Here is a 144,179-nt window from a genome sequence, read left to right on the forward strand (position 1 = left end):
AGACTCATGCCATCTCTAGGAGGGATATGTAGGAATTACTTCATACAACTCTACAGTGAAATACAGCAGCTGTTTCACAGTGCACGCCAATAGAACTGGATGGAAAATGATTTTCCCATACCATGAAAATTTCTCCATTTTACATTAGGACAAAACAAAACCAAGTTATTTTGATGAATAACCATAGGGGGAGACTCCAACCCAGAGTAGCCAATAGCCCCGTGGTTAGGGCACTCTCCTGGGATGTTGGAGATCCAGGTACCACTGAGCTACTGTCTAGTCTGGGAAGGTGGGGGAACACACCCTCCCCCTACCATGCCAGATGTGAGAACTCTTTAACTGAAACTGGTATGTTCCCATGAAAGTTTTGGTTTCAGTGAAAAACTGTTTCATACAAAAATTCCTGACCAGATCCTAATCAGCAACACTACACAACAGATTAGGATCAGAAGTGAAGACTGGAAAGAGATGAGGAGTGCCTCACATCAGTCTACAACCTGACCAGTAGCTGAACGTCTGATTCAACTCCTACTGAAATCAATGAAAAGACTTCCACAGGGTCTGAACTGACCCCCACTGAAGTCTTACCAGTGAAGGAATCCAATTCGGTGCTCCTTGGCTAGAAAGATGGGGGCTGTGTCCAGGAGTGGGGTGAAAATGGGGAATTTTAGGAATTCAGCAAATATAATGGACAACTTTTAGTGGGAAAACAAGAGAACGTTATGACCTGGTGCCAAGAGATTTTGGTTCATGCTTTCTCTCCTGCTGAAGAAGTCTTGAGATACATTGCTTGAGAAACATGGTACAGCTATCCAGTGTATCATGCACATTTATGAAAAATCAAACATGGTTAGACTGGTTTTAGTTTAGCATTGAACGGGAAATAGGTCATTGTACTTACTGCCTTCTTTCAGAAAATTGAACAGGAAGGCAGATAATGGAAATTTATAAACAATTTCTGGGGAAAAAAGCGTTTAGGATCAAGTCACTATTTTCTTTCCCCCCATTTTATAGTGATAAATAGAACAGAGATGGGGAAAAATCTGTTAGAAGTTAGATCCAGGATGTTCCCTTCTGGAGATATTCTAGTGTTCTCCTATCTAGGCTATGGCTACTCTACAAGCTAGCATTGTGATTCCCCGGCTCGTGAACACATACTCACACTGGCTGTCATCAATGAGTACAAGAATGAGTACGTGTACATGAGTAGAGGAATTACCCCCCTACCTCATAGTATAGACATAGCCCAGACTATGAAGACTACTCCACAGCCGTGTACCTGTCGCCTCAGGAAATTCTTCCTGATAGCCTAAGTTTTCCCTCTTTTATCATCCGTTCACATGCCCATGTATTTAAATAAATAAATCCCCATCCTTGGCATTAACATTCTTTAATTGTTTGGTATCCTGTAGTGTTCACTGTTGCCGAGCTAATATTCTTCTTTTACCTTTTTGAGTCTTTTCTCCGAAATCAGATAATCTTTGATTATCTGATTGATGTTCTCTGATCAATATCAAATGTGTTACTATATTGTAGGTGCGTGCACACCAGTATCAGAGGGAAAAGGACTATTACCTCGCTGATCTGGGAAATGTTATGCCGCCCAAATCTGCATTAGCCTTTTTGTGCACACATCCCATTGAAAATTCATATGTAACTTGCAACCCTTATCATTGGGTCAGGTCTTTCAGTATTAATACTTTCTAAGTTTCTCCATCCCAGTGGTGGTTACCTCCGCTCCCATGTTAAATTAATTTTATCACTTTCAGCCCCTGTTGCTAGTCTCTCTAGATCCCTTAATCTTACTTCTCTGCTAGTGTTCTAGCCCCTCCGAATTTAGTATCAGCTGTGAGTTTCATTAAGGTACGGTACAGACCCTCTCTGTCAGATCTTGTAATCAACATGTTCAACAGGCATGGTGAGTAAGTGCTATAAAAAAAAAAATGCAAACACCTCATGTGCCAAAATAATTCCTGGTATGACTCTACCTTCAATGAAGTTACACCCAGGGTACACTTGATCTGGTAGCTAAGGATGTGACTTTATTTAGATAACTAGAGTAAATCAATCTGTATTAATATCAAGAATTTTAAAAATCCAACAATTCCATATGATCTGGGAAGTTTCCACTTCTAAGTGCTGCGGTTTCCCGTGAAGTGAAGGCTGTTGGGACAAGATAAGGAGGGCTTTGATTTCAAAACAGAAGCTGTAAGTAGATTGAAGGCTGGTAAAGGTGAATATCCCCAAATGGTCATTATCAAAAAGTGTTCCACTCTTTACCTACTCAGCTGAAGAAGTTAAAATAAAACAGCCAGATTGTTTAGCTCACCTCTTTGCAAGTTAATGAAGTGAGTCATGCTTCCGCTTGAATAGGTTGCTTATAATTCATGGCAAAACACATACATTACGTTGCAGCTAAGGGTCTGATTTTCAGAAGATCCAACCACCTACAACTCCAGTGAGAATCAGTGGGAATTGTAGGTGCTCAGTACCTCTGAGGGGGGAAAAAAATCAAACCTTATGGACCTGCACCTGTAATCACTTAAGCATGCAGATAACTTTGCTTGTGTGAGCAGGCTCATTAAATTCAGTGAGATGCCTCAATGAGCAAAGCTACTAACATATTTGTTTGTTGGATTAGGTCCTAAAATTCTAATACATTTCAGTCCACAGCAGCTATTGCAGATTTTAATGGGGTTGCATTAGGTATGAATTAGGCCAGAATGTCCTACTCTATTTAAAATGCAACTCACACACCCAAAAGGTAAACCCCACTTCAGATGGCTTTGTAAACATTCCAACTCTTGTGATACATTTATCTTGCTTGTGACTGGGTATAGACACGCTTTATCCAGATATTAAGTTTATAGAAACTGTGGTTTAAAGGGATAAGAAAGCAATTGAAACCAGGTGGTTGGTCATTAATATTTTACACTCTATACTCAATTAAATATTATGAAATTAACAATGAATTGTACGTGCAAGGGTGAAGACAACATTTCGCAATGTTTGTTTAAGAACAAACAGGAAAAAAATACCTGGGCATGCTTAGTAATTAATTCTCAATAACTATCATAACTCAGGGTAGAGGATCAATTCCTTTCTTCCTTTTAATATCCTCTAGCTGTAAACAGAGCATCTGCCAGAGTTTTGCTCTTCTGTAACATAATTAAGTGTGTGTGTGTGTGTGTGTACGTGTGTGTGTGTGTGAAGTATAACTTTCTCACTTTCATCTAGGAAATCTTTTTTTTATTAGGCAGGATCTAACATTTAAGGTAGTACAGGAATTACTGCTAAGCACATAGACCATCATACTGCAAAAACTTGTCACATGAATGAAGTTTTATGCATGTGTTTAAAGTCCCTTTGAAGTTAATAGGAACAATTCAGCTGCATAAAGTACTTGCTTTGCTGGGTGTGGGCCATTATACAATAGCTTTGCCTATGTAGTCCAGGATCCTGAGAACATTTAAGCATATACATAACTTTATTCACATATGCAATCCCATTTCCATGGGACTACTCACATAAACACATGCCTAACTTAAGTATTTGTAAAATAAGGGCCATATTTAGTGGATTTGCAATACTGAGCTCATCTCTTTGTAAAGTGTATGGGAACACTGCAAATATGAAAAGTGCTAAGTAAAACCAAAATCTATTCTCAGGGTATGTCTACACAGCAAAAGCTGAGCAAGTGCTAGTCTACCCAAGCTAGACTAATTCTCGCTACTGTGGGTAACAGTAACAGTGAAGACAGAGGAGTGCAGGTTTCAGTGTGGGTAGTAAAAGTCCAGAACAGAGCCTGGGTATGTATTTGGCTCACTAACCCACTCTGAAGCCCACACGGTGATGTCTTCATTTGCCATTGTTACCGGTGCTCCCTGGATTGAAGCTCATTCAGGTTGGCTAGTCCAGACACAGCTTTTGCTGTGTAGATGTTGGATCATATTAAAGAAGTTCTGTATTAAAATCACAAATGAGTTTGATTCCCCAGAGTTTAAATTCCAGGGTATTACTAATTAAGAGGTCTCTTGGTTTTTGGTACTGTTTCTCTCCCTCTATGTGTGAAACTTGCAAGCTGCTAATTGTGTTAGTACATTCTAAGACAGAGTCTGTTCTCAAAGCAATTCACAGAGAGAGAGACTCAAAGCAATACTCTAACAACAGAAACAGCACCCAGAGACTCCCCGCCCTTTTGTTGTATTAACCATTGTGATTAAAATAGAGATAGAGGATGTATGTGGATGGATGCTTGGTGTAGATGATAACTGAATGATCAGGGAGGTGCCAGCCTAAGAATCCAGTGTCCATCGGCTGAAGAAGGCGTCAAGTGGAAATAACCAGAGGACCCCACCCGGAGGGCAGACTGGAATCCACCCAACAGCCTCAAGAATGGGAGAACCAAAGAACAAGATAACATCTTGGAGCCGTCAGGAATGTGCTATCTGCTGATTGATTCAGCAACAGCATGATGAAGCAATTCCCATAGACTGGCATAGGAAGAAATTCCTATAAAAATAGACTCTAAAAAGTGAGAACTTTGGGGGTCTGATTCTGCAAACCAACTTCCAGGAGCATCAGATGAGCATCTGACAAGGCCCTGCTCCCTCCTCATGTCCAGGCCACCTGGCCAGTGGCTTGGCATGAGCAACTCTAAGGCTGGTAACTATGATAACAACCTTGCAGAACCTGTGTGTGTGTGTGTGTGTTTGTATGAATGAATGTGAGAATAAATATGAGATTGAATGGAATGTTATAGCTATAACTAACTGCTTACTATGATTCTTCCTGTATTCACAATAAATGTGGTATTTTGCCTTTTTCCCTTTAATAAGATCCTGCTGGTTATTTTTTTATTGGTACAACATAGACATACTCTGAGAAGTTTGCTGCTCTTAAATGGTACTTTCTACAATAGGTTTTCGGCACTGCAGCTGGAAACTGAGTTTTACAGTGTTGCTTTCCTGCTAGAAATATCTACGGTAGGTTTCTAATATCTATTCTGCTTCCCTGGCACTTATTGCTTAACTCTATTTTAGTTCCAAGAAGTCATTAGCATTACACATGTTGCCAACAGTAATATATATGTATGTTTTTTTCCACATCACACTTTTCCTCATTTAACCTGTGACTTACTTAACTTATGACCCTTTTGTAACCTCTGTTTCTATTTGTCTTTTACCCATTTTTTAAAACCATTTTACATATCAGACTGATCTTGAGATTTGAGAGTTGTTCAACGAAGGCTTTAAAGAAATCCTGAAAATCAACATATTTCATTCCACCGTTTAGGCCCAGATCCACACAGGGATTTAGGAATAACACTACAATCCGCAAAGCATGAGTTAGGCACCTAGGCTCCCTTTTCAAGTGCCTTAGAAGGCAATCCAAAGCCAGCACGCTCGGCGGGGAGCTTCCAAAGGTAGCCAGAGGGAGATACTGTTGAGGAATGTGTGCTAAGCCCTGCCCCTCTCACAGAGGTAGGCATCTATCTCTGCTAGTGATCCACAAACTGGGGGAAAATAGTCTCTCGCATCTTAGGTGAATACTCTAACATTGGGCTAAAGGTTACAAGGGAGTCCTTCTCCTCTTCCCCTCCCCACTCGCTGTTTTATGTAGATCTAGGCAGCCTCTGAGTATGTCTGCTGGGTCAGGTCTCACACACAGTTAGGTGGAGGAATGCCCGTCTTCCCTCATTTTGTGAATTGCTCTGGGGCTTAGGTGGGAGTTAGGCGTCTAGATGCCTAGGGCAAGGCAGTAGTGCACATGCTCAGAGGCATAAACATAGGTGTCTAGGGAACTTTTACTGCAAAAAACTCAGGCACTGAGTAAGTTTAGGTGCCTACAGGTTAGGCAGGAGCTAAGCAGGAGTTTTGTGTATCACAGCAGTGCTTAAAATGGGATTAGGAGCCTAAATCTGGGGGTTAGATGCCTAAGTCCCTTTGAGGACCCCAGAGCTTGATCCAAAGCCCACTGAAATCAATGGAAAGACTCCTGCTGACCTTAAACGCTTTGAATCAGGCCCTTATGTGGTCATTCATTTGACTCCATCCATTGCTGTAGCATCTGGGCACCTCAAATTATAATCAGAATGCACTTCTGGGGGAATTCTGTGCCACTGCACACCCACAGAATTCATGTCTCCTGCAGATTTTTTCTCTCTGCAGAAAATACATTCTGCTGGAAAGACACTGCAGTTACACCAGGTTGTGCCAGAACAGAGAGCAGATGGCTGCGTTCCTCCCTGTCTGTGGAGCCAGGTTAGGAGGCATGGGATATGGAGGTGCAGGGGACAGACAGAGCAGGGGGTCACACAGCTGCTGGGGAGTCAGAGACTGGGGTTCAGAAGGGCTAGTGGGGGGACACAGACTGGGGCAGGGGCTAAATGGGAATGGGCAGGGCAACATGAGGATGGTGAGGGGGTTCAGTGCCACATGGGGGCAGAGGAGGGGGTGTAGGGCCACATGGGGATGGGACAGCTGTTCCTGACTGAATGGGAGAGGCTAGGGATCAGCCAGGGTCTGCATGGGGGAAGGCTCCCCAACTCCTCAACAATCCCTCCCTCCCCCCAAAAAAACTGTTCCACACTTCTCCCACCCATACCTAACAACTCTCCAGGTTCACTCCCAGGCTCCTTCCCAGCAATTACTTCCCTCTCCCTCAGCTCCTCCATTACCCCTGACTCCCACAAGGCTTTGCACTGTTTCTGAGGGGTGCGGGAAATACTGTTCTGTATTGTAATTTAAATGAATTATTACTCAGAGTTCTGTATTAATATGCCTAGTACAGAATCTATTTGTCAAAAAAACATTTCCTGAATCTTTTTTGTTGTCTGTATTGTAACAAACATACTTGCTGACAGGTATTTTGAAATAAATTACCAAAATTGAAACTGGCGTGATTATATTGTGTTATTCTGACAAATAAAATATGCACAATTTTAAAATACTGTGCACAGAATTTTTAATTTGTTGGCACAGAACTCCCCCAGGAGTTTTTCTTGTACACAGGAGATCTTCACCCTAACACGGTATCATTCATGTGATTGCCTGATTGATCAGGGCTGCTTTACACAAGGCCCTGCAGGCCTCCAAACTCTGGGACTAAGGGACTATCTGGGGACTTGTCTATAGTGAGAGAATGGACTGTGTTAGAACATGGAGGATGTATAAAAATGTGTTTGCTTCCTCACAGTTCTTGAATATAAAACACTTCCCAGTGTAGAAAATGACAGGGCAGGTTCCTCAGGAGAGGGCCCTCTGTTGAGGATACCTGCTTGTAATTTCTGGAAACTTCAGTTCTAAGAAGTGGCAGCACGAGCAGCTGGTATTCACTGTCATGTGTGCTGTAAACAAGTGGGGGAAATCTCTCACAAACAATGTTGTGGTTTATTTCAATCTTGGATTTTTAGGCAATATTTGTTCAAAGATTAACTTTGAAAGGAATGTTCAGATGTAAATGCGACATACTTGCATAGTTCAATGTTAACATTAAGCTCTATTGAGAACCAGGAAAGCAAACTGTACTCTTAATGATGAAGTAATGTACTTGCTATGGCGGGAGGAAACAGAGTGGCTTTTAAAAAACCTACATGTTTGTACCTATTTCTAAAAACATAGCTGTTTTTTGCAATGCTGGCTCAGCCTATGATGAGTCAATTGCAAGTTGTTATAAATCTCAGTTCTAAGTGTTTGTATACATGGGAAAGGATTCTGAAATAGCTATTCCTGATTAATTGCTCCTGATTAACTCTGTGACATTATCTGATTAAAATATGACCATGTAGATCATTGTTCCTACCACTGTTATATAATTGCAAGAAACCTTATACAAAGTATGTCAAATAAGGTGTCAATAGAAAAGTTATGATTTGCTGAATATGATTGCTATTTGTATACATGTATCATTTTTGTATCTGAAGTTATGATTATTAACTGTGTACCTGTATGTCAAATGTTTGCTCATGGGTAACACCCACCAGGTATGTAGCCTGCACATTGTGAAGGGACTATTCATGTTAAATGGCCCATCAAGAAACACTTAACTCACAAGGGACCATGGAAGACACCCATCCACACCTGATGGACTTTCCTGTGAACGTGCTAACTAGAGCAGTGGTCTCCAAACTTTTTTGATTGCGAACCCCCAGGAAAAAAAAAATTTGGCACAGGCGTGCTGCCAAAGGAAAAGAAGTGGAAGGGGTGCCGCCAAAGAAAAGAAAAGGGAGGGGCTGCCGCAGGCATGCCACCAAAGAAAAAGCAAGGGAAGAGCTGCTATGTAGAAGAGCTGCCGCAGGCGCACTCCTCCTGCCACCGCAGTATCCAAGATACAAGAGCGGCCGCAGGCGTGACGGCAGTGCTCCTTCTGCCGCGCACCCCCGGGGATCGTCTTGCGCACCTCACTTTGGAGACCACTGAACTAGAGTATGGGTAATGGCCTCTACTGTGACTTGCCCATGTGTCTCCAAACACCATCTTGTTCCCTGTAATTTTCCACAGTGAGAACAATGGGTTTCCCTTCACTTGGCAGAAGCTATAAAAGGCCCTGGAAACATCTCCATTTTGCCTTTAACTTGCTCAAACCTCTGAACTATGAACTTACTCTAATGGGAGCATTCTAACCAAGGGACTGAGGGCCTTCAAATGATTTGGAAGCAACCAGAGACTTAGCAAGCCAGCAGTTTATTCCATCACTGCTACACGCCTGAACAAAGAACTTTGCAATTGTTGTATGTATTTGATTCCTTTAGCCAATTTTAACTCTCACCTTTCTTTCTTTTTTATAAATAAACCTTTAGATATTAGATACTAAAGATTGGCAACAGCATGATTATTGGGTAAGATCTGAGTTATATATTGACCTGGGAATGTGCCTTTGGGATCAGAAGAACCCTTTTGTTTGAAGAAATTGGTTTTAAATAACCACTTATCATTAAGTCTAGTGTCTGGGTGTTGAATCCAGGACTGGAATATCTAAAGAGGTTGAATTTTTGACTTCTTGTTAGCCAGTTGGTGAGACAAAAGTTTACTTTTGTTGCTGGATTGGTATATCTCATGGAAGAATAACCACCAGTTTTGGGCTGTCTTTGCCCTTTTTCCCAGCAGCTTGTCCTGAATTTGGTATTCTCAGTTGTTAGAATAGCACATTGGAAAACACAATCCCAACTATACATACAAAATGATGGGGTCTAAATTGGCTATTACCACTCAAGAAAGAGATCTTGGAGTCATTGTCATAGTTCTCTGAAAACATCCACTCAATGTGCAGCAGCAGTCAAAAAAGCAAACAGAATGTTGGGAATCATTAAGGAAGGGATAGATAATAAGACAGGAAATATCATATTGCCCACATCTTGAATACTGCATGCAGATGTGGTCGCCCCATCTCAAAAAAGATATATTGGACTTGGAAAAGATTCAGAAAGGGGAAACAAAAATTTTTAGGGTTATGGAATGGCTGCCATATGAAGAGAGATTAATAAGACTGGGACTTTTCAGCTTGGAAAAGAGATGACTAAGGGGGGATATGAAAGAGGTCTATAAAATCATGGGTGTGGGGAATGACTGGTGTGGGGAAAGTAAATAAGGAAGTGTTATTTACTCTTCATAACACAAGAACCGGGGGCCACCAAATGAAATTAATAGGCAGCAGGTTTAAAACAAAAGGAAGTATTTTTTCACACAACACACAGTCAACCTGTGGAACTCCTTGCCAGAGGATGTTGTGAAGGCCAAGACTATAACAGGGTTCAAGAAACAACTAGATACATTTATGGAGGATAGGTCCATCAGTGGCTATTAGCAAGGATGGGCAGGGATGGTGTCCCTAGCCTCTGTTTGCCAGAAGCAGGAAATGGGTGACAGGATGGATCACTTGATGATTGCCTGTTCTGTTCATTCCCTCTGGGGCACTGGGCATTGGCCACTGTCAGAAGACAGGATACTGGGTTAGATGGACCTTTGGTCTGAGCCACTATGGCAGTTCTTTTGTGACCCATGGAGGCACAGTGACAAACTCCATGTATGGACACTCTTATTATGGAATAAGAGTGCCTTCCCCCTTCCCCTGCCCTCCAGTTAGTTTAAATGGATTAAAATAATTCAGAATAAGGCACTTTTATTCTGGAATAAGAGCAGCCACATATGGATTTAATTAGGAATAGTTAATCAGCTTTAAACTCGCATCTTAATTTATTCTGGATAATTTTTCATGCATTGACAAACGCTAATTTTTAATATTAACATTATTACTTGTTTAATACCAATAATATGCTTCTTACTGTGCACAACAGATAAAGACAGCAGCTACCCAGAAGAGCTTACAGTCTAGGCAGATGGGCCTAGAGAAGGCAGGACAAACTAGGAAAACTAGAGGAAGAACTGACAAGTTATTTCCATCCTACATTTCTCTTTAGAGCACTTGTGTGCAGCACACAAGAAGTGAATATTTGGAAGGGATTTGAATGAGGAGATATAGTGGTGACCTAGCAAACCCAAGACTGGGATGATTTTCCATGCATAGAAGCAACATGGGAAAAAGGCATGGAGATAGGAGTGAGGAAAAAAGAACAAACATGTCAGGATCCCAACAAGGGCAGTCAGATCCAAGGGTCAGAGCAAGGGCAAATCTGAGGCTGGGAGTAGGAGAGGAGTTCATAGTCAGGTCCAGGCCAGGGTCAATACCAAGGGTCAGAGTCCAAGTCAAGTTTCAGAGTCTGAGTCAGGAGGCAAAGTCCAAACCAAGCTGATGTCAAGCCAGGAATTCCAGACCAAAGACCATTCATGGTGGCTACAAAAGATCCACACGGTTGCCTGGACACTTCCTGGAATGCCCATTGGGTATATATAGGGCAGGGAGCCAATCAGGAGCCATGAGACTGCTGTCTGTCAAACCCTTAAGGCGGAACTTCCCATGGGCTGTGTCCACAGCCGGTCATGGAAAGTGGAGCACAAATTGGTTACAAGTGCTGCTGTATGGCAGCCTGGAGCTGACTGCTGCCTGGTTGCTCTATAGGCCTGGGTTCTAGATCTCTAAGGCCTTACAAAACAGGCCATTAAGACCGCCAGAGCAGAATGGTTGTGGGGAATAGGGCATGGGTGGCGCGTGAACCATCTGTTGTGGGAGACTAGCCCCTGGCTCCACCCCTTTTGCCCAAGGCCCAGCCAATCCCCCAGCCCCAAGCTGCTAGAGCACCCCCAGTGCTGGAGGGCTGGTTGGGTGGCATGGTCCCAGTGCCTCCAGCCCCAGAGCACTGGGCTGGTGGTGCGACCCTGGTGTCCCCAGCCCCAGTGCCAGGCAGGCAGCGTGGCCCCAGTTTCCTCAGCCCTGGAGTGCCAGGTGTCATGAGCACCGGCCGGAGCCACCCCAAGTTCCAGCTGCAAGCCACTCTACTCCCAGGCAGGGGGAAGAGCGGGAAGCCAGAGGGGTCTGGCGGTGGAGCGTGGGTGGGGCCACACCAGGTTGTTTGGAGATTCTTAGCCTCCCCTGGCCTGTGATACCCACCGCCCATGGAATAGGGCTAGCCATAGATACAAGCAAAGCAGATTGTCATTTGGATCTCTGCATACAGTTCAAGTTCAGTCACTGATAGACTGGCATTATCTTACTCTCTGGCAATTGGCCAAAGTCATGACCATATTACTCATTCCAGAAGAAGAAGTCACCAAGGCTGATAACCTTCATCTTTTCTGCCTGCCTGAGCCCTCACAAATTGTTAGGTTGGCCTTGCTTATTGGTATAAAAACATATCCTATATACTATAATACCACAGGATGGGAACAATACAGTTATGGAAGAGTGAACCCAATTTTATTTCAAACTGGGGGATTATCAACAAAATAGCTAAGTATACACCACTCTTTTATACAAGGTACTTTAACATTTTATATTGCACGAGCCACACAGAACCTAATTTAGCTTTCAGATTGCAGACTGAGTTTGCAGTTAGAAATAGAATTTCAAACTTGAAAACAATGTGGATTTCATCTGTAAACCACTGAGATGCAATAAATACCAATTTTAAGAGAACCACAAAATGCCAACTTTAAGAGTAACTCTTTAAAGTAAAACTGCACTCTAAATGTGAGAAAAACTCTTATCTGTTTCAATGGGGTTAGGATTTCATCTTAGGTGTTTTGTAGAGCCAGTCCAAAATGTGGGAAAATCTGGCATGAAAATTTTGTGAAAAATTTGTCCCATTTTTGTTGGAAATTTTTGAAATGTGAAGTTTATTTTATCAGCGTTAGTGTTTTTATTTTAGAGGGACATACACCATTTCTGCAACTTTTTCAACCAAAGGCTCATCTCAATAATAGACTCTTATTCTTACTCAGAGCTAAAACCAGTGCTTTTGCCAATGACAAGCCCAATTATGTGATATGGTGACTGACAGGTTCAAAGTTGGGTGGTGTGCTCTTTTAATGGTGCATGAGTATTTTTCTCTAGACAGCTAAACACAGTGGTTTGAGAGAACTGTTGAACATGTTGCTTGGTTCTGCTAATTGACCCTCCATTGGCCATACCGGATTTAACTGCAGAACATGCCCTGCTCTGACTTGTGTATATAATGGATCAAGCATGGTGAGTGCCAGAAGGAGGAACAGAAGAATGGACTCCTCCCCTCGGCACAGAAACAAGAGTATAGCAACCGTTCTTCCACCAGTCAAATGAGAGAAATGAAGGCAAGTCCCATTCCTCCCCCAGCAGCCAGAGGAAAGCACTAAAGAATATAAGCTGGCCTCTTGATATTTTAATCAGGAGTAAATGATTACAAAATAATACACTGCTGGTATAGTTTTATACTACTTAAACAGCACAATGAGGTGGACATAGTTCCTGGGCAGCTCTGGGGATAAAGATTAATTTGTACTTTTTTTGTGTTTGTACCATTTCCATTGGGATGTGGACAAAGAGAAAATAGTTTGCGCTGGCTAAACACTGGTTTACTTATTGTACAGTGTGTAGTGCACAGTTAAATGTTCTGGTTCCTGCTGATGGCTGTGTGATAAACAGAAGTGTAATTAAAGAGAGAGAATGCTGGCACCAGGAAGTACACATTGTTCCAGTAGCCTGCATCGCAGAGGTTTGGAGAGAACACTAACAGTACATTTGATCAGTATTGGTTCATGTTTGGCAGAATAAAAGAAGTCACATGCAATCCTCTCCACCAGAAAAGAGCATACATTAGCCTGCTACTTACTAGCTCTTGTAACACTGACTATCATGAAATCCTATTTTCCTCCCTATTAAAAGTAGTAAATGCAAGCCCAAAAACATGGGAAACAAACACCAGAGAAGTCCAGGTGCATGCACCACCCAGCAGATAGTGAAAATAAAACAAAGTCTTGAAAGAGACCTAGAAGCAAAAGCCACCCTTTCTTTATTCAGTACCCAGGGGCTATAACTCAGTTGAAAATCACAACTATGCCATTACTTGATGTTGGTGCGATTCTATGCTGCTACAATGAGGAACCCATTTTGCATGATCAGGACCAAAATTCTGTTGTTTTAAAGAGACAAGGTGGGTGATGTAATATCTTTCATTGGACCAACTTCTGTTGGTGAGAGAGACAAGCTTTTGATCTTGCACAGAGCTCTTCTTCAGGTCTGGGTAAGGTACTCAGAGTGTCACAGCTAAACACAAGGGAACAAGATGGTTAGAGTATAAGGAGTTAACATGTTGTAAGAGATCATTCAAGGTGAAGTGGGCAATTATCACCTTTCCTGTTATAGGACATAGGAGGGCTAGTTTGTTGATTGTTGTAATTTGCCATAAATCCTATGCCTTTAAGTCCATGATTTTTAGTGTCTAGCAAAGTTATGAATTTAAGCTCTCAAGCTCGGCTTCTGAAAGTGTTCAGGTTTCCTTCAAGGACGAGGACTGATAGGTCAGATATAGAGAGATGGTTTTGTGAAAGGTGTTTGCCCACTGATGGTATGTTGTTTTTGTCTTTTACCATTTTCCTGTGTGAGTTCATTTGAGAGCACAGCAATTGTCTGGTTTCACCCAAATAGTTGTTATTGGGGCATTTATTGCACTGGATGAGGTGCACCACATATTAGGACCCATGGATGTTGAAAGGTGTTTTGTTGGGGGTGTTGATCATTGCAACAGTAGAGATATGGTGCAAGTTTTGCATCTGTTGTTATGGCGGGGTGTGGAAGCGCTTTGAGTTGGTGTGTCCTGGTCTGTGAGGAGCTTGCTTTTGATTATGAGCTTGGTGAAGTTTGTTATCTGAAGGCCAGAAGAGGGGGTTCAGGAAAAATATACTTCAGGATGTGGTCCCCATCAAGTATGGATTATAATTGCTCAATACCTCATATGTGTTCCAGTGTTGAATGATACGTGACAGTCAGAGTGTGCAGTCAGAGGGATTTTTTTCCTGTATTGAAGCATGTTCTCTTCGGGTATTTGGGTGGCCTGTTCTATGATGTGATCTACTTCTCTGTCAGAGTGTCCTTGTTTGGTGAAGGAGGTCTTAAGTGTGTTAAGGTGCATACTCCAGACTTTCACCTCAGTGCATTGTCTGTAGTATCTGAGTGCCTGGCTGTAGATAGATGTCTTAGTGTGTTTGGGGTAGTTACTGGATCTGTGAAGGTAGGTGTGGTGATCCCTTGGTTTCTTGTATACAGTTGTCTGTAGGGTTCCATTGATGAAGCTGATCATGGTGTCCAGGAAACTGATGCTGGTGTGGTGGGAGTGTTCTAGGGGAAGTTTGATGGATGGGCAGTGGTTATTAAGAAGCTATGGTGGAAATCTATGAGGAAGTTTAGGCCATCTGTCTAGAGGATGAAAATGTCATCGATGTATCTCAGGTATATCATTGCATTTAAAGCAGTGTGCAATTTCACTAAAACATGTTAAGGAATTTCAAGAGGCCGCTCTTAAAATATTTTTTTGCAGTACCAGGAACTTGATCTTATGCTTTGAATATGTTAACTCCACTTATCTCAAAATTGAATTTAATTCAATACATTGTTGCTATGTTAACTTTTGGCTTGTTTCATTTTGTGCTCGTTTGTGCAAAGCTGTAACTGTTTGATATTCAGATATGACTTCATTATAATTTGTCTGGATTTACCTAATGGTCTATATCAGTATTTTGGCTGCAACAAGTCATTAATGATTTACAGTTTTCTGACTTAAGCTGTATGGTGTATCATGGAATTAAAACAATGTCTGATTCTTGATAAATGAACTGTTGTAACTGACGTAGACAGGGGACATAAAAGCTTGAATGATAACAGTATATAGTAAAATATTAAACTACTTTGCACTCTATTAGCATATTCCATTTAAGAATCTCTAAGCTCCTTATAAATATTAATATTAATACTTTGTCTCTGAGGGTAGTAATATTGTGGACTAATTTCGGTTGTTGGGTTTAGTGTGTTGGTGACCTGTGATATACACAAGGTCAGAGTATGGGATCTCGTGGTCCCTGCTGGCATTATAATCTATGATTCTATACATTAAGTATCACAACAACACTGTAGGCAGGGATTATTAACCCCCATTTATGGGTGGGAGACTGATGCATAGAGAAGAGTTGCTCCAAATCATGCAGCAAATCTTTAACAGAACTGGGGGGAAAAACACAATTTCTTGTCATGTTTTAGCAGAAGACCATGCTTTCCTGCCACAAATCATCTCTGGTTATCACATGCAGGTGCACAGTAAAATAATACATCAGTTAAAAAGTCCGGCACTAACCATACTTTGTCAACACTTGATGAAAGAGTGATCCAGAAGGACAATTGGTCCATACGTCTTCTTTCTTCAGTAGAGAAATTACCAATGGAATTCCAAGATTTCATTATTTCTGGATTGGCATTTGATCTCTTTACAAGTTCTAAATGTCTCCCTGCACAAGCTTCAAGCATCTAGAATGATATTTTGATTCCATTGAAATCAGTAAGAGTGTTGCCACTGACTATGCTGGGGCCAGAACTTCAATCCTAGTTTCCACTTGTCAGAAGTTATCCTTATTCAGGAGTTGGTAGTTTTTATTTTATTGGGTTTAATTTTATTTAACTTTTCAGAATATTTGTCTGAGTATGTATCACTGATGCCAGTGAATTTGCTCCCACAGTAATTAATTAGAACTGACAAAATTGCTGTTTTGATTTAGAATAATCAATTAAAATTCCAGTTGCTTTCTTTTATTTAAAACACATTTTAAAAATTCACTTTTCAAATAATATTCAAATATGCACTGACTCTGTATCAGAGGTCAGATTTACTGGTGCATTCCAGTTGCATCATGCCACTCTGACACAAAAGTAGCCATAATTGACCAATTATGCTGGATTTATGGCTGCTTTGCCTTACTGAAGTAGCACAGAGCAGCCAGAGCGTATCAGGGAAAATGGCCCCAAGTATTTGTAAATGTATACGATACATACAAGTTGTTCAATGTTTGTTTTCTTTATAATAAACACCAATATTTTGATTAAGCTTGCAGGCTTTGTTCTGTTCTCAGTTACAACAATGAACACTGAATGTACACTGAATTTCAATGGATGTAAACCAAGGACATTGTTTGAATTTTTATTCAGTCTCGTTTTTCTAGTTTTCGATAACAGATAAGCTGCTCACCGAGGCAGCCTTAGTGGTATGCACATAGAGAAAAGGAAAGGTTGCTTATGATGACTCCTGACAGTATTGTTCCTCCAGGGCAGAGTGAAAGAGAGGAGTTTCACCCCCACCACCCTGTGATATTCTTTGCCTTTGACAATTGAAAGCCTCTAAGTTCTCCAGACTAGTCTTTGGTATAGCTGTGGGCTTTACTTTTGAGAATACCCTTTGGTTTACTTCTATTCTAGTTCTTAAGGAAAAGCTATGGCAAAAAAGTGGTTCTTGTTGCATGATCTGAAAATGGCAAGGTTAGATTCTTCCTGATTTTCTTTGAAGCAGTACTTGGGAGCCTGGGACCTGCTTTTGAGAAGGCTTTACCTCAGGCTCTCTTGAGTCTTAACCTAGACTATGTTAAACATGTGTGCAAATTTCAGCAGTGATGTAAACCGTGGAGTAAGTTACAAGTTGGTTGCAGGTTGATTAGCAAATGAAGCGAGTGGATGTAGGTATTTAGATAATGTAACCTGTTTTGCTTTGATGATCAATGGACATGCAAAATGAACATAATGCGCATGCTAAGAGTATGTTACAAAAAAGACATGAAACAGAAGAGTGTAAGACATAGTAGGATGATGACCTATACTAGCATCTCTGAAAAATCAGGCCACTTGTTTATATCCCTAAATATGAATTTAAGTACCTAATATTTAGTATATATATTTGAAATATTGGCCTGTATATTTGTAAATAATGGAGACTAAACGGGATGCTGATAATTTAGATTTCACCTATATAAATGAGAGGGAGAGTCTTGGATAGTTACTGTTGCTATGGGTCAGGTATGGTCACCACTTTCCACTCAGGATAAATGTAAAGAAACCATTGTAACCAGGTGGTTGAAACAGTAGCATTCCAAAACACAGGCACATGGAAAAGACGAGTAGATGCTCAGTCATGTGTCCCAAGGGGTTTGGTCTGTTTGTAAGGGACAGATACAGCACACAAGGAGAGACAAACAGAGCACAGAGCGAGAGAGAGAGAATGCCAAGTGGACACAGCCTGGAAGCACAGAAATAGAACCGTGAGATAAAGCGAAGAGAAAACGCTTTTTGGGTACATAGTATTGGCTGGAAAGGCTGCCTTGGTCAACAAACAAAGGAACTGACTCCTTTTTGGTTCCTCCTGCATTTGGGAAAACAGGATTTTGAACATTTCTTGTAAATAAACAAGATTTCATCAAAGGTACCAGCCTTCAGCCTTAATTTCTCCTCCCAACTGGAACAGCCCTAAGGGCCCTGAACTGTGACCAGCCGGTTGGGTCAAAAGGGATAGCAACATATTCTTTGATAGGATACATTCCCCCATTCTAGATATCTGACAAATTGACTGTTACTAGGAATGTTACATTTTTCTTGAAAAACTCTGAGAGAATATGTCCACATCTGACATGCACTCATTTGCCCAGATCCTCAAGTGATGTAAATCGATGGAGCGCCACTAATTTCAGTCGAACTGCATTGAGTCCCTCCAGCTGAGGATCCGGTCCATTACTTGTTCATTCACAAAGCAACATGGACACCAGTTAAAATGTTTAAAGCTGTTCGGTCAAAAATATGTCGTTCCTGGACAGGTCAGACAACACACAGCATTCTTGCTTTTATGCTGTCCCTTCACCTGTTTGTTCTGCCCCCTAAGGTGATTGTACAAGTGTTTCCAAAGTAGTACAGACGCACAATACATATTTATACAGATATAAAACAAAGGTATCTTACACCAACAACTACAACAAACGTGTAGTTGTCAAGTAAACTGTCTGGGCAAGCCCAGACTGAGAACTAACTCTTCTTTTTATGTTCAAAAGAAATACTCTTAGGTACAGTTATTAAATACACCTACCCATTTCCAAAATTTTATTTGGGACAATTATTAGAATACACCTGGTGATTTCCAAATTTCTCTTTTTTAAAAATAATGTGATTAAACTTATAACTGGAGACAATGACAAATGTAAGGGCACGTGGCCCCATAAAGTTTTGAAGAAAAGCAGGGTAAACACAAATTACATTTCTAAATGTAGACAAAACAAGATGTTTTGTTTAAATATAAACTATCAGGCCTTCTTTATGCATCATAAAGAACCCAAAAATGACAAAATCCCATTTTACAGGTCACCTTTAACATGCGTCAGTTTGCTTTGCAGTTTCTTTGGGAGAGGAAAAGGAACAAGAAAATATTGGCAATATGCAGAATGCCATCATGAGCAGCCATCCCACTCCAAATCCATAGGCTGCCTGTGCAGGGCCATCTGTAATGTTGGGGAAAGGGAACATGTCACAGAACTAGGATTCTAGAGGAATCAGAAAGGGGGAGGGAAAGACATTTTGGCTGTTGGTATAGACTGATCAAATATATTCTTTAAGGTGAAATTTAAGGCCCAAATCCTCTAACTGGATCCACACTGGCAAACATCTGTGCGGATCCATATGATCTCTATTTGGCATCTATATGGGTGCAAGGATCATTCTGAACCTAAGATTTCAAGACACACCTACACTCTTGTTTATTCCACCCCCCCCCCCCGACGTTCTTGTCAACTGCTGAAAATGGCCCAACTTGATTATCACTACAAAAGGTCCCTCCGCCCAGCTCACCTGGTGGTAATAGCTCACCTTAAGTAATCACTCTGGTTACAGTGTGTATGGTAACACCCATTGTTTCATGTTCTCTATGTATATAAACCACCCCACTGTATTTTCCACTGAATGCAGCCGATGAAGTGAGCTGTAGCTCACGAAAGCTTATGCTCAAATAAATTGGTTAGTCTCTGAGGTGCCTCAAGTACTCCTTTTCTTTTTGCAAATACAGACTAACACGGCTGCTACTCTGAAACCTACACTCTTGTCACATTCAGACATGTTTTTATACTATTGAGGCAAAATAAATGTGCCCCTTTAAATAAACAGGTGGTACCAATCATAATTTTAGGGTCCATCTTCCATTCTTTATGTACCCAAAACAGCCAGCCATTTCAAGGAAAGTGGGAAATGTACCTTTGTCATTCTTTTGTTTGACAATTAACAGCGTGCTTGCTTCTATATGCTGTAAATAACAGGACAAGAAACCAGGCTTTTCAACTTGGAGGTCTGTAAAATTCTTCTCTCTCACTGGATAAGGGGTTGCTATGGGAGAACTCTTCAATCTTCCTGGACATTCTATAACAGGCTTGAAAGTAGCTATACCTTGAACAAAAAAACCTTCAGAAACAGACTTCAAAGAGAAACAGAACTAAAATTCATTTGCAAAATTAACACCATTAATTTGGGCTTGAATAGGGACTGGGAGTGGCTGGCTCATTAGGGAAGCAGCTTTGCCTCTCTTGGAATTGACACCTCCCCATCTGTTGTTGGGAGTGGATTACATCCACTATGATCAAATTGGCCCTGTCAACACTGGTTCTCCACTTGTGAGGTAAGTCCCTTCTCTTCATGTGTCAGTATATTTATGCCTGTATCTGTAACTTTCACTCCATGCATCTGAAGAAGTGAGGTTTTTTTACCCACAAAAGCTTATGCTCAATTTCAATCCATGCATCTGAAAGAAGTGAGGTTTTTACCCAGGAAAGCTTATGCTCAAATAAATCTGTTAGTCTTTAAGGTGCCACCGGACTCCTTGCTATTTTTAAAAATGACTTAACAGCAAGGAGAGATGTCCAGACTTAAAAAAAAATTATACACTTCAGATAATAAAAAACGAAGCACTTAAGTGTCTTATTAGTAATGTAACTTACTTCTGGAAGGTCATTTAAGGCATAGTTTTCAAGACCGACAGCACCCACATCTAATAGAGGCCATTTTGGACTCTGATTTAAAAGGGTTTAACACATGATCTCGAAGTCACTCCCAATGATCTATTTGCGAAATTCCTGGGAAGTCAAACTAAGGCCCCGGAGCTGCGGGAGGTGGCAAATAGCATGTTGTAATGCACTTAACATATGCTAATGCAAATGACAGAATAATGTCTAGAGGAACTAGAAACAAATACATTTCCCGGGGCAGGTAAATTACTGAACTTTAGAAGGAAGACAGGTAAAAAAGGAGTGACCTGCCTCCATATCCTCCCTCAGGTGCGAGGCGAGCCCATGAACGATCATTGTCCTTTCCAAATGCAAAGGGCAGCCCATTAAAAGCAAAGGGCGGAGAAGGTGAGGTGTCAGGAAGAGGTCCGTTCTTTCCTGGGATGAGTGGGCTTTGCAAACTGCCCGGGGGAGGAAGAAGTAGCTACACGTGGTTTCTCGCTAGGCGCGGTCCCAGTCACAGGGCCCCCTGCTGCCCCCGGCAGGGTTCCTGGTGAAGACGACCCCAGCCGCTCCCCCAACTCAGCCCCCTCCTGCCTTCTCGGGGAGGAACCCCTGAGCTCCCACTCGCCTGCAGAGGGCTACACCCTGCACCAGTCCGCAGGGATTTAAATCACCGGTGCAGTGGGGCTGTAACAGGAGCTGGGCTAAGCCGAAACGCAAACACCTGCACAGCCCAGAGAAGGGAGCCACAACGCCAGGTGTGTTTCTGCAATCGCACCAAGTCCGCATTTCGCTTCCGCCGTCGAGACGCCTCGCCTCGCCTCGCCACCCCCCTTTGAACGATCTCGCCTCAAGACCCTCCCCTTCCACCCCACAGCAAGGGGGGCGCGTTATGAACCACCGGCCTTAACACCCGCCCGCCCCCTCCACGGCAGCAGCCCGGGCCCCCTTGGCGGGAGATCTGGCTGGGCCAGCCCCCAGGGAGCGACTGTCTGGTTTTCACGCCCCGGGGAAGAGCTGACTGGTGCCCGCCGCCTGGCAGGCTACAGCCCCTGGACGCCCTGTCTCCCGCCCCCTCCCCGAGCGCTTTGTGGCAGCCGAGCCTGGAATCCCGCCCGCCCGGGCGGCCCAGCGAGCTCCGGCGGCCACCAGGCTCCCGCCAGCGCCCGGGGAGGGGAGGGGAAAGGTGAAGGGGAGGGCAGTGACTTTGCACCACGCCGCCACCTGCCCCTTTGCCAGCCGCTCCCTCTCCCCCCCGCCAGGCTCCTCCCCGCCCGCGGCCGCCGCCGCTCCGTGACTTTCCCGGCGCGGGGCAGGGGGAGCAGCAGCGGCGTCAGCGGGGCAAACTCCACGGCTCGCCCGGCAGCGGCACCGCTCTGCCGGGACCAGGGGAATCCCGCCCCACCGCGGGTTAGAGCAACGCGGGAGGCTTCCCCGCTGCGGCAGGCGGTGAGGGGGTTGCGGTGGCGCGCGCGTGTGTGTGTGTGTGTGTGTGTGTGTGTGGGGGGGGGGGGGGGGGCTCGTTGACCCCGCCTGCAGCCAGCGGCGACTCGTGTGTGTCCTTGGCAGCTGTCTTTGGAAACTCGCTTTCAACTTCTTGGCTGGGCCGAAGGCAGCGCCTCGGGTGGCCCCGGCGGCTTGTGCCAACGCCGAGATCCCAGCCCTGGAATCGCACGCCGGCTGCGCTCGGTACGGGCTGGAGCAGGTTCGTCCCTTGGCTGTGATCGTGGGGGCGGGCGATCGGCACGGAGTGTAGTTACTGGGTGGTTAGGTATTGCTGAAAAATAGCCCTTTCCATATGCAGGTAACCATTCAGGAGCCCTGGCTCCCCCTGGGAGTTTGTGGAACAGTAGATGTTGCCTTTCCAAAGGGATCTTTTGATGCCCCCTCTGGTCCCCCTTATATGACAGCTGGTGCTTCATAAATAACCCATCCTTCATGCCAGGCAGGTGTCTCAGAAAGAGGTGTCATTCGACGAGGATGGGATGGCTTTTGTTTCTAGGATCATGTAAGCAAGAAGGAAATGAGATTGTTGTTACCTGCCTTGTCTTAGCTGTTTGAAATTTGGCGGCTTTAGGCTCATCTTGATGTTCTCGGGGAATACAGATCTGATGTGAATGTAGAACTGGGTGCTAGGACCTCTTGAATTTTGCAACAAACTTGCTACCTGCTACTGGGGATTCATGTGTCTGCTCTGTGCCTCGGTTTCCCCATTGGTAAAATGTGGATAATGGACATTTTCCTTACGGGGGTGTTGTGAGCCTTTACTTGGCAAAACACATTGAGGTCCTTGGATGGAAAGCATTATGTAGTGCAAAATATTAAATGTGCATCCTGATTACTGTATATAATGTATACAATAGTAGTGTCATTGGTAGATATGGTGTCTTAAAGGCAAAAAAGACACTTCCTTATATTGTAATCATTTCAGAGGAACATCTAATTTATGAAATTGTGCAAATAGTCTTTATGCATGTGAGTAGCTCATTGGTTTCAGTGGGGCTACTAGCGAGTGTGACTCAAATGAGTAAGGATTGAAGCATTAGGGCCTAAATTGCTTAGACACCCACCACTGTATGCCCTTGCCCACCACACACATCTCTTGGGTACCACAGTGGTTGTTGAGCATAATACACAACCCTGGATAAATACATTTTTCCATCCTCTGCCCCACAGTAGATAAGAGGAATGGGAAAGCCTGAGTGAATACTGTAGATGGAATAATAGAGTACTTTGATATCCCTGGAAAAAAAGGCCACTAGTGCTCTGCAAACAGTAAATTAAACCTCCTAATACCTCCTGAGTAAATATCCACCTTTCACAGTTTGTGGGGGAGGGGAACTAAGGCACTGAGAGATTGAGCAATTTGTCCAAGGTCACACTGAATGGCTGTCAGAGGTGAGACTAGCTCAGAATTCTTTACTAGTCCTGTACTCTTATAATTCAATATCAACATATTTTTATATATTCTTACAAAAGACCCCATTTCTGGGTACATATTTCATGCATTTTCAACTAAATTCATATAAAGTAACTCTTCCCAACCCCAAACTATCTCTTCTTCCCCCCCAGCCCAATTTAAAAAAGGATTCTGGGGGTGAAATTTTTGACCCCTTTGAAGTCAATAGCAAAACTTTCATTGACCTTAATAGGGCCTGGATTCACCCCAGGGTTTTTCAGCAGTAGACCAAAGAGAGACAAGTATAGTCTGACTTAATTCCTTTAAATATCCAGTTTTTAATATCTCTTATTTACTAAGTGCTAACAATGTCACTGGCTCTGTAGAAAGCATTAAATTACAAAAAGAAAAGGAGTACTTGTGGCACCTTAGAGACTAACCAATTTATCTGAGCATGAGCTTTTGTGAGCTACAGCTCACTTCATCGGATGAAGTTCCGATGAAGTGAGCTGTAGCTCACAAAAGCTCATGCTCAGATAAATTGGTTAGTCTCTAAGGTGCCACAAGTACTCCTTTTCTTTTTGCGAATACAGACTAACACAGCTGTTACTCTGAAACCTGTCATTAAATTACAGTCCCTCCTTTGCAAGCTTCTATTCTAAAAGACCCAGAGGAAACACCAGCACAGATTGGGAAACTCAGAGGTGGGAGCAACTTTGAATTTTGATTTCAGTGGTTTGTTACTTCAGATGAGCATCACAAAAGAAATGATGCTGTAGAGGTAGATGGATGAAGACAGGGAATTTGCTATAATCATTGCCGTTATACAAATGTGTGTGGGACACGGAGGAAAAACATAATAAATTCAAATTAGGCTGGGCTAAAACAAATAAAAGCTGAGAAATACAAATTAAGGCTTGACTAAAGTAAACACAGGCTGAGAAATTTAACCTTTAATTTGACACCCAGGAAAGACAAAAGTGTCAGTATAATTTTAAAAACTATTAATATAGTTCAAATATAGTACAGTAGTGCTACCAGGAAATCCCCCACCAACTTTAAATAGCAGGTTGGGTGTTGGCCAAGGTAACTTTTTGGAGACACCCACTATCTTTAAGGTCCCAATCCTTCAAGCTGATGCTCGTGGATGAGCCCCTACTCCCATGCACTGTTCCAGTAAAGTCAATGGATGACATATAGATGCAGGGGTCTGTACATGCAGTGCAAGTTGCAGGATCAAGGAAATAAATTAGACACTTGTGGCAGCATAACTAATCATAAATAGAGAGGAGCACATTTATTTTGATTTAGTCTATTTTCTGGTCCTATAATATGCACTAGTAAATGAAAATTACTGATCACTTATTTATTGAATGTATTCAAATATTCTTGATTTTTTTTTCCACTTCCCGTTTCTGGATTCCTTGTTTGCACTTGTAGTGGAAGGCCAGTTGAGTCAGGGCTTTGGAGCGGAGCCTGGAGCTGGAGCACGGAGCAGCTCCAGAGCAGCGGAGCTGCAGGTTTTTGCCTGGAGCTGGAGCACAGCTCCAAAGCCCTGAATTGAGTTGCATGGTATTGTTTCTGTTCCCTACCAGAATTAGCACACAAGTACTTCTGGCATGAACACTGGCTGATGTGTGTGGTGGGTTGCTTTTTTGCTTAAATTGGATGTTTAACTAGACTTTGCTACTGCCCTATGGCTCTCCAGTTCCTCTCTGTGGCACTTAGTATGAAGGGGGCAGAGTTCTGGTAATGTACATGTGCAATATAAATAGAACCATTTCTGTTTTTCTTTAAACCATATTTTAAGTACCATATGCAGAATAATTCAGCAGTTTAATGCAGTCCCAGAAAATACTCTGGTCTGAAACAATCAAGGAACACAGAAGCATTTACATTTTATCAGTGGTGTGAGTCTTCTGTCCAGATACTAGAGCTGGGTGGGAAATAGTTTTCCTATCCTGAAAAAGTTGTTGAGACTCTGAAATTCTTTGTACTGAATTAGGACAAAGAATTTCAATCTTGAACATTTTTGTGAACAGAAAATCCCCTACCCCTCCCCAAATTTGGTTTGTGTTTATCAACATATTTCATAAGGTACCTGTTCCCTACCAAACACTAGGTGGGTGAGGTAATATCTTTTATCAGACCAACTTCTGATGGTGAGAGAGAAAAGCTTTCCAGCTTACACAGAGCTCTTCTTCAGGGCTGGGAAATGAATTCAGAGGGTCACAGCTAAATACGAGATGGAACAGATTGTTTAGCATAAATAGTTAACACATATTTCAAGGGACCATGTAAGATGAAGTGGCCCATTAACACCCTGCCAGTCACAGGGAGGAAAGGGGAGGGGAAAGCATTTGAGGGGAGGGTTGTTAGTGGGTTTCAAATTGTTGTAATAAGACATAAATCCGGTGTCCAGTCCATGATTTTTAGTGTCTAGCAAAGTTATGAATTTAACCTCCCAGGCTCGTCTTTTGAAAGTGTTGTGCAGATTTCCTTTTCGAATGAGGACTGATAGGTCAGATATAGATAGATCGCTTTGTGAAAAGTGTTCAGTTGCAGATGATGTGGTGATTTTGTCTTATATAGTTTTTATTTTTTCTGAGAGCATAGTGGTGGTTTTGTTTCACCCACATAGTTGCTGTTGGGGCATTTAGTGCACTGGATGAGGTACACAACATGTTGAGATAGACAGGTATCTGACCCCTGGATCTTGAAAGGTGTGGTATAGGAGGGGGTATTGACCATTGTAGCAGTGGAGATATGTCTGCAGGTTTTGCATCTCTTTTTCTGGTAGGGTCTGGTACTGCTTTGAGTTGGTGTGCCCTGCTTGTGAAGAGTTTGCTTCTGATTATGAGCCTGGAGAGGTTGAGGGGTTGTTTGAAGGCCTGAAGAGGGGGTTTAGGAAAGATTTATTTCAGAATGCGTTCAGGCACTGTAACAGAAGCATTTCTTAATACTTCCCTGATAAAATGAAAGATGTCAATATTTTGATGAACATATAGTGCAGGAGCTCAAAAGAGCACAGATGATCCAATTAGACCCTTTCTTTTAAAAGTAATCAGAATTGGAATATTTCAACAATTTTATTACACTTGTGTGTAAATCATGACATTATTAATTTGACTAATGCAAAATGCTATTGCTTCTTAAGTAGGGATATTGGCCTTGCTCCATGTATCTTGCCTATGCAATAAGGACTGAAGGATTGGGGGATGTGTGAAAAGATCACACAAAGTGAACCTGTAAAACAATTCCTTTCCCTGTTGTTTTCTCCTTTTCCACTCAGCTAAAATTCTTCAGTAATCTTGTTTACATATACACTGTTGAAAACTTGTTGGGGGTCCCAATTGAATGATGGGTTTCAGAGTAGCAGCCGTGTTAGTCTGTATCCGCAAAAAGAACAGGAGTACTTGTGGGACCTTAGAGACTAACAAATTTATTTGAGCATAAGCTTTCGTGGGCTACAGCCCACTTCACTGGATGCATAGAATGGAACATATAGTAAGAAGTTTTTATATATACAGAGAACATGAAAAGGTGGAGTAAGAGGTTAATTAATTAAGATGAGCTATTATCAGCTGGAGAGAAAAACTTTTGTAGTGATAATCAAAATGGCCCATTTAGACAGTTGACAAGAAGGTGTGAGGATACTTAACATGGGGAAATAGATTCAATATTTGTAATGACCCAGCCACTCCCAGTCTCTATTCACACCCAAGTTAATGGTATCTAATTTGCATATTAATTCAAGCTCAGCAGTTTCTCATTGGAGTCTGTTTTTGAAGCTTTTCTGTTGCAAAATTGCCACCTTTAAATCTGTTACTGAGTGGCCAGAGAGGTTGAAGTGTTTTCCTACTGGTTTTTGAATGTTATGATTCCAGATGTCAGATTTGTGTCCATTTATACTTTTGTGTAGAGACTGTCTGGTTTGGCCAATGTACAATGATGGTAACTGATAAAAGGTGGGGGAGGATTTGCGGTACTCCTAACAAAAGGGCTATAAAGTATAGTGTATCATTTTTAAAGACAAAATTTTGCAATGGAATTGTACTATTGCTTACTGTGTGAATTTGGGCAAGCCTCTTTAATCTTTCTATGCTCCAGTTCTCCATCTGCAAAATGGGAATTATATTCTTTCTCCCATGCTTTGTCTGTCTTGTGTATTTAAATTTTAACTTTTTGGGGCAGGGACTCTCCTATGTATATGTAGTGTCTAGCACAACGGGGTCAGGATCTCACCTGGGTCTATTGGAGTTACTGAATTACAAATAATAGTGTGGAGGTTTTAATATACTGCAAGTGTACCTTTCTAAGGCCATGTCTACACTACCAGTTATGTTGGTAAAACTTATGTTGCCCAAGGGTGTGAATATTCCACCCCCCGGAGCAACATAAATTACACTGGCATAAGTGGCAGTGTGCACAGCAGGAGAGTTTCTCCAGCTGATGTAGCTACCGCCGCTCGCTCGTCAGCAGTCGTTTAATTGTGCTGACAGGAGAACTCTCTTCCATTTGCATAGAGTGGTTACACAAGAGATCTTACAGTGGCACTGCTGCATTGGTACAGCTTTGCCACTGTAAGATCTCTAATGTAGATATAGCCTAAGTAACCATTCTTTGGTAACTTGGGAGTTTTTCTACCTGTAACGTAATGTGTTTTTTATTGTGTATTTTGTTTAGCCATGACTATTGATCAGGACCATGATTTTGCATCATTTACAGTTTAGTGTGTTTGTGTTTTACTTTCTTCCTTGTCTTTTATCCTTCCTCATCAAAGTGTTTGCTCTGACGTAGCTTGACCTATAAATAACTGGTCTGATTTATTTACTGCTGATTCGTATCTCAGAAACTGGGCAAACAGCTAATAAGATTGCTAAAAACGTATAGTGAGTACAAAGGTGGAGGACATATGCTGTCATCATGAAGCTGGAGATGTCTAGACTAAGGTGAGTGAGTTTGCTTAAATTAGGATTCTGAAAGTACTAGCATAGTACTGGTTTCCATACATGTTGTGTTGCTGTCAAAACTAGTGCTGTCTTTCCTTTTAGGTTATGTCTACACTACCACTTATGTCGGTATAGTTTGTCGCCCAGTGGTGTGAAAAAGCCACCTTCCTGAGCGACATAAGTCACACCGACCTAAGTGCTGGTGTGGACAGCGCTATGTACTGGTGGGAGAGCTTCCCACACCAACATACGCCAGCCTCCACGAGTGGTGATAGCTATGTCAGCTTAGAGCGGCTACATAAAGAGCTTACAGCTGCGCTGCTGTAAACTCTCTAGTCTAGTGTAGCCATAGCTGATTACAGAGTCTGAGGAAACTAATGTAATTAATAATAGGACTTTTTGTTTCCAAAGCTCTGTACAACTATAAAGTAATTCAGAACACTGTGTATGGCTTGTAAGCATTATTGCCGTTTTCCAGATGGGGAACCGGAGACAGAAAGATATTTCTTACTGTCAAGATTTGAGGAAGTCATTAGCAGAGCTGAGATTAAAAATCAGGATTTCCTGATCCCCAATTCCTTCCTCTAGAAATTGTTTACTTGTTTTAGTAATAGAGTAAAGGCTCCTAACTAGTGGGACTTTTGGAGACATTATGGTGTGAGAGGTCTTTCTTACAGTGTGCAATAAGCTTTCAAATACCACACAGTGATTTCAAATATGAAAAAGCTACTAAATTTAGGAGCAAACTAACAGTGATCAATTACTTTAAATATTTGAACAATGACCTGTCTTTTGTTCTACTTTTAGTTTTAGCTACAGATATATGTTTCAGTCGTGACTGATTAGAACAAACAAACAGGGATTTGATGTCCTCGTTCCTTAAATATTTGTCTCAATTTCAAATGAGGAGACTGGGAGGAAATGGCTGATTTTGTTTACTGTATTTTTTGAGGTGCAAAATTTATTGTAAAACTAAATTAAGATATTGGTAGCTTTGACACTGAGTAGCTTCAGGCTTCCCATAGGGTGAAATCAGATGGCTAGAATCTTTTTGAGGAATTTTCCCCAATTCCTTAAGAACATTATTGAGGCACTGCATTTTATGTGTTAAACATTAGAACCATTAAAAATGCCATATTAGTAACTGTACTGTAAAAATGCAAATGCAACAGGACTTGAGCTTCCCTTTCTCCGGGTCTGTGATTGGTGGATATTGTCAGTGTCTATGCTGGGTGTTCAGGGCTAAAATTCCACCTTTGTTATTGCACAGTGTTTTGCCAGCTACCTAGGGTAGCAAGTTATAGCCGTGACTAAAGGGATGCTGGGAAGGCTGATGGCTCAGATTTAACATATAAGATATAATAGGGATATGTCTAATGCCCAATTAGTTGTGGAAAATTTATCTACTGCTCTAAAATAAGCTTTGCAGCATCCTCTGCCTGGCAATCCTATGATAACAAGCACAATTGCACGTATGTGACATTCTTCTACTCTGGAGGAAGTGCCTGGGGGAGAAACTGTGGGAGAAGGAGGTAAGAGAGGTGCCAGTGAAAATATTTAAAAAAAACCCATGCTTTCAAAATTCTTTCTGGTGACTTCTAGTATGTTGGTTATTCAAACATTTTTATTATTGTGATTCACAGTTTTGTTTCTGACGGTTGTGAGGTCATCTGAGTAAAAAGTTCTGAATTGTGTGTCATGATCAACTCTTTGCATAGGCAAGGAACTACCCAATAACAACCTACACTTTCATAGGTTGTTATTTTAATAGTCTCTATTAAAGGATCTAGCTGTTTCTAATAGCAAGGAACAGTTATGCGGCCTTCCCCCTCCCACCTTTTTAATAAGCTATATCTTGTATATGCACTGAAAATAAACCCTGTACTTTTGCATAAGGCTTTTGGAAAGTTTCTGGTTCAGTCATAGCAATTTTTATTTACACAAACATTTCTGATTCATGCTTTGAAATATTCTCTTACTGGTTTTATTTACACTATGAACTGGCAGGCCTGCAAGCTGACAAAACATCTTCCAAACTGAACAAAAACAGATTTTGGACTGACCATATAGTTACAATATCATAATTAATTTGATCTATCGCTTTAATGGAAATTTTGATAGGCAGAAAACTATAAATGTGCCCAATATGCAGGTAAAACCATCTTTGGACAGCCCAAGCTAAGGAATGTCCAGTATTTTACCTTGGATGGCCGGTCTTGAAGATAAACCTAGAGTGCTTCAGGAAGTGTTGCTGGTGGTCTCCCAAAGGGCTTCATTCTTCCCTGTAAACCAGTTATCAGCTAATGGTGCAGCATTTCGAGGTCATCAGATATTCCAGGGCACTGTTCCTGAGCGTGGGTGTAGGGCAGAGGAAAAGAGTTCTAAGAGGGCACCTGGTAAGGTGACCACTCCAACTTCCATAAAGTCAGTGGGAGTTTTTCTGTTAACTTCAATGATTATTGGAACAGGAGTACTTGTGGCACCTTAGAGACTAACAAATTTATTTGAGCATAAGCTTTCGTGGGCTACAGCCCACATCATTGGATGCATAGAATGGAACATATAATAAAAGATATATAAGATATAGTACATATAGTAAGAAGATATATGTGTGTGTGTGAACACAGAGAACATGAAAAGGTGGAGTAAGAGGGTAATTAATTAAGATGAGCTATCATCAGCAGGGGAAAAAAACTTTTGTAGTGATAATCAAGATGGCCCATTTAGACAGTTGATGAGGGTGTGAGGATACTTAACATTGGGAAATAGATTCAATATTTGTAATGATCCAGTCTCTATTCAAACCCAAGTTAATGGTATCTAATTTGCATATTAATTCAAGCTCAGCAGTTTCTCATTGGAGTCTGTTTTTGAAGCTTTTCTGTTGCAAAATTGCTACCTTTACATCTGGTACTGAGTGGCCAGAGAGGTTGAAGTGTTCTCCTACTGGTTTTTAAATGTTATGATTCCTGATGTCAGATTTGTGTCCATTTACTCTTTTGCGTAGAGATGGTCCAGTTTGGCCAATGTACATGGCAGAGGGGCATTGCTGGCACATGATGGTATATATCACATTGGTAGATGTGCAGGTGAACGAGCCCTTGATGGCACGGCTAATGTGATTAGGTCCTATGAGGGTGTCACTTGAACAGATATGGGGACAGAGTTGGCATCCGGCTTTGTTGCAAGGATAAGCTCCTGGTTTAGTGTTTTTGTTGTGTGGTATGTGGTTGCTGGAGAGTATTTGCTTCAGGTCTGTAAGTGAGGATTGGTCTGTCTCCCAAGATCTGTGAGAATGAGGGATCGTTTTTCAGGATAGGCTGTAGATCTTTGATGATGCACTGGAGAGGTTTTAGTTGGGGGCTGAAGGTGACAGCTAGTGGTGTTCTGTTATTTTCTTTGTTGGGCCTGTCCTATAATAGCTAACACAAACTGGTAATTGGTATTGGTAATTCTGGTGCAAAAGCCAGTGACTGACGAGGCACTATAACTTCATCCCTTTCTGCAAACACAGGAGGAAATAGTTCGTGAAATAACAAAGGATAAAGTGGGTATGAGAAACTTACTTTAAAAATTCCTAGCAGTATCTTACGCTATGGAGAGTGAAAATGCCTGGTGCTTTTTGTAGTGGCAGCATTTGGCCTGGTCAACCTTACAAATTTGGGTTGACATAGTTACAGCACTTGGGGTGTTAAAAATCCACACCCCGAGCACTATGCTGACCTAATTCTTGCTGTAGGGGCAGCTAAGCTGACAGAAGAATGCTTCTGTTGGCCTAGCTACTATTGCTTAGGGAGGTGAAGTTTACTACTGTGTTGGAAAAACATCTTCTATGGCTGGTTTCAGAGTAACAGCCGTGTTAGTCTGTATTCGCAAAAAGAAAAGGAGTACTTGTGGCACCTTAGAGACTAACCAATTTATTTGAGCATGAGCTTTCGTGAGCTACAGCTCACTTCATGTCTGTAATCGCGTGACCAGAGAGATTGAAGTTGTCACGGTTCCTCCCCCACTCTGAACTCTAGGGTACAGATGTGGGGACCTGCATGAAAAACCTCCTAAGCTTATCTTTACCAGCTTAGGTCAAAACTTCCCCAAGGTACAAAATATTACCCCCGTTATCCTTGGACTGGCCGCTACCACCACCAAACTAATACTGGTTACTGGGGAAGAGCTGTTTGGACGCGTCCTTCCCCCCAAAATACTTCCCAAAACCTTGCACCCCACTTCCTGGACAAGGTTTGGTAAAAAGCCTCACCAATTTGCATAGGTGACCACAGACCCAAACCCTTGGATCTGAAAACAATGAAAAAGCATTCAGTGTTTTACAAGAAGACTTTTAATAAAAAATAGAAGTAAATAGAAATAAAGAAATCCCCCCTGTAAAATCAGGATGGTAGATATCTTACAGGGTAATTAGATTCAAAAACATAGAGAACCCCTCTAGGCAAAACCTTAAGTTACAAAAAAGATACACAGACAGAAATAGTTATTCTATTCAGCACAATTCTTTTCTCAGCCATTTAAAGAAATCATAATCTAACACATACCTAGCTAGATTACTTACTAAAAGTTCTAAGACTCCATTCCTGTTCTGTCCCGGGCCAAGACGACTACAGACAGACACAGACCCTTTGTTTCTCTCCCTCCTCCCAGCTTTTGAAAGTATCTTGTCTCCTCATTGGTCATTTTGGTCAGGTGCCAGCGAGGTTACCTTTAGCTTCTTAACCCTTTACAGGTGAGAGGAGCTTTCCCCTGGCCAGGAGGGATTTCAAAGGGGTTTACCCTTCCCTTTATATTTATGACAGAAGTGTTCTCCGACTGGTTTATGAATGTTATAATTCTTGACATCTGATTTGTGTCCATTTATTCTTTTACGTAGAGACTGTCCAGTTTGACCAATGTAAATGGCAGAGGGGCATTGCTGGCACATGATGGCATATATCACATTGGTGGATGTGCAGGTGAATGAGCCTCTGATAGTGTGGCTGATGTTATTAGGCCCTGTGATGGTGTCCCCTGAATAGATATGTGGGCACAGTTGGCAACGGGCTTTGTTGCAAGGATAAGTTCCTGGGTTAGTGGTTCTGTTGTGTGGTATGTGGTTGTTGGTGAGTATTTGCTTCAGGTTGTGGTCGGAGAACACTTCAATCTCTCTGGTCACGCAATCACAGACATGAAGGTTGCTATCTTAAAACAAAAAAACTTCAAATCCAGACTCCAGCGAGAAACTGCTGAATTGGAATTCATTTGCAAATTGGATACTATTAATTTAGGCTTAAATAGAGACTGGGAGTGGCTATTTCCCCTTGTTTTTTCCTCCCCCACCTCCCCCCCGATGTTCTGGTTAAACTTGGATTTAAACTTGGAGAGTGGTCAGTTTGGATGAGCTATTGCCAGCAGGAGAGTGAGTTTGTGTGTGTGTGTGTGTGTGTGTGTGTCCCCGGGGAAAAAAGTGGGGGGGGGGTGAGAGAGCCTGGATTTGTGCTGGAAATGGCCCACCTTGATTATCATGCACATTGTAGGGAGATTTCAGAGTAACAGCCGTGTTAGTCTGTATTCGCAAAAAGAAAAGGAGTACTTGTGGCACCTTAGAGACTAACCAATTTATTAGAGCATAAGCTTTCGTGAGCTACAGCTCACTTCATCAGATGCATATCGTGGAAACTGCAGCAGACTTTATATATACACAGAGAATATGAAACAATACCTCCTCCCACCCCACTGTCCTGCTGGTAATAGCTTATCTAAAGTGATCATCAGGTGGGCCATTTCCAGCACAAATCCAGGTTTTCTCACCCTCCACCCCCCCACACACACCAAATTCTCTCTCCTGCTGGTGATAGCCCATTGTAGGGAGAGTGGTCACTTTGGATGAGCTATTACCAGCAGGATAGTGAGTTTGTGTGTGTGGGGGGGTGGAGGGTGAGAAAACCTGGATTTGTGCTGGAAATGGCCCAACTTGATGATCACTTTAGATAAGCTATTACCAGCAGGACAGTGGGGTGGGAGGAGGTATTGTTTCATGATCTCTGTGTGTATATAATGTCTGCTGCAGTTTCCACGGTATGTATCCGATGAAGTGAGCTGTAGCTCACGAAAGCTCATGCTCAAATAAATTGGTTAGTCTCTAAGGTGCCACAAGTACTCCTTTTCTTTTTATCTTCTATTGCTGTAGTCTATGTTTATACTACCAGGTTACAATGGCATAGCTATACTGCTGTAGTGCAAACATGGCCTAAGGCCTGGTCTATACCGAAAACCTAAGTTGACCTCGCTATGTTGCTCAGGGCCGTGAAAAATTCACACCCTCGAGAGATGTAGTTAGGCCAAACTAAGCCCCAGTTTAAACGCCATTGGATTGATGGAAGAATTCTTCTATCGATCCAGCTTAGCTACCACCTCTCGGGGGTGGATTAACTACAGCAATGGAAACCTCCCCCCCCCACCCCCCCTTCTGTTGCTATAGCAATTGTTTACGCTATGGTGCTAGGGCAGCAGACCTGCAGCTTCATAGCTGTGCCGCTGTAGCATCTGTAGTGTAGATGTAGCCTAAGTCTTTTATTTAAGAAGCTGACAAAGCAACGGGTATTTCTGAGGTTGTGTTGATTACCATTCTGTTTTCATATCACCTTTTCCAGAGAATAGAAAAACCCCTTCTGCGAAGTGTTACTCAACCACTGAGGTGGGGCAGAACTGCATGCCACCATTATATGATGTGAACAACTGAGTAAGAATGGATGAGACATAAAACAGAGGTACTGACGACTTGTGTTCACTGGATTCGTTGCCTTTCCTGTAAGTAAGAGTAAACGGTGTTAACCCCAGTGTCCTGCCCAGATAAGACTAATAGCATTCTGCTGACCTAAATTTCTCCTGTAGCTTTGACCGGTTCTGTTCCTGCCCTTGACCCCCACCCCCCGTCTTTCCTATTCTAAATTGCTGTGGAGTGTTGGGATGTTCTAACTGTTTAAGCCACTGGTGCAATCCACCAAAGAGGTAGCAGCAGTTTAGCCCTATTCTCCCCATTACCAATCTTCCTATACCACGGTCCCCTGTGCCAGGGCTCTGTGCAATCCCATCCTTCCTTCTCCTCCCCATTCATGGCTCCAGCCTAAGCCTGAACATCTATATAGGGCAATTTTATAGCCCTGTGAGCCTAGCACAGGCTTGCTGCTGGTGTTTGACTGCAGTGTACACTGAAGCAAAAATTTGCGCCTGTCTAAGGGGGAGACAAAGCCTGAGAGTATCAGTACTCTTGTTCTGAGAGCGAGCATGGCGTTCAGTTAACCTTCTTGGGCTGTGGGGCACTTATGCAGCTGGCTGTCACTTGCTGCTGTACAATAGTAAAGGCTGCATCAGTGTGTTGAGTTTTATAAAAGCATGTTTGTTTGCATGTAGCTTGAATGTAAAGATGAACTTTGTGCTGAAACTTGCACAGGAACATTCCTTTCTGCCTCTCCTTCAGTGCACCCAACAGGAGTTCATGTTTAATGTGTGGCTGCTTAATAGAGAGCAAACTTCTTCCCTTTTCTGGGTGTGTGTGGTGGTCTAACTGAACTTGAAATTTTCCATGCCATTTTATTCTTAGTCCATAATGTAGCCTACATCCAGTGTTAATTTTGTAGTGTAGGGGAGGAGGATGGCTTTTTTAGTTTTGTCTCTTGTTAATTAGCCATCACTGCCTACCCTTCTCAACAATATTATTACATATTTGAGAGCTAGAGCCTAACAGGAAAACTTGGGTATTAAATCTGTAATGCTGCTAGGTTTATTTCATGCTGTTATATTTAGTTAATGTTAGAGGGTTGAGAAACTAATTACCTTTAATTTAGGCAATATATTTCTAGTTATAAGTGGATGAGTTAAGAGTGAAATGAAAGTCATAACTAAGAACATCACTGTGCTTGTTGGTTTGCATCTTAACTAGAGATGGTTGAAAAATGGTATTTCTGTCCTGCAGGAGATTGAGACTTTGAAATTCCCGAAGTGGGACAAAAAGTTAATCTCTGATTTCTTCCCCCCACCCCCAACAAATGAAATATTCTGAAAAATTTAGTTTTAACCTTTATTGTTTTGAGAAGACCAAAACATTCTTATAAATTATATACATATTTCAAGTAATTTCCAGGTATGAATTTTGAAATCATATGTTCCTGCAGAACATTTTGATTCTGTTTGGAAATGGCATTTTCCAACTGAAAACTGCTGTCACAACTTTTTCAGCCCGCTCTAATTGTAACACTATGAATGCATGTGTTTTTGTATATTTACAGGTTATCCCAAGTTTTTCAAACACTTGAGCTGTCTCAGCACTGTTGACAAAGCTGAGATGGCTGTAAACTCAGTAAGTAGTTAAATATTCAATTTTGTTTTCTGTGGGTAGCAGCCTATTGAGTAATGAATTAATAGTCAGGTCCATTAAAAGTGGACATAGGTATGCATGATTTTATTTTTTTAAGAAGTTTCTTGACTTTAGTTTCCTATTCTATAAAATGGGGAAAATACTTGCCTGTATCACAGGGTATTGTGGGGATGAATGAACTAATTCTTCAAGTCTCTGATATCACAGTGATGGATGTAGTATATGAATCTAGCACTCTGCCATCAACTAATTTGTTCTATAGTGTATTTGGTAAAAGTAATGAAGTCTTATCAGATCTCACTACAGCACTCCGCTAATTAGCATTGAAGCTATGCTGTCAACTGGAAAATCAAATTTATTGCTGAAAAATTTGCACCGAACATAGTAACTACCCCCTAAATTATTACAGCTGAAATAAGTTATCAGAAAAAAATATGCAATTTTTCCAGTTTGTTTGTTTGTTCTTTTTTCTTTTATTTTTCACTGTTTTTTCAATAAAAGAGAAACTAAGTGTGCAGAAGAGATTCTTAAGGAAGCAACATTTTTTTTTCTTTCTAAAGAAATTTAAAATCTAAAACATATTTAGAAGGTGATGTGATCTATTGAAAACTAGTTTTGGTGGGGTTTTTTTTGCTGTTTTTTTTTTTTTCTTTAAATTAATCCGTCAGTTGAATGTGTCTCTAAGTCTCTCACTCCACTTCTCAGGAGACTTTGTATATCTATTTTTGTGTGTGTGTGAGTGTAATGAATTTCTGAATGAGTGCAATGAGAATTGGTGGGCTTTTACTGTATTTACATAAGTGACGATATTTTTTAGAAATGATTATATTGTTCTAACTTTGCAATATTAATGTTTTTTCCCACCTTCACCTCAATTTTGCTATTTAGGGGCTACCACCTTACTATGAAAATCATGGTTATCAGCCAGAAAACTTCTATATTTCCAGACAGCCTGTGGATGCTAACGTGTATCCACCATATTATCCTCCATCGGTGCCACATTATGTCCCAAGAGTTCCTGCTCATCAGTCAGCTCCCCCAGTAGTACAGCCAAAGCCGCCATCAGCAAAACTGTGCACGTCAAGTAAGATTTGTCTGGAGTTCTTTTTATGTAGACCGATCAAAACTTGTTTCCTTTCAAGCTCTTATGTTGAGGGACTATCCCAGGAGCACCTCTTTGTCCCTCAGGGTGCTAGGTAGCTGAACAAGTCAATTACTATTATACTTTTTTGTAAAAAAGTGTGAGGAGTTGAGTGGTTCTTTGAAGTGATGATGAGATGGAGAGACTCTAACATCTGAATTGCAGATTCACGCCTGCTTACTAGTGATTGAAAGCTGTCCATCTAAGGGCACGTCTTCACTAGCAACGTTAAAGCGCTGGTCATGGCAGCACTTTAACGTGGCTGTGTAGTCGTGGCATAGCACTGAGAGAGAGCTCTCCCAGCACTATAAAAAACCCATCTCCACTGGGGAATAGCTCCCAGGGCTGGTGCACTGTCCACAGCGCTGCAACTTGCAGCGCTCAGGGGTGTGTGTTTTCATACCCCTGAGCGAGAAAGTTGCAGCACTGTAAAGTGCTAGTGAAGACAAGCCCTAATTTACTTGCAGGGAGATAGGGATGGAGGCTAGCCTAGTAAAATAATTTGTTTGCAAACCTAACTCTTCTTTTTCTCCCTTTTTAATTGCAGAAGTTAAGAAAACTCTATGCATCGTTTTATCCGTTGCAATAATACTATCGGTTTCCATAATTGCAGCTATGCTTATCTGGTATTTTGGTAAGGATGATAGAAATTTTTTATTCAAAGCTAAAATGTCTTGAGTTTTTCCATTTCCCAACGTAAGTGTGTCATCTTCCAGAGGGTGGTAAATTAGAGCAGTAAACTCTTGTTATCGATCTCTTTTCTGAATGCAACTTATTTTAATATCTAAAAGCTTAATTATTTGCCATAACCAGTATCGCTGTTGTCCTTTCCTTTAACTTCAAATATATTTACATTTGATAAGTGTCCTTGACTCAGCAGCAACCTCTTATTCATCTGAATTCTCTGAGATCCCACAAACTGTTTAGCAACAGTTGGTCTAGGACAAGCTTTTGTACAACTATTTTAGTAATGTGATATCTAGGTATAACTGTGCCTCAGTGGGTCACAACTGAGGATGCCAAATTCAGGACGAACTGCTGAGAAATAGGGCAAATCCTATAGGGGATTAGCCACCAGTCTTGGGGTGTATCAAACCAGCAACAAAAGTAAATTTCTGTTTCACCACACTGGCTAACAAGAAGTCATAAAAATAGTTTCCTTGGGCATTCCAGTTCTTTTGTCACCACCAAAAACACTGGATTCAGAGATGAGTGGTTCTTTACAGCCAGTCTCATCAAAGAAAGGGTTCTTCTGATCTCAAAGGACCAGCCACACACCCAGGTCAATATACAACTTAGATCTTACCCAAAAATCACACTGATGCCAATCCTTTAGTATCTAAAATCTAAAGTTTTATTCATAAAAAAGAAAGAAAGAAAGGTGAGAGTTAAAATTGGTTAGAGGAATCAAATACATACAACAATTGCAAAGTTCTTGGTTCAGGCTTGTAGCAGTGATGGAATAAACTGCTGGCTTGATAAGTCTTTGGTTGCTTCCAAATCATTGGAAGGTCCTCAGTGCCTTGGTTAGAATGCTCCCATTAGTATAAGTTCATAGTCCAGAGGATTGAACAGGATAGAGGCAAAATGGGCTTTTTATAGCTTCTGCCATGTGGAGGGAATTCCAGTGTTCTCACTGTGGAAAATTACAGCAACAAGATGGAGTTTGGAGTCACATGGGCAAGTAACGTGTCCATGCATTTCGACTAGTCACACCAGGAAATTCCATTAAGTGTAGATAAGTGTAAGTCTCCCATGGTCCATTGTCAGTTAAATGTTCTTTTGATTGGCCACTCAATTTTAATAGTCCCTCCAAGATGTGCTGGCTAGCTACCTTGTGGCGTTACCCCAGGAGCAAACATTTGAAATCCAGATATAGAGCCAATACTCAATAGCTTCAAATACAAAAATGATACATGCATACAAATAGCAGAATTATAGTCAGCGAGTCATAACCTTTCCACAAACACCTCACTTGACAACCTTGTACAAAATTTATTGCAAATTTATGACAGTGGTTACAACAATGATCTATATGGTCATATTTTAATCAGATAACGTCACACTAGGATTAAGAGTGCAGTTTACCCCAGAGCAAAGGGCATTTATAAGGTCTAAGTGACATTGGGCTTTGCGTGAGCCCTGTGTAGTGGGATGAATTTAACCTAAGAGACTACTGATATGCACAAGGGCAGCCCATCCATATAGGTGAACTAGGCGGTTGCCTAGGGTGCCAAGTTAAATGGGGCACCAAATTTGAGGGAAAAAATAAAATAACGAAGATGTCATTATTTCAATTCTTGTGTGCATATGGAGGGAATATGAATGATAATTTCTCTACACTTCTGAGAATTTATTAATGTCAAATCTTTTGTTTACTGCAAAAATAATATTTTAGCGAATATATATATATATATATTTTTTTTTTTCAATTTGCAACGTAGGGTCAAGATGACCCACTCCACAATTTTGATAAGCAATAACTCAGCCACAATGAAACGCATCCTCCAGCAGCAAGAGCTGCAATGCTAGTGACACCTAACTCGAATATAGATCAAGGTCACATAGCTGGAGATTCATGTAGAGTGGAGATACCACCAATTGATACGTGTCAAACGGTCATTTTAACACATGTCGCTGGTAGATGGTTAAGAATTGAGTGAATACTGTGGAAAATTGTGTTTCTTGGTGCCAAAGAATAAAGAATAATGTCTTTCAGCATTATAAATCCATTATTAAACCTTAGCGTTATTATCGGGCTCTATAATTATGAACTTTTTCTTTGTTATAACTGGTTCACATGTAATAAATAAGGTCCATAAAAGAAAAGTAACAGCGTTAACGCTTAATAGACTAAGAAAGTGATGACGTCACACTCCAAGTGGGTAACCGTGAGGAAGGGGATTAGTTTCCAAACAATCGATGTTGGGTTATAATGTCAAAAAAGATCATTTTGTTTCCATGTAAATGCTGTAACTAACTGTTTTAATAGGTGAGTGAGTGTATGTTACTAATCATTGGACCTTGCAGCAATCCCAACATGTCTTTTCCCTGCTTAAATGTGGTTTAAATCGCCAACCATGTGGTGGGTCAGCCATCCTTAATGCTATAATACTTGCAGTCAGGAACACAGTTAGTACGTAACATGCCCCATGGCAGAAAGAGGAAAAAGAAAACGCTCAAAAACTGAGTATCGTAAATGAAAGGCTGAGAAGGAAAAGGACCAAGCAAAACAGCAGGGATCCTTCCTGAAATATCTTCTCTTTTAATCCAAATAAAGATGGAAGCAGTTCACAGCATCCAGATGAAGGAATTTTACTTGGAGAGGAGGATAGCATGGAAGCAGTTTGGAAACCCAAGATGATGGAAACTTACTTCTAGATGAAGGCAGCTCACAGCATCAGACTGATATGGAAGTGGAGAAAATGTATTTATCTTCAGAGAGACATGCAGAATTTGAAGTAAATGAAGTAGAAAGAAGAAAGGATGAGGAAGTTACAAACAAGTTACAGTAAGGGGACCCAACTTCATAGCCCAGATGTGATGACAGTATGCGGCAACTTCTCGTGGAACATGGACCCAAAAAAGTTCGCGAATTTTCCTTTCCTAAGGATGGAAATAAAAGAAAATTCTCTGCTTAGCATTACAAGAGGAAACTCATTAATGGGGAAGAAATTCATCGAAACTGGTTACAATATTCAGTGTCGAAGGACTCTGTTTTGCTTTTGCTGCAAGTTGTTTAGAAATCAAGCAATTGGTACATCACTTACTGAAAATGGTTCAAAGGACTGGAAAAACATCTCTTCAATTCTCTCTTCACATGAAAGAAGTACAGAACATTTGGAATGTTTTCAAAATTGGAAAGAATTTGAATTATGATTGAAAAAAGGAAAAACTATCGAAGAAAATTTACGTGTGATCGAGGAAAGAAGAATACTGGCAACAAATATTAGAGCGTCTGTTTGCTTTAGTGAGAGTTCTTGGTGGGCAAAATTTAGCATTCTGCGGCCGCGGTAGAAGTGAAAAATTTATATACTCCAGGTAATGGAAACTTTTTAAAAAATTTGTTGAATACCTCGCTTTGTTTGATTCAGTCATGAAGGACCATCTATGTAAAATAACTGATCATGAAACACAGGTTCATTACTTAGGAAAAAATATGCAGAATGAACTGATTCAAATCCTAGCAAATGCCATTAAAAAGAACATTGTAGAAGCTGCCCATTCTGCAAAATACTTTTCAATAATACTGGACTGTACACCAGATGTGACTCATGTTGAACAAATGACGATCATTCGTTTTGTGGATATGGAAAAATCTGCAGATGAAGATAATGTCGGCGTGCTCATAAAGGAACATTTTTTTGCGTTTCTTACCACTGAAGGAGACGACTGGAGCATTTATGACTGAAACTATTCTACAAGAGCTTGAAACAGTGTAATTATCTGTTGAAAACTTACATGGCCAAGGCTATGATAATGGGAGTAATAGGAAGGGTAAAGACTTGGCGTGCAAAGGAGAATGATGGAAATCAATCCTAGGGCCTTTTTCGTTCCTTGCAATGCACATTCCCTGAATTTGGTTGTCAATGATGCTGTTAGGAGGCAAGCAGTTTCTTTCACCCAGTGCAACATGTTTGTGTTTTTTCTCAGGCTCAACACGCCATTGGGAGATTCTGACTCACCATGTGAATTCTCTAACTGTGAAACCATAGCCTCTTCGCTATGAACTTGGAAACATTTATGAAGCCCGAATTGAAATTTCTGATACTACCTTTACTGGGTCATCTGGCAATAAGGCACGTTCAGATGCAGAAGCTCTTGCAAATGGCCTTTCCAAGTTCAAATTTGTGACTTCACTCATTTTGTGGTATAAATTCCTTTTCAAGATTAACCTCACTAGTAAGCAGCTTCAGGAAAAGAACTTGAACATACGTTCTGCTATTCAAAAACTTCAGCAAACTAAAAATATTCTGGAGGAATTCAGAAGTGATGAAGGGTTCAAAAGAACACTGGTAGAGTCTCTTGAGCTTGGTGAAGAAATAGACTTTCCGACAGAATTTGAACCAGAGCCAGTTCGCATTCGGCAAAAGAAACAGCAGTTTTTGTATGACTGACAAAACACACCCATTCAGAACCCAAAACAAAGGTTCAAAGTGAATTTCTACTTTTCAGTCCTTGATACTGCTATTCACTTGGTTGATGAAAGATTTCAACAGATGCAGCAGCTAGAGTCCATACTTGGCTTTCTATATGATATCCACAGCTTTCAAAAGAAAACAGAAAAACAGATAAGAGAATTTTGTATAAAACTGGAGTCTGCATGGACTCATGAAAATTCAAAAGACATTGATGCTACAGATTTGTGTAGTGAGCTTCAGGCTTTTTCAAGACAACTTAAGAAACGTTCCACTCGTGAAGAAGTACGGAAGTTTGTCAGTAGAGCATGAAATAACTGGAAAACTGGATCTAAAAGAACTCGTGACTGAATTTTCAAAACTTAAAGAAAGGAAAAATAATGTTTTAAGAGCACAGAGTTTTTTATTTGAAGTGTTTTGTAAATACAGGTTAAAGTTCATTGAAGAGTTTTCTTATTTCTTTCTACATTGGATGTGGTGGTAATGGCAGTTAAAGCAGGATAACGTAATGGACGATTTCAGATTTGTAGTAATAAAAATTATAATTAACATTTTTAATGCATTTTTATTTGAAATTGGACTGAAATATCATCTAACTGTCTTGTACAAATTTATTCTGAAAATTTTGTGTCTTTTTATCAGATCTCAGAAACGTTGGTTGGATGGACGGACAAACCGAATAATTAAGCCTCTGTTTATTAAAAAAAAAAAAAAAGCTTAAAAATATTAGAAGGAAAAAAGGGGCAAAATGTTTCCCAGTTTACCAAAAACCTCAGCCTAGATCTGCCCTTGGAGCTTGGGGGCTGGGGGCACCGATTGCATGGTTCACCTAGGGCACCAGTTGCTGGCAGCTAGTCTAGGGCCACTCCTGGATATGCAGCCTCTGGAGTGAGGTTTTAAGTTATACAGCTTCCCCCTAACTGCAACCGTGAAGGGAAGAAAGGAAGGATCAGGTATGGTAGACATATTAGGCCTGACTAATTTTTCACAAGTGCTGCATAGAACTGATTGGAGCACTTTATTTCCATGAAATATGCTGTTTTGTCAAAGCTGAAATGTTTTGTGGAGATGTATTGGTTTTCACTAAACTTTTGAAGAGAAGGATTTCGGGTCTGGGGCAGAGGTAGACAGTTGGAGGTGCAGACACACCGAACACAACTTCCTGTGTCAAATGTGAACGCATTTCCTTAAACTGTCTGCAAATGGAATAGACCTCCTCTGGACCACTCTGGTGCTGAACACCAGCAGCTCCCACTTACTTCAGGTGGAGTCAGGAGAACTCATTAGCTCTTTAAAAAATATAAAATAAAATCAGACCCTCTATTCCATCTCCTAATATTAGGGCTGGTTCAAATAGTTTAATTGAAGCAGTTTTTCAGTGAAGAAACTACTTTTCCACTAAAACACAAATGTTCATTTTAGTAAAAATTTTCTGGTGGGAAGAACTGAAAATCTTGTAGTTTTCTGGGGCTTTTTGCCCTCTCTTCTTTTTCTTCCCCACACCTTTTTCATGAGCGAGTGTGTGTGTGAGATGGTGATAGTGAAAGGAACAGGTGAAGAAGAGTGAGGGGGAGAATTCAAAAAAGAGAATATTTCAACTCTCAAACTGGAAGACCAAGGAATTCTGGGGTTGGGTGTAAGGGAGGGAAAAACACTGACCCCCTCCACCCGAAGTTTGAAGTTTTTCATAGAGGAAAATATAACACTTTTGGACCAGTTTTAATGAACATATACAAAAAATTGCAGAATGACCCATTCAGTACAGAGTGGATTTTGCTTGATATTGAATTCACTTCCTCCTCACAAGAAGAAACTTTTCCTCATTTTTATAGTGATGATTTGAAATGGAATAAGCTACTTAATTGGCATCCTAACAGAAATCTGGCTCCCAAGCAGGCTGTTAAGTATATGTGTATAATTTCCTTAAATTTAGTCAAACACCTGTTGCTGGGCTTAAAACAGGGGCACCTGGGTAAAACTTAATGGCTTGCGTTATTCAGGAGGTCAGTCTAGATGGTCTAATAGTCCCTTCTGGCCTTAAACTCTATGAAAATTTATAATTGAGAACACTTCCAAAATGGGGAATGCCTGCTTAGATATTAATACCTATTTTAATATCCACCGCATGCATTAATCACACCAGTTACAGAATGCTGAATCTCTGAAAAGCAAGTTATTTTAAAAAGAGGTTCATGTATTCCTCTCATCTAATGGTCTGCTGCCCTTATAAAGTGAACAGTGTATCCCGGCAGGTCTGTCTTTGAGGTTTAAATTTATTTTTCAATATATTTTACAACCTTTGATTGTATGGGAAAAAATAGTGTTTTAAAAAAAAAAATCCTGTCCTGTTTAAAAATGGTATATATCTAGTGGTGGCAGTTAGTCTATATTAATTTCTTGCCTTTTTCATTTATAAATTAATCTTCAGTGCCAGCTGTGAGCTTAATGGTGCTAGTTTAGTTCACGGTTATCACCATCAGGTTTAACTAGCTAATAAACAAAAGTTTCCTTGACAGTTACCTCTGGCAACAGGTGCAATAGAATAGAAGAATATACATTCTTCCATTTTACCAGCCCTCTTGTCCATAGTTGTTTTGTATGTGCTTTCCCCAAATTGTACAAACAATCAAAAGCTCTTTCAACATATGCCTTGATTAAATTGATATTCTCCTAGAAAACTCAGCAGAAATCATAACAATTTGTGGCTCACTCTTACGTTAAGGATCCTTTTTAATGACCCCACACCTATCACCTATCTCCTTTCCACTCTGATCCCCTTGCAGAGGCCAATAGCTGTTTTGGCTCATCAATAGTGTGTGGATCTTCAGGAACATGTGTGTCACCATCTCAGTGGTGCGATGGAGTGGTCCACTGTTCCAATGGTGAAGATGAAAACCGATGTGGTAAGTATTTCAAGTATGCAGAGGTAAAATTGTTCTTGGAAACCTCTTGGTGACTTCTCCTTCCTTAGCCCTCATTTACATTAGAAAGTGGCACTAGCTTAGTTTAAGGTGTGACTTTAACTGATTTAGTTAAACCAGTTCAAATCCCTGTATGGACAGTTGTCTTTTGGTTTTAGAGTGGCTTAATATCAGTTAGCTTAAGTCCATTGCTAATGGAGTTGCTGGACTAAAATAACTCATACTTAAACCAAATCAAAATGTCCTCCACAGGATTTTGTGCCAGATCAGTTTAAAATCGCACCTTAAATTAAACTGGTGCAACTTCCTAATATAGGGTATGTCTACACTACGAAATTAGGTCGAATTTATAGAAGTCGGTTTTGTAGAAAGCGTTTTTATACAGTTGATTGTGTGTGTCCCCGCACAAATGCTCTAAGTGCATGTAGTCAGCGGAGTGTGTCCACAGTACTGAAGCAACTGTCGACTTCTGGAGCGTTGCACTGTGGGTAGCTATCCCACAGTTCCCGCAGTCTCTGCCGACCATTTGAATTCTGGGTAGAAATCCCAGTGCCTGATGGGGCTAAAACATTGTCGCGGGTGGTTCTGGGTACATATCGTCAGGCCCCCCTTCCCTCCCTCCTTCCGTGAAAGCAAGGGCAGACAATCGTTTTGTGCCTTTTTTCTTGAGTTACCTGTGCAGACGCCATACCACGGCAAGCATGGAGCCCGCTTGTCTGTATGTCTCCTGGGTGCTGGCAGACGTGGTACTGCATTGCTACACAGCAGCAGTTTATTGCCTTTTGGCAGCAGACAGTGCAGTATGACTGGTAGCCGTCGTCGACGTAGTCCTGGGTCCTCTTTCAACCGACCTCGATGAGGTCAGAGGCGCCTGGGCAAACATGGGAGTGACTCAGCCAGGTAATTTCCCTTTTAAGTTTCGTCTCATGGCGATTCAGTCCTACCAGCAGTGCACTGTCTTTTAATCGGCAGCCAGCAGAAGATGATGGCCAGCAGTCATACTGCACCGTCTTCTGCCAAGCACCCTGGAGGTGACAATGGCTAGCGGTCGTACTGCCCAGTCTGCTGCCAGCAAGATGTATAAAGATAGGTGAAGTGGATCAAAACCAGAAATAGACCAGATTTGTTTTGTATTCATTTTCTCCTCCCTCCCTCCGTGAAATCAACGGCCTGCTAAACCCAGTTTTGAGTTCTATCCTTGAGGGGGCCATTCTGTTTCTCGCAAAGCCACCCCCTTTGTTGATTTTAATTCCCTGGAAGCCAACCCTGGAAGCCATGTCGTCAGTCGCCCCCCCTCCATCAGGGCAACGGCAGACAATCGTTCCGTGCCTTTTTTCTGTGCAGATGCCATACCACAGCAAGCATGGAGCCTGCTCAGATCACTTTGGCAATTAGGAGCACGTTAAACACCACACGCATTATCCAGCAGTATATGCAGCACCAGAACCTGGCAAAGCGAAACCGGGCAAGTAGGCAATGTCAGCGCAGTGACGAGAGTGATGAGGACATGGACACAGACTTCTCTCAAAGCACGGGCCCTGGCAATGTGGGCATCATGGTGCTAATGGATCAGGTTCATCCGGTGGAACGCCGATTCTGGGCTTGGGAAACAAGCACAGACAGGTGGGACCGCATAGTGTTGCAGGTCTGGGATGATTCCCAGCGGCTTCGAAACTTTCGCATGCGTAAGGGCACTTTCATGGAACTTTGTGACTTGCTTTCTCCTGCTCTGAGGCACAAGAATACCAAGATGAAAGCAGCCCTCACAGTTGAGAAGCGAGTGGCGATAGCCCTGTGGAAGCTTGCAATGCCAGACAGCTACTGGTCAGTCGGGAATCAATTTGGAGTGGGCAAATCTACTGTTGGAGCTGCTGTGATGCAAGTAGCTCACGCAATCAAAGATCTGCTGATATCAAGGACAGTGAGTCTGGAAAATGTGCAGGTCATAGTGGATGGCTTTGCTGCAGTGGGATTCTCTAACTGTGGTGGGGCCATACACTAAAGCCATATCCCTATCTCGGCACTGGAGCACCAAGCCAGCGAGTACATAAACCGCAAGGGGTACTTTTCAATAGTGTTGCAAGCACTGGTGGGTCACAAGGGACGTTTCACCAACATCAACGTGGGATGGCTGGGAAAGGTACATGACGCTTGCATCTTCAGGAACTCTGGTCTGTTTCAAAAGCTGCAGGAAGGGACTTTATTCCCAGACCAGAAAATAACCATTGGGGATGTTGAAATGCCTATATGTATCCTTGGGGACCCAGCCTACCCCTTAATGCCATGGCTCATGAAGCCATAGACAGGCAGCCTGGACAGTAGTCAGGAGCTGTTCAACTACAGGCTGAGCAAGGGCAAAATGGTGGTAGAATGTGCATTTGGACGTTTAGAAGTGCACTGGCGCAGTTTACTGACTCGGTTAGACCTCAGTGAAACCAATATTCCCAGTGTTATTACTGCTTGCTGTGCACTCCACAATATCTGTGAGAGTAAGGGGGAGACATTTATGGTGGGGTGGGAGGTTGAGGCAAATCGCCTGGCTGCTGGCTACGCACAGCCAGACACCAGGGCAGTTAGAGCACAGGAGGGCGCGGTGCACATCAGAGAAGCTTGGAAAACCAGTTTCATGACTGGCCAGGCTACGGTGTGAAAGTTCTGTTCGTTTCTCCTTGATATAATCCCCTGCCCCTTGGTTCATTCTACTTCCCTGTAAGCTAACCACCCTCCCCTCCTCCCTTCGATCACCGCTTGCAGAGGCAATAAAGTCATTGTTGCTTCACGTTCATGCATTCTTTATTAATTCATCACACAAATAGGGGGATAACTACCAAGGTAGCTCAGGAGGGGTGGAGGAGGAGAGAAGCACCAGGAGGGGTGGTGGAGGAGGGAAGGACGAGGCCACACAGCACTTTAAAAGTTTAAAACTTTAAAACTTATTGCATGTCAGCCTTCTGTTGCTTGGGCAATCCTCTGGGGTGGGGTGGCTGGAGGCCCCCCCACTGCGTTCTTGGGCGTCTGGGTGAGGAGGCTATGGAACTTGGGGAGGAGGGCGGTTGGTTACACAGGGGCTGTAGCGGCGATCTATGCTCCTGCTGCCTTTCCTGCAGCTCAACCATATGCTGGAGCATATTAGTTTGATCCTCCAGCAGCCTCAGCATTAAATCCTGTCTCCTCTCATCACGCTGTCACCACCTTTCAGCTTCAGCCCTCTCTCCAGCCTACCACCTCTCCTCCCGGTCATTTTGTGCTTTCCTGCCTCTGACATTGTCTGCCTCCATGCATTCATCTGTGCTCTGTCAGTGTGGGAGGACAGCATGAGCTCAGAGAACATTTCATCGTGAGTGTGTTGTTTTCGCCTTCTAATCTTCGCTAGCCTCTGGGAAGGAGAAGATCCTGTGATCCTTGAAACACATGCAGCTGGTGGAGAATAAAAATTAAGGGACAGTGGTATTTAAAGACACATTTTACAGAGCAATGGGTACACTCTTTCACGGTAAACCTTGCTGTTAACATTACATACATAGCACACGTGCTTTTGTTACAAGGTCGCATTTTGCATCCCCCCCAGCACGTGGCTAGCCCCTCTCCCTCCCCGTGACTAACAGGGGGGAACGTTTCTGTTCAGCTACAGGCAAATAGCCCAGCAGGAACGGGCACCTCTGAATGTCCCCTGAAGAAAAGCACCCTATTTCAACCAGGTGACCATGAATGATATCTCACTCTCCTGAGGATAACACAGAGAGATAAAGAATGGATGTTTGAACGCCAGCAAACATACACTGCAATGCTTTGTTCTACAATGATTCCCGAGTATGTGCTACTGGCCTGGAGTGGTAAAGTGTCCTACCATGGCGGATGGAATAAGGCTGCCCTCCCCAGAAACCTTTTGCAAAGGCTTTGGGAGTACATCCAGGAGAACCGCGAATGCCAGGGCAAATTAATCATTAAACATGCTTGCTTTTAAACCGTGTATAGTATTTTAAAAGGTACACTCACCAGAGGTACCTTCTCCACCTGGCGGGTCCGGGAGGTAGCCTGGGTGGGTTTGGGGGGTACTGGCTTCAGGTCTAGGGTGAGAAACAGTTCCTGGCTGTCGGGAAAACCAGTTTCTCCGCTTGCTTGCTGTGAGCTATCTACAACCTCATCATCATCATCTTCCTCATCCCCAAAACCTGCTTCTGTGTTGCCTCCATCTCCATTGAAGGAGTCAAACAGCATGGCTGGGGTAGTGGTGGCTGAACCGTCTAAAATGGCATGCAGCTCATCATAGAAGCAGCATGTTTTGGGCTCTGACCCGGAGCGGCCGTTCGCCTCTCTGGTTTTCTGGTAGGCTTGCCTCAGCTCCTTAAGTTTCATGCGGCACAGCTTCGGGTCCCTGTCATGGCCTCTGTCCTTCATTTCCTGGGAGATTTTGACAAATGTTTTGGCATTTTGAAAACTGGAACATAGTTCTGATAAGCCCGGATTCCTCTCCCCATTCAGTGATCAGATCCCGTACCTCCCGTTCGGTCCATGCTGGAGCTCTTTTGCCATTCTGGGACTCCATCATGGTCACCTCTGCTGATGAGCTCTGCATGGTCACTTGCGGCTTGCGACACTGGCCAAAGAGGAAATTGACATTCAAAAGTTCGCGGGCCTTTTCCTGTCTACCTGGCCAGTGCATCTGAGTTGAGAGTTCTGTCCAGAGCCGTCACAATGGAGCAGTCTGGGATAGTTCCCGGAGGCCAATACCGCCAATCACAGTACCCCAAATTCGACCCAGCAAGGCCAATTTCAGCGCTAATCCCCTTGTCAGGGGTGGAGTAAGGAAATCGATTGTAAGAGCCCTTTAAGTCGAGAAAAAGGGCTTCGTCGTGTGGACGGGTGCAGAGTTAAATCGATTTAACGCTGCTAAATTTGACCTCAACTCCTAGTGTAGACCAAGGCATAGACAAGGCCCTAGAAATGTCTGCATTACCTATTGTGTAGCTGTTTTCTTACAACAATCTCGGGGGTGGTGGTGATACTATCTGCTTGAGTTCAATGACCTGGCTTGGCTCACTTCTTATTAAACTTCCTTTTCCACCAGCTCTGGATAAATTCATGGAGGTTAAGTCCATTAATGGCTATTAGCCAGGATGGGTAAGGAATGGTGTCCCTAGCCTCTGTTTGTCAGAGGGTGGAGATGGATGGCAGGAGAGAGCTCACTTGATCATTACCTGTTAGGTTCACTCTCTCTGGGGCACCTAGCATTGGCCACTGTTGGCAGACAGGATACTGGGCTGGATGGATCTTTGGTCTGACCCAGTATGGCCATTCTTATGTTCTTATGCCTTCCCCTGTTGTACCAATAAAATAAAAACCAGCAGGATCTTATTAAAGGGAAAAAGGCAAAATACCACATTTATTGTGAATACAGAAAGAATCATAGTAAGCAGTTAGTTATAGCTATAACATTCCATTCAATCTCGTATTTATTCTCACATTCATTCATACAAACACACACACACACACACACACAGGTTCTGCAAGGTTGTTATCATAGTTACCAGCCTTAGAGTTGCTCATGCCAAGTCACTGGCCAGGTGGCCTGGACATGAGGAGGGAGCAGGGCCTTGTCAGATGCTCATCTGATGCTCCTGGAAGTTGGTTTGCAGAATCAGACCCCCCAAAGTTCTCACTTTTTAGAGTCTATTTTTATAGGAATTTCTTCCTATGCCAGTCTATGGGAATTGCTTCATCATGCTGTTGCTGAATCAATCAGCAGATAACACATTCCTGACGGCTCCAAGATGTTATCTTGTTCTTTGGTTCTCCCATCCTTGAGGCTGTTGGGTGGATTCCAGTCTGCCCTCCGGGGGGGTGGGGGGTCCTCTGGTTATTTCCACTTGACGCCTTCTTCAGCCGATGGACACTGGATTCTTAGGCTGGCACCTCCCTGATCATTCAGTTATTATCCACACCAAGCATCCATCCACGTACATCCTCTATCTCTATTTTAATCACAATTGTTAATACAACAAAAGGGTGGGGAGTCTCTGGGTGCTGTTTCTGTTGTTAGAGTATTGCTTTGAGTCTCTCTCTCTGTGAATTGCTTTGAGAACAGACTCTGTCTTAGAGTGTACTAACACAATTAGCAGCTTGCAAGTTTCACACATAGAGGGAGAGAAACAGTACCAAAAACCAAGAGAGCTCTTAATTAGTAATACCCTGGAATTGAAACTCTGGGGAATCAAACTCATTTGTGATTTTAATACAGAACTTCTTTAATATGATCCAACATAATCCCCCTTTTGACACTAAGATTTATAATCGTCAGTGTCACTTTCTATGTAGCCTATTCAAGAGAAAGTACTGTGAGGCAATTTGAGTTTGTGATTCCAATTCATGCCACATACATGATCCTAGTGATGTATCTTTACTACAAGGTTCTGGGGCAACAGGCAAGGTGAGGCACGCCCACTTTTGAGGAGTCCATTCGGTACAACCTCTAGTGTCCAATAGCTTCCCTCCCTCCCCAGCCCACTGGCTCAAGGTCCAGGGTAGCCAAAAGGATCCCATGTGTAATATGGGGAGTGGGTTAACCTTCAATACCTTTGCCTCCAGGGACTGTTGGTGTGCAATTTTGACAACAATTTCTTCCATTAACAAGTCTGGTTTACAATACTGGAAACATATTGCATCCATTCATATTGATAAGTGTCAAACAATGATCTCTTTCTTTTTTAACAAATGCATCAAACCCTTAATATTTCCCAGTATGACCCAGAACATTTTGTGTTCCAAAGTAGCTAGTGCAGGTATCTGCATTTCAGTGCATCCCATAGCTATGGCTGTGTAGTTTCCTATTTCTAATATCTTTTTTTTTTTCTTATGGATAAGCCATGTGGTAGTATTAAGCCATTACTAAAGATTCCATTGGCCTTTTAGGTTACCCAGACCAATTTGGACCAAGTCTACATTGGCATGTACTTGTTTTTGTATCAGGCTGTCCTGTAGCTGGGACAGAAAGCTTAATTCATTTTTAAGTTCCTGCAGGTCTTCAGTATTTTTGTTTTTTAAACACACAACAGTGCTAGAAACAACACAAAACACAAGACAAAACATAGAACACAGAACACAATTTCTATTGTGACAGTAGATTCATGGTATTGGGTTGCTTTTCAGCTGGCAGCTTTTCCTGATTTTCTGAAAGACAAAAAGAACATGTTTCTACCCCTTTTGGGGTGGCAGATTATTGCTTAAAATATTTCTTTTACAAATACCCTTGCTGATTGCAGGCAAAACAGAGAAATTGCCCCCATATTTTCCTGTTTTTGTCCTATAGGCAGGCCAGGTTTCAATGGCTTTTATCTTTTAAGGGTTATGGGGAAATTATCCCACTGTTTAGTCATTAAATCCCTGAGTTTTCCTTCTTATACAGCAGACCAAGTTTATAATGTTTTTCCTGCTGTGTTAAGCTTTAAGTTTTATTTACAGGTAATAACTGAGAAGCATCATTACCATACGACCTTAAAGGATTTTTCCAAAAATCATACACACTATATGTTGTTACAGGGATACTTATTATCATTAAATGTATTAAAATTATCTTGTTATCCCATGCCTTTTATTTAGACAATTTGTTTGCTGACCAGGTATGTCCTTTATCTGCAGCTCCTTTGTGCTGCTAGTTCTTTCCTTCCTTTATCATTTAGGTAATTTGCATTTTCACAGAAACTTCCTGCTTTTGGATTTAAAGCCATCAGCAGCTCAGAGACTCTATTTTAAAAGGGACACAATCAACTTTCACCAGAGTTTTGATTACTTTTAACTTCTGCTTCCAAAACACACAGCAATCTGAAAAAGAAAACCCAACCTATTGTGGCTCCCTTTGGAGCCCTAATAGCATTTTAATTAAGTAGCATGGTATGTTTGCATTTCTTTTGCCCCTTCTACAATATACCCTGCACATGTTCTGGGGCAAATGCACATTTCTTCCATAGTTTAACTTCTATAACATTATCCAGATCCATTTTTACATAAGGTGTCACTATTTCTTTTTTTTGCTTACAGAGTTTTCATGTACCTTTATCAAAGTGACAGTCTGATTACTCAGAGCCATTTTAAGACTCAGTGTTTCTAACATTGCTTCCTTTTGTTTTGTGCACCTCACCCCTGCTGTTGCTTCAGAGAGGCACTGTCTTTTTTTATTTTTTTTTTTTTACTACAACTCTCATCTGCTATTTTGTTACAAAAACAAACAAACAAAAAACAAACAAAAAGAATCCAAATTTTTTTTTTTTATATATTCTCCTGATTTTGACTGCCCTGCTGCAGCCACAACTTAAAAACATTTTAAATTTTGTAAAGCATTGAGTTACCTTTTAAGGGTTAAATGCCAAATCCCAAAGCCAAACAACACTAATTACCTGTGTCTAGCAAAAAGGTCTGTCAGTTTTGCAACTTTGAATTAAAGAGTCAAATGGATTTTTAGTGGCATTAACAAAAACAAAACTAACTGGTCCTTAGAACTTTACATATTTACACACACACAGACAGATACATACACATTTTCTTTTCCTTCAACATCCCTTCCACACTGCTCTGTTTTTTACATCTTACATTCCCTTTATACATTTGACGCAGTTAAGTTCCAATAGAACCCTCTTATGTTCTTTTAGCAAATTTGACTAAATTGTCCAGTCAAATGATTTTAATCAGATAGTTTATTTTTGCCTGGCTAATTTACAGACATTCCTTTGGAAAAGGGCCCATTTTTCTTTCAGAATGGCTGCAAAGAAACCAAGAATGCTCTAACACTTTTCCTTTTTAACATTTTCGGTTAAAAGTTGTTTGGGTGAAATACAAAGTTTAACTGCTTAATTCCCTCCAGCCTCTGCAGAGTTAACTTTTTTTTTTTTTTTTTTTACTCTCTTTTCTCTTTGTAATTATGCCTGGGGGTGCCGTACATAGGACCTTCTCCCCCTTTACCTGCCTCCCTCCAGCCTCTGCAGAGTTAACTTTTTCACTCTTTTTGTATTCCTGGAGTGCCTCTTTCACTATTTTCAGCTGGCTTTGGATATTTGTAGCCAGCACCTTCCAATTGTCTGCTCCCTTTTCCATTTGTGCCTTTTCCTCTTTACATGAAGACAAGCGGAGAGAAGAATCCTTACATGCCTCCCACAACAACCAGATTGCTGCTGCATCTCTTTTGGCAGCACTAGAAGGTTTGTATATGAGGATATACTGAGCCAATCTATCCTCTAGGTCCGAAATAGTGCAGACATCAGCTAGGGCTTGTTTAGTCCAAGGACTGTGCCCAAATTTTTGAAGGATTTGTTTAAAAGGTGTAATTTCTTTAACAAAAGGTGAGGTTGGAGTTCCTTCTGACTCCATTCCTCCCTCTAGTACTGGCTTACCCTGTTTTCTTTTAAACATCTTAACATGGATATTTCAATCTCTTTGTCACTGCTGGTATTACTTAGCAAGTGACACAGCCTAGATTCTGAAATCATAGCTTAATCTATGCGTTTTTCCCCTGCTACCTTCCCGGAGGCCAGCAGGTCCCCTGCTACCCTCCCAGAGGCCAGCAGGTCCAGTTAACCTATTTCTCCCTGCTACCTTCTCGGAGGCCAGCAGGTCTGGTTAACCTGTTTCTCCCTGCTACCTTCTCGGAGGCCAGCAGGTCCGGTTAACCTGTTCTTCCCTGCTACCTTCTCGGAGGCCAGCAGGTCCGGTTAGCCTGTTCTTCCCTGCTACCTTCTCGGAGGCCAGCAGGTCTGGTTTAATCTGTTTTCCCTACTACCTTCTCGGAGGCCAGCAGGTCCCCTGCTACCTTCTCGGAGGCCAGCAGGTCTGGTTTAATCTGTTTTCCCTACTACCTTCTCGGAGGCCAGCAGGTCCCCTGCTACCTTCTCAGAGGCCAGCAGGTCTGGTTTAATCTGTTTTTCCTGCTACCTTCTCGGAGGCCAGCAGGTCCCCTGCTACCTTCTCGGAGGCCAGCAGGTCTGGTTTAATCTGTTTTCCCTGCTACCTTCTCGGAGGCCAGCAGGTCCCCTGCTACCTTCTCGGAGGCCAGCAGGTCTGGTTAACCTAATAGAAATGCCTAGCTCACTAGAGCTGGCGGTGTGCACACCAATATTTACAATAACTGAGGTTTTTTACCAATATTCCCCCTTTCGCAATTCTCCACCAAAATGTTGTACCAATAAAATAAAAACCAGCAGGATCTTATTAAAGGGAAAAAGGCAAAATACCACATTTATTGTGAATACAGAAAGAATCATAGTAAGCAGTTAGTTATAGCTATAACATTCCATTCAATCTCGTATTTATTCTCACATTCATTCATACAAACACACACACACACACACACACAGGTTCTGCAAGGTTGTTATCATAGTTACCAGCCTTAGAGTTGCTCATGCCAAGTCACTGGCCAGGTGGCCTGGACATGAGGAGGGAGCAGGGCCTTGTCAGATGCTCATCTGATGCTCCTGGAAGTTGGTTTGCAGAATCAGACCCCCCAAAGTTCTCACTTTTTAGAGTCTATTTTTATAGGAATTTCTTCCTATGCCAGTCTATGGGAATTGCTTCATCATGCTGTTGCTGAATCAATCAGCAGATAACACATTCCTGACGGCTCCAAGATGTTATCTTGTTCTTTGGTTCTCCCATCCTTGAGGCTGTTGGGTGGATTCCAGTCTGCCCTCCGGGGGGGGGGGGGGTCCTCTGGTTATTTCCACTTGACGCCTTCTTCAGCCGATGGACACTGGATTCTTAGGCTGGCACCTCCCTGATCATTCAGTTATTATCCACACCAAGCATCCATCCACATACATCCTCTATCTCTATTTTAATCACAATGGTTAATACAACAAAAGGGTGGGGAGTCTCTGGGTGCTTTTTCTGTTGTTAGAGTATTGCTTTGAGTCTCTCTCTCTCTCTGTGAATTGCTTTGAGAACAGACTCTGTCTTAGAATGTACTAACGCAATTAGCAGCTTGCAAGTTTCACACAGAGGGAGAGAAACAGTACCAAAAACCAAGAGACCTCTTCATTAGTAATACCCTGGAATTGAAACTCTGGGGAATCAAACTCATTTGTGATTTTAATACAGAACTTCTTTAATATGATCCAACACCCCGTGGAAAAAATCCACCTGTCTCATATTAGTGTGTGCCAATCTAACAAAAGCAAAACAAATCTGGAAGCTTACTACTGCCACCAAAAAGCTTCACCTTCCAAAGAATGCTTTACATAACTTTCAGCGTAGGAGGCTGTTTAACTGTTTTGGTGATTTCTGCTGAAGAAATGGAGAGAGGGAGACTTTTGTGATGAGCTGGTTGTAGTCACTAATGTGTACACTCAAAAGCCACATCCATCTTGTTTTTAATATCTGTTTTCTGCAATACATGACTTCCAGAAAATGGTCTTGAAGAGGACACACTGCTCCATTTTTTTCTCCTGCAGATAGTAGCTCATCTTAATTACTTAGCCTCTTACAGTTTGTATGGCAACTTCCACCTTCTCTGTATGTGTGTGTGTGTGTGTATATATATATATATATATATCTTCTTACTATATGTTCCATTATATGCATCCGATGAAGTGGTCTGTAGCCCACGAAAGCTTATGCTCTAATAAATTTGTTAGCCTCCAAGGTGCCACAAGTACTCCTGTTCTTCTTATTGCTCCATTTGATCCTGTCATTAAAGCTGGGCAAGAAACAGTTTTCCTGTCCCATGAAAGTTTTTGAGATTTCAGAGAGAGACCTTTGAAACAGACACCCCTCAACTCTTGAGAGAAACAACTAGCTATCCAGCCCAGAACAGTCCACTGGGAGGTAAGAGACCTGGGTTCAAGTCCCTGCTCCAATTTAGGCAGAGCAGGGATTTAAGCTAGAGTGCCTCGCATCCCGGTTAAGTACCCTAACTACTTAGGGTAGTGGTTATCGTCAGTCTCTTTCTGACCGGAGATTCCATCCTGGACTATTGAAACTGAACCTTTACTGGAAAAGTTTCAGTTTTAACTAATCAGAATTTTCTGACCAAAAATTTTTTTTTGTCAGTAATAATGATGATGACTATAATAATAAAAAATCCCCACACCAACGGCCCCCGCCTCCCTCCCAACTAGCGCTCTACCTATACCTGCTTTTGGAACTCTGCTGTTCTGACCTATTCTGCATAGTACTGACACTTAGCTGATGATTTTTCCTGATTTTTTTGGTTGTATAATTGGGTCTCTTTACAGTAGTATAGCTTATTCCAACCATTATCTTGCTCTTGAACTTTTCATATTGAACTCTTTTTTTCTGTCTTCCCTCGTTGACACACTCTCTCTTCAAATCAGAAACATAAGAGGGCTAGATGGTATAGGGCAAGCTCCTCCATGTTAAAATCTTTGCTTTGTGATCTTCTATACTAGTACAGAAAAGGAGTACTTGTGGGCACTTAGAGACTAACCAATTTATTTGAGCATAAGCTTTCATGAGCTACAGCTCACTTCATCGGATGCATACTGTGGAAAATACAGAAGATGTTCTTATACATACGAACCATGAAAAAATGGGTGTTTACCACTACAAAAGGTTTTCTCTCCTCTCACCCCACTCTTCTGCTGGTAATAGCTTATCTAAAGTGATCACTCTCCTTACAATGTGTATGATAATCAAGTTGGGCCATTTCCAGCACAAATCCAGGGTTTAATAAGAACGTCTGAGGAACGGGGGTGGGGGGGGATAGGGGGGTAGTAGGAAAAAACAAGGGGAAATAGGTTACCTTGCATAATGACTTAGCCACTCCTAGTCTCTATTCAAGCCTAAGTTAATTGTATCCAATTTGCAAATGAATTCCAATTCAACAGTCTCTCGCTGGAGTCTGGTTTTGAAGTTTTTCTGTATATATCACACTGGTAGATGTGCAGGTGAACAAGCCTCTGATAGTGTGGCTGATGTTATTAGGCCCTATGATGGTGTCCCCTGAATAGATATGTGGGCACAGTTGGCAACGGGCTTTGTTGCAAGGATAGGTTCCTGGGTTAGTGGTTCTATTGTGTGGTTGCTGGTGAGTATTCGCTTCAGGTTGGGGGGCTGTCTATAGGCAAGGACTGGCCTGTCTCCTAAGATTTGTGAGAGTGTTGGGTCATCCTTCAGGATAGGTTGTAGATCCTTAATAATGCGTTGGAGGAGTTTTAGTTGGGGGCTGAAGGTGACGGCTAGTGGCGTTCTGTTATTTTCTTTGTTAGGCCTGTCCTGTAGTAGGTGACTTCTGGAAACACTTCTGGCTCTATCAATCTGTTTCTTCACTTCCGCAAGTGGGTATTGTAGTTGTAAGAATGCTTGATAGAGATCTTGTAGGTGTTTGTCTCTGTCTGAGGGGTTGGAGCAAATGCGGTTGTATCGCAGAGCTTGGCTGTAGACAATGGATCATGTGGTGTGGTCAGGGTGACAGCTGGAGGCATGTAGGTAGGAATAGCTGTAAGTAGGTTTCTGGTATAGGGTGGTGTTTATGTGACCATCGTTTATTAGCACTGTAGTGTCCAGGAAGTGGATCTCTTGTGTGGACTGGACCATGGGTACCCTCATGGCCCCACAGTATGCCAACATTTTTATGGCTGACTTAGAACAAAGCTCCTCAGCTCTTGTCCCCTAACGCCCCTCCTCTACTTGCGCTATATTGATGACATCTTCATCAGCTGGACCCATGGAAAAGAAGCCCTTGAGGAATTCCACCATGATTTCAACAATTTCCATCCCATCATCAACCTCAGCCTGGTCCAGCCTGGCAGAGGGGCATTGCTGGCATATGATCGCATATATCACATTGGTAGATGTGCAGGTGAACGGCCTCTGATAGTGTGGCTGATGTTATTAGGCCCTGTGATCAGGTTGGGGGGCTGTCTGTAGGCAAGAACTGGCCTGTCTCCCAAGATTTGTCAAACTGGACAGTCTCTACGTAAAAGAGTAAATGGACACAAATCAGATATCAAGAATTATAACATTCATAAACCAGTCGGAGAACACTTCAATCTCTCTGGTCACGCGATTACAGACATGAAAGTTGCGATATTACAGCAGAAAACTTCAAAACCAGACTCCAGCGAGAGACTGTTGAATTGGAATTCATTTGCAAATTGGATACAATTAACTTAGGCTTGAATAGAGACTGGGAGTGGCTAAGTCATTATGCAAGGTAACCTATTTCCCCTTGTTTCCCCCTCCCCACCCCGTTCCTCAGACGTTCTTGTTAAACCCTGGATTTGTGCTGGAAATGGCTCACCTTGATTATCATACACATTGTAAGGAGAGTGATCACTTTAGATAAGCTATTACCAGCAAGCGAGTGGGGTGGGGGGAGAGAAAACCTTTTGTAGTGGTAAACACCCATTTTTTCATGGTTTGTATGTATAAGAACCTTCTGTATTTTCCACAGTATGCATCCAATGAAGTGAGCTGTAGCTCATGAAAGCTTATGCTCAAATAAATTGGTTAGTCTAAGGTGCCACAAGTACTCCTTTTCTTTTTGCGAATAAAGACTGACACGGCTGTTACTCTGAAACCTATACTAGTATAGGACATAATTTTCTTATCTTTTCATCAGCTTATCTGTTATTGCCATTCACTCAAGCTGAGGGTGGAGCATGGGAAAGAGTTGTGCTAATTGTAAAATATTCATACAATAAGAAATGAACATTTAAAATGTAAATACGACTTAAGGTAGTAACTCATGGCTTTAGAAAAAAGAATTAAAATGACGTGTCAAAATCCAGTACATGAAAACTTCATAAAAAGTGTGTCAAAATATCGCATCAACTGGAAGTTTTTCTTTAAAAGCAAAAAGTAATTTCAGGTGCTACACCTGTCTGTAGAGCCCCTGACAACTTTTGTGGTGTCACAATCCCATTTTTTATTTATAGGTTTTAAAAAATGAATATACAGGAAAAAACCTGAAACTATCTATCCACAAAGTGCTGTCAAATGAAGAAGTAAACTGAAACGTTATCCTTCTATCTTTTCTTTAATCTTGCAGCTCTAGTACTCTTGCTTGTAAGAGTAGTAGGTGCAAAATACTTTTTAGGAATATGAAAATCATAGGCTTTGAACAGGATGGTCAGCAATATTGTCTTCTTTGATTGCAGTTAGACTCTATGGACCAAATTTTATCCTGGAGGTCTATTCATCTGTCAGCAAATCCTGGTATCCAGTATGTCAAGATGACTGGAATAATAACTATGGAAAGATAGCTTGTAAAGACATGGGATATAATGTGTAAGTATAACGATCTAATTGTGAAAGATGTACAGCCAACACAACTGTTTCATTAAATTTTTCAAAGAATGGACACCTGCAGCAAAAAAATCAGTTACTGCTTTTTCTGTTGCTAGTCTAATTTTCATGAAAATAGTCCAGTTAAAACAAAAACAAGTAGGCGATGCTGAATCAAAGTGACATTTCTTGAAAACCATGTAATGCATATGCCATATACAATAGTTGTGGGATGTGTTTGTGCATCAATACATGCACGCGCGCACACACCGTGCTTGCTTAGGGTCCTCTTGGACTGATAGTGCTGTCTGAATTTAAAACCATATAGAAAAAACCTATTCATTGTGACCAGTATTACACAGACACTCTGACCTTTGGAGGATACTAAAGATTTCATTGTGCTCTTTCACAAGAATGTTGACCTTTAACCAGTTTCTGTACAAATTCCAACTACAGTAACTTCTTTTTATCTACCTGAAATCCTTTGTAGCTATAATTATCTATGTTGTTGCTGTTGGGAGTGAGGGGTGGGGGACGGAAAGACTCCCAAATGCAGATGGGCTGCTGTTGCTGCATTTCTATTCCTGAGGTGGTTGGAGTGATTGATTTAGTCTGGTCAGAATTTGGCGATCTTCACCATGAAAAAATGTTAGATGAAAGCAAGGTCTTATTTGACTGTAAAAGTGGACATAGTGAATAGTTACTTAGAAACTAAAATTTAATTCTGCCATAGTACAGTGCCTTTGTGGTTCTTATGATGTAGTATTCCGTAACATTGTGGTTCATGTTATAAGCTTTAGATTGGTGGAAAGTTTTACATTACTAAAAGGAACTTTCTGTTAGGATTTGAAATACCTTGAGTTTCTTACTAAATATTTTGTTTTATACAGAAAGTCTTATTACTATAGTCAAGGAATAACACATGAAAGAGGTTCTACAAACTTTATGAGGTTGAATACAAGTGCTGGGAACATAGATCTATACAAAAAACTGTATAACAGGTATTTATATTTCATATAAGCATTTTTTATATTTGTTTACTTTTAAGTATTGGAAGTAAGGTGGCTTCCACCATTACTGTGATGCAAACGCCTCTGATGGGAATTATTAGAGCTGGACAAAATTTTTTACATAAAGTTTTTATTGGCAAAATATGCAGATTTGGTGACAATTTAATATTTCATCAATTCATATTGATTTTTGCCAAATTGGTTTGGGTGGAGGGAAAAAACAAAGCAAAAAAATGCCAGTAAAATCAAAACATTTGTATGGGTGTTTTGTTTAGTTTTTTTGTTTTGAAATGACTTTCTTTCAAAATTTCCTTTAAAAAAAAAAATTAAATGTTTAAAAAATGGTCAAAATTTAAATGCAACTGTTTGTTTGTTTCTGGTCAAACAAAATATTTAATTTGACCACAAACAAGTTTTTGACTTTTTTTCCAGACACGCTAGTGAACCAAGAAATCCATTATCCACCCTGCTCTACTTTATTTTTTTAAAATGGGTGGGGGAGAGAATTTCCTGTGGCTGATCACAATAACTGCTGTTCGTTATATTTAATCCACAACTTTTGAATAATTCCTGGCACTGTCTCGTTAAAGGTTATTTTTCAGGGCTCACTTAATAAAGCTTGATTTCTTGAGGACACTTGATTTTCCCCTCTTGCATTCAATTCTATTCTTTGCACGCCATCCAAAAGACTGTTCTGAGGAAAACTCATGATGTTAGTTACTATATGAACATTTGCGTTTAGAGTGGTAATAACCATAAAGTATTAAGACACACAGCATTATTTTGGTATCACTTTTTTAGAGTTGTATGAATATGCATGTAACAGAGTTAAAAGGACACCTTCAAGAGTGGCAGACCCCAAGTTAAACTACTTTATGAAACATACGTATGTTCTCATTTCAGTTCCCCAGTATGTGGGCAGGTGCATTTAGAAAATTCACCAATTCCCTCTCCTTTTTATTTTTTAAAATATTGCTGTATGAAGGACCGAGGGCCACCCTCCACCCCATGAGTAATAGGGACTGGTGTGATCAGACCTCTCTTCCAGTGCCCTTCATCTTACTCTCTTCATTGTACTGATGTGCCTCAGAGTTCTATGTTTTTGCCGGTTACAATCAGAGCTGCTTACTTCCCACTAATGCTGTTGCTGTGAATGGAGGAAACAGAAGTGAAAGTCGTGTGAGCACTGGCAGGGCAGTCAGAGAGAGAGAGAGAGTGAGTGAATGGGGGAAGGGGACAAGTGTGGCTGGATGGAGGGAACAGTGTATTGCTGTGGCTGGAGACTTGTCTCTGACTGCCATTTGCTAAGCACTATATGCACTATAAAGACTAACCGTATGCTGATTTATTTTAGTGACTATTGTGCGTCTGGAAAAGTGGTATCTCTGCGGTGCATAGGTAAGTGTTCTCTGTTTCTTTAGAAGAATATAACTTTTTCATTTGTCTGTGCTTCCGGTCATTGTCTAGAAATCAGCTGCGCAAGGGTTCTGTGTGTTGAAGCACATCTTATTCTGATGGGATAGGCGTCTTGGTTGTAGTTGAAGTGCAGAATCTTGGGGGGGGCTAGCAGATTGGGGGAGAGTTAGGGGAGACAAGCACGATGTTGGATCCCAAATTTTCTTTGTCTAACTATATTGTTGCAGGCTTTATGAGATCCTTTGAATAATCTACCCAAGATTAAATTAATATAGAAATTGCCATATAAAAATCAGACCTGTAGGCCATTTAATCCAGAATTGTGTTTCACAGTGGCCGGTATCAAATGTTTTAGAGGCAAGTCCAAAAAATCCTGTAATGGGCAATTGAGGAATAACCTGCCCATAGTGTAAATTTTTTTATGAATCCCTGACAGTTAGTGAAACATTCGTCCTTTCTAGCTTCTTTTACTCCTACCTGTGGATGTTCTCCTTACCCATAGTAATATTTATTCTCTGTGGCTCAGAGGGGAGAAAAGGTCCCTCCTCAGTTCTGCTTGTGCCTAAGTGTAGTTTTCCCCTTACCTTTATGGGAAGGTCCCTTGTTCTAAATAAATAAGGGACATTTTGTTATATAGTTTTGCAAGGACAGTCTGCCATCCCGGCAAACATCTAAGGACAGATTCTTGTATCTGTAGTAATGATACTTCACATAACTGTTATGTCTTTTATATATTAACTCATAATACATATTTTATGATGGGATTGTCTGCAATAGATGGTGGCTGAACATAACCCAGGAGATCCCTTCCAGTCCTGTGTTATATTTATCCCTACAATTATACGTAGAATCCAGAATGATCAGAATACGATGATGTCTGGCTTTTCAGCCTATATCTATGAGTATGGGAGCTCTTCTTTTTCCCTTGTGCAGGGTCTAGTACAGGAATACTCATATGTGTGACAGCATGGTACAAATTCATATAGTTATGCAGTTCTTCTAAGGCCGCCCCAATTGTCACCCTTCTGTGTCAGTCATTTACAAGTAATCATGCATCCACCTCCTCCACATACCTTCTCCAAGTTTGATGGGAAGAAAGGTGGAATGAAAAGTTAAGCTAGTCCCACGTCCTTCTGTTAAAGAAGTAACCTGGTGACTCCTCTCCATTTCTTCAGTAGTGAGATTTTTAAGGATGCAACTTGGAGACCAAGTACCTTGGGGGGAGGAGAAGGGGAAATCTCTGAAATGTTATGCATTCTAGTGGTAAGCAGAAAGCAACAGCTCATATAGACTTACATTCCAAAAAAAAAAAAAAAAACCCTCTGGGGGAAGAGGGTCAGTAATCCTATATACTGGGGGTATCCCTGATTTGGGTTTGTTTGTCTTCCACCTGAAATGCTCATAGTTAAAAGGACCCACACTTTCATTTCTCATCTAGAGGCCAGCATCTACCTGCAATAGTTCACACTGCAAGAGCAGTGTGAAGTGAGAATTGGGCATTTAGTATGGAATTTTGAACCCATGAGTTTGTGAGACTACTGATCCTGCCTAATTTAGACACTAATTTAGTTTAAATGGCAGACAATTAAAAAAGCTACCAAATAACACACCGAGAGTAAAGAAGCTATACGTATGTCATCTAGGTTGATACCAGTGTGAGTCTACATCCCCCTCTAGCAGATGGACCCCATAAGGAAGGTTACAGGTCTGCTCCTGCCTCTGACCCTCTAATTCAGGCAGCAGAGGCTTATACTTTTAGAGCCAAAGGTCCTGGATTCAATCTCTACAAAGACCTATCCAGAGGGTCATGACGCATTTTTGTTGATAAACTGCATTTAAAATCTTCAGCCTCCAGAGTTCCTGTTCTCCACCTTGTTAACTGGTGGTGGTTTTTTAAATGGGAAAATCCCAGCATAACTTTTGAGTTATCATTATCCTGAGACGTGCAGCCAATAATAGTTGAAAACAATCTCTCTCCCACACACCCCATCTTTGTGTATTTTTTCAGAGTGTGGCTTATCCCGTAAAAATGTGAATCCTTCAGGCAGAATTGTGGGTGGAAGTGCTGCAAAGCTGAAGGAATGGCCATGGCAGGTCAGCCTTCAAGTCCAAGGCTCCCATGTATGTGGAGGCTCCATTATCACCCCTGAATGGATAGTGACAGCTGCTCACTGTGTAGAAGGGTAAGTCCTAAACTACTGCATTCTGTCAATTGGTTCCCCAAAGTGAGGGAATTCTGGTATTGCACAACAGACACGGTTGAGTGTAGATTTTTGGGATGTGGACATACTGACTTCAGGTTGTAGGGGAAGTCCAATCTAAGAGAACTCCTTCTGGATTTCAAACTGAATGGATCAATTTTCCCCCCTCATTTGCATGCACATCTTCACTGATTGCATGTGCACGTGGCGGGTGGGGAGAGACAATCTGGTTGTATGTTCTATGGTATTCTAACTTCGTACCATTTTAACACTATTAAAGAAAAATCACTTTGTCAGAGGGTAGTTTGAAAATTTGCTGTTTGCAATATGTGCTGTTATGTGCAATATATGCTGTTTGGGAATATTTTGAACAACACAAGTCCCAGTAGAGATCCTTGAGGGACCCTGCTGTTTACCTCTCCCCACCGTGAAAACTCACCATTTATTCCTACCCTTTGTTTCCTATCTTTTTTTTTAAATCACTTACTGATCCATGAGAGGACCTTCCCTCTTATCCCATGACTGCTTACTTTCCTGAAGAGCCTTTGGTATGGGACCTTTCTGAAAGTCCAAGTACACTGTATCCGCTGGATCATCCTTGTCCATGTTTGACACACTCAGACAATTCTGATAAATTGGTGAGGCATGATTTCTCTTTACAGAAGATGTGTTGACTCTTCCCCAACAATCATGTTCATCTGTGTCTGATCATTCTGTTTTTTACTATAGGTCCAACCAATTTGCTTGAGGCTAAAGCTGTGCTTACCAGACTGTAATTGCCAGGATCACCTCTGGAACCTTTTTTAAAAATCAGCATCACATTAGCTATCCACAGATAGCTGTCTGGTACAGAGGCTGATTTAAGTGATAGGTTACATATCTCAGTTATTCTGGATTTCTTCTTTGCATTCCTTCAGAACTCTTGGGTGCATACCTTCTGGTCCTGGTAATTTTTACTGTTTCATTTATCAATTTGTTGTTCCAAAATCTCCTCTATGGATATCTCTGTCTGGGTTTGTCTTTTAGGTTTGTCACCTAAAAAGAATGGCTCAGGTGTGGGAGTCTCCCTCACATCCTCTGCAGTGAAGACAGGTGCAAATAATTCATTTATCTTCTCTGCAATGGCCTTGTCTTCCTTGAGTGCTCTTTTAGCACCTCAGTTGGCGAATGGCCCCACCGGTTGTTTGGCAGGCTTCCTGCTTCTGATGTAATTAAAAAAATTTACTGTTAATTTTTGTGTCTTTAGTTAGTTGCTCTTCCAATTCTTTTTTTGGCCTGCCTAATTATATGACTTGTCAGTTTGTTCCTTTCTGTTTTCCTCAGTAGGATTTGACTTTCAATTTTTAAAGGATGTCTTTTTGTCTCTGCCTCTTTTACTTTGTTGATTTGCCATGGTGGTGGTTTTTTGATCCTTTTACTGTTTTTTATTTTTATTTAGGGTATACATATAGTTTAAGCCTCTATTATGGTGTTTTTAAAAAGTTTCCACGCAGCTTGTAGGCATTTCCCTCTTGTGACTGTTCCTTTTAATTTGCATTTAACTAGCCTTCTCATTTTTGTGTACTTCCCCTTTTGGAAATTAAATACTACTGTGGTGGGTTTCTTTGGAATTTCCCCCCCCTACAAGGATGTTACATTAACAACCATAATGTAATTCATTACCGAGCAGTTCAGCTATATTCACCTCTTAGACCTGATCCTGTGCTCCACTTAGGACTAAATCAAAAATTGTGTCTACTTTTGTGGGTTCCAGGATTAGCTGCTCCAAGAAGCAGTCATTTAAGATGTCAAGAAACTTTATCTCTTTATCCTATCCTGAGGTGACATGTACCCAATCAACATGGGGATAATTGAAATCCCCCATTATTATTGGGTTTTCTGTTTTAATAGTTTATCTCATTTCCCTGAGCATTTCACAATAACCATTACCATCCTGGTAAGGGGGTCGGTAGTATATTCCTACTGCTATACTCTAGTTCAAGCATGGAATTTCTATCTATAGAGATTCTGTGGTACAGTTTGATTCATTTAAGACTGGTACGATCTTTCACTCTATGCTTTTGTTTACATATAGTGTCACTCCCCCACCAATGCGACCTATCCTGTCATTCCTATATATTTTGTATTACTGTGCCCCTTTGATTATCATTCTTCCACCAAGTTTCTGGGATGCCCATTCTGTCAAAATCCTTACTTTAATATCAGGCACTCAAGTTCACCCATCTTTGTATTTAGACTTCTTGCATTTTATATACAAGTACTTGTAAAATTTGTCAGTATTTGGTTATCTGCCTTCATGTGATGCAGTTAAATGGGACTCTCTTTCATTTTCTTTATCAGCTTCTATCCTCTCCTCTTTGCTAGGATATAGGGTATCTATCCCCTTTAATAAATCCTCCCCTATGGATGTGTCTGTCTGAACCTTGTGCTCCTTTGCACCTGTCGGCTTTCCCCCAGCCCTTAGTTTTAAAACTCCTCTATAGCCTTTTAAATTTCACATGCCAGCAGTCTGGTTCTATATTGGTTTAGGTGGAGCCCATCCCTTCTGTATAGGCTTTGCCTTTCCCAAAAGGTCCCTCACTTCCTACTAACCCTAAATTCCTCCTCTGAACACCATCATCTCATCCATGCACTGACACCCTGCAGATCTGCCTGTATAACTGGTCCTGCATGTGGAACTGGAAGCATTTCAGAGAATGCTACCATGGAGGTCCTGGACTTCAATCTCTTTCCTAGCAGCCTAAATTTGGCCTCCAGGACCTCTCGCCTATCCTTCCCTATGTCGTTGGTGCCTTCATGTATCACTGCCACCGGGTCCTCCTCAGCCTAGCACATAAGTTTATCTAGCTGTCTTGAGAGGTCCACAACCTTTGCTCCCAGCAGGCAATTTGCTCTGCAGTTCTCCTGGTCATCGTAAACCCAACCATCTGTATTTCTAATAATTGAATCCCACATTATTATTACCTGTCTCTCCCTAATAACTGGGGTTCCGTCCCCCAGAACTACATTTTGGTAGTTAGGCCCCCTTGTGAATCCCATCGTGATCTGCTGTCTTCATGGTCAGTCACTGAAATGGCACCAAGACTTCAAAAATGTGACTGTCTCTTTCTTATATTGTATGTCTACATCTTCACATTGTGGGTAAAATGTGGAATGTCTGTGCCTGGATTTCTGTACTGTTTGTTTCTTCTCTCACTACCATCTCCATTATGAACACTGGCTTTCCCAGCTTCATTGCCACATATAGATGAAATGTATTAACACTCTTCTTGCTATTAAATTTGGCAACCGAAGAAGGATTGGGAACAACAGGTGATAGTTCAATGTGCATGCTTATCCATTCACAGTAAAAAGTCAATGAGATCTGAAATCATTTGGCTGTTGCAGGAGAAAGAAGATGGGGCTTCTGCTTAATACAGAAGCATATAGTCTAACCTTATTTTACTCTCCAGACAGCTTTCTTCTCCATACTACTGGAGAGTGTATGCTGGGATTCTGACGCAAAAGGAAATGCGCGAGAGAAGTGGATCCAGGGTGCAGAACATAATTTCCCATCCAAATTATGATTCAGATTCTAAAGACAATGATGTTGCCCTGATGAAGTTACAGACACCGCTGAGTTTTACTGGTAGGTATTCTCTTGTTCTGTGCTAAAATCCAAAAGCTCGGCTGCAGAAATTGCCCACCCCCTTTTATTTATTTTTTAAATTGTGTCAGCCGTTAAAGAGGAAGGGCTTACTCTGCAGACACTTAAAAAACATGAGAAAAATACAAAGCATGGGAAGATATTTTAATAACATGTAGTCAGCGAACCAGGACTGAACACTAAGCTGCTACAAAATAGAAACTGTGATAAATTGACACCCAATTAAAAAATATGTTTTTCTCAGAGTCTGCAGGTATGGCAGGGATGTAATGTCAGCACTACCCTCTTCAAGTACACTTAAATGATCTGCCAACTCTACTGGAACCCGGGATTCTTAATGAATGAGAAATTAAATCCTTGCTGTATGTTGATGACCTGGTCATTCTATTAACTACCCATAGTGGCCTTCCAGAGAGTCTGTACGTGCAAGGAATATATGGCAACATATGGAACTTTGCACATCAAATGTGACGAGTGATCTTCTTATGAAAAGAGGAGGTACATAAGGAAACACTCTCTAAATCCAGAGTGTGTGTACCACATAATCAATTCATCAGGGATTTTCAGACTAGCTATAACTCCTAGTGTCCTCTCCCTCAAAACAGCATACAGTTCTTCCACTATAAAGCACTTGAAAATGAACTACTAAAATCAAACAAACATAGTCCATTCCGGTGTACATAACTCCCAGGCCCTGCTACTAACTTCTGTACCTTGCCCTTAACTAAATAGTGCACAATGGATCAAGACCTAAAACAGTTTCCAGGAAGAAGCAAAACTATTTCAGATCCTTGAAGAGCGTGCAAAACTGAGATGGGCATTTTTTTAAATGAAGCACAGTGGCCAAACTAGAAGTGAAAACTGGAAGACCAAGCATAGTGTGAACCCAGAGAGAGATGGCAGAGAGGATGCTCTCTGCTCCAGTGCCCCAAATTTTAAGGCATTCAAGAGACTTCTTCAAATTACCTGAAGTCCTAAGATTTTCTAACAAGATGCAATGAAGAAAAACATTGTATAGCACTTGGAGAAATGGCAAAACTAGCATGAAGAAAACTCCCCTTTGCTGCTGGTGATAGGCAAGTGTGTGTGTTCACTAGGAATAGCATGAGCCCTATATGCTAAGGTGCAAACAAAGGTTTGCTTAACAAATATTCTACTGCTCGTATGCCTACTGTGCACAACCTATTTGGAATCTGTGGAAGAAGCAACATGCTAATTTCAATAGGACTTTGCATGGAAAGTACACAATGCTCATGTGAATTAAGCATTCTTGACCAATGTTTGCCCTCAGTCTGTGTCCTAGTGGATCAGTGTCTCGTCTCCATGTCTTCTTCCCTCTGGCCTCCCCGCAAAAAGAAACCCTCTCAAAACAGTTGGCATTAACTTGTTGATTAAATGTTACTTGAGTGATGGAGAGGGAACTAACCTCCCTCTGAATCCCCAGAGGCTGAAACTTTAGGTCAAGGCTTAGAAACATTTGGAAGCCTACACTCCTTTTACCCATCCTGTGCTTCTTGTGGATAAAGAGGTCTCAGTGTTCTCAGGTTGGCAGCTTTTATGACCACAATAGTTGCTTAGATGCTAGGAAGCTAAATGGACAGGGGAGGAGCCTTTATATTTAAAAGCACTAGCGTGTACTTGGAGTCCCTAGTATTCAGTGTAGCATGGGTCTCCTCCTGGGTGGAAGACCCTCTAATAGAATTTGTTTTTTAAATTTATGTTCTCTCACTTAGGCTTGCTAATCACCAGTATATTCTTACTTCCCAGACACTGTAGCACCTGTTTGTTTGCCTAACCCTGGAATGATGTTCCAACCTAATCAACAGTGCTGGGTATCTGGATGGGGAGCAGAACACCAAGGGGGTGAGACTTCTGGTTCTAAAATACTGGGACATGTCTAGTTTTGTTCTACATTTGTACTAAACTAAAAAATGCTCTTCATCCGCGGTATGCTGATAACTTTCATGGGGTAGGAGACAATTTGAAAGATCCCTGCCAACTTGCTGTCACTCGCTCTGTCTTGTTGTCGTCTTTCTGAGGAAAAATGTCTGGTATTGTCAAGAAACTTGTCTCTCCACACCAGTCTGCAAAGCAGCTCAACTAAGTATGGGGTTAGAAATATTAGTGCAGGAAGGGGGCGGGGAAGGAAACTAGGATCATCCTGGCAGTCTAGCAATCGGACAGTCTTCTGTATCTCTGCTAGCAGGGGCTCGAAACACTGTAGTGACCGTGTGCCCCACCCATGTGACAGAGTAGTGGGGTGCATTCTACAGCAGTTCCTTGTGTGTGTGGGGGGGAGGGAGGGGAGTGTGGATTTTTGTCTGGGAGTGGATGAGGGTGGTGTGGTGTAGTGTTTATATTCGCTAGAGGGAATATCCTCTGGCTCTTGATGCTCTCCTTGGGACAAGACAGAGTTGCAGTAAAGCTGCAGTGAGCGGGAAAAGCAGAGATTTCTCAGGCCATGGAGGAGGGTGGAGCCTGATTAGGGAAAGTGTCAAGTGCCTCCTGTAAGGTGCAGGGCACCCCAACTCCTAGTGAACTTGCAAAAAGTTGTGGGAGGGAGGTTCAACACCTTGTAGGTTCATTCTCTCCTATAGTTCTGCGGGTAACTGATCAACTTACAGCTGTGCTAGCAGTTTTTATGTTCTGGCATTTTAACATACTTGTTCAGGATAAAGTATTGTCATCTTCAAAAAGTGGTTTTTAATATGTGTTCTTTTTATAATCAAATGTCCCTGTTTATGCCAAGGCATTGCTGACTTGTTTTTGATCTTGTGAACCACTGAAAGCAACTTTGTAACTTCTACACATGACAATCTGAGACCTGTTCTAACTTCATTTTTGTGTGTGTTTATGTTTCAACTTTAGGTAAAAGTTCAGGTGTCTTGAATGCCGTAATGGTGCCTTTAATACAACGTTCTAGATGTAATTCTGCCAGTTTCTATAATGGCTTAGTTTTGCCTACCATGATATGTGCTGGGTATCTGGAAGGAGGAAAGGATTCCTGCCAGGTAATAATCTGTGTTCATTTTAGCTCTTAAATATTAATTTTTGATTATGCTAATACTTGCTGGAGAGGGTATTTAAAATGCTAGTGACTATGACAGGTCTAGCTAAATAGACAAGTGACTGTCTTTGAAGCATTGCAGTCAGGCTTCTGGTTTTCATCATGCTGAGAGAACTGCTAGAAGTAGGGCTGCTATTTGGATTCTCCCATCCCAGTTCCTCAGGGTATGTCTACACTATGGAATAAGGTCGAATTTATAGAAGTCGGTTTTTTAGAAATCGGTTTTATATATTCGAGTGTGTGTGTCCCCACAGAAAATGCTCTAAGTGCATTAAGTGCATTAACTCGGCGGAGCGCTTCCACAGTACCGAGGCAAGCGTCGACTTCCGGAGCGTTGCACTGTGGGTAGCTATCCCACAGTTCCCGCAGTCTCCGCTGCCCATTGGAATTCTGGGTTGAGATCCCAATGCCTGATGGGGCTAAAACATTGTCGCGGGTGGTTCTGGGTACATATCGTCAGGCCCCTGTTCCCTCCCTCCCTCTCCCCGTGAAAGCAAGGGCAGACAATCATTTCGCGCCTTTTTTCCTGAGTTACCTGTGCAGACGCCATACCACGGCAAGCATGGAGCCCGCTCAGGTAACCGTCACCCTATGTCTCCTGGGTGCTGGTAGACGCGGTACGGCATTGCTACACAGTAGCAGCAACCCCTTGCCTTGTGGCAGCAGACGGTACAGTACGACTGGTAGCCGTCATCGTCATGTCTGAGGTGCTCCTGGTCGCCTCTGTGAGGTCGATCAGGAGCGCCTGGGCAGACATGGGCGCAGGGACTAAATTTGGAGTGACTTGAGCAGGTCATTCTCTTTAGTCCTGCAGTCAGTCCTATTGAACCGTCTTATGGTGAGCGGGCAGGCGATACGGACTGCTAGCAGTCGTACTGTACCATCTTCTGCCGAGCAGCCATGAGATATGGATGGCATGCAGTCCTTCTGCACCGTCTGCTGCCAGCCAAAGATGTAAAAGATAGATGGAGTGGATCAAAACAAGAAATAGACCAGATTTGTTTTGTACTCATTTGCTTCCCCTCCTCCCCTGTCTAGGGGACTCATTCTTCTAGATCACACTGCAGTCACTTACAGAGAAGGTGCAGCGAGGTAAATCTAGCCATGTATCAATCAGAGGCCAGGCTAACCTTCTTGTTCCAATAACGACAATAACTTAGGTGCACCATTTCTTATTGGAACCCTCCGTGAAGTCCTGCCTGAAATACTCCTTGATGTAAAGCCACCCCCTTTGTTGATTTTAGCTCCCTGAAGCCAACCCTGTAAGCGCCCCTCCCAGCATCAGAGCAATGGCAAACAATCGGGCATCTGAGAGTGCTGTCCAGAGCACTCACAATGGAGCACTCTGATGGGGCTAAAACATTGTCGCGGGTGGTTCTGGGTACGTGTCGTCAGGCCCCCGTTCCCTCCCTCCCTCCGTGAAAGCAAGGGCAGACAATCATTTCGCTCCTTTTTTCATGAGTTACCTGTGCAGACGCCATACCACGGCAAGCATGGAGCCAGCTCAGGTAACCGTCACCCTATGTCTCCTGGGTGCTGGCAGACACGGTACGGCTTTGCTGCACAGTAGCAGCAACCCATTGCCTTCTGGCAGCAGACGGTGCAATACGATTGGTAGTCGTCCTCATCGTGTCCGAGGTGCTCCTGGCCACGTCAGCTGGGAGCGCCTGGGCAGACATGGGCGCAGGGACTAAATTTGGAGTGACTTGACCAGGTCATTCTCTTTAGTCCTGCAGTCCTATTGAACCGTCTTATGGTGAGCGGGCAGGCAATACGGACTGCTAGCAGTCGTATTGTACCATATTATGCCAGGCAGGCAAGAGATGAAGATGGCTAGCAGTCGTACTGTACCATCTTCTGGCGAGCAGCCATGAGATGTGGATGGCATGCAGTCCTTCTGCACCGTCTGCTGCCACCCAAAGATGTAAAAGATAGATGGAGTGGGTCAGAACAAGACATAGACCAGATTTGTTTTGTACTCATTTGCCTCCTCCCCCGTCTAGATCACACTGCAGTCACTCACAGAGAAGGTGCAGCGAGGTAAATCTAGCCATGTATCAATCAGAGGCCAGGCTAACCTCCTTGTTCCAATAACAACGATAACTTAGTGCACCATTTCTTATTGGAACCCTCCGTGCAGTCCTGCCTGAAATACTCCTTGATGTACAGGCACACCCTTTGTTGATTTTAGCTCCCTGAAGCCAACCCTGTAAGCCGTGTCGTCAGTTGCCCCCCCTCCGTCAGAGCAACGGCAGACAATCATTCCGCGCCTTTTTTCTGTGCGGACGCCATACCAAGGCAAGCATGGAGGCCGCTGAGCTCATTTTGGCAATTAGGAGCACATCAACCACCACACGCATTATCCAGCAGTATATGCAGCACCAGAACATGGCAACGCGATACCGGGCGAGGAGGCGACGTCAGCGCGGTCCCGTGAGTGATCAGGACATGGACACAGATTTCTCTGAAAGCATGGGCCCTGCCAATGCATGCATCATGGTGCTAATGGGGCAGGTTCATGCTGTGGAACGCCGATTCTGGGCTCGGGAAACAAGCACAGACTGGTGGGACCGCATAGTGTTGCAGGTCTGGGACGATTCCCAGTGGCTGCGAAACTTTCGCATGCGTAGGGGCACTTTCATGGAACTTTGTGACTTGCTTTCCCCTGCCCTGAAGCGCATGAATACCAAGATGAGAGCAGCCCTCACAGTTGAGAAGCGAGTGGCGATAGCCCTGTGGAAGCTTGCAACGCCAGACAGCTACCGGTCAGTTGGGAATCAATTTGGAGTGGGCAAATCTACTGTGGGGGCTGCTGTGATGCAAGTAACCCACGCAATCAAAGATCTGCTGATATCAAGGGTAGTGACCCTGGGAAATGTGCAGGTCATAGTGGATGGCTTTGCTGCAATGGGATTCCCTAACTGTGGTGGGGCCATAGACGGAACCCATATCCCTATCTTGGCACGGGAGCACCAAGCCGCCGAGTACATAAACCGCAAGGGGTACTTTTCGATAGTGCTGCAAGCTCTGGTGGATCACAAGGGACGTTTCACCAACATCAACGTGGGATGGCCGGGAAAGGTGCATGATGCTCGCATCTTCAGGAACTCTGGTCTGTTTCAAAAGCTGCAGGAAGGGACTTTATTCCCAGACCAGAAAATAACCATTGGGGATGTTGAAATGCCTATAGTTATCCTTGGGGACCCAGCCTACCCCTTAATGCCATGGCTCATGAAGCCGTACACAGGCAGCCTGGACAGTAGTCAGGAGCTGTTCAACTACAGGCTGAGCAAGTGCAGAATGGTGGTAGAATGTGCATTTGGACGTTTAAAGGCGCACTGGCGCAGTTTACTGACTCGCTTAGACCTCAGCGAAACCAATATTCCCACTGTTATTACTGCTTGCTGTGTGCTCCACAATATCTGTGAGAGTAAGGGGGAGACGTTTATGGCGGGGTGGGAGGCTGAGGCAAATAGCTTAGCTGCTGGTTACGCGCAGCCAGACACCAGGGCAGTTAGAAGAGCACAGGAGGGCGCGGTACGCATCAGAGAAGCTTTGAAAACCAGTTTCATGACTGGCCAGGCTATGGTGTGAAAGTTCTGTTTGTTTCTCCTTGATGAACCCCCCCGCCCCTTGGTTCACTCTACTTCCCTGTAAGCTAACCACCCTTCCCTCCTCCCTTTAATCATTGCTTGCAGAGGCAATAAAGTCATTGCTGCTTCACAGTCATGCATTTGTTATTCATTTATCACACAAATAGGGAGATGACTACCAAGGTATCCCAGGAGGGGTGGTGGAGGAGGGAAGGAAAATGCCACACAGCACTTTAAGCACAGCACTTTAAAAGTTTACAACTTTAAAATTTACTGAATGACAGCCTTCTTTTTTTTGGGGCAATCCTCTGTGGTGGAGTGGCTGGTTGGCCGGAGGCCCCCCCACCACGTTCTTGGGCGTCTGGGTGTGGAGGCTATGGAACTTGGGGAGGAGGGTGGTTGGTTACAGAGGGGCAGCAGTGGCAGTCTGTGCTCCAGCTACCTTTGCTACAGCTCAACCATACACTGGAGCATACTGGTTTGGTCCTGCAGCAGCCTCAGCATTGAATCCTGCCTCCTCTCATCACACTGCCGCCACATTTGAGCTTCAGCCCTGTCTTCAGCCTGCCACTTACTCTCTTCAGCCTTCCACCTCTCCTCCCGGTCATTTTGTGCTTTCCTGCACTCTGACATTATTTGCCTCCACGCATTCGTCTGTGCTCTGTCAGTGTGGGAGGACAGCATGAGCTCGGAGAACATTTCATCGCGAGTGCGTTTTTTTTTCTTTCTAAGCTTCACTAGCCTCTGGGAAGGAGAAGATCCTGTGATCATTGAAACACATGCAGCTGGTGGAGAAAAAAAAAGGGACAGCGGTATTTAAAAAGACACATTTTATAAAACAGTCGCTACACTCTTTCAGGGTAAACCTTGCTGTTAACATTACATACATAGCACATGTGCTTTCGTTACAAGGTCGCATTTTGCCTCCTCCCACCGCGTGACTACCCCCTCAACCTTCCCCCCTCCCTGTGGCTAACAGCGGGGAACATTTCTGTTTAGCCACAGGCAAACAGCCCAGCAGGAATGGGCTCCTCTGAGTGTCCCCTGAAGAAAAGCACTCTATTTCAACCAGGTGACCATGAATTATATCTCACTCTCCTGAGGATAACACAGAGAGATAAAGAACGGATTTTGGTTGAATGCCAGCAAACATACACTGCAATGCTTTGTTCTACAGTGATTCCCGAGTACGTGTTACTGGCCTGGAGTGGTAAAGTGTCCTACCATGAAGGACGAAATAAGGCTGCCCTCCCCAGAAACCTTTTGCAAAGGCTTTAGGACTACATCTAGGAGAACCGCAAATGCCAGGGCAAAGTAATCCTTTCACATGCTTGCTTTTAAACCATGTATAGCATTTTAAAAGGTACACTCACCAGAGGTCCCTTCTCCGCCTGCTGGGTCCAGGAGGCAGCCTTGGGTGGGTTCGGGGGGTACTGGCTCCAGGTCTAGGGTGAGAAACAGTTCCTGGCTGTCGGGAAAACTGGTTTCTCCGCTTGCTTGCTGTGAGCTATCTACAACCTCCTCCTCCTCATCATCTTCTTTGTCCCCAAAACCTACTTCCGTATTGCCTCCATCTCCATTGAAGGAGTCAAACAACACGGCTGGGGTAGTGGTGGCTGAACCCCCTAAAATGGCATGCAGCTCATCATAGAAGCGGCATGTTTTGGGCTCTGACCCGGAGCGGCCGTTCGCCTCTCTGGTTTTCTGGTAGGCTTGCCTCAGCTCCTTCAGTTTCACGCGGCACTGCTTCGGGTCCCTGTTATGGCCTCTGTCCTTCATGCCCTGGGAGATTTTGACAAAGGTTTTGGCATTTCGAAAACTGGAACGGAGTTCTGATAGCACGGATTTCTCTCCCCAAACAGCGATCAGATCCCGTACCTCCCGTTCGGTCCATGCTGGAGCTCTTTTGCGATTCTGGGACTCCATCATGGTCACCTGTGCTGATGAGCTCTGCATGATCACCTGCAGCTTGCCACGCTGGCCAAACAGGAAATGAGATTCAAAAGTTCGCGGTTCTTTTCCTGTCTACCTGGCCAGTGCATCTGAGTTGAGAGTGCTGTCCAGAGCGGTCAGAATGGAGCACTCTGGGATAGCTCCCGGAGGCCAATACCATCGAATTGTGTCCACAGTACCCCAAATTCGAGCCGGCAACGTCAATTTAAGCGCTAATCCACTTGTCAGGGGTGGAGTAAGGAAATCGATTTTAAGAGCCCTTTAAGTCGAAATAAAGGGCTTCATTGTGTGGACGGGTGCAGGTTTAAATCGATTTAACGCTGCTAAATTCGACCTAAAGTCCTAGTGTAGACCAGGGCTCAGTCTTTGATGAAGGTATCCACTTGTTGCTAAATTTGTCCCCTCATTTTCAAATGCAAATCTGTAACAATTTCATGAGAGCGCTGAAAATGCGTGACTTTTCACAAATTTAGCAACACTTTTCTCTTGCTTTTGAGAAGAGGGAAAACCAGTCACACTCAATCTTAATACACATCCAACAATATATGAATTCTTGCATTTTTGCTGGGTAAGCTGACTGTGTAGTACTGTAACTGAGGTAGCACTTGTTTTAAGATCATTTGCTTTTTAAACTGGGGTATGCCCTCCCGGGGTTGGGGATGGGGCACAACAAGGTTATCGGGGAGGCAAGGACCTGGCTGGTTAAGAATTGTCTTGTTTCTTCAAAACATCATTGATAAAATACAAATTTCTTCCAATAGCTGAGCCTCTGGCTCAGCTCCTGCTGCCAGGCTGAAATAACAAGGAGGAGGGAGGGGTGGAGTGAGAGGGCATGGCCTCTCCCTGTGCAGGAGGGGTGGGGTGGGTCGGGTCATTGCAGCTCACTGGCCTCTCCAAAAGCTGATGTGTACACACCCCCTTGGGAGGTGGGTCCTCTCTGCCTGCATAGGCTCTTGCACATGCGTGCTGGGAATCATGCCAAGGCCAGAGGATCCTGCGGCCTGTTAATGATTCCGGCAGGTTCCAGAGGCAGGGACACAAGGAGAGCGCACAGCATGGCTGGCTGTGTCCTGCTGAGGCTGTCCTCCTGAAATAAGTCCTGGACAGGGAAGGCTTGTGGGCTGGGGAGCAGTGGGATGGGGTACTGGACCCTAGGTGTTCATGGAATACATGGAATATGAATAGGTGTTCATAGAAAGAGGAGAGCATGCCTGGACATGAATCTCCACAGGGCATTGCAGCAAAAAAAGTTTGGGAACATCTGTTTTAGATGCACTGTGGAAGCAATACTCAGTGGGGTTTTTTATTGTTCCCTCTGGGACTTGGCCACAATGTTTGAATCTGTATTTATCAGCTCTTTCCAATGGGCAAGGTCACTAATAGCATGCTTTTGGGCTCGTATTTTTGTCCAGGGTGACAGTGGAGGTCCGTTAGTAACTGAGAAAAACTCAGTGTGGTGGCTAGTTGGTGACACAAGCTGGGGAACTGGCTGTGCCAGTCGCAGAAAACCTGGAGTTTATGGAAATATGACAATGTTCACTGACTGGATTTATAGAAATATGCAGGTAAAATATATATTCATGCTCTTTCTTCAACATTTTATACAGGCTTATAGAGTTTAGACCTTAAGGACAGAAGGGACCATTGTGATCATCTAGCCTGACCTCCTGCGCACTGCAGGCCATAGAACCTCACCCACCCAGCCCTGTAATAGACCCCTAACCTATGGCTGAGTTACTGAAGTCCTCAAATCATGATTTAAAGACTTTGAGTTAGAGAGAACTCACCATTTAATATTCCAAATTCCCATTATTCATATTATGAAAAATAACATCACATTTTTAATGACCTTGAGAGCCATTATCTGGCTCTCATCATGTCAAGTGATTGAGAAAACTGAGACATATGATACTCACCACTTTTTTTTTTTTTTTAAACAGGCAAATAGATGATCATGGTATCTGCCATTCGTGCTGAATCATTTTCAAGAACAATCCTAAATGGAACTAAGGCTTTCTTGGCTACCTTATTATGTACTTTTAAAAAGAATTTCTAGGTCCTTACAATTTTTTTACTACTTGCAAATAACCTGAAGTTTTGCACACTCAGTTCTGTGCTGGCTGCAGTGACTGATCTATTTAATGAAGTAGAAGACTCACAACAAGCACCTTTCTCATTATGATGTCTGGTGGCACAAAGTTGCTGTCAACTGGTAACTGACCTGTTCCTTTAGTTTTGTAGCTTCCGAGTTTATAGGGTTTTCCGTAATCACATTTGTAACTGAAATAATCACTGTTTCAATTACAAGCAAGGTGGTTTGACACTTGCTTTACTGGCATAATTTAATGTAAATGTAAGTAGTGGTGTAAATATGAATCTCTGGGGTCCTAGCTGGTGACTTAAAGAGGAAAACACATGGCAAATGTCAGTCTTGGCATTATAGGTGAAGGGAAGCTGTTTCGTGCATTGGAGAGTAGAGGCAAGGAGAGATGTCTTGGCATATATTCAGGTAGTTAAAAATCCTCAGGATCTTTACAGGTGCAGTAACAGCCAGGCTGATCTCTTTGGATTTACCCCAACATAAATAGGATCAGTGTTTAGCTTGGTAATTGAAAATGTGCCATTGTTCTTCACAGTTACCTTTCCTGGGTCCCACATCTAGCATGCAGGAGAAATACGGTAACTACTGTTCTAAAGCTAGCCAGCACAGAACAGCTCTTCCGGCTTGTGGCAGGACACTGTGTACCAGTAGCATGCTCAGTTTTATGAGCGGGGAGCCGCTAACTGACTGTGAGAACCCTCCTCTTTGAAATGCAAAGAACAAAGCTTTGCTGTGCAGCTGCCTGCCATGTAGTCGTTCTCTGTGATCGAAGTGTAGGTATGGAAGGCTTGGAAAGTGTTGAAATCAGAGATGCAAGAAAAAACACAACCAACCCCATTTCCACTTAAACACATGACTACCTCAGTTTTAAAGGAATCTGGCTTTTAATTCCATAGAAAGTTCTCTGTACATGTCCATGTAGCTATTTTAGCAGGAGACCAATCACTTAAGCTTTTTTTGAAAAACAAAACAAAAAACAAAGCCAATAACCTTTCACATAAGTCTGATGATTTTAATGTTCTAGGAGAGGAAAAATAAAATGCTCTAATTCTGGATGTGTATGAAAAGAGACTGGTATGGCTCTGACAAATTGACCAAAAGTAATGACTCAGTATGTCTCTCTTGCTTTATGTGCTCTCCAATTCTAAGGGAGTGAAATGATCACGTTTGCTGTTACTTAATGGTACCTTAATTCCCAAAGCTTGAGTTGGAGAAATTTCTACTTCAGTTTTGGAACCATAATCTGTTATATATCAGAGTGCCACTTAATTAATATTTTAAAAATGGTTGTAAAGGCTAGAATGTTCATGGGGGGGATAAAGGCCATAATGAGTCACTTTTTATAGGAATGACAAATCTCTTTTGGGGAATGATGTTTTTTGTTTTTAAAATAGCAAGAAATTTTGTCTTGTTTTGGTATACATTAAGAAAACAAATGCAGTTGTCTTGCACACAAGTGGTACAACTAATAAATCTTTTACAAATCATTTCTCCTTGCAGTAATTTATTATGGCATTTCTACCTCCTTCAATCTTTTTGTCTGACTGAAAGTCTATAAAGCAGAGGTGGGGAAACTACAGTCCGTGAGCCACATGAAGGTCCACGGGACTGTCCTACGCTCCTGGCCCAGGAGGCTAGCCCCCGGCCCATCCCCCGCTGTTTCCCCTCCACTGCAGCCATGCTGCTGCGTGGGCAGCACTCTGGGTGGCGGGGCTGCGCGCTTCTGCAGGGCAGTGCGGCAGCGTGTCTGGCTCTGGCCAGGCGGCGCAGCTGTCAGACATGCTGCTCTGAGTGGCATGGTAAGGGGGCTGGGGGGTTGGATATGGAGCAGGGGGTTCTGGGGGGCAGTTGGATGGGGTGGACGTTGTGGGGGGAACAAAGGGGGTTAGATAGGGGGTGGGGTCCCAGGGGGTGGTTAAGGGTGGGGGGGTCAGGGGACAAGGAGCGGGGGTGGGGGGGGTTGGATGGGTCAGGGGTTCTGAGGGGGGCGGTCGCCAGGCTGTTTGGGGAGGCACAGCCTTCCCTACCCAGCCCTCCATACAGTTTCACACCCTGCTGTGGCCCTCAGGCCAAAAAGTCTGCCCACCCCTGCTATAAAGCACCTTGAGAGCCTCAGAGATGAAGGATATCTTCTGATTTAAGCACAAGAAGGGGCACCAAAGGGAACTGTTTTTTTTTTTTTTTTCTTCCCTCCAATCTTTCAGCAAGCTTCCTGGTAGTCCTTTAAACAAGTTACTTGGCTTGATTTTCAGAAGTGCTGAGTACCCCCACTGCCAAATAACTTCAGTGGGAAGGACAATTTTAGTGATACTGGATCAGTGGACTTACAAGTGGCAAGGAAGCTCATTTTAAAGGCAGTAAGGGCTGAGGGGAACTATGTATTTTGCTACTTTGATGGATAGAAGGTTGGATTTGAGTCAGTACTGGACCTATCTTTAGTTGTAACAGGCACATGCTGTGTTCCGATGATACTTGAAAGAAAAGTATTCACCAAATTCACTACTGAATGAAAGATAACTTGAAGTTTAACCAGAGAAAACTTGTGTGTCCAAAAGTGTTACTTTCTTTTTTCTTTTTAAGATTACAAGCCCACATTACTGTTGACTGAATAGCAGCAGAGTAATGTACCTCTTTTTATAAATAGAAACTTCAGTTTCTGGAGCTGAGTAGGGCCAAGAAAGTTTCCACACCACACAGCTGTAGTGAACACTAAAGATAGGTCAGTCTATGCCCATTTGCCCCTCAGCTCTTCCATGGTGGCTAACAAACACAGGTCCACCTGAGCTATGTATACTTCTCTACCACCCCTTTGGGTAGACTATTGAACTGTCTGATAGTGTCAACCTCAGTCACCTTATTAAAACTCATTCTGTACTTGTAGAGTTTCACAGAAGCATAATTACAGTACACACTCACAGAAACAACTCATTATTTATTGAGCCACATTAGGATTAGTTTATTTGCCAGTGATTGGGCCAGGACATCAGGTGTCAAACACATACACCGGATCCAGCATCTAACAACTTTATATCTTCACACTACACTTGCAAAGTGACATTTACCTTTCTTTTTTTAAAATATGTACCATACTTCCAAAATGTTAAAATAGACTAACTAGTTTCCATGGCTGAAATAAAGCGTGTGGAAGAACACAACCAAAAAAGTGAGTAAGAAAGCACACATTTAAAATATACTTACACTTTTGGTTCAGTCTCTGACTGCAATATAGTTTAATTCATTTGCCTACTGAAGGTTGTATGGTCTGTACCAGAGAGCTCATGTCCTCACTTGTTAAAATGAACATATGCAGAATGTTTCGCAGTAGCAACGTAATTACGCGGAAGCATAAGAAATTCATAATGTTATACACTAAACTAACTAAAACAAGACTTTAAAAATAAAATGGTTCACAGATCAACATGTGACACACACATAACTGATGATGTTAAAGCAATTATGTGATTTAGCTAAATTTTGAATTAGTTCATTCGGTTTTTAAGGCCAATGTAGACAGATGCACAATTTCTAACGGGTTATACAAAGCTCTGCTATGGGTCTTTTCAGTACCAAGAACTGACATTTGAAACAGACCATTTCAAGCAGAGAGGCTACAGCACAGAAAATTTTATTAAGCAAAAGCGAGCTCGTGTCAGACGATCAATTCGTCCACTCAGAAACTGCCTCCGATCGGCAGTATCTTTCCGTTCCTGAAGAAAGAAGTTCAATTTTTCTTTTTCTTGTAAAAGTTGCAGTATTGAATTCTGTAATTTATCTCCAAAGTCCTGAAGGATGTAGAATTGGATGATCAGAGGAATCTGGCTGGAGAGACGTTTACCTGCACTCTGAAAATAGAAGATGATTGTAAAACATGCCTATCAAAGAGAGGACATGGGAAGGGCTCTCTAGCGAAATTCAGTAAGAAGCTACAACATTCTGTGTCAAGTGATTGTTCCAGTGGGTATCTTCATGAATTAGTCTGGAAATGGTTCAGACAGCTGAGATGCAACTTTTCCTTTTTAATCCCATTTGAAAACATGAATGAGATGCGCTGCTAATTTCAACCACAAGTTTTCTCAGGAGCATAAACACAAGACAGACCAGTCTACTTGTATAACCTAATTAATGCTGACATTTGCCAGCAGAGCACCATCCTGTAAATAATCAGGACCACATTAAGTGAGGAGTTACTGTAAGTGTTAACATTGTTATGTTGCTGCTCAATTAGGGAACATGCTCGTTTAAAGCTGCGCAATGCTCCCTTATAATGTTTGGCAGCCGCCTGCTTTGTCCACTGCTTGCAGAAAGAGCAGCCCTGTGGAGCTAGCAGGTGGGGGCTTAGAACCAGGGTGGCCCGGCAGCCCCCCGATCAGCTCCCCTAAGTTCCCTGTGCGGCAGCCACCCAGCAGGCTGTCAATTGCTGGGCAGTTCAGCTGTCCCTCTCCCCACTGTCATGTGCTGCTCCTGCCCTCTGCCTGGGAGCCTCCTGCTTGCTCTGCGCGGATGCGGGGGAAGAGGGGTGCTGATGTCAGCGTGTCCCCCTCCCCCCACTCCTGCCCCCCATCTCCACAGAGCATGGTGGGACACGCAGGGCTAAGGATGGAGGGAGCTTGTTGGCAGCAGCTGCCTCAACTTGCTGATCTATTTAAAAAGGCAATGTACTTACAGTGGGGTCAGCATCCTTAAAGGGGCAATGTGCGTGTCTCTGTCTCTCTCTGCCATGCTGTCTCCCCTCCCTCCATTCGTGCTGCCTTGTAGAGTGTGTGGTTACATTAACAACAACGTATTGACCCTTGAGGGCTCAGCTGAGTGCTAGATCATCATTAAGCAGTAAGGCATTCCCTGGGAAATATCCCACCCTCTGACTCCACCACCTCAACCAAGCTTCACAAACATCACTGCTGTGTAAGTATTCAATTGTTTGCTCAAAACTTAGTGTGTGCGTGTGCGCACACAGACAGACACACACAAAATTTCCCTGGACCCTAAACTCCCCTTATTTACATTCGTTTTTATGAGGAAATTGGATTCACTTAACATCGTTTCACTTAAAGTAGCATTTTCCAGGAGCATAACTACAGCATTAAGCAAGGAGTTACTGTACTGTTGTAAAGAAAACTCCTTCCACAGAAGCCATAGCGTGTGGCTGACCTGCTTTCACAAACTGCTGAGGGTAGTAATGGAGTGGCCCATAAGTAATTATGCAGGACAAAACCTAAGGTACTATCACGAACTTCAAATCGTAGGATTCTAGCTTGAATCCCTTTAACATAATCAACCCGTCTGGCACAAGCAGTCTAATGGGCACAGCCCAAAGTCAACTCCCAGTATCTAGAACTTATTTGTACTAGTCCGGTGAAGTACAGGGCTGCCTTAGTACTATGCCCGAGCCTTAAAGGATGTCAACCTGGGGCTTTGATCACTTATTTAGAACCATGAAAGCTAACTGCTTTTTACTGAGCTAGTTCCCTCTTAATCTAACAAATCAGAGTACAACAGAGGCAGCAATTTATAATTCAGACAAGCTATTCAAGATGACTGACTGGCAGAGGAAACTTAAATGAAGGACACTTGTGAGAAATCTCAGTCTGTTGCCCAACATTTCTCCTTTCAAATCATCAAGCTAAGGGTAAAATTTCCAAGAGTATTTAGGTGTTTAAATGCCATTATCAGAAGTGACAAACCGGAAAATTGATGGTATTTAACTGTATAGGGTCTCTTGAAAATGTTGCTGATTTAGGGTTGCCAACTTTTTACTCGCACAAAACTGAACATCTTTGCCCCGCCCCTCCTCTAAGGCCCCACCCCTGCTCACTCCATCCCCCTCCCTCTGTCTCTCTCTCATATCACACTCACTCACTTGTTCATTTTCACCGGGCTGACTCAGGGGGTTGGGATGCGGGAGGGGGGTGAGGGCTCCAACTAGGGGTGCGGGCTCTGGTGGGGCTGGGGATGAGGGGTTTGGGGTGCCGGAGGGTGCTCTGGGCTGGGATTGAGGGGTTCAGAGGGTGGGAGGGGGATCAGAGCTCTGGCATGGGAGGGGGTGTAGGCTCTGGGCAGCTCCCGAAAGCAGCAGCACATCCTCCCACTGGCTCCTATGCAGAAGTGCGGCCAGGCATTCTGAACTCTCCCCCTCCGCAGGCACTGCCCCTGCAGCTCCCACTGGCCGCAGTTCCTGGCCAATGGGAACTGCAGAGCTGGCATTTGGGGCTGAGGCAGCATGCGGAGCCCCCTGGCTGTCTCTAAGCCCAGGCGCCAGAGGAGGAACATGCTGCTGCCTTCCGAGAGGTATGAGGAGCCTGCCTTAGCCCAACTGAGCCACCGACTGGACTTTTAATGGCCCGGTCAGCAGTGCTGACCAGGGCTTCCAGGGTTCCTTTTTGACCAGGCATTCCAGTTGAAAACTGGACACCTGCCAACCCTATGCTGAGTGTCTAACGACTCTTTGCTGCAGATTCACTGTTCTAGTGTTATTTAACCTATTGCCAAGTGAAGCACTTTAGGATACTGTAAATATGTGAGAGATGATGTAAAAGCAAGTTCTCTTTTGCCTTTTCATCCTACCTCATAACATCTACTGCTAACATAACCACTTCTAATAACAGGAGCTACATGTAGTTTCCATTTTGTTCTCGGGGAGAGAACAGAGGCCTGGTTGTTCAATAACTGCCTCTAGTATTATGAATGCACTGATTTGTATCTACACATGCATCCATTTTTGTGCCATTGCACTTGAATTTTGCCAGTGGTGCATCGCTGCAAACCAGGCTATGGCTCACCTAAAATCAGGACCTTAATTTCTGAGTTGATGTAGGGCTAAATTCAGAGGTGGCATGAATTTTGTCATTAAGTTGAAAGTTGGTGTAATTTGAAAACTGCTTTTCCTGCCATAAGTCTACCTCAATCAAAAGGCAGATGCAGGATGAAGCAGGCCTCTGCTACGCACTCAGCCTGTGACTACACCTACATAATGATTCTGTACATTGATACTTCTGATCTGATACTCACATCACTTCTGAATTTGCCCACAGACATTTTGCATCGGCTGTTCAAAATTCCAGTTAATGCAAAAAGATGTTATCCATGGACATAGGGGGTGGGGGCGTGTGTGGGGGGGGTGTTATTTGCCTTATAAATGGTACCAGTGTTTTCTTAAACTGAAAACAAAGAGATACATTTTTCCTATTGTCTGCAAAGGGAACAGTATTAGTACATGATGAAGGATTTGGAATGGAATAAAAACTGCTGTGGTAGGAATCCATAAACTCACACTGAAGTATGCCTCCAGGTGATAAGCCATTTCCTTAATGGCAGAGTCGTTCTGGGTTGGAACAGTTCCCAAATTGAAAACTGAGGAGGCTGGTTTCAGACTGTTGGCTGCTTCCTTTGGTGTTTCTTCCCTGATAATTTTTAAGTCTTGGCTGTAAACATTGTCCTGGCAGTATACAAGCCGCTCCATTTTAAACTGGACTCGGATCATTGTTTCGGCTTCCTGTGCTTGTTTGTCTCTAATGTCTTCAATTTTGTCCTGTAAAGGGATTGGGAGGGGGAAAGAAAACTATCAAAAACCACTAAACAACAGGTGGTACAGGTGAGTACAGGACCAACCCTATGCGACATGTAACATGGTGTCACAGGGTTCTCAAGAGCACAGGGTAAGTGCTAGATTCTGGTTCTGTGTCAATGGGCAGGAGAGGCCACATTGTTCTGTGTCCCCATTACACTTGTGGACAGGGACAGCCAAAAGCCTGCTGCTTGAGTTCCCTAAGTATGAACAACAGAGGAGTGTTTGTGCTGCCAACTATGTGAGAAACCCCCCTAGGGATGGGTTTGTAGGGCAGGGGAAATATTGAAGGGATCATTCGATATGTTCTGATACAGCATGTAGTGATTGCTGATGCTGTATTCAGTCTCAACGTATTCATTAAGGTGATATGTCTGCAGTAATCTCCACAAGTTGCTTTAAGGTGCAACTATCAAACAAGTGACTGATCAAGAGTGAAGGAGTAACATGTAGTTCTATATACAATATATTATGCCATTCAGTACTGCTGGTCTTATATCAGGTTACATAAAGTCATAGCAGTGTCAGACTGGAAAGGACCTCAAGAAGTCATCTAGTCCAGTCCCCTGCACTCAAGGCAGGACTACATAATAAATAGACTATTTCTGACAGGTGTTTGTGTAATCTGTTCCAAAAACCTCAGATGACAGAGATTCCGTAGCTTCTCTCAATAATTTGTTCCAGAGCTTAATTACCCTGACGTTTAGGAAGTTTTTCCTAATGTCCAACCTAAACCTCCCTTGCTGCAATTTAAGCCCATTGCTTCTTGTCCTATCCTCGGAGAAAAGGAGAACAATTTTTCATCTTTGCCCTTGTAACAACCTTTTATGTACTTGAAAACTTATGATGTCCCCCTCAGTCTTCTCTTCTCCAAACTAAACAAACCCAATTTTAATCAATCTTTCCTCATAGGTCATGATTTCCAGATCTTTAATAATTTTTTTTTTTTGTTCTCTGAGCAGCATGTGGTGTCTCACCTTAGCAGCTCTGTTAAGATTGTGAAAATCCTTAAAATGATCTTTGGCAAGTTCTGTAAAAGATTCTCGGACAAGTTCTGAGGGGAGAAAAGAGACATAAAATAAAGGTAGCAGTATAAACGTGATTACTGAACTACTGGTAGTACAAGATTTGTGAAAACTGGTCATTCACCATATCTATCCAAATGACACTACCATGGAGCTATGCTTCATCAATGCAATTTTTAATCCCTCCTTGTCATACCTATGATGATCTTTCATTTTACTATCGTGGTCGATTTCTAACTTTTTCAGAAATACTGTCCATTTAGGAATTTATACTTTCAAAGTCTGAAGGCCAGGCATAGAGGATTGAGGTCTAGAGATCTGTCTCAGGGCTTGAAACTGGTTTGATTCAGATTCATTTTCCCCTGCCTGAAGCAGCCAAGATATGGCTCTTGCCATGTCAACCAAAATATAGACAAACCAATATTTCCGAAACTTAGGGTAAGCTTAGTAAATGAAACTCACCATTTACTTTCTTCAGTATCTCAATAGCTGGTTCTTCTAGTACCATGATTTGCTGTCTTACAATAGTCTCAAATGCCTTGTAACTGACAAACCCTGGGAGCTCTCTTCCACGATACTGTTTTTCAAATCTCCACACTTCATCTTGTATAGATTTCCTAACTATAACATTAAAACAACAGCAATATTTAAATACACTAAATCCAATGAATTTATTAAAAAAAATGGATTTAAAAGAAGTTTAGTTCTTTTTTCTAAAGACACTTGACTGGAAGAACTAATACACAGCTGGTCATTTAAGCAAGTTGATTTCCGTAGAACTGAGCCAAAATATGCTGTTACGACTTTTAAGAATGAACCATTTCAGTCATTGAGATGACCATATAAACTAATGGAAACAGGAGTTGCTGTACTGGATCAGACTACTGGCCCATGTTCCTATCAGTCTGATATCTTTTCAGCAGCTGAAAAACTGCCACAAATAAGGAAGTCTATTCTAGACCTTCTAGTAAACTCAGACCATCACTAAAACATTGTCAACACTGGAGAAATTTACTTTCCTAAATAATATTTGTTCCCCTTTTTGATACGTGTACCTCGCATCCACAAGTACAAGTGCTTTAAAAGGTGTCCAATATTGATTGATCATGAGTGGATTTAGAAATTGTAGCAGAATCATAGAATATCAGTATTCAGGAAGTCACCTAGTCCAACCCCCTGCTCAAAGCAGGACCAATCCCCAACTAAATCATCCCAGCCAGGGCTTTGTCAAGCCTGACCTTAAAAACTTCAAAGGAAGGAGATTCCACCACCTCCCTAGGTAACCCATTTCAGTGCTTCACCACCCTCCTAGTGAAAAAGTTTATCCTAATATCCAACCTAAACCTCCCCCACTGCAAATTGTAACCATTACTCCTTGTTCTGTCATCAGCTACCACTGAGAACAGTCTAGAGCCATCCTCTTTCAGGTAGTTGAAAGCAGCTATCAAATCCCCCCTCATTCTTCTCTTTTGCAGACTAAACAATACCAGTTCCCTCAGCCTCTCCTCATAAGTCATGTGTTCCAGTCCCCTAATCATTTTTGTTGCCCTCCGCTAGACGTTTTCCAATTTTTCAACATCCTTCTTGTAGTGTGGGGCCCAAAACTAGACACTGTACTCCAGATGAGGCCTCACCAATGTCAAATAGAGGGGAATGATCATGTCCCTCGATCTGCTGGCAATGCCCCTACTTATACATCCCAAAATGCCATTGGCCTTCTTGGCAACAAGGGCACACTGTTGACTCATATCCAGCTTCTCGTCCACTGTAACCCCTAGGTCCTTTTCTGCAGAATTGCTGCCAAGCCATTCAGTCTGTAGTCTGTAGCGGTGCATGGATTCTTCCGTCCTAAGTGCAGGACTCTGCACTTGTCCTTGCTGAACCTCATCAGATTTCTTTTGGCCCAATCCTCTAATTTGTCTAGGGCCCTCTGTATCCCATTCCTGCCCTCCAGCGTATCTACCTCTCCTCCCAGTTTAGTGTCACCTGCAAACTTGCTGAGGGTGCAATCCACACCATCCTCCAGAACATTTATGAAGATATTGAACAAAACCGACCCGAGGACCAACCCTTGGGGCACTCCACTTGATACCGGCTGCCAACTAGACATAGAGCCATTGGTCACTACCCGTTGAGCCCGACAATCTAGCCAGCTTCCTATCCACCATAATCATGCATGACTGGAGGCAGGAGGTGCACAGGTAGCGCCTCATTCAATTCTTAAGGACCATTCCTCCTACCAGTTCCAAGAGATTCCAGAAACGTATGGGCTTATCATTAAACACTGCAAAAAAATTGCGGGGTAGTTTGTATCAAATAGACTGGAGTTTAAGAGGCAAAACTTTAGAAGGAAGGTACGTAGGGGTTTGTAAAATTAATCAGTCAACGAGAAAAACATCTTCCAATGTACTTTACAATAGGAAGCCCAAAAAGCTGAATAATTTAGTAAAAGTATTGTCTGTTCCATTTATCTGCTATTTTTAATATGTATTCCAGCTCTCTGATGATTTGCAACTAGAACTGTTAGATGAACTTTCCTTGCAATGACTTCAGCTATATAAACAATAATACCTGCCTCATACACGGTTCTTTTCATGGGTAGATCTCAAATTACTTTCTAAAGGAAGGCAGAAGTATCATTATTTCCATTTTACTTGCAATGCAAGTGCACCTCCTATTGACACACACAAGCGCATCAACTGATTCTCAAAGGGAATAAGTAACATCATAAAGAAACTGGTTTTTAGTTGTTTTCTCCTCTTCTATTTTTCCTGTGTTTTTGTTCACCTGCTATCTCCTCTTTCCACCTGTTTTCCTACTTTTTTCACTCACCTAATACCTTTAGATTAACTGGCTCTGGGTATGCGGTGGGACAGGACAGATTAGACAATAGAATACACCTGTGTCTACATGTAGTTGCCCCTCAGTGACATGTACCCCTGCACACATTTTGGAACTATTCCTTTAGAATTACATTTAGCGATGTTTATGTAGATATGCACGGACAGCTAAAAACGTGTAGCAATAGGGGCCGCTTGACAGAAATGTGTGCTACGTGTTGACCAAGACGAAGAATTAATAGGTATTCGGAGAGTTTTAGAAATGTTTTGAGCTGATCTTAAACTTCAATTTCTGTGAGACATTCTTCTCCTTTTAGATCTGGATTCAGTAAGCAATTAGCAGACTGGGTTATCTGGGAAACATGGGTGTTCTTTAGGTCGTTATTTTATTACTCATAAATTGCTGCGTCTAGACTTTAAAAAAAATCTTTTAAACACGTTATTCAGAGAATCAAGGGCATATTGTCAGCTGGTGAAATTGTCCTTGCACCATTGACTTCAGTGGAAATGGGGGGAATCCACTGATTTCAATGGAGCTATGTGAGTTCACATCAGCTGGGGATCTTGGTAGATAAGTTCTCATCACTTCAAGTTTTTAGTTTCATTAACATGATTGATTAGCTGTATTACAACTTCAGTCAAAATGAGTGAAGATGAGTATTTCATAGCAGCTTCGCAGGCAAGCCCCGGTACTTACCAGTCAATGCACTGCCATCAAGTATCTTCCCCCATTTTTGAAACTCTGTGCGGATTTTTGTGAACAGTCTAATTTCATTTTCAAACAACTTTTCTTCTCCTGCCACTGAACTCACGATGTCTTGATTAAACAGTTTGATTTTCTGTAATGAGATTGAAAAAAAACACCCTGAGTTCTGTAAAGGCAGCATAGCTAAGCAAGAGTGAATTTGATTCTATTTTCCTTGTGGATCTAGGCAATCTTTTATTAAATTCCAATCAGTTAGATTTATGCAAAGCCAATGAAGGTACAGGTACAATGTACACAGGTATCAATGCTGAGGGCCTACTTTTGTCTGCAGAACCTATATTACTGGGGGAACATTCAAAAAGAAAAGCATCTATCTTGACTTGCAGATCCCAGGTTGAGATTACAGGCCTGGCAGTTAGAAAAACGACAACCATATATTTGTAAACTGAGGACGTGTGTTATGGAAATCACTGAGACGTAACCATGGAACGCTATAATGTCATATTGACCAAGTTCTGTCCAGCGTTGAACTGCTCTACAAGTCCGTGGGATTTGTGCTGCTAACTCACTTTGGTGCTTTCGAAAATCCCAACCTAAATCTTAATTCACCTCCTTTGTCCCTTTCTCTTTACCCTAAAAGCTGATCTAATATCAGCCAAGATTTTCAGAAATGGGTGCCTATATCTAGGCTCCTAAATCCAGATTCAGGCACCTATATAAGTGGCCTGATTTTCTTGGCCATGGGTGGGTGCCCAGCATTTTGAAAATCAGACCATTTGTTTGGGTGCCTATATGTGGCTTGGGGTACCTAATTTTAAACACTTACTTTTGAAAAACTTGTTCGTGGTTTTTTGTTTTGTTTTTTTAAATGTACTGTTCCTGGCAGCCTTTGAGTCTGAAGTTGTCTAGTTATCAGCCAGAACATTAGATGTATGAGCTTCTTCATCATCATTCAGTCCATGTGCCTCAGCCTGTTCTGGAGGGGTAGTTCATTCTCAGGGTTCATTTAGTCCTTGGTTTCTTTGCTGAGAGCGTGACCAATTTCTTCCTTACTGTGGAGTTCACTGAGAACTGCTGAGACCACCAACTCATTTCCTACAGACCACTGAGCAGCCATCACAACAATTAGCAGTAACAATTTTCCACACAGACCAAGAGGGGCCAGATGACAATCGTGAGGCTGGGTAGAAGCAGCCCTACGTTATCCCACTTTTGTTAGTTTTATTTTTCATACTGAGAGATGTGGTTCTGTTGGGGGCCAGCTAGATATGTGGATATAAAAATTAATACCTTTGAGTAAATGTACTAATCTAAGCTTCCCCTATCCTGCGTTACCCTGAAACTAAAATTATGTGACCAAAGACCGTGGCTTTCTCAGGAGCTCACTGTCTGTGTTATTTCTACTGAATATTATGTTTGACCTGGGTTTCCTGTTCCATTTTGTTTTGCTGCCTGCTTGAACTCAAAGGTTTAAATCAGACTGGATTTGGGGATTGGCCTAGGCAGAAAACAAAACTAGGATTAACTGATCAGACAGTTTCAGGTACACACCTTCATAACAGCTAAGAGAGCAATGGGGCCATTACTGGGAGATGCTACTTCCAGATGCCAGTGAAATTAACAGGTTTTGTTTTGCCAAAGCTGAGACCTCACAGACTGTATCAAAGGGAGGGGACTTCAAGTGACAGGGGCGGGGTGGCCCTGAGAGTGTCTGTAAAACACCTGACAGTTTGAGAGGTCTCAGTCAGAGGCAGAGGAAGCTTGTTGCAAGCAGTGTAGACTGGTTCTCCCAACTCAGAGACGGGGCAAAAACCAGACCTGCCTAAGCCGTGGACAGAGAGGTTAAGCTTGGGTAAGAGAATGTGTGTGTAAGTCTGTTATTTTATATCCACTTCTCTAAGTCCTGTGAATCTTTTGGGCAAAATACATCATGAAACTGGACACATTGAGCCAAGAGCATCCATGGTTTAAATCCAGGGATGCACTTATGCGTGTTGTAAGCAATGAAAGCCCTACAAAATGTTGATGGCAGAAATGAATTTGTTCCCTTTGAAATTCTTGAGCTTATCAAAATCAGGAAAGTTTAGGACTTGTTCAGCTCTCTTTGCCGTGCCACACAACCAAATACATATTTATACTTACATCTATTAGGAAAAATAACTTCTCGCCTTCTGCTTTTGGTGTGCCTTTGCCATATTTGCGTAACTCTTCAGTTGCTTTTTGGAGTTGAATGTTTATTTGCTCTTCTAAAACAGGCAAAGATTTCTAGGGGAGAAAAAACATCAATACTTGTACAGTTTGGACAATTCCATTCTTTGAAAGAAATAGAACATTTCAGAGTGTGACATGGAGCTTTATGAATCTTGCACGGCCCTTAAACGTCCAGGTATGCTCTGAAGTCTAAACCAACACTGCCTGTACTGAGAAAAGAATGGGGAAGGTTTAAAGAGTGGTGTTCTTCGGTGCTTCTCTTACATTAAAAAAAAGCAGTGTTGCTCTGCTGGTCTAGTACAGCATCCTAGTTAGAGAACCAGTGCATCTTAGCAACCTTTTCATTCTTACTGAACAGTTGTTTACAAAAGCACACATAGTATCTGAAATATTTCATATTCACTCTGTATAAATTATTCAGGCTTCCAAAAGTTGTCAGTGATGATAACAGTTCGCTCTAGTTAGCACTATTCATCCATAGATCTCAAAGCGCTTTACAAAAGAAAGCAAGTATCAGAATCCCTACTTTAAAGACAGGAACACTGAGTCATGGAGAGATTACGTGATTTGCCCATGGTTAAACAGGAGGTCAGCTGCAAAGCTGAGAATCGAATACTGGCCAACTGACTATCGCTGGGTAAAATTTTTGAAAGAATAGTTTATTCACTGAATAAAGCAGTTTCTGTCGACCCAAAACTATCTGAATATGATCCGATAGTTTCAGGTGCGGAAGAGCTGGACTCTTCTACTTCACTGACAAATTCCAAACATTTTTGGAACCAAGATGAATATTTCCCCCGATTATACCCCCGGTTTGGCAGCTGAACTGAAAAATCAATTAATCTCCCAGCTCTATACCTGACTACCAAGCCAAGGCTCCGTATAGTGGACCATGTACTTCCAGATTGCCATCAGGCAGGGTAATTAAAGCTATTCATAGAAATAATGTTCACAGGCCCAGTCCTCCAAAACTGCAGGGCTGGGTCCTTTTTTTTTTTGGTTTCTTTGTTCGCTTACATTAATGTGTTCCACAAGCTCACTTGTAAGTTTCTCTGCCAAAATGGGGATAGTGGCCTTGTTTTCATCCAGAAGAACTCTGAAACAGAATTAAGGAACATGAATATTCCTCGCAGTTGCTGAACAAGAGAGCAGTGTCTTCCCAAGCTCTGCAACACAAAGCAGGTAAATACAGTTTCTTCTGATCAAGCAGGGGAATGCTCGTGAAGGTGCAGCCATGGCCGCACTTCATCCTGCCAAGTCTGCTCATGCGCAAGATTAGATTTGAAACGATGAGCTGTTTGCTGAACAGACTGAGAACAGAAAAAGGTTCGGAACCATAACGTCAGAAAAAGGTCATGAGGTAAGAATATCCACCTTTATTGCTGTATTATAAGAACGTATGTACTGCTATATATGGTAGGGATACTGATTCAGAATGACTTTTGGGTTCAAAAATTCTCTTTATGACTGAAATGCTGAAAAGCAATCATCTGTGGAGGAGAGTGTTCTCCTGACACAGACCATATCTTTCCTGGGAGTGAGTTTCCCCCCATACTTCCCAGTGGATAGAACAATATGCATGAATGCCTGAGCCAGCAAAGCACTTTAAAGCACGTGCTTAACTTGACTCCTTTGGGACTACTTCAGAGTTTAATGGTCAGCATGTTTTTAAATGGTTTTCTGGATCAGGGCTTAAATCAAACCTGAATCTGAAAAGAAGCTGAGTTTAAGAGAAGTTAGTTGACATGTAAACTCTTTCTTGCATTTTGGAAAACACTACCACACAGACAATGCAAAACAAAGAAAGAAAACCCCCACCCCAAGCACCCCAAGCTAAGTTTGAGGATAATTCTCATTGTGGGCCTAACCCAAATCCGACGGGAGTGAGCAGGAATCTTTCCATTGACCTCAATCGACTTTGGATCAGGCCCTTTAACTGTTTGAAAACTACCTAAAATGTTCATGCTGCTCAAAGAATTCTCTCTCCTTCTGGATTGCAGAGGCCAGGGTGAGCTTGTCATCAATGTCTTGCTGCCCACGACATTTAACAATCCTATAACCCTTCCTTAGGTGGATGACAAGGTTTCGTACAATATCAACAACTGATGACTCAGTTCCCCTGTCCACCAAATCTGGTTTTGTCAGGATCCCTGTGAAGTAATATGATGAGAAGATTAGACAAGCACAGGAATTAATGATGGGAAAGATCTATTGCGGGTATCTGGTCACCCAATGCAGCACTGTTCCCGACAGCGTATACTAAAGCGACTTCTCCAGCTGTGCTGTAAGTTTCCCCGCCCCCCGCATCTCCTCCCACTTTTTCCAGGAACACCAAATGAATAGCAGAGCTTTTACAATATTAACTTTTAATGTTTTCAGTTTTCAAGATATTTATAGGCATAGTATCAATGGCAGTAGGGCCCCAAGTTGAGCTATCCGTTCCCTTTTATCGGTGTGCAAAATTCATGTTATTCCACAGAGCTTGTTTTTTCCTCATAGCAGGTAACTCTTGGCAGGGTTGGGGCAGGGTGGGAAGAATATTAGAACTCTATGACCTACCTTCCCCCCATTTGTATTTTTAAAAGTATGTCTCACCTAGAGTTCTGTCTCCATCAGGGTCTACCTCTTGAGCCATTTTCAGTGCCTCTGTTGTTGCGATATCCACATTACTTGGCACCACTACCAAATTTATAGTCTCTTGCTTAGCAATAAATTTTTTAATTAGCTTTTTGATCTGTAATAAAATATGGTAAGAAAGAAATGCAGCAAAGTTTGATGTGACAAATGGCTTTGGATGCCAGGCTGCTCATCATCTGACTAGGTGGAATGTCATACACACGATGGATACAATCATACAATAGAAGCTCAGGTGCAAATGTCAGTGGCTGAATTCAGCCTGATTATCTAAAGGTAATCCAAATGTGGTACATGCCGCAGAACAGACTGCTTTTATGTCAGCCTTGGGAAATGGTCATAAAATTTTACTAGGCCCGGAACACAATCTATTCAATGATGAATATTCTTATGATATTTTACTTGCATTAGAGACAACCAAATGCTATCGTCTATTCACAGCTAAGAAAAAAAATCTAGTTGGATTATATTTATACGTCAAGTTCAGGTAAAATGTAGAGCTAAATACATCTATCTCAAAAGTGTACTTCTCAAAAGAAAGCAAAATGTCTTTGCCTTTCAATGAGAAATTCATGAAAAGAAAAAAAAGGACATAAATTGTTACGCAAAAGTCAACATGGTTTCTGTAAAGGGAGATCATGTCTTATTAATCTATTAGAGTTCTTTGAGGGAGTTAACAAACATGTGGACAAGGGGGATCCAGTGGACATAGTGTACTTAGATTACCAGAAAGCCTTTGACAAGGTCCCTCACCAAAGGCTCTTACATATATTAAGTTGTCATGGGATAAAAGGGAAGATCCTTTCATGGATTGAGAACTGGCTAAAAGACAGGGAACAAAGGGTAGGAATAAATGGTAAATTTTCAGAATGGAGAGGGGTAACTAGTGGTGTTCCCCAAGAGTCAGTCCTAGGACCAATCCTATTCAACATATTCATAAATGATCTGGAGAAAGGGGTAAACAGTGAGGTGGCAAAGTTTGCAGATGATACTAAACTGCTCAAGATAGTTAAGACCAAAGCAGACAGTGAAGAACTTCAAAAAAAGATATCACAAAACTAAGTGACTGGGCAACAAAATGGCAAATGAAATTTAATGTGGATAAATGTAAAGTAAAGCACACTGGAAAAAATAACCCCAACTATACATACAATATAATGGGGGCTAATTTAGCTACAACAAATCAGGAGAAAGATCTTGGAGTCATAGACCAAAGGTCCATCTAGCCCAGTATCATAGACTTTAAGGTCAGAAGGGACCATTATGATCATCTAGTCTGACCTCCTGCACAACGCAGGCCATGGAATCTCACCCACCAACTCCTGTAACAAACCCCTAACTTATGTCTGAGCTATTGAAGTCCTCAAATCGTGGTTTAAAGACTTCAAGGTGCAGAGAATCCTCCAACAAGTGATCCTTGCCCCACACTGCAGAGGAAGGTAAAAAAACCCCAGGGCCTCTGTGTGATGAAGTGGGACTCTTCTTAATGTTTCCTCTGAATAGTATGGGGGTGCCTCAGTTTCCCCTAGGCAGTTCTTAAGTATCTAGGTGGTGGGGTAAGGGTGTATGATCATTGCAGAGCCCTAGAGGGCCGGTGTGTGCAGGAGTCTGGACACAGAGAATGGCCGACACCCTGTTTCCTGGCAACTGATGGCCTGGGCCCTTTCCCCCTGCCATTGTGGATAGTTCCACGCAGTGTGCAGCGGCAGCCAAAAAAGCAAAAGGGATGTTAGGAATCATTAAAAAAGGGATAGAGAATAAGACGGAGACTATCTTATTGCCCTTATATAAATCCATGGTACGCCCACATCTTGAATACTGTGTACAGATGTGGTCCCCTCATCTCAAAAAAGATATATTGGCATTAGAAAAGGTTCAGAGAAGGGCAACTAAAATGACTAGGGGTTTGGAACGGGTCCCAAATGAGGAGAGATTAAAGAGGCTAGGACTTTTCAGCTTGGAAAAGATATGGGGGGATATGATAGAGGTGTATAAAATCATGAGTGGTGTGGAGAAAGTGAATAAGGAAAAGTTATTTACTTGTTCCCATAATATAAGAACTAGGAGCCACCAAATGAAATTAATGGGTAGCAGGTTTAAAACAAATAAAAGGAAGTTCTTCTTCACTCAGCACACAGTCAACCTGTGGAACTCCTTGCCTGAGGAGGTTGTGAAGGCTAGGACTATAACAGGGTTTAAAAGAGAACTGGATAAATTCATGGAGGTTAAGTCCATTCATGGCTATTAGCCAGGATAGGTAAGAAATGGTGTCCCTAGCCTCTGTTTATCAGAGGGTGGAGATGGATGGCAGGAGAGAGATCACTTGATCATTACCTGTTAGGTTCACACCCTCTGGGGCATCTAGAATTGGCCACTGTTGGTAGACAGGATAGTGGGCTGGATGGACCTTTGGTCTGACCCAGTATGGCCATTCTTATATTCTTAGAAATTTCTTTAGTTTTGACCTATCTTTTTGCTAAATTTTGTCTGTAGGGCTGACCAGCATGTGTTTCATTCTAAGCGACCACCACACTTCTTTTCAGCACTTCCTCCATCAATAACTGTCCTGTCTGTTATCTGCAACATCTTTAATTCTGGTTATGAGCTAAGTGAACTGTATAGAACATTATTGTCTAGATCCTCCAGCAAAACCTTCTGTTTAAGATAATTTGTTCATTAGATCTCCACTAATGTAACTTAACTGTTTCCTAGCTCAGAACATGTATGTTGCATTACCTGTTCTCCAATGTCTTGTGGCTGATTCCCTACAGCCACCCTAGCAATCCCTGGCAGATCAATCAGTGTCAGATCTGGAACATTCGGAGAGCTAATTTCGAGGGAAATTAATTCCTGGCTAATGCCCACTCCTTCACCAGCCATTGCATCCTGGGCTACAAAGGAGGAAAGGGAAAGAGAAGGAAAGCAAAGTTTAGATCAGCACATATCAGAACTGAAAAGCCCCTGTTGCCACCTGTTTCTTTTAAAAAAAAAAAAAAAAGGCATTTTGGGACACAATCCTGCCCAGGCAAAAATCCCATGGAAATCAATCGACTCCTTTTCAGGATTTGAACCTTAATAAAACTTGAAGAATACACTGTCTATGACAGGGATTGCCAATCTTTGGCACGCGGCCCATCAGGGAAATCTGCTGGCAGGCCGGGACGGTTTGTTTACCTGCAGAGTCCACAGGTTCGGCTGATCGCAGCTCCCACTGGCCACGGTTCACCGTTCCAGGCCAATGGGGGCTGTGATCAGCCAAACTTGCAGACACTGCAGGTAAACAAACCGTCCCGGCCTGCCAACGGATTTCCCTGATGGGCCGCATGCCAAAGGTTGCTGATCCCTGGTCTATGAATTAAACTTTCAGAAATCTCAATGTACAAAAATCAAATATCTGGAGATGGCTTATAAAAATAATAATATAGTGTTACAATAAAATACTAAGTATTACACAATTGATTCATCATCTTCAAAATGCTGGACATGCATTAGTTAATCCTTGACAACCTTGCAAGGTACCAAAGGATTATTTTACACATTCTATAAATGGATGAAGTGAGGCATAGAGATTAAGTGACCTGTCCAAGTTTATATAGAAAATCTGTGGCAGAGCCACAAACAGAATGGAAGGATAGTGAGTGCCTGTACTTTGCTTTAACCATCAGGCCACACTGTCTAAATCAAACACCACCTCACAGAAGCCTGCTAGTACATGCGACTGATTTGTTAATTCAACATAACACCACCATTTTATAGCTCTGTATTGCTGCTATTTCTTGATATCAAGGTAAATAATTTCTCATGAGAAACCTTCAGACGCATAATTAGCTTATTTGACTTTTATGTCACTTACCTCGCTACCGTACCAGTTTTTTTAAATTATTTCTTGAAAACCTTTGAGAATAAATGGTCACCTTCCTTTTACACAGCATCATAGTGTACAAGTATATCACTGTTGTTACCACTGTTACAAAATTACCATAAATTTGTATGAAGTATTTCATGTAAGGTATCAATAGAAAAGTTATAGACTGCTAAGTATGATAATCCTGTTTATATGCACGAATCATATTTGTATGTGAAGTTATGAATATTTGCTATGTATTTGTATCTCAAACATGTGTGGTGTTCTTGGGTTCTCCGCCTCCCAAGTCAGATTTCCATCAGGTCTAACCATCCATGTATTGATGGGCTATTCAAGACACTCAACTCAGCCAGTGAGTTCCTCCTGTAGATATTTCAGAGGGCACCGAGTACGGTGACCATATTTCCAAAAAGGAAGACGGGATATGGCACGGGGCTGGCCCTCCCTCTCTTCCCCATGAGGCTGGCCCAAGCCGCTCGCCTGAGCTCCCCACCCCAAGGGTGGGGGGCATGCAGGGCTCGGGTGATCAGCAACACACATACTGGATAGGGTGACCATATTTGCCAAAGGCTGGGAGTGGAGTCTGTGCTCCCCCTCACATTCCTCCGCACCCACCTTTTTTGACAACAGTGGGAATCTGTCACGTTTGCTCTTGCCAACTGATCAAGTTGACAAGAACAAATGGGACAAATACTCGCTTTTGCCAAAGACAGCTGGGACAGGGCTTAAAAAAGGGACTGTCCCTGCCAAAATGGGATGTATGGTCACCCTAGCACTGAGGCAATCGCTGCACAGTGACTCAGCAAGACATGTGATAAGGATATGTGACTTAAGAATCCATCTTTTTGCCAGTAACTTTCCAGGCACATGGGCTAAAGTATAAAAAAGGATAATGTGACATCACTACTTTGTCTACATTCCTACTTCACTCCTCTGGAGGGTGATTTCTAACAAGGAAGCTTTGAACAAGGGACTGATGACCCCCAACTTACTTGGGTGATCCAGAGAGACTTTTTGCAAGCTAGAGGACTTACCATCACTGCTATGATCCTGACCTCCAGACCCTAAAATCAGTTGTAATGTATATGATCCTTTTAATCATTTAATAACTCTCTTCTTTTATTTTATATCAATAAACATTTAGTTTTAGATTACTAAAGGATTGGCATCTGCGTTGTATTTGGTAAAATGCTAAAGTTTATAATTTGACCTGGCGTGTGTGTCTGACCCTTTGGGATTAGAAGAACCTTATGTATGGTGAATCTAGCTTTCAGTAACCTTTCATCATAAAGTCCAGTGGTCTGGGTGATAAGCCAGGGACTGGAATGCCTAAGGAGACTGTGTTTTTGTCTTCTTGTTCACCAGTATGGTGATACTTTTGTTACTGGCTTGATCAACTTTAATGACAGAATAACCACCAGTTTAGAGTGTGCCTGTTTCTCAGCAGTCTGTCCTGAGCTGGCATTTGCAGCTATGTCCCACTTAGGCACAGTGACATATACTTAAAACCAAACAGTGTTACGACCAATAACGATGAATGTAAGTATGCAATCTATGACAACAAGGACAATGAAAAGTTAAGCTTCAGAGCGTAAGATGATAGCCCTTAGGGGTGGGAGAGATGTTTTCTCCCATCACGTGGAACACTGTACAACTAGCTAACTACATGTTTTTTTGTCTTCCCATAGAATACTAGGTATTGACCAATGCCAAGTGTAAGATGGTGATTCAGATACTCTATGGCCTGAGCTGGTCTGAAAACTCCTGGAGCAAATCACTTTTGATGTAAAATGCTGCAACGCCACTGAGATCAGCTGAGTTGTGCCGGTTTATTCCAGGTGTGAATGTGGCTCCCTGTGTTCCTGGCATTCTCAGCAGTTATGATTAGGGTGTTAATTTGGGAAATGTTATGCTGCCTAACAGAAGGGAATAGAGGATGAAAAGGAGGATCTGATGAATTAAATCAGAATGCAATAAATAGCACTTACCTTTTCTTATTTCTTTTTCCACCACTGAGGGATCATGGAGTTCATCATCTATATCCCGGTAACTAATTTTCCCTTTCCAGTCCCGCTGAGGAGCCAGTTTTTTCAGTTTGAGCACTAAGGGACATCTGGTAACAATACCTGCAGTTGCCCATAAAGAGAGTTAATTCTGTTAATGAGCATCCTTGTTACTTTGAATGGGTACAGAGCACACCACAGAATGTAGCTTTTCCCACAGTATGCAGAAGAGTGCCCAAAGCATAGGTGGCGACTACGCTGGAGCACCCACGGGGAAAAATTGGTAGGTGCTCAGTACCCACTGGCAGCCAAGCTCCCTGCCCCAGCTCACCTCCGCCTCCTCCCCTGAGCACACTGTCCCCGCTTCTCCTCCCAGAGCTTGCCACCGCAAAATTTTGCGGTGTAACAAGCTGTGGGAAGGAGGGGGGAGGAGTGGGAATGTGGTACGCTCAGGGGAGGAGGCGGGGAAGAGGCGGGCCCAGGGTGGGGATTTGGGGAAGGAGTCCAATGGGGCAGAAAGGGGGCGGAGTTGGGGCAGGGACTTTGGGGAAGGGGTTGGAATAGGGGCAGGGCAGGGGTGGAGCGAGCACCCACTGACACCAGGAGAAGTTGGCGCCTGTGGCCCAAAGCTTTCAGTGTGTTCACACAGCTCACACACTATGGAATATCTGAGAGTTGGGAAAGGATGCTGGGCATTGGTAGCGCAGTGAGGAAAACTATCATGCCATTTGTATGCAGCACTGCGCAGTGACCATATTTTAAAAGTTCTTTCTGTTTTGAAAGTTTTCACATTTGTTTGAAAGCTATTTCATATAGTTAAAATGGGTAATGGAAACCAGTAATATATATCTGAAGAGAGAGGAAACTTTAAAGGTGTGTGTATGCTAGATGCTTTATACCTCGCACAGCCATTTGAAGTATCAAATCCCTTCTATAGAATTGTACCCTGATCCTGTTCTATAGTAGGGAAATGATTTTGTATTGTATTGTATAGGATTATTTTAAAAAAAGCTATACATGCATTAATTTCTACAGGTTTTTAAGAGTAATTTCTATAGAACCTGTTTAATTTTAATAAATGTTAAGGCCAGAAAGGACCATTATGACCATGTAGTCTGACCTCCTACATAACACAGGTCTTAGAATTGCACCCAGTGATGCCTGCATCAGGCCAATATCTTCCTGTCATACTAGTGCATATCTTTTAGAAAAAACATCCAGTCTTGATTTTCATTTTCATAGAACCCTACTGGTTTCAACTCTATTAATCTCCATGGCACTTTCCCTTAGGAAATAGCAGCTGAACTTGATGGATACAAACAAGGAGGAGATTTCCACTCTGACCTACATCACACCCAGAAGGTGTGAAGTGAAGCAAGGCTGCGGAAGAGTGCTCTGGAAGTACTGTGGTTTACCTGCCTTGTCCCTGCCAGTTCTTCTGTGGTTAGAGAGAGTAAAGTGACTTAGAATAACAACACCTTTTGCCAAGCTTTAACAAGGTATCTTTTGTAAATACCTGGAACACAATGAATGTGACTCCTGTTTAGACACTAGCTTTAGCATATACTGTCAGAAGGTCTTTTGCATGCCCATACGGCTGCCTGGGTCATGTGAGCTGCAGGTGTGTGTCCTCCTGTGCCAGCACAGGGTTCATATTCTGCTTCTGTACCAAATGACTGGAGGATAGCTAATGTGATGCCAATTTTTAAAAAGGGCTCCAGAGGTGGTCCCAGCAATTACAGGCAAGTAAGTCTGACTTCAGTACCAAACAAACTGGTTGAAACTCTAGTAAAGAACAGAATTGTCAGACATATAGATGAACATAATTTGTTGTGGAAGAGTCAACATGGTTTTTGTAAAGTGATATCATCTCTCACCAATCTACTAGTATTCTTTGAGGGGGTCAACAAACATGTGGACAATCCAGTGGATATACTGTACTGAAATTTTCAGAAAGGCTTTGACAAAGTCCCTCACCAAAGGTTCTTAAGCAAAGTAAGCTGTCATGGGATAAGAGGGAAGGTCCTCTCATGGATTGATAACTGGTGAAAAAATAGGAAATAAAGGGCAGGAATAAACCGTCAGTTTTCAGAATGGAGAGAGGTAAATAGTGGTGTCCCCCAGGGGTCTGTACTGGGACCGGTACTATTTGACATATTCATAAATGATCTGGAAAAAGAGGTAAACAGTGAAGTGGCAAAATTTGCAGATGATACAAAACTCAAGATAGTTAAGTCCAAAGCAGACTGTGAAGAGCTATAAAGGGATTGCACAAAACTGGGTGACTGGGTAACAAAATGGCAGATGAAATTCAATGTTGATAAATGCAAAGTAATGCACATTGGAAAACATAATCCCAACTATACACATAAAATGATGGGGTCTAAATTAGCTGTTACCACTCAAGAAAGAGATCTTGGAGTCATTGTGGATAGTTCTCTGAAAACATCCACTCAATGTGCAGTGGCAGTCAAAAAGCTAACAGAATATTGGGAATCATCAAGAAAGGGGTAGATAATAAGCCAGAAAATATCATATTGCCGCTATATAAATCCATGGTAGGCCCGCATCTTGAATACTGCGTGAAGGTGTGGTCACCCCATCTCAAAAAAGACATTTTGGAATTGGAAAAGGTTCAGAAAAGGGCAACAAAAATGATTAGGGGTTTGGAACGGCTTCCGTATTAGGAGAGATTAATAAGACTGGGACTTTTCAGCTTGGAAAAGAGACAACTAAGGGGAGATATGATAGAGGTCAATAAAATCATGACTGGTGTGGAGAAAGCAAAGAAGGAAGTGTTATTTACTTCTTCTCATAACACAAGAACTAGGGGTCATGAAATGAAATTAATAGGCAGCAGGTTTAAAACAAACAAAAGGAAGTATTTCTTCATACAACGCACAGTCAACCTGCCCCACCCCAGCTCCCACTGGCCGGTTTCTAGTACTGGGTCGCGACCTGAAGTTTGAAAACCACTGTTCTAAGATATTGATCAGTGTTTAAAATCTTTCTGTGGCTCTGATGAAGGAAAACTTTATTTTAAATATGAAAATAGAGCCTATGGAAAACGAAATTAAAAGCTGCACCTTGGCATAAGGAATGGTGTGGAATATACTGAAATACTGGATGTTATCAGAAAATAGTTTCATGTGCTTGAAACATTACTGCCCATCAAATATGAGCCACCCTGATACTGTGGAGGTGTATTAGATTCCTTGCGGAATTTCAGTAACATACTCACTGAATGCGGCAACCCCACTGAAAACATGGCTAAGCTAAAGTATCAAGTCCCCTTTATATCTTTCTGTGATTGGAATTGGGTGCTGGTTATGAAGAGATCTAACAAATGATTTCTTGGACTAAAAAATGTTTCCTTAATATGTTTCCTGATCTGTGTAGATCAACCATAATGATTAAGCAAAAATTAGATATACTATATCAAAAGTGATAAAAATTCAATATTTATTGAGGAATTGAAAGATTTTTCAACTGGTAGGGAGTTTGCAGTTTGTTTTATTTAATGTAATGAATAAGGATGTACATCCTTCTGAACTGCAAAAAGTCCCTCTTACCTAGTAGAACACTTCTAGATGTTTCCCACCTGACTGGAAAAAGTGACTTACTGCCCAGGGATATGGTCATAACTTGAACTGCTCAAAAATTTTCTGACAATTTCCAGCAATGTTCTGAATCAGAAAATGCTGATTCAACAAAATCAAAATGTTCATGGAATCATAGAACTGGAAGGAACCTCAAGAGGTCATCTAGTCCAGTCCCCTGCACTCATGGCAGTACTAGGTATTATTTAGACCAGTCCTGACAGGTATTTGTCTAATCTGCTCTTAAAAATCTCCAATGATGGAGATTCCATAATCTCCCCAGGCAATTTATTCCAGAGCTTAACCACCCTGACAGTGAGGAAGTTTTTCCTAGTGTCCAACCTAAACCTCCCTTGCTGCAATTTAAGCCCATTGCTTCTTGTCTTATCCTCAGAGGTTAAGAAGAACAATTTTCCTCCCTCCTCCTTGTAACAACCTTTTATGTACTTGAACACTGTCTCAGTCTTCTCTTTTCCAGACTAAACAAACCCAATTTTTTCAATGTTCCCTCATAGGTCATGTTTTCTAGACCTTTAATCATTCTTGTTGCTCTTCTCTGGACTTTGTCCAATTTCTCCACATCTTTCCTGAAATGTGGCACCCAGAACTGGACACAATACTCCAGCTGAGGCCTAATCAAAGTGTAGTAGAGCAGAAGAACTACCTCTCATGTCTTACTTACAACACTCCTGGAAATACATCCCAGAATGATGTTCGCTTTTTTTACAACAGTGTTACACTGTTCACTCCTATTTAGCTTATGGTCCGCTATGACCCCGAGATCCGTTTCTGCAGTACTCATTCCTAGGCAGTCATTTCCCATTTTGTATGTGTGTAACTGATTGTTTCTTCCTAAATAGAGTATTTTGCATTTGTCCTTATTGAATTCCATCCTATTTACTTCAGACAATTTCTCCAGTTTGTCCAGATCATTTTGTATTTTAATCCCATCATCCAAAGCACTTGAAACCCCTCCCAACTTGGTATCATTCGCAAACTTTATAAGCGTACTCTCTATACTATTATCTAAATCATTGATGAAGATATTGAACAGAACTGGATCCCGAACTGATCCCGGCAGAAACCCACTCATTATGCCCTTCCAGCATGACTGTGAACCACTGATAACTACTCTCTGGGAACGGTTTTCCAACCAGTTTTGCACCCGCCTTATAGTAGCTCCATCTAGGTTGCATTTCCCTAGTTTGTTTATGAGAAGGTCATGTGAGACCGTATCAAAAGCTTTACTCAAATCAAGATATACCACATGCCCCCTATCTACAAGGCTTGTTACCCTGTCAAAGAAAGCTATCAGGTTGGTTTGGCATAATTTATTCTTGACAAATCCATGCTGACTGTTACTTATCACCTTATTATCTTCTAGATATTTGCAAATTGATTGCTTAATTATTTGCTCCATTATCTTTCTGGGTACAGAAGTTAAGCTGACTGGTCTGTAATTCCCTGGATTGTCCTTATTTTCCTTTTTATAGATTGTCACTATATTTGCCCTTTTCCAGTCTTCTGGAATGTCTCCCGTCTTCCATAACTTTTCAAAGATAATTGCTAATGGCTCAGATATCTCCTCAGTCAGCTCCTTGAGTATTCTAGGATGCATTTCACCAGGTCCTGGTGACTTGAAGACCTCTAACTTGTCTAAGTAATTTTTAACTTGTTCTTTTCCTATTTTAGCCTCTGATCCTACCACATTTTCACTGGCATTCACTATGTTAGATGTCTAATCACCACCAACCTTCTTGGTGAAAACCGAAACAAAGAAGTCATTAAGCATCTCTGCCATTTCCACATTTTCTGTTGTTATTCCCACCCCCCATCCATCATTGAATAATGGGTCTACCCTGTCCATGGTCTTCCTTTTGCTTCTAATGTATTTGTAGAATGTTTTCTTGTGACCCTTTATGTCTCTAGCTAGTTTGATCTCGTTTTGTGCCTTGGCCTTTCTAATTTTGTCCCTACATACTTGTGTTATTTGTTTATGTTCATCCTTTGTAATTTGACCTACTTTCCACTTTTTGTAGGACTCTTCTTTGATTTTTAGATCATTGAAGATCTCCTGGTTAAGCCAGGGTGGTCTCTTGCCCTACTTCCTATCGTTCCTATGCAGTGGGATAGTTTGCTCTTATGCCCTTAATAAAGTCTCTTTGAAAAACTGCCAACTGTCTTCAATTGTTTTTCCCCTTAGACATGCTTCCCATGGAATCTTACCTACCAACTCCCTGAGTTTGCTAAAGTCTGCCTTCTTGAAATCCATTGTCTTTATTGTGCTGTTCTCCCTCCTACCATTCCTTAGAATCATGAACTCTTATCATTTCATGGTCACTTTCACCCAAAACTGCCTTCCACTTTCAAATGCTCAACCAGTTCCTCCCTATTTGTCAAAATCAAATCTAGAACAGCCTCTCCCCTAGTAGCTTTCTCCACCTTCTGAAATAAAAAAATTGTCTCCAATACATTCCAAGAATTTGCTGGACAATCTGTGCCCTGCTGTGTTACTTTCCCAACAGATGTCTATCTAGTTGAAGTCCCCCATCACCACCAAGTCCTGTGCTTTGGATGATTTTATTAGTTGTTTAAAAAAAGCCTCATTTACCTCTTCTTCTTAGTTAGGTGCTCTGTAGTAGACCCCTACCATGATATTACCCTCATTTTTTACCCCTTTTATCCTTACCCAGAGACTTTCAAGTTCTTCCTGCTTATTCCCTATACTTTTCACATTAGTATACAGACATCTAAGATACTGATTTGATTCCTTCCCCCCCCCACCCAGTTCTGTGTTGTCTCTCCTTTATCTCCTTTATGATGCATGGGGATGTGTTGATTTAACCAAAATTTAATTTAGAAAAACCTAAACTATTGACTTAGATTTATTTTCATTTCAGATGACTTTTTGTTTCAATTTTTATTTTATATTCTAAGTTATAATAGAACATAAAGTCAACACTGAAACAAAACAAAACATTCTGATGCTACCGAATCTAACTGTTTCAACTGACCCAAAATAATGTTTCCAAAAGTTGTTTCACAATTAAGTCTGAAATACTATGTTTTATTCCCACATGGAATGAAAGCAAATTTCAAAATAGTGGAATTTCCCACAAAAGGGATGTTCCAGGTGCCACACAGTTCTCATCATAACAGCGTTTTCTGTATGATGGGATGAGGAAAATACAAATTCTTTTGGGTTGCGTCAGGGATGAATCTAAACCCAACTTTCAGTATCCCCAAACTGACATGAATTACAGAATATCAGATAGAAACACACCACTGCGACTCGGGGAAGAGTCCGATTTCTGAGATGAAAAGCTGAAAGGTAAATTCTTACCACTGCCTCTAGGGAGAGCAACTCCGGACAGGGCTTCTAGAACCGAGCTTTTTCCAGAACTCTGGTCTCCAATCACTGCAATTGCTGGCAAAGCCAGGTCCTTTTCTACTCCGAGCGCTCTCAGGGAGTCAATGAGATCAATACAGGGACGGATTTTCTCCTCATATTGGTTGTACAAGGTGTGTTCTGCGTTCTGTAAGAAAAACGTTACATTTCATTTGAGCTCATTTCACAGAATCAGGCAAAGTTAAACATGTCTGTGCCATAAACGATGTACATCATCAGCAAACTGTCCTTCACCCCACCATACCACTAGCTTTGTACTGTGAGCTACAAGCCTTCTGTAGTATTCTTGACAAGGTAAACACGTTTCTGTAAATTCAGCAAAATTTAGCTAATTTACACCAATGGCTGAAATATCCATTGCAAATTACTGAATTTTATAAATTAGCAAGTGAATACACAATAAGAAAAGCAAGAACACCACCCCATCAAATATCCTTTCTTCAGTTATTTTTGGTAACTGCAGTTTTTTCTTTTATCTATAATGCATCATATATTTACAGTGCAAATATCTGTAATAAAAAATAAATATAAAGTGAGTACTGTACACTTTGTATTCTGTATTGTAATTGAAATTAATATATTTGAAAATGTAGTAAACATCCAAAAATATTTAAAATAAATGGTATTCTATTGTTTAACAGCGTGATTAATCTCGTGATTAATTGTGATTAATTTTTTTTAATCGCTTGACAGCCCTAATGTTATGCTATAACAGGTCAGGCAACTTCCTATCTTAATCTAAAATTTGGTATCTGTGTATAGAGCTAAAAAGCTAAATTCTTATCTTCCATCTTGAATTAAAAACACTATTTCAGGAAACAAATATATCAAAACACAAATCCAGAATAGCTATCTTTAGTGATAAGTCAGACAATACTTATCACCAGGGGAAAATATTTTTGAACCCCCTGATCATAACTGCAATGATTATTATCTAATAACTTTATTATTTAACTGGTTTATTAACTTTAATATAAACTTTTCAAATGTCTATTCTGATTTTCTCAGTGTTAAACATAAGAAACATAAACATAAGAAATATTAAATAAGAGTCTTGGTATTTCTATCAATTTCTATCGAATACACTGGAGCCTCATGTAGAAGAACAAAAACCCAAATACCATGATACCCGTTTAAAGTTTCTAATTGTGAATATTCATTAAGATATACATTCTAGGGGAAAGTTGGAGTTAGGCTGTGGCCCTTCTATTTTCTATGCCTACATTTTTTTTTTACACCTGCAAATGAAATGCAGGTGCAAATCTTAGTAATTACATGACTGCGCATTAAAATCTTAGAAGAGTTGTCAGGTGTGAGCAGGATTGGTGCTCACACTTGCACACACAATCACACACAGAGACAGAAAGAACTGTTTTGATCTGTGTCTGCAGATTGTGTATGCAGAAGTGAGCCCAGACCACTGAAAATTCAGCCCTGACAGCAGCTGAACATTAATCTCAGAGGAGTCAGTTTTCACTCAAATGCCAAATATCTGACTTGCCTTATTCTGTTGCTCTTGGAAATTATATATTCCCCCTTGCTGTTTCATCTTTTCTTGGTGATATTCCTCAGACTCCGCCCATTGGACTGTTGCTGTGTGTCTCACACAGCAGCCCTGGGACTTGTCCATTAACTGTCTGTCACTGAAAAGCAAATGTCTGGTCCAGCAACTCTTCTATACGGCTCCTGAAATGATAGAAGGGCTTGAGTGGATTCAGCTCTGCAATAGTAATAACTGTGGACAAAGTCAAAACCATATTGTTATTGGTTGGGCCAGATCTCTGCTAGAATCAGCTGGTGTAGTTCTTTTCAAACCAATGGATGTGTGTTGGTTTGTACCAGCCGAGATTCTGACCCCTTATTTTGCTCCTGCGGGAATTCTATGCCAAAAAATTAAAAATTCTGTGCATATTCTAAAATTCCACATATTATATTTGTCAAAATAACACAGTATAATCACACCAGTTTCAATTATTTTGGTAATTTATTTCAAAATACCTGTCAGCAAGTAGGTCTGTAACAATACAGACAACAAAAAAGATTCCCCCAGATGCAGAGAGCTAAAGAAACCTCTGTACGCACATGATCCGCACTACAGGATCAAGGTATAAGTGACCCTAAAGTAGGGGAGATGGGGAGGAAGGCAGAGAGCACATTAGTCAGTTGAGAGACTGCATTAGCTTAGTGGGGGCTGTCCCCAGCCTCTTCCCAGGGAGAGGTGAGAGTGCTCCCTGCTTCTCTCAGGTCAAACAGACCCCAAGACCCACTTAGCTGCGCCTAGCACCCTCCCTTCTTTCACTCTCCTTCCCTCAGGATCCTTGTCCCAGGGTCTTTTCTCCCTCAGCTCCTTCTCCCACACTCAGTGTCCCCTCCCTCAGGGCACAGCCCTGGGCCCTCACCTCTCCCTAGAGATTGACTCCCCTTTCCCATCCCACTGGCCCGCCCCCCACCACTGGAGACTCTCTGCTTCTGCCCCTCAACCACCTCTGGGGCCCCTGTGCTTCCCCTCCCACTTTGACTGACTCTTTACTTGCCTGCCCCATCCTCAGAGGCCCTAGTGCAGTGGAGGAAACTGATCATGTGAGCTGCAACCGGACAACCCCGACTCCTGGAGGAGGGGATCTGCCTGGGTGCGGCAGCAGGTAAGAGCTCCAATGGGGGCTAGGCCTTTTGCTGCAAGCAGACCTCTGGTGTGAAACTTGGGAGAGGAGGGAGGAGCCCCTCCACCCTCCTTAAATGACGCCCCTGGCCAAGGCTCCCCAACAGCTGCTTGTGTCAGCCCCAGCCCAATTCATTTTTCAAAAGGACGAATCTGGACAACTTGTGGCTGACTCTTTACTCTGGAGGCTCTGCTTCTTGGGGCCACTCCCTTTGCTTAAAAGTGGTCTGTAAAAGAACAAAAAAGGGGTTGTGGCCTTTTTGCTGCATTATATTATGAAAAAGAGAACTGGAAGTTTTTTATTTTTTCTTTTCCTGTTTAGTTTTAATGTAGTAAAAATTCAGGTTTTGTCTCTCCTCCTTTTCCTGGAAGAATGTCTGAATGGCTGGAGAAACAGGAGGTTTATGATCTCAAAGTTACTTAGGCAATTAGACTGATTGAGAGAGGCAGTGATTTTTTTTTCTTTAATGTAGTTGGTTTAAAAATGGAGGGGGTGTTTGTTTTACTGAAAACCTACTTAATTGAGATGCTTGAAAAAAGGAGTAGGAAGAAAAATTCGTTAGTAGAAGTATAACTCTCGTCCCTTTAATTAATGGCTGACCCAGACTTCTGGGTCTTCTAAAACAAGCCTATAGCAAAATGCGGAAGACTAGACTTAACATTAGTTATAGTTCTAATGTAGAAAACCAGCAGGAAAAAAACCAGAACTTTTAAAAAACACCAGCCATTTAGGGTTTCTTTATACTTCATAAACAAGAAAAAATGGTACATGCCCTTTGTTGTTGTCAACAGGACTGCTGCTAGCAAAATCACACATATTATTCCCTTCCAGAGCAACTTGTAATGCCATTCATCAATATAATGCTGGGTTAATTTTTTCCTTCGCCTTTATGTATTTATCTCCCAATGTGTCATGAATCCATTCCTAAATACACCTGAAATAGCACCCACTAATTTCATTGTTAGTAATTAAAATTATGCATTAATTAACAAGCTTTTTAATATGTGACCCAGACTCGAATCCTGCTCACTTCCCCATGGCTGTTTCCGAGCTGTGGTGCTAAAAGAAATAGCCAAAATTTAGGGCATGTCTACACCACCACTTATGCTGGTAAAACTGGTCAGCTCAGGGGTGTGAATATTCCAGTCCCTTGAGTGACATAAATTACGCTGGCGTAAGTGGTAGTGTGCACAGTGCTACGTTGGCAGAGGAGTTTCTCCCGCTGCTCGTTAGGGGTGGTTTAATTATGTGGAGGAGAGATCTCTCTCCCCTCATCTTAGAGTAGCTACATCAGAGATCTTAGAGCAGTGCAGCTGCGCCGTTGTAAGCTCTATGGTTGAGACATGGCCTTACTTCAGTCACTAAATCAAGCAGCTGTAGAAACTGAGTGCACAGGGGACCTGACTGTTTAGTAAGAAGGTGCCATTTTCCCACACCCTCTTTCCCAAACATAATTTTAATTCAACTTTTCTCCACCGGAAAAGCGGCACAGACTTCTGCCTGCGATATTGTTGTGACTGCCTCAGAACTATGGCCCTCAACCCAGAGGCCGAGATTGGGGCAGGGCCGGGGCGGGGTATTGCCCCCCAAACCGTATACCGGTCCTTCACCCATAGGCCTTCACCCATAGGCGCCCGCGCCCGCGCCCCTGCCGCGCCCGCAGCCCCGTGCGGGGCCAGCAGTGGGCGGAGCCTGCCGGAGGCCCGGGGGCGGGGCTCTGGGGTTAAATCAGCGCGAGCTGCGCGCCCGTGTCTTGGGCAGCGGGGGGCGGGATTTAACCCCGGGACACGCCGTGCCCTGGCCCGGGGCCCCCTCTCACTGGCGCCCCCCCTGCAGGGGGCTGCTCCACAGGACGGGGGCTGCAAGGGTGGAAGCTGTGCGGAGCAGGGAGGGAGGCTCACCCGCAGCCACAGGGGACGCGGGCCGGAGGACTCAGGAGGCGCACCGGGCAGCTGGCCGCAGAGGAGCGGCGCTTTGGCGGGGCTGCCCCCCCGCTCCTCCTAAGTCCTCCCGCCCGTGCTCGCAGGGCCGGCTTCAGAAAGGGGGCGGGGCTTTAAGGGCTGCAGGGCGGGGCGCCGGGGCCCACTTCGGCCCGGGCTGCCGCCCCTAAAGCTCTTGGGGTGCGGCCCTGCCGGGCAGGGGGGAGGCAGCTCTGAGAATCGCGGCCAAGGGGAGCTGCGGGGGGGCGGTGCCTGCGGGGCAAGCACAGGGCTGCGCAGCCCCACACCGAATGGGAGCTGCCCCAGGTTAGTGCTCCAAACCCCTGCCCCAGCCCTGAGCCCCCCTCCCTCACCCTAACTCCTGACCAGATCCCCCCCAGCCTGCTCCCACACCATTGCTCCCACCCGGACCCCGCACCCCAACCCTGAGCCCCCCCCCCCGCACCATTGCTCCCACCCGGACCCCGCACCCCAACCCTGAGCCCCCCCCCGCACCATTGCTCCCACCCGGACCCCGCACCCCAACCCTGAGCCCCCCCCCCCGCACCATTGCTCCCACCCGGACCCCGCACCCCAACCCTGAGCCCCCCCCCGCACCATTGCTCCCACCCGGACCCCGCACCCCAACCCTGAGCCCCCCCCCGCACCATTGCTCCCACCCGGACCCCGCACCCCAACCCTGAGCCCCCCCCCGCACCATTGCTCCCACCCGGACCCCGCACCCCAACCCTGAGCCCCCCCCCGCACCATTGCTCCCACCCGGACCCCGCACCCCAACCCTGAGCCCCCCCCCGCACCATTGCTCCCACCCGGACCCCGCACCCCAACCCTGAGCCCCCCCCCGCACCATTGCTCCCACCCGGACCCCGCACCCCAACCCTGAGCCCCCCCCGCACCATTGCTCCCACCCGGACCCCGCACCCCAACCCTGAGCCCCCCCCCGCACCATTGCTCCCACCCGGACCCCGCACCCCAACCCTGAGCCCCCCCCCGCACCATTGCTCCCACCCGGACCCCGCACCCCAACCCTGAGCCCTCCCCCGCACCATTGCTCCCACCCGGACCCCGCACCCCAACCCTGAGCCCCCCCCCGCACCATTGCTCCCACCCGGACCCCGCACCCCAACCCTGAGCCCCCCCCCCCCCCGCACCATAACTCCCACCCAGACCCTCCACCTCCAGCCCACTCCCCCACCCTAACTACCTCCCAGACCCTGCATCCTGAGCTCCCGGAGGAGAATGCAGAAAAAAAAATGAAAACCAGGGTTGGGGTGGGGGGAGAGATAAGAGAGAATTCCTGCCTCTCTCCCTCAATCCCTCGTTGGGGTGGGGGGGCAGGATCTAGGGATGGGTTCTGTTGGTCCCCTCCCAGGGCAGGGGTACAGGATCTAGGGAGGTCCCTATGGGGTGCAGGGGGTTCCTGGAGGCTGAAGGGGGGTCTGTTGGTCCCTCCTTGAGTCAGGGGGGATGGGATATGGGGGGGTTCCCCATGCAAGTGCAGGGGTGTCAATGGGGCTGTGGAGGTGGTCTGTCAACTGGTAAACCTGGAATTTAGACCTATACCCACTATTAATAGTATTAAGCCCTCCCTACAACCCCCCCAAATTTAGAAGTCAAACTATGCCTATGTCTAAATCCCATCCTCTTTGTTATACTTTAACTTCACACAGCATCCCAGAGGAGATCAAAGTTGGACCAGACGTAGTGTTCACAGCACTGAAAACTATTAGAGGGTTATCCAGGCTGTCTGTCTCTCTCTCACACACTCATCTAAAAATGCAGTGCACTTTAACAATTTAAAACGTTGGCTCCCAAGCACATCCTCAAAGAGGTAACAAACTTTGTATTTATTTTGCATCCTGTATCATTATGCTGGTAGGGATACTGATAATTTTATAGGGAAAATGCCTATGCCCAATAATTCATTTATTCCTCTCTTATTTCAGATTTCCTTGCAGTGTCTGCCAGCCACCCACACTTAGCTATGAAAAGAGATGAATTAAACATACCCACAAACTTTTAAATACTTACTGAGAAGAGGCGAAAGAAATTCCTTCCTGTATTGTGCTCGGTTCAAGAAAAAACTAATACAGAATTCTTTTGTTCTTAACCTTGTCACCAGCTCCACCTACAATACATGACAGAAAACAGGAGAAATGAAAGTTACTCAAAAGCTTACCATTTGGTGGCAGCACTGTGAAATTGATTTTGTAATGCAATACATTTTCTTTCTTTTACACTTTTGTCATTAACTCCATCCACATTCTCAGGCAGTAATCAGGGGAAATGAAACTAACTTGAAAGAGTATCTTAGCATCACTGTAAATTAGTTTCACAGTGGAATTCATGTTTCCAGAATCAGTGTTGCATTTACTCTCACATGTTCATAGAATCATAGAACCTGGGTTCTATGACTGGAAGGGCCCTCAGGAGGTCATCTAGTCCAACCACCGGCTCAAAGCAGGATCAATCCCCAACTAAATCAACCCAGCTAGGGCTTTGTCAGGCCTGACCTTAAAAACTCCTAAGGAAGGAGATTCCCCCACCTCCCTAGGTAACCCATTCCAGTACTTCACCACTCTCCTAGTGAAAAAGTTTTTCCTAATATCCAACCTAAACCTCCCCCAAACTGCAACTTGAGACCATTACTCCTTGTTCAGTCATCCTCAATAAGGATTCTTTAAAATACAGCCAGCTCTCCTGGACTCCTTCCCCCTCATGTTGTTCTCCCAGGGGATCTTGCCCATCAGTTCCCTGAGGGAGTCAAAGTCTGCTTTTCTGAAGTCCCCAGGGTCCATATTCTGCTGCTCTCCTTTCTTCCTTGTGTCAGGATCCTGAACTCTACCATCTCATGGTCACTGCCTTCCAGGTTCCCATCCATTTTTGCTTCCCCTACTAATTCTTCCCGGTTTGTGAGCAGCAGGTCAAGAAGAGCTCTGCCCCTAGTTGATTCCTCCACCACTTGCACCAGGAAATTGTCCCCTACACTTTCCAAAAACTTCCTGGATTGTCTGCACCGCTGTATTGCTCTCCCACCGGATATCGGGGTGATTGAAGTCCCCCATGAGAACCAGGGCCTGCGATCTAGTAACTTCCGTTAGTTGCCTGAAGAAAGCCTCGTCCACCTCATCCCCCTGGTTTGGTGGTCTATAGCAGACTGTCACCACGACATCACCCTTGTTGCTCACACTTCTAAACTTAATCCAGAGACACTCAGGTTTTTCTGCAGTTTCATACTGGAGCTCTGAGAAGTCATAGTGCTCTCTTACATACAGTGCAACTCCCGCACCTTTTTTGCCCTGCCTGTCCTTCCTGAACAGTTTATATCCATCCATGACAGTGCTCCAGTCATGTGAGTTTCCCACCAAGTCTCTGTTATTCCAATCACATCAGAATTCCTTGACTGTACCAGGACTTCCAGTTCTCCCTGCTTGTTTCCCAGGCTTCTTGCATTTCTGTATAGGCACATAAGATAACTCTCTGATTGTCCTGCTTTCTTAGTATGAGGCAGGAGTCCTCCCCTCTTGCGCTCTCCTGCTCGTGCTTCCTCCTGGCATCCCACTTACCTCAGGGCTTTGGTCTCCTTCCCCCGGTGAACCTCGTTTAAAGCCCTCCTCACTAGGTTAGCCAGTCTGCTTGCGAAGATGATCTTCACTCTCTTCGTTAGGTGGAGCCCCTCTTCCTAGCAATCCTCCTTCTTGGAACACCATCCCATGGTCAAAGAATCCAAAGCCTTCTCTCCGACACCACCTGCGTAGCCATTCGTTGACTTCCACAATTCAATGGTCTCTACCTGGGCCTTTTCCTTCCACAGGGAGGATGGACAAGAACACCACTTGCACCTCAAACTCCTTTATCCTTCTTCCCAAAGCCACGTAGTCTACAGTGATCTGCTCGGTATCATACTTGGCAGTATCATTGGTGCCCACGTGGAGGAGCAAGAAGGGGTAGTGATCCGAGGGCTTGATGAGTCTCGGCAGTCTCTCCGTCACATTATGAATCTTAACTCCTGGCAAGCAGCACACTTCTCGGTTTTCCCAGTCGGGACGGCAGATAAATGACTCAGTCCCGCTTAGGAGGCAGTCGCCGACCACCACCACCCACCTCCTTCTCTTGGGAGCGGTGGTCGTGGGAACCCCCATCCCTAGGACAGTGCATCTCATGCCTTCCAATCGGTGGAGTCTCCTTCTGTTCCTTTCCCTCAGATTTATCATCTAGTCCACTCTCCCCATCAGTACCTGTGGAGAGAACTTGGAAACGGTTGCTCACCTGTATCTGCGTTGCTGGTACATGGATGCTCCTCTTTCTTCTTCTGGAGGTCACATGCTGCCAAATTTCTTCACCGTCCTCCTGTCCCCGCTGCGCAGCCTGCTGTGATTCTTCAGAACATTGTGCCCATAGGAGTGTATCCTGACGTCTGTCCAGGAAATCTTCAGGTTTCTCTTATGCAACGCAGGGTCGATACCTGTTGCTCCAGACTTTAAACCTTCTCTTCCAGTATGGAGACTAGCTTGCACTTTGTACAGACAAAGTCACTTCTGTTCTGTGGAAGAAAGACAAACATGGCACATCCAGTGCAGGTCACAACAGCCGGTTGCTCACCATCCATATTACTTTCGTCTGCGAGCTTCCTCAGCTGTTGCAATAACTACTCAGAGAAGCCTGCAAGATGTAAGCCTCAGTGGGCTCTCCCCAGGTGAACTCCCAGTCAAATTCCCTCTGTTAGCCTCTCTGCTGTTCACCGCTCAGCTGGTTCGCAGCTGGCTGCCTCTTTCTAACAGTGAGGCCCCCTCAAGGCCCACCTGGAACAAAGCACCCCCAATTCACGCTTTGCAAGCCATGTTGTATATGGTTAATGCAACTTATATTTATAGACGGCTGCAGTTACTGCTCTTTTTTAATACAAGGTGGCAGGGTCTAGTGCAGGGGATCCAAAGCTGTATAGTAGTATGTGCTGCCTCTCGGTCTCGCCAACCCAAGAAATCAAAAATAACAAATCAGGCCTCCAAAAATCAAGAGATTGGCTTTAAAAACCTTGATTTTAAAAAATGCTGGGTCTTTTTATTTGCCTTTGGGCTTTTTGAGCCTTTAGATTTCATGCATACAAGCTTTTCTCTGCAACCAGGAGGACTAGAAACCAACTTTAAAATGAATCTGAGGTTCCTGACCCCAGGAGCTGGGGCTCTAAGAAAATCAACAAATCATCCTGAGCGTTGGCAGCACTGCTGTAGTAAAGAGAAGACCTGGACATGACAATGCAGCACAAATGAACCCACACCCAAATCAATTTGATCCACTCAAAAAATCAGTCTTAATGCCCCCCCCTTGCCGATTCAAAAACCAATTTCCTCAATAATAACAGTCAAACTCGCCAAATATACAAACTCAGGCCTACTCCCCCCCCCCCCCCCCAGTCCATTGTCACTTCAGCCTCCAGATTCTTTCCTCCTCCTCGTCTCCTCTCCATGCAGGGTCCCTCGCTCCAGGTTCCTGCTTTACTTCCCCTTACTCCCATCCAGGCTCCCTGGCCTCCTTTCTCTTCTTTCCACACTCCCCTGCCAGTTCTCCACCCAAACTCCTTTTTTTCTGCCCAGCCTAATCTCCCATGGAGGGGCCCCAACACCTGGGTCCCCAATTCATTCCCCCTCTCAGATGCAAAAGTATCATTATTATTAGGACTGGGCGGGAAATGGTTTTTCCCTTCCCATGAAAATTTGAAGAAATTGAAAAATTGTCCCATCCCGAATCAGGATGGGTAAGGTTCCTCAGGTCTCCTCTGAGGAGCCCCCTTCGGTGGTAGCGGGGAGTTGATGCTCGCGTCAAGTGGGGTGATCAGTCGTCCTGGTTCGCAGCTGAGCCATGGGGCAAGTGGCAGTTCCAGCATCCTGGATGGGGGCTAGGCTAGTAAGAAGTCTGTGGCTCGGGGCTCCTGCCCAAGGACTAAACTGACAAATAGTCAATAGCTCAGGCCTTCTGCAATGCGCTCTCTGTGGGATATTTAAGTAGTAGTTTAATTCCTCCGTCCAGATGTGAAGCGTAGTGGGTGGGGGTGGGCACATGGCGTCACATTTCCCCCAGACTTCTGGCACCCTTGTCATGAGGTCTTAGATCATCACATGAAGAGGAATCCCATTCTGCTTCCTGTGTCAGGAAGCCCATCAGGTCGGGGGTGGGCTTTGTCCCCCAGGATGTTCTGAGGGAGAGCAGTTCAGCTGCTGAGCTATCTCCCTCCATGATTGAGAGCCCTGGCTTCATCCATGGTAGATCTTCACCAAAAGAAGCTGAGGAGCTCAGATGAGAGATGGACCCTCCCAAGAATGAGGGACATTAATATGGGACAGCACTTACAGGGACATTCCTGCCTGTCTCCCTCATGTGTGCAATTATCCCCCCTGCCATATGTATCCCCAGTCTCTCCCACTGTCACCCCCCCCCCACACACACACACACATACAGCGTGGGGGAAGACAGAAGCCATCTGTGCTCCCCTCATCCATAAAATACCTTGTAGTGTTCTCCATGTAGGCCTCTTGACTCCCCATCAGCAGAGGGGGAGACATAGAGCTGAAGCTGTCTGAGGCCCTGAGAGACCATCACCAGCTCTAATCCCCTGGCTCCATCCTTGTCTGTTGAGCCTTCTGCAGATCAGCAACAGGGATTCCCACTCTGCCAAACCTTAGGTGATTCATCCTCACAACAGGAAGGCAGCAGAGAGGCCGATGATGTCCTTTGGAGCCAGATGAGCTTATGAGGGGAGCCAGAGATGTGTCCCCAAACTCCTCTATAATTGCAAGCTTCCTGACTGCCTGCATTTGATCTCATTCTCCCTGCCACACGCCCCTCCTCTCTCTCCTCCAAGTGGGAGGATTCGATCCCTTGTTCACATCCTTGGCTAGGGGGAAAAAATCTGTTTCTCCAGTGACTGGGTTTCTTGGGATCAATTTACACTTTGGGATCTATCTCTGTGGTGAAAAAGGCAAGCAGAACTTCCTTTTGTTTAAAGGAAGTGCATTGTTCCTACTGTGCCTGACAAGCTCTCCAAAGCATGCCAGATATGAAGAACCACGGCATCCTCCCAGGCTGCCTGGCCCAGTAGCTAAGAAACCAGAGGGGGACACAAAAGACCTAGATTCTAGTCCCAGCTCTGCCAATAAGCTTGTGTGTGACCCTAGGCAAGTCACTTCACTGCTTTGTGTCTTGCAACTTCCACACTCCCTCATCTTTGCTTTCTTTCCCAGTTCAATTGTAAGCTCTTTGGAGCAAGAACTATGCCTCATTATGTGTTTGCACAGTGCGTGGCACAATGGGAGCCCAATACCTTTTGGGACCTCTAGGTGCTACAAATAATTAATAGTAATGTTGATGATTAGCTTCATACAACTATATTTTGGTACTGTGCACCGGATATCATCTAGGGGAATCCATCCAGTGACATTAACTTTATTTCTCTATTGTTTTTTTTCCCCACTACAAAATGGACAAAAAAACCCAAAACTTTAGAAACTCTGAAAAAACCCTTTATTTTTGTGGCATTATAAATCAGCAAGCCCATGTCCAAATCACTTTACATTTTCCAGAAGAATTCAGTGGCAGCTCAAGATTTAACCTATCGTCAATTTGGAGGCTAAGCTGTCTTTTATTGTCTCTCTTTTTAATATTTTTATTATTTATTATTAAGGGGTGGGGTGGGGGCAAACTCAGACTTATCATGAAAACTCAGCAGCATCTTTATGTAGCAACTGATATAGCTGCATAATAGGAGCAAAGATGAGGAAAAAAGGATGTGACAGCTAGCAGTGAGTAAACAAAAATTACATTTAAGGAGAAGCTCCTCACACATTCTTTTTCTGTGGTTAGATTGCTCCACTTAACAGCAATTTCATAAGAATTCTCTTTTGGCAGTTTAATTTTATCCATTTTTCCCTTTTAATCACCTCAAAATGACATGGATGCAAACTTCTGAGGCTCGTCGTGCACATTCGGTCAGTCATGGGAGTTCTCTTTGCCTACATCATCATGTCAGTTTCAGTTTCCATGCTTCAGACTCAAGAACTGAAACTTTAGCAGAGCAGAAGAAAACAGAAGTAAGAAGAGAGTGATGGGGGAGATGAGAAGAGGGGAAAAGAGTGGGTGAAAGAGGGTGATAGAAAAAGAGGTGGAGAGAAAAGATGGAGACTAGAAAGAGAGGGAAATGTGAAAAAGATAGAGGAAAGGGAAAAGGAAGAAGAAAAACAGGAGGGCAACACTAAGAATAGGGAGGGGAAGTTATAATCACTGAAGGAGAGAGGAAGGAAATGGAAGGGGAAGTGCTGGTATTCCCCAATGCTAGATGTTTAGGGCTTGGTGCTGTTGAAGATGAGCTCTGGGGCATTTATTCCAGGGCTCCTAGTATAGGGAGGCAGCTGGAGACATTGCTGGGGTGCAGTGTGCCGCGCTCCCAGGTTCATTGCCAAGAATAAGGTACACATCTGCCCCCCTACAAGGCCTGTTCCAGCAGTGTCTTTCATTGACTCTTCCAGGAGAGCGTCCCAACTCAGTAATGAATCTGCTCTTAAGCTTTCATGCCTTTCCCAGACTTGAAGTATGAAGGGTAGTAGCTAGGCAAGGGATGGTGGGAGCCTGGTATTGGTGTTGAGAGGGGAAGCCGAGAAGGTTGGCACGTCTTGGAAATGACTCTATAAAGGACCATAGGAAAAGCTTCTGCTGGGAAATAATTTAATACAAATGAAGTAGTGCACCCTTCATTTTACATCCTAAGGAGGAGCAGCAGGCCAGGAAGGTAGCCTATTATTTCCTGCTGAGAACTAACATGTTCATAACTATCAGAGAGAGACTTAGGCACTGATCATAAAAGAGACAGCTGTAATTTGCATGAATGGGCCACTTCCTTTGGAATTGCTCTACAAAGACCTGAGACCCTTGATAAAGGGATTATATATGCTTGAAAAAAAAATAGCATTAATGGAAATAAAGTTGGAATATCATGTTTTCAAAGGCCAGGACAAATTAGAAGCTAAAGGCTGTCACTACCTCTTTAACATGGCTATGATCTGCATCTTTTTATATAAATACATTTTTATAAACAACAACATATTGAAGTTAACATTTAAAAAGGAAAACAAGAATAGAAAACATACATCTGTACAAAGTAGCTGAGTTAACTTCGGTGGAGCATCCTTAACTTCAGGAATTTCGTAATGACACCAGCGTGCTTGAATATTTCAGCCTTAACATTAACTGTTTATTATTATTATTTCATTGATTCTGCTAACATTTTTCTAAAAGGGGAAATGTTGGACTTACCCCTCAGTTTTTCTTCTCTGATAAAGGCATGAGTCCCTTCCTTGCAGCCTCTGGAGATAGAGTTCTTACGTGTTACTCCTGGGGGAATTTGGCACCAAAAAATTAAAAATTCTGTGCACAATATTTTAAAATTCTGCAAAATTCTGTATATTTTATTTGTCAAAATAACACAATATAATCATGCCACTTTCAATTATTTTGGTAATTTATTTCAAAATGCCTGTCAGCAAATATGTCTGTAACAATACAGACAACAAAAAAGATTCAGGAAATGTGTTTTTACAAATAGATTCCTTACTAGGCAAATTAATACAGAACTTTGAGTAATAATTCATTTAAACTACCATACAGAACCGTATTTCCCACACCCCTCAGAAGCAGTGCAAAGGCTTGGAGGAGTTAGGGGTAATGGAGGAGCTGAGGGAGAGGGAAGTAATTGCTGGGAAGAAGCCTGGGAGTGAAACTGGAGGGTTCCTGGGTATGGGTGGGAGAAATATGGAAAAGGGTTTTCTTTGGAGGGGGAGGGATTGTTAGGGAGTTGGGGAACCTCCCCCATGCAGACCCTGGTTGACCTCTAGCCTCTTCCATTCAGTCAGGCACATCTGCCTTGTCCCCATGTGTCCCTGCACCCTCCTCCCCCCACCCCCATGTGTCTCTGTATCCCCACTCAGTCACCCCTCACCTCTGTATGGTCTTGTTCCACATTTCCATTTAGCCCCTGTCCCAGTCTGTCCCCCCCACTGGCCCTTTTGAACCTCAGTCGGTGACAGCCCCCGCACCCCAGCAGCCGCAAATGCATCATCCATCCACATGTCCCATGCTTCCTAACCTGGCTCTACTGGCAGGGTGCTGTGAGGAATGCAGCCAGCTGTTGGCTGCTACTGCTGGTCAGCCAGCTGCTCTCTGCTCTGGTGCCACCTCATGGGCAAAAGGTGTAACAGCAGTGCCTCTCCAACCAAATGTATTTTCTGCAGAGAAAAAAATTCTGCAGAGGACATGAATTCTGTGCATGCGCAGTGATACAGAATTCCCCCAGTGGTAAAATAAGGCTTCAGTTTCTAGAGCTGAGTAGGGCCAAGAAAGTTTCCACACCACCCGGCTGTTGCCAACACTAAAGATACGTCAGTCTATGCCCATTTGTCCCTCAGCTCTTCCATTGTAGCTAACAAACACAGGTCCACCTAAGCTATGTATACTTCTCTACCACCCCCTTGGGTAGGCCATTGAACCATCTGATAGTGTCAAACTCAGTCGCTTTATTAAAACTCATATTGTACTTGTAGAGTTTCACAGAAGCATAATTACAGTACACACTCACAGAAACAACTCATTATTTATTGAGCCACATTAAGATTAGTTTATTTGCCAGTGATTGGGCCAGGACATCAGGTGTCAAACACATACACCGGATCCAGCATCTAACAACTTTATATCTTCACACTACACTTGCAAAGTGACATTTACCTTTCTTTTTTTTAAATATGTACCATACTTCCAAAATGTTAAAATAGACTAACTAGTTTCTATGGCTAAAATAAAGCATGTGGAAGAACACAACCAAAAAAGTGAGTAAGAAAGCACACATTTAAAATATACTTACACTTTTGGTTCAGTCTCTGACTGCAATATAGTTTAATTCATTTGCCTACTGAAGGTTGTATGGTCTGTACCAGAGAGCTCATGTCCTCACTTGTTAAAATGAACATATGCACAATGTTTCGCAGTAGCAACGTAATTACGGGGAAGCATAAGAAATTCATAATGCTATACACTAAACTAACTAAAACAAGACTTTAAAAATAAAATGGTTCACAGATGAACATGTGACACAGACATAACTGATGATATTAAAGCAACTTTGTGATTTAGCTAAACTCTGACTTAGTTAATGCAGTTTTTAAGGCCAGTGTAGACGGATGCACAATTTCTAAAGGGTTATACAAAACTCTGCTATAGGTCTTTTCAGTACCAAGAACTGACATTTGAAACAGACCATTTCAAGCAGAGAGGCTACTACAGCACAGAAAATTTTATTAAGCGAAGGTGAGCTTGTGTCAGACGATCAATTCGTCCACTCAGAAAATGCCTCTGATCGGCAGCATCTTTCCGTTCCTGAAGAAAGAAGTTCAATTTTTCTTTTTCTTGTAAAAGTTGCAGTATTGAATTCTGTAATTTATCTCCAAAGTCCTGAAGGATGTAGAATTGGATGATCAGAGGAATTTGGTTGGAGAGACGTTTACCTGCACTCTGAAAACAGAAGATGGTTATAAAACATTACTGTCAAAGAGAGGACATGGGAAGGGCTCTCTAGCGAAATTCAGTAAGAAGCTACAACATTCTGTGTCAAGTGATTGTTCCAGTGAGTATCTTCATGAATTAGTCTGGAAATGGTTCAGACAGCTGAGATACAACTTTTCCTTTTAATCCCATTTGAAAACATGAATGAGATGCGCTGCTAATTTCAACCATAAGTATTCTCAGCAGCATAAACACAAGGCAGACCAATCACTGCTGACTACCTGTATAACCTAATTAATGCATCCGATGAAGTGAGCTGTAGCTCACAAAAGCTTATGCTCAAATAAATTTGTTAGTCTCCAAGGTGCCACAAGTCCTCCTTTCCTTTTCTTTTTGCGAATACAGACTTACACGCTGCTACTCTGAAACCTAATTAATGCTGACATTTGCCAGCAGAGGGCCATCCACGAAATAACACTATTGTAAAGTACAAGCTCAGAAACTGCTTCCACAGAAGCCATAGTGTGTGGCTGACCTGCTTCCACAAACTGCTGTGGGGTAGTAATGGAGTGGCTCGTAAGTAATTACGTAGAACTGACAAAAACCTAAGATACCACCCTAAATTTCAAATCGTAGGATTCTAGCTTGAATCCCTTTAACATAATCAACCCGTCTGGCACAAGCAGTCTAATGGGCACAGCCCAAAGTCAACTCCCAGTATCTAGAACTTATTTGTACTAGTCCGGTGAAGTACAGGGCTGCCTTAGTGCTATGCCCGAGCCTTAACGGATGTCAGCCTGGGGATTTGATCACTTATTTAGAACCAGGAAAGCTAACTGCTATTTACTGAGCTAGTTCCCTCTTAATCTAACAAATCAGAGTACAACAGAGGCAGCAATTTATAATTCAGACAAGCTACTCAAGATGACTGACTGGCAGAGGGAACTTAAATGCAGGACCCTTTTGTGAGAAATCTCAGTCTATTGCCCAACATTTCTCCTTTCAAATCATCAAGCTAAGGGTGAAATTTTCAAGAGTATTTATGTGCTTAAATCCCCTTTTCAAAAGTGACACACCTAGGATCCTAATTCTCATATAAAATCAATGGCACTTAACTGCATAGGGTCTCTTGAAAATTTTGGTGAGTGTCTAATGGCTCTCTCTGCTGCAGATTCACTGCTCTAGGGTTATTTAACCTATTGCCAAGTGAAGCACTTTAGGACACCACAAATCTGTGTGAGATGATATAAAAACAAGTTCTCTTTTGCCTTTTCACCCTACCTCATAACATCTACTGCTAACATAACCACTTCTAATAACTGTCATAATATGTTTGTTCTCTCCATGAGAACAAAATGGAAACAGAGGCCTGCATGTTCAATGGCTGCCTCTAGTTTTATGGATGTACTGATTTGTATCTCCAGGTGCATCCATTTTGTGCCACTGCACCTGCATTTTGCTGGTGGTGCATTGTTGTAGACCAGGCTGAGGCTAAAAATCAGAACCTTAATTTCTCAGTTGGTGGACATAGGGCTAAATTCAGAGGTGGCCTAAGTTTTGTCATTAAGTTGGTGAAATCTGGTGTAACAGAGCAGGAAAAACAATCAAAAGGCAGATGCAGTATCATAGAATATCAGGGTTGGAAGGGACCCCAGAAGGTCATCTAGTCCAACCCCCTGCTCGAAGCAGGACCAATTCCCAGTTAAATCATCCCAGCCAGGGCTTTATCAAGCCTGACCTTAAAAACCTCTAAGGAAGGAGATTCTACCACCTCCCTAGGTAACGCATTCCAGTATTTCACCACCCTCCTAGTGAAAAAGTTTTTCCTAATATCCAATCTAAACCTCCCCCACTGCAACTTGAGACCATTACTCCTCGTTCTGTCATCTGCTACCATTGAGAACAGTCTAGAGCCATCCTCTTTGGAACCCCCTTTCAGGTAGTTGAAAGCAGCTATCAAATCCCCCCTCATTCTTCTCTTCTGCAGGCTAAACAATCCCAGCTCCCTCAGCCTCTCCTCATAAGTCATGTGTTCCAGACCCCTAATCATTTTTGTTGCCCTTCGCTGGACTCTCTCCAATTTATCCACATCCTTCTTGTAGTGTGGGGCCCAAAACTGGACACAGTACTCCAGATGAGGCCTCACCAATGTCAAATAGAGGGAAACGATCACGTCCCTCGATCTGCTCGCTATGCCCCTACTTATACATCCCAAAATGCCATTGGCCTTCTTGGCAACAAGGGCACACTGCTGACTCATATCCAGCTTCTCGTCCACTGTCACCCCTAGGTCCTTTTCCGCAGAACTGCTGCCTAGCCATTCGGTCCCTAGTCTGTAGCTGTGCATTGGGTTCTTCCGTCCTAAGTGCAGGACCCTGCACTTATCCTTATTGAACCTCATCAGATTTCTTTTGGCCCAATCCTCCAATTTGTCTAGGTCCTTCTATATCCTATCCCTCCCCTCCAGCGTATCTACCACTCCTCCCAGTTTAGTATCATCCGCAAATTTGCTGAGAGTGCAATCCACACCATCCTCCAGATCATTTATGAAGATATTGAACAAAACCGGCCCCAGGACCGACCCTTGGGGCACTCCACTTGATACTGGCTGCCAACTAGACATGGAGCCATTGATCACTACCCATTGAGCCCGACAATCTAGCCAGCTTTCTACCCACCTTATAGTGCATTCATCCAGCCCATACTTCCTTAACTTGCTGACAAGAATACTGTGGGAGACCGTGTCAAAAGCTTTGCTAAAGTCAAGAAACAATACATCCACTGCCTTCCCTTCATCCACAGAACCAGTAATCTCATCATAAAAGGCGATTAGATTAGTCAGGCATGACCTTCCCTTGGTGAATCCATGCTGGCTGTTCCTGATCACTTTCCTCTCATGCAAGTGCATCAGGATTGATTCTTTGAGGACCTGCTCCATGATTTTTCCAGGGACTGAGGTGAGGCTGACTGGCCTGTAGTTCCCAGGATCCTCCTTCTTCCCTTTTTTAAAGATTGGCACTACATTAGCCTTTTTCCAGTCATCGGGACTTCCCCGGTTCGCCATGAGTTTTCAAAGATAATGGCCAATGGCTCTGCAATCACAGCCGCCAATTCCTTCAGCACTCTCGGATGCAACTCGTCCGGCCCCATGGACTTGTGCACGTCCAGCTTTTCTAAATAGTCCCTAACCACCTCTATCTCCACAGAGGGCTGGCCATCTCTTCCCCATTTTGTGATGCCCAGCACAGCAGTCTGGGAGCTGACCTTGTTAGTGAAAACAGAGGCAAAAAAAGCATTGAGTACATTAGCTTTTTCCACATCCTCTGTCACTAGGTTGCCTCCCTCATTCAGTAAGGGGCCCACACATTCATTCCTTGGCTTTCTTCTTGTTGCCAACATACCTGAAGAAACCCTTCTTGTTACTCTTAACATCTCTGGCTAGCTGCAGGCCCTCCTGATATCATTCCTACATGCCCGAGCAATATTTTTGTATGTGTGATGAAGTATGATGATGAAGTATGTGTTTTGAAGTATGATGAAGCAAGCCTCTGTTATACACTCAACTTGTAACTATACCTTGTACCTGTAACTGTACCTTGTAACTGTAGCTCACGAAAGCTTATGCTCAAATAAATTGGTTAGTCTCTAAGGTGCCACAAGTACTCCTTTTCTTTTTGCGAATACAGACTAACACGGCTGTTACTCTGAAACCTATACCTACATAATGATTCTGTACATTGATACTGTACTGTACATGCCTTTCACATCACATCTAAATTTGCCCATAGACATTTTGCATCGGCTATTCAAAATTCCAGTTAATACAAAAAGATGTTATCCATGGACATCAAGGTGGGGGATTATATGCCTTATAAATGTTACCAGTATTTTCTTAAATTAAAAACAAAGAGAGACTCTTTCTATTGATTGCAATGGGAACTGGATTGGTACATGCTGGAGGATTTGGAGTGGAATAAAAACTGCTGTGGTAGGAATCCATAAACTCACACTGAAGTATGCCTCCAAGTGGTAAGTCATATCCTGAATGGCAGGGTGGTTCTGGACAGTTCCAGAATTGAAACTCAAGGAGACCAGGTTCAGACTGTGGGCTGCTTCCTTTGATGTTTCTTTCTCAATAACTTTTAAGTCTTGTCTGTAAACATTGTCCTGGCAGTATACAAGCTGCTCCATTTTAAAATGGATTTTAATAATTGTTTCAGCTTCCTCTGATTGTTTCTTGCTAATGTCTTCAATTCTGCCCTGTGAAGGGAGAGAAGTGGGGGGAAGAAAACTATCAAAATCCACTAAACAACAGATGGTGCACGTAAGTACAGGACCAGCCCCATGTGACAGATAATGTGTGACATGGTGTCACAGGGTTCCCAAGAGCACACGGTAAGAGCCAGATTCTGGCTCCCTGTCTCCTGGTGCAAGGGGGCAGGAGAGGCCACGTTGCCTTATGCCCCCATTACACTTGTGGACAGGAGCAGCCAAAAGCCTGCCACTTGAGTTCCCTGAGTGCGAACAAAATCCACACCTTTGGCCATGCCCAACAAACCAACCTTCAGCCAGGCACTGAGCATCTAATGGTTCAGCTATAGCAACCCCTCCTCTCTGGCCTTCCAGATTCCTTACCCTTTCAATATACCCAAAACTTCAGTGGGAAAATCATCTACCTCTCCTCAGTGCTACAATTACATTCAAACCTTCTTAAAATCCTTTCACAGGATCCACATTGCCTCCCAATCCAAATTCAGCCTTGTTCTCAGCTTCAAGGACTTCCACAACATAGCACCTGCCTTCCTCCCCCTCTGCTTTTGTCTCCCTGTAAACTTCCTGCCCTCTTCTTTGCTCAGCCAAAGTCACTTACCTGATTGCTGCCTGATTTTTCAAAGCTGCTGAGCCTCTGCATCTCCCAGAGATTTCAAAATGATTTGTGGATGCTCATCACTTTTGAAAATTAGGCCATAAATGCCTCTATCTTGTGTATGCCCCTGGGCCTTTTTTCAGGCAGTTCCCTGTGAGTGGCAGCCCTTCCAACCTCTCTCTCTCAAAGTCTTTTCTCAAAACTTAGTTCTTCAGTGACCACAGTCACATCAAAAAAAAAAAAAAAAAGTCTCTCCCACATGATATATATAAATCTCTAAGCAGCCCCATCATCATATTGTCTTTGACCTTTCCACTTCCTGTGGTGTTGTCTTCTGTTCTTAACACAGGCACTGCAAAGACTTATAAGCATGCTTGACTTCAAGTAGTCCCATTTAACTCTCTGGGAGTACTTACATGCTTAAGTCCCTGCAGGAATGAAATCTGAGATTGTAAACTCCTTGGGGCAGGGACTCAAAATTTGTTGTGTGCAGTGCTGTGCACATATATGGTGTAAATTATAGTGCAATCCATTCAAGAAACTGGGAAATGTACAGTTTATAGCAATGACAACGTTACTGGATGAATGTAGCCAGCCAGCCAGCCCCCCACCCTCAGACCAGCATTGCTGGAAACAAGGAGGAAGCCGGAACAGGGCACTTAACATATATTCCAGCACAGCCTTTGAAGCTGTGAAAGCACAGGTGTGCTGCTACAATGTGCCTCTGGGAACAGATACAATGATTAAGCTCACAGCAGGCAGAGGCCCTGTGACAGACATGGCTCTTAGCCCCTACTAAATAGCGTGATGCACACACACCAACATCCTAGGTGGGAAAATATTTACCCTGATAAAAGAAATGTCCAGTAGTCGAAACTTATTGTTTCTCTCCCTTGCAAGTGTAAACTACTCTTGCGAAAGCTGGCGTCACCCAGACAGACCAGCCTCAATTTGGCATAAGAAAGGAGAAAGAGAATAAAGGAGTACAGAGGTATAAGTAGGGGACCTACAGCACCATGATTTTTGAGTGCTTTTCACTATCTATCTGCTGGTCAGATAAGTGACAGCCTCCCAAGGCTTCTACAGCTAAGAGGGTCCCTACGCCTTGTCCCTTATTCGTCTTTCCGCGGAATTGAGTGACCGATCCTGGCTTGGCACCGCTGGAATCAAGAGATGCAAGGAGGGTAAGAAGCACACACACCTGATCTCCTATCTTTAGTGTACACATATTTTGAAATAGAGCTCTATACTTTGTTTTCTTTCTTTGGGATTGTGGCTTCAGTTTTGTAACTTGTTTGTGTGTGTAACATCTCTACATTTAAATAAGTAGGCACTAGCAATTTTGTAACCACATGATTAGAATCTAGCTTAATAAATTTTGGTAACCATTTGTGCATAAGCCTGACTTGTTTTCTCTGGTTTACTGTAAAGCAGCCGACACAATTAAAGAACCTCAGCCGTTTTGGCTCTAAAGCCTGGCCATTAGGTGAGAGTACTAAGAGCCTAGCGTTGAGTTGTGCCGCCTCCACGGGGCAAACTCTTGGGGCACCTGTCAGTCAATCCTGGCTGCCCGCTGCGAAGGAGCTCTGAGCTCTGGCAGTTAAAGTCACGGGTGGTTAGGATCTTGGGGCATCCGTCAGCCTAGCCCGGGCTGCCCGCCGTGAAGGGACAGTGCGTCCTAGCGGTTAAAGTCACGGATGGTATAAACGGGCATAGCTGGCACCTCACCAAACATCCTTGGCCGTCGGCTAACAGAAATTGGCGTCATGAACAGGGTTGTGATATAGGCTGCACTACAGTAACACAATGAAACTAGTCATGATAAACACCACAGAATTCCCTGAGCTAGAGAAAAGTTTGACCCAAGAGGGATGGGGAAATCCTCTGTGGAGCAAAGAACTGCTAGAGAAATATTGGGGAAAACCAGCAGAGATCTCGCAGCATTTCTGTAACTGGAGAACTGCCTGCAAGATGAAGAAAGGGAAAGGAAAAGGTGCTTGTATATGGCTGCTTACTAACATTTGGCAAGCTGCCTGTAAGGATTATCATAGTCTGGCAATAGAATTTAATAGGCTACAACAGGAAAGGGACACACTGCGCAAGGAATGCCAGAATTTAGATACCAGAGTAAGAACACTGAATAGGGATATGGAACATCTTCAGAAAAGATTACTTCCCTTAATTGAGAAAGAAGGGATAGAACGAAGGGAAAAGCTGGAGACTAAAACACGCAGTATCAACCGGGCTAAAGTTGAGACTGCTCTCTGGCTAGACCCTGAGGAATGGGATGGAGACATTTGGGATTCAGCAGATGAGTCCCCCTCCTCTGAGGAGGAAGGTCCCTCTGTAAAATTAAGACTAGCTATCACACATCACAAATCAGAAGAACATGAGGAAAATTTGAGTGGGGCAGAGCTGGATGAAGAAGGGGATGACAATTATCCATCCACCACTTCAAAAACAAAGAAGGGAGGTAAAAAGGGGAAAGGGAGTAAAGCTCCAACACACTTTACCAAAATTACCACCCGCCAATATACTCCCATGGAGTTAAAAACAATCCAGGGAGATTTTGCTAAAAAGCCTGAGGAAGGTATAATAGAGTGGCTGGTCCGCCTCTGGGACACTGGGGGTGGATATATACGCCTGACAGCCCAAGAAACTGAGCGCCTTAACTTAGGTGCAGGAATATTCCTGGAACATTCAGAGGGGAACACCCCTAAAACACTTTGGTCTCTGGCTTGTCGATGGGCAAGAGGAATTTACCCAGCAGACCGAGATGAACCCACAGTAATGCACTGGACCAACATAGATGAGGTAAAAACAGCTCTATTAACTGTGGCTGTCATTAGCATGCTTGGCCAAAACCCTCAAGAGTTAGCCTATGAAAGCCCATGGGAGGGTCAGGTAGATGTAGATGATCTCAGACCCCTGCTTAAGGGAGTTCCGAGTAACCACAGGGCTATGGCACTGTCCCTTAGATCAGAAGCTGCAGCACATAACAGAACCTTTCGGGCACTGCTAAACCTTCTGGTGTCATACTTTAGAGAATTCGGAGACATCAGAGCACTGACAGGCAAAGCTAAGATGCGTTCCCTTCAGGGAAACAAGGGGGCACCATCTAAAGGACATAAAAACAAGCGAGAGCCAAGCCAGGAGGAAAAGGAGCTTAGAGCCAAGTTGTGGAGACAATGTCTGGCTTTAGGTTATCCCAGAGATGTGATAAATGGACTGCCCACAGAGCGGCTAAAATTATTCACCACCTTTAAAAGAGCTGACTGGGAGACAACTAATGCTACTCCCAGTGCACCTCTGCAGCTGTCTCCTCTTTCCCCACCTGCAGACACCCGGTATACTCCATTGCTGCAGCAACTGCAAGAGTTACCAGAGCAGGGAAACTAGCTTGCGGGGGTCAATCTCCTCTCCTAATAAACCAGCTTAAATCCAAAGAGGAGAAAACAACAGCAAAAGACCCCCGGATACATGTAACTGTAAATGACAAACACATTATTCCTTTCTTAATGGACACAGGGGCTCAAAGGTCCATGATTAAGCGAGAAAGTTTTCAGGTCTCGCCACCTACTGGCGGAAAGCAGGTACTTGTTACAGGGGTAAATGGCAGTACCATAACTTACCCATTAGTTAAGATAAAACTGGATATCCCCTTGCAACCCCACCACCAGCCCCGAAAATATGAGGTGATTTTGGGCAATGCCAACATACTGGGCATGGATGTTTTAAGAGGAAAGAAGGAAAGGATTAATGGGGAAAGATGGGCTTTTGGAGTCAGTTCTGTTCCTCATGCCACCCACCTGGAAGAGGAAAACCCTCCCCACTATTCTGTAAACTTACTTAGCAGCTCGCCTGCTCTCCCGCTCTCAACAGTAACAAACATAAAGCGGTATAATGTCCCAGCTGAGGCCATAAGCCCTGTTACTGACCTGATCAAAGATTTGGAACAGCGAGGAATTTTAATTCGTACCCACTCTCGCTTTAATTCTCCTGTGTGGCCCATCAAGAAACCAAATGGCAAATGGAGACTCACTATAGACTATAGGAAGCTAAACAGTAACACTGGACCATTAACTGCAGCAGTCCCTAGCATAACAGATATTGTAAACACCATACAAACCTGGGATAAACCCTGGCTAGCAGTATTAGATGTAAAGGACATGTTCTTCATGGTCCCTTTGCAACCAGCTGACCAGGAAAGATTTGCTTTTACTTGGAAAGGTGTACAATACACTTTTACCCGAATGCCACAAGAGTTTAAACACTCACCCACTATTTGCCAGGGGGCACTGGCAAAGGTCCTAGATGACCTTATACTGCCACCCAATGTACAAACTGTGCAATACATTGATGACATCTTAATAGGTGGGAAAACCTCAGAAGAGGTACAGGAGGCTATGAATCAAATCAAAGGAGCACTAGAAGCCCTTAATTTAGAGTTACCAGCTGAGAAATGCCAAGGTCCCTCCCAAGAGATAAAATTCTTAGGTACTGTATGGATGGGAGGTAGGAGGTCTGTGCCTAATGACACTGTGCAAGAGCTAAATCAGGCACCCTCCCCTGAAAGTAAAGATCAATTGAGACAGATTTTGGGAACCCTGGGATTTTGGAGAAAACATGTACCTGGCTTTGCCATTATAGCCAGACCATTGTACAATTTGTTAAAGAAAAGTGCTGCCTGGGAATGGGCTCCTGCCCATGAGGAAGCCCTCAGGCAACTGATAGGGGAGATACACACCTATCAGGCTTTGGGTCCCATACATCCTGAAGCCCCATTCCATTTGTACCTAACTGTGGGAGCCACTGGAATGTCTTATGCTCTCTGGCAAGACAGTGACACTGCTCCCAGACGACCAATTCAGTTTGGTTCCAAGTCATGGCAAGGGTCACAGGCTAACTACACACCTTATGAGAAGCTGCTTCTGGCAGCTTACACAGCCTTGAGAGAAACTGAGGAATTAACTCAGGATAAGGACATCACAATTCACACTCCTCTTCCAATCATTAAACCTATATTGGAAGGGAAAGAGTTACCACCTGGTGTAGCACAAAAGATGACTATCCAAAGATGGGCACTTTACATACACCACAGGGTAGGGAGTGCAGACACTGCACAAAACCCCACTATGATTCAGGAATCCCTATGGAAAGTAGGAATGCCTGATGAATACTGCCTACCTCCACAGCAGTCTCCCATTAAGGATGCTGCCCCATTTGATCCTTCTAAGCCTGAGGGAGTATGGTTCACTGATGGCAGTGCCAGGCTGGTCAAAGGAAAATGGAAGGGAAAAGCTGCAGCAGTGCCTGCAGACACCTCTGCAGCACCCCTAACTGCTGAAATTGATGGGTCAGCACAACTTGCAGAATTGGCTGCAATTAAACTGGCCTGTGAAGCAGGAGCCACCGCAGTATATACGGACTCCTATGCGGTATGGGCAGGTGCCACTCAGTGGATCGCTAACTGGAAAAATAACCACTGGGAAATAGGAGGTAAACCAGTCTGGGGACTGGAATACTGGAAGTGGTTATATCAGCATGCCCTGCAACAACCCCTGTCTATAGGACATGTCTCAGCTCATCAGAGGAATAATACCCCAGCTGCACAGTTAAACAATGTAGCCGATGCAGCTGCCCAGCTCTTTACCACACAAGTAGAATGGGAACGCTTATATTCATGGTTACATGATAATTTAGGACACACAGGAAGTGATGAGTTAGTGCGGCAAGCACATATCAGGGGGTGGCCTATCACCCACAGACAGGCTAGAGACCTGGTGCAAGCCTGCACTATTTGTGCTGAGACTAGAAAACATATAGCAGAAGGACAAAGGTTTGCCAGGCTAAGAGATGGAAAAACACTATGGGCAACAAGAAAAGGAGTACTTGTGGCACCTTAGAGACTAACCAATTTATTTGAGCATGAGCTTTCGTGAGCTACAGCTCACTTCATCGGATGTATGCCGTGGAAACTGCAGCAGACTTTATTTATACACAGAGAATATGAAAAAATACCTCCTCCCACCCCACTGTCCTGCTGGTAATAGCTTATCTAAAGTGATCATCAGGTGGGCCATTTCCAGCACAAATCCAGGTTTTCTCACCCTCCACCCCCCCACACAAATTCACTCTCCTGCTGGTGATAGCCCATCCAAAGTGACAACTCTTTACACAATGTGCATGATAATAAAGTTGGGCCATTTCCTGCACAAATCCAGGTTCTCTCACCCCCTCACCCCCCTCCCAAAAACCACACACACAAACTCACTATCCTGCTGGTAATAGCTCATCCAAAGTGACCATTCTCCCTACAATGTGCATAATTAAGGTGGGCCATTTATATCAATTATGCACATTGTAGGGAGAAACTGGGAAATGTACAGTTTATAGCGATGACAACGTTACTGGATGACTGTAGCCAGCCAGCCAGCCCCCCACCCTCAGACCAGCATTGCTGGAAACACAGGAGGAAGCCGGAACAGGGCACTTAACATATATTCCAGCACAGCCTTTGAAGCTGTGAAAGCACAGGTGTGCTGCTACAATGTGCCTCTGGGAACAGATACAATGATTAAGCTCACAGCAGGCAGAGGCCCTGTGACAGACATGGCTCTTAGCCCCTACTAAATAGCGTGATGCACACACACCAACATCCTAGGTGGGAAAATATTTACCCTGATAAAGGAAATGTCCAGTAGTCGAAACTTATTGTTTCTCTCCCTTGCAAGTGTAAACTACTCTTGCGAAAGCTGGCGTCACCCAGACAGACCAGCCTCAATTTGGCATAAGAAAGGAGAAAGAGAATAAAGGAGTACAGAGGTATAAGTAGGGGACCTACAGCACCATGATTTTTGAGTGCTTTTCACTATCTATCTGCTGGTCAGATAAGTGACAGCCTCCCAAGGCTTCTACAGCTAAGAGGGTCCCTACGCCTTGTCCCTTATTCGTCTTTCCGCGGAATTGAGTGACCGATCCTGGCTTGGCACCGCTGGAATCGAGAGATGCAAGGAGGGTAAGAAGCACCCACACCTGATCTCCTATCTTTAGTGTACACATATTTTGAAATAGAGCTCTATACTTTGTTTTCTTTCTTTGGGATTGTGGCTTCAGTTTTGTAACTTGTTTGTGTGTGTAACATCTCTACATTTAAATAAGTAGGCACTAGCAATTTTGTAACCACATGATTAGAATCTAGCTTAATAAATTTTGGTAACCATTTATGCATAAGCCTGACTTGTTTTCTCTGGTTTACTGTAAAGCAGCCGACACAATTAAAGAACCTCAGCCGTTTTGGCTCTAAAGCCTGGCCATTAGGTGAGAGTACTAAGAGCCTAGCGTTGAGTTGTGCCGCCTCCACGGGGCAAACTCTTGGGGCACCTGTCAGTCAATCCTGGCTGCCCGCTGCGAAGGAGCTCTAAGCTCTAGCAGTTAAAGTCACGGGTGTGGAGAGGCTCTTAGTGCTGCCATTGGGGCACCTGTCAGTCAGTATTGACTGCCTGCTGCGAAGGAGCTCTGAGCTCTAGCAGTTAAAGTCACGGGTGGTTAGGACCTTGGGGCATCTGTCAGCCTAGCCCGGGCTGCCCGCCGCAAACGGACAGTGCATCCTAGCGGTTAAAGTCACGGATGGTATAAACGGGCATAGCTGGCACCTCACCAAACATCCTTGGCCATCGGCTAATAATGATGTAACAAACCTTAATTTCTCCTGCATATACAAATTTCCATTTATTTACAGTTTCTCTGTTACCTTATTGCACAACATATTCATAAAGGTGCAGGAATCTCCCCAGTTGCTTAAAGGTACAACAATTAAATAAGTGACTGATCAAGAGTGAAGGAGTAACATGTAGTTCTATATATAATACATTATGCCATTCAGTATTGCTTGACTTATATCAGGTTACATAAAATCATAGAAGTGTCGGACTGGAAGGGACCTAAAGAGGTCATCTAGTCCAGTCCTCTGCACTCAAGGCAGGACTACACAATAATTAGACCATTCCTAACAGGTGTTTGTGTAGCCTGTTCTCAGATGATGGAGATTCCACAGCTTCCCTTGACAATTTGTTCCAGTGCTTAACTACCTTGACAGTTAGGAAGTTTTTTCTCATGTTCAGCCTAAACCTCCCTTGCTGCAATTAAAGCCCATTGCTTTTTGTCCTGTCCTGGGAGATTAAGGGGAACAATTTTTCATCTTTGCCCTTGTAACAATCTTTCATGTACTTGAAAACTTATGATGTCCCCCTCAGTCTTCTCCTCTCCAAACTAAACAAACCCAATTTTATCAATCTTCCCTCACAGGCCATGTTTTCCAGACCTTTAATCATTCTTGTCGCTCTTCTCTGGGCAGCATGTGGTGTCTCACCTTAGCAGCTCTGTTAAGATTTTGAAAATCCTCAAAATGATCTTTGGCAACCTCTGTAAAAGCTTTTCGGACAATTTCTGAGGGGAGAAAAGAGACATAAAATAAAGGACTGAGCTACTAGTAGCACAAGATTTGTGAAAACTGGTCATTCTCCATATCTATTCAAAGCACAGGTGCCAACTTTTGTTGGTGCCGGTGGGTGCTCGCACCCCCCCCAGTCCCACCCCCGCCCCGCCCTGACTCCGCCCCCTCCCTGCCTCTATTGGATCCCTCCCCAAATCCCTGCCCTGGCCCCGCCTCTTCCCCAAGCGCTCCACGTTCCCCCTCCTCCCCCCTCCCTCCCAGGCTTGCCCCGCGAAACAGCTGTTTCTGTTATTATTATTCAGGCTTCCAAAAGTTGTCAGTGATGATAAGAGTTCGCTCTAGTTAGCACTATTCATCCATAGATCTCAAAGAGCTTTACCAAGGAAAGCAAGTATCAGAATCCCTACTTTAAAGACAGGAACACTGAATCACAGAGATTACGTGATTTGCCCATGGTTAAACAGTAGGTCAGCTGCAAAGCTGAGAATCGAATACTGGTCAACTGACTATCGCTGGGTAAAATTTTTTGAATGGTTTATTCACTGAAAAAAGCAGTTTTGGTTGACCCAAAACTATCTGAATATGATCCAATAGTTTCAGGTGGGGAAGAGCTGGACTCTTCTACTTTACTGACAAATTCCAAACATTTTTGGAACCAAGATGAATATTTCCCCCAATTATACCCCCGGTTTGGCAGCTGAACAAAGTATGCCTTGTGAAGGATCATTTGAAAACTCATAATTTTCTGATCATTATTGTCCTGGTAAAATGTGGGGGGCAACACTGTATGTAAAGTTATGAGAGTATACTGTATGATATTACTGAGACATATTCCAAGTCTGCAAAAATAGTCACAAACCAGGTGTCAACAAAATCAAATGGACTATTGCCTGTACAAGTGGCCAATCTTTGGCAGGTAAAAGGGTGTGAATAAGAAATCTACATCTTGGCAAAGAAACAGCTGAAGATTCCTGTCCCCACAGAATTCCTGTCTCCTGAACTTCAGCTGGAAATGATTTTTAAAGAAAAAGGGAAGTATAAGAAAGGAGAACCGATGCCCCCAAATACTCCTCCCTTTCTCTCTGCCCAGGGCATCACCACAACCTGAAGGACAAGGAAAGTAACATGGAACTGCCAGATGCAGGACCAGATGCTCCCCTAAGGCACAACATCTTCAGCCTAAAGCTGACCTTCATGTTTTCTGTAAAAAATGAAACTTTTAACCCACTTTTAACTTTTAGGCACCTTTAGAATGCTGATGTCCTAAGTACGTGCCTCCTGTGCTAATTGGAAATTCAGCCCTGTCCACAGAGGTCCTGGCTAAAAAAAATCCAGCCAGCAAGACTGCTGAAGCACATGGTGAGAGAGAGAGAGACCCTTGTTTTGAATTCATTTAGCTTGTTAAATTAGATATTAGTTGCATTTTGCCTTTATTTTCTCGTAACCAAATCTGACTTTTATGCCTCATTACTTGTAATCACTTAAAAATCTCATTTTATGTAGTTAACAAACTTGTTTTATTGTTTTATCTAAACCAATATGTTTGGATTGACGTGTCTAGGAAAACCCATTTGAAATAATAGTTAATTTTCTATTAATGAAATGACAGACTTTATATGAGCTTGTATTGTCCAGGAGGGTGCTAGACAGTACAAGATGCACATTTCTGGGGGCAAGTCTGGGAATGGGAATTTGCTGGTGTTACTCTGCAGTGTAATTCATGAGTGGCTGGCCATAGCACTCAGACAGTATAGCTGGGAGTGTCTTACATGCTGGAAGTTGTGTGTGGGCAGACCAGGAGTGGTGGCTTTCACAGCAAAGCAGTGTAAAAAGTGCCCCAGGTTGGAGAACTGAAGGGGCACAGCTATTCATCAGTCCAGATTGTACCTTGGGTAATTTCACAACTCTCTCCATCTGTCGTCTCCTCTCCATGCAGGGTCCCTCGCTCCAGGTTCCTGCTCTACTTCCCTTTACTCCCATCCAGGCTCCCTAGCCTCCTTTCTCTTCTTTCCACACTCCCCCTAGGCCCCTACCCAAACTCCTTTTTTTCTCCCCAGGCTAATCTCCAGTTGAGGGTCCCCAGCACTAGGATCCCCAGTTGAATTCCCTCTCAGACAGAGGTACCATTTCAGATTTTTTGGGGGGGTGTGGGGGGGGACACAACTTAACTGTGATTCCAGGGCTCCTTAGACAACTGAAAACTCTAGGGGTTTTTGTTTGTTTGTTTGTTTGTCTGTTTGTTTGTCTGTTTGTTTGTTTTTTAGACAACAATTTAGAAATTAGCTGACAGGAGCACCGTATCTAATTCCTATATAAAAAGAGAGAATTAAATACATATTAGACCCACCCAGCTCTAATACTAACATTCTCATATCTTGTGCCAAATCACTTAAGGGACACTGGTTAGGTTTAAAATTTTAGTGTATATTCCTACTTTGTTACTAACTCTTGAATACAGCAATTGAAACAATTGTAGAAAAATCTAGATTACTTTCTATCACTTTTTTGCAGCTCACCAAGCTTGGAATATGATGTTTGCAAAAGTTAAATGATCTACTAGGCCAACGCCCTGTGAGTTTACACTGCACCTGCCTGGACCCATATGCCTGACTCACTACAAATAATAGAATAGAAACTGTCCTTAAACAGGAGTGAAACTGACACTTTCAAGTCACTTTCACGGTATTGCCAATCCCAAATGTTCAAAAATCATGAATCAGGCTCATCAAAAATCATGATATTGGCCTTAAAACCATAAAATTATGTAATAATAATAGATCTGGTGTTCTTTATTTTTGCCTTCTGCTTTTTGAGTCTTTAGGGTGTATGGGGGTCACATTTGAAGCTTTCTCCATAGCCAAAAGGGCTAGATACTTCATTTTTCTTTAAGAATGAAGGCTGAAATCATCGCATACCTACTTGACTCCAGGAGCTGGGGCTTTAAGGAAAACAATAATTATGAGACTCATGACAAAATCATGAGAGTTGGCAACACAGCTTTCACTTCTATATAAAGACTAGTTACTTTCCAGAAGGCTCTTAAACACGACACTAAAAGTGACTGAGTTGCAGTTCTCACAGGAGAATATTTACAACCCAACACCAAGAAAATTCCACATTTTAAAGCTGTCAAGTTTCCTCCCCCACTCTGAACTCTAGGGTACAGATGTGGGGACCTGCATGAAAAACCTCCTAAGCTTATCTTTACCAGCTTAGGTCAAAACTTCCCCAAGGTACAAAATATTCCACCCGTTGTCCTTGGACTGGCCGCTACCACCACCAAACTAATACTGGTTACTGGGGAAGAGCTGTTTGGACGCGTCCTTCCCCCCAAAATACTTCCCAAAACCTTGCACCCCACTTCCTGGACAAGGTTTGGTAAAAAGCCTTACCAATTTGCCTAGGTGACTACAGACCCAGACCCTTGGATCTTAAGAACAATGAACAATCCTCCCAACACTTGCACCCCCCCTTTCCTGGGAAATGTTGGATAAAAAGCCTCACCAATTTGCATAGGTGACCACAGACCCAAACCCTTGGATCTGAGAACAATGAAAAGCATTCAGTTTCTTACAAGAAGACTTTTAATAAAAATAGAAGTAAATAGAAATGAAGAAATCCCCCCTGTAAAATCAGGATGGTAGATATCTTACAGGGTAATTAGATTCAAAAACATAGAGAACCCCTCTAGGCAAAACCTTAAGTTACAAAAAAGATACACAGACAGAAATAGTTATTCTATTCAGCACAATTCTTTTCTCAGCCATTTAAAGAAATCATAATCTAACACATACCTAGCTAGATTACTTACTAAAAGTTCTAAGACTCCATTCCTGGTCTATCCCCGGTAAAGACCAGCATATAGACAGACACACAGACCCTTTGTTTTTCTCCATCCTCCCAGCTTTTGAAAGTAGCTTGTCTCCTCATTGGTCATTTTGGTCAGGTGCCAGTGAGGTTACCTTTAGCTTCTTAACCCTTTACAGGTGAGAGGAGCTTTCCCCTGGCCAGGAGGGATTTCAAAGGGGTTTACCCTTCCCTTTATATTTATGACAAAAGCTGAGAAAAAAAATGAGTCTTCTGAGGTATATTAGAGCCACTGCAGGCAGGAAAGGAAAATAAACAGGCACAGAAGTTCTGGGCAGCTCTTCCTCTTGAAAGAAAGTTGCAGGTGTGACAATGCAATCCGTATGATGTTATGAAACTATGCTAATGAGTGTGAATATAATGTAACTGGACTATGCTTCATGCAAAAGGTCTCTTGTAAGGTATCATTACAAAGCTTATAATCTACTGAGTGTGGTCATCCTATTTGTATAAATGTAACATTTTTGTATCTGAAACTAGAAATTTGAATTAGAACTCTGAGGGCCTATTGTAGTTATGCAAAGTGTGGGTCATTAACGGTGGCTTGGAATCTTGATTAACCAGGACAATTGGTTGTAAATGGCACTGTTTACTTGTAAGTCTTCCTGTATACCGGTGTGCTGGCAAGTGGGTAATGAAGTCTTACAGTGACATGTGATCATGTCACCTGAACTGGAATCCATCTTTAACCTGGGGCTTGTCCATTTAGAACATCTGTACAATGGGGATAACAGCACTGCTCTACCTCACTGAGGGGCTAGGAGGAGAAATAGGTTAGACCTTGTGAGGGGCCACATAAGTACCACAAGTAAAATGGGAACCTCTCTATACCACGCTATCCCTTCCCTTGGTTTTAGCCCCTTTTCACCAATGCCCCTCAAATCTCTCTGTTTTCCGAATAACCTTGGCTCAGAGGGGTTGGCTGTATTTCTTCTGAGTGCCCTGTATTCTCTCTAAAACAACTACTCCTCCCCCCCACCCCGCCCCAAGGGC

The 144,179-nt window shown here is 43.0% G+C and overlaps 2 protein-coding genes and 1 long non-coding RNA gene across 11 annotated transcripts; 2 read left to right on the forward strand and 1 right to left on the reverse strand.

Annotated features, from left to right (window-relative positions):
- The first annotated feature begins 21,037 nt into the window (after positions 1-21,037).
- Positions 21,038-81,490, forward strand: TMPRSS2 (transmembrane serine protease 2). Of its 8 annotated transcripts, none has more exons than XM_073360158.1 (15): positions 21,038-21,133; positions 34,865-35,021; positions 36,500-36,570; positions 37,477-37,672; positions 38,277-38,363; positions 45,651-45,770; positions 60,890-61,019; positions 61,907-62,017; positions 63,381-63,424; positions 65,451-65,625; positions 69,096-69,271; positions 71,057-71,152; positions 72,158-72,300; positions 79,315-79,467; positions 79,843-81,490. In XM_073360158.1, the coding sequence occupies exons 2-15, from the start codon at positions 34,964-34,966 to the stop codon at positions 79,852-79,854; spliced, it is 1,572 nt and encodes a 523-aa protein (XP_073216259.1). In that variant the 5' UTR covers positions 21,038-21,133; positions 34,865-34,963; the 3' UTR covers positions 79,855-81,490. The 8 variants fall into 8 exon arrangements, with proteins under 8 accessions (XP_073216259.1, XP_073216279.1, XP_073216229.1 ...); XM_073360128.1 differs by lacking the exon at positions 21,038-21,133 and adding an exon at positions 21,348-21,824; XM_073360187.1 differs by lacking the exon at positions 21,038-21,133 and adding an exon at positions 21,348-21,824 and having other exon boundaries at positions 34,865-34,981.
- Positions 81,491-82,915: 1,425 nt separating this feature from the next.
- LOC140917411 (interferon-induced GTP-binding protein Mx1-like) lies at positions 82,916-116,568 on the reverse strand. Of its 2 annotated transcripts, none has more exons than XM_073360211.1 (14): positions 116,488-116,568; positions 111,358-111,542; positions 109,791-109,983; positions 102,834-102,971; positions 99,717-99,871; positions 96,942-97,080; positions 96,298-96,496; positions 95,364-95,442; positions 94,278-94,400; positions 92,127-92,268; positions 89,052-89,210; positions 88,542-88,618; positions 87,271-87,528; positions 82,916-83,845 (listed from the first exon to the last, which is right to left on the reverse strand). In XM_073360211.1, exons 2-14 carry the CDS (start codon positions 111,484-111,486, stop codon positions 83,612-83,614), a joined length of 2,025 nt encoding a protein of 674 aa, XP_073216312.1. In that variant the 5' UTR covers positions 111,487-111,542; positions 116,488-116,568; the 3' UTR covers positions 82,916-83,611. The 2 variants fall into 2 exon arrangements, with proteins under 2 accessions (XP_073216312.1, XP_073216322.1); XM_073360221.1 differs by lacking the exon at positions 116,488-116,568 and adding an exon at positions 114,418-114,504.
- Positions 114,278-116,693, forward strand: LOC140917419 (uncharacterized). The gene is made up of 3 exons (XR_012160828.1): positions 114,278-114,762; positions 116,127-116,287; positions 116,403-116,693. It is a non-coding gene; the product is annotated as an uncharacterized lncRNA (long non-coding RNA).
- Positions 116,694-144,179: the final 27,486 nt, after the last annotated feature.

Source organism: Lepidochelys kempii, chromosome 1 (genome assembly GCF_965140265.1).
Source record: "Lepidochelys kempii isolate rLepKem1 chromosome 1, rLepKem1.hap2, whole genome shotgun sequence".
Taxonomy (NCBI): Eukaryota; Metazoa; Chordata; order Testudines; family Cheloniidae; genus Lepidochelys; species Lepidochelys kempii.

What these genes read in the sequence shown, in the direction of transcription:
- TMPRSS2 (XM_073360158.1), top strand. Translation starts at nt 34,964, where the DNA reads ATGAGACATAAAACAGAGGTACTGACGACTTGTGTTCACTGGATTCGT. An exon ending in CTGGATTCGTTGCCTTTCCT is followed by an intron (nt 35,022 to 36,499) that starts GTAAGTAAGAGT and finishes GTATATTTACAG; the next exon opens with GTTATCCCAAGTTTTTCAAA. An exon ending in GAGGAAAGGATTCCTGCCAG is followed by an intron (nt 72,301 to 79,314) that starts GTAATAATCTGT and finishes ATTTTTGTCCAG; the next exon opens with GGTGACAGTGGAGGTCCGTT.
- LOC140917411 (XM_073360211.1), bottom strand. Translation starts at nt 111,486, where the DNA reads ATGGACAAGTCCCAGGGCTGCTGTGTGAGACACACAGCAACAGTCCAA. An exon ending in CACAAGACATTGGAGAACAG is followed by an intron (nt 97,081 to 99,716) that starts GTAATGCAACAT and finishes ATTTTATTACAG; the next exon opens with ATCAAAAAGCTAATTAAAAA. An exon ending in ACCTGGAGGCATACTTCAGT is followed by an intron (nt 83,846 to 87,270) that starts GTGAGTTTATGG and finishes TTCTATTTTCAG; the next exon opens with AGTGCAGGTAAACGTCTCTC.